Raw genomic sequence first — 127,888 nt, forward strand, 5'->3', positions numbered from 1 at the left:
GTATGTGATTAGAGGTATTGGGGTGTCTAACACAGGGGTGTAACTACAGGGGACGTCAGGGTATGACTGCACCATGACCAGTTTATGCCACTGGCAAAAATGGTAACCCTATGTCACTAGCCCAACAATTTTTCCTACCCTAGTGACATGTTGTTTTGCATCGGGGCTTAAAAATTGAGAGCATTGCTGTTGAGCTCTAACACCCCACAGAACAGAAATGAGCAGAAAGGTGTTTGAGTGTGCATGTATTCATATTAATTAATGTGTTAGTTCATTCAAAACAGTCTGCTGACTGACAGGAAGGTGTTAATACATGGGGTCCACATTACACCTCTGAGAATCCCTCTCCATTTCTTGTATTTCATAAAACTGCCCCTTAACCTTAGATAATCCTCCTCTGCTGATACCTAGGGTTCTCGCTTCCCTCAAAAAGAGATTTGCCATTTCAGTCAGATGAATCTTTGTAGCACAGCTTGGCATCTTCTTACTTGTTATTCTACCTTTAATGTGTATTCCGTAAAAGTAGCTTTTATGTATTATTTTTTATTTTGTTGTGGGATAATGTGCCCTGCCCCCAATATACATGAAAAGGACTTAAAGGGGACATTTAGGGGCAGATTTATCAAACTTTGAGTTTAGATTTTAATACATAGAAACTCACCCATGTACTATTCATTCCTGTGAGAATTAACTTTCTGTCTTTTGCTTCCACACTTCCTATAACATTCAGAGCTACGATATTTCTGGTCAGGTGATCTCTGGTCAGGAAGCACATATACCATCACGAAATGGTGGCTCAAGGTAAGAGATGTAAAAGTACAATATTTACTTAAATATATATCCCAGCTTGGTAAGATTCTTTAATATGCCACTTAATATAATATACACTATCTGTTGCTTGTGGGGGTAAAGTTTTCCTTTAACTCGGTGTAAAAAAAACATTCACTTCCTGTCTCGTAGATACAGGGAAGTATATAGCAGAATACAAGAAATGGGAGGGGCTCCTGAAGATTGTGCGGAAATTAATGGAAATGGAACCAGTTTTTACATTCCAAAGCAGAATATTTTTCCAAAACCATCAGAAAATTTTGACTTGTATAAAATCATGTGGGGCAGTTTATACTGTCACTGGACAGTCTAAATGTGAGAAATTTGCCATTTTTGGTTACATTTCTTGTTACAGCTATACTGAATATTTCTAAAAAAAAAAAATATTATTTTTCATCAAATCGGTCTCGTTCAGCTCATCTCCGTTTCAACTTTTTTGGATCACGCCACACTGCTAGAATTTTACTGTATTTTTTTAAAACAACATTTGGATGACTAAAATTGGAAAGATTATTTCCTGCGGGAAAATTAAGATCTTTTCTGTTGTTGTTTCATTTTGTTTAGCAAATTGAATATAAAAAAATAATTGAAAAATAATTGAAATGTACCAACTCATCCAGAAAATCTGCATCATAAAAATTGTTTTAAGGGATGGGATTTCGCTAACATGATCATTTTCCTTCTGCACTTGCCACTTATCACGTGACGTTGATGGAATCAAAATCCATGATTTTAAGAGATTTTCCATTTTGCTGAAAATATCAAAATCTTCCGAAATAAAATGATTCAGTTTTAACCATAAATGAATAGGAGAATATGTTATTCTGTGTTTTTTTTGTTTTTTTTTAGGAAGGCTAAGGAGTATTTTTTATTTAAAAAAACACAAGGGAGAAAATGAGATTGCAAAAAAAACACCATCACAATTAAAAAAAACACCCTAGAGAAAAAATATTTTGCTGTCAACTGCAGCACAATCACAATTCAAAAAAGTTCATTCTATCGTCCTTCTGTAAATACACTGTACTCAGAAACACAGAGCCAATTCCATGGATAATACCCTATATATATATATATATATATATATATATATATATATATATATATATATATATATATATATATATATATATATATATATTATGCATGGCAGTATTACACAGTTACTGCAAGCGCTACTTAATCATGTTATTAAACAATGAGTTCATTCATCAGCTGACTTCTGCTAAACTGTTTAAATAGGGAGAACCGGCCGAGTGGAGAATAGCAAGGGACAGACAGACACTGCTTTCAATAGTAGTTGCATTTGCACATAACTTTAAGAATTCTTGTAATGAATAGATATTGGGAAGTTGCTTAGAATGACATTTTCTTTCATAGGCAACATATGTTAAGGTTTATATGGCGTTTATTTCATGTAGTGCCACAGGTGGACCGTACCCATCTCTGCCCATGTAATCCGGCCATATTCCAGTCTGTCCCAGTCGTTAATCAGCTGCAAGCAAATGAGAAATAAATGCAGATTGAGGAGTGAGGGAGGGAAACTGCAGTTGTAGCGAGTCGGCACAGGCGTCCCTTCTGCTGGCACTGCTTGCAGACAACACTAGCGAGTGCCAAGCTTCACCAGTTCACTCATTCAAACAAGTGTGGCGATCTGACTTGAGAACAGAGTGTGCCGTCTCACTCCGCCTGCCTGGGACTCGCTGGCCAGTGCTGCTTCAGGCATTTCATTCACATTTCTCCTGCTTCCCTTCTCACTTCTCTCCCCCCACTCACACACTCACACACATACACTTACATCTATCAAAAACACTCACTCTCTTGTGTCCCTGCATCCCTCTCTGGTGTAACATGGGGATCCCTCTCCCTCCCTCAACCAGGGGATTGTTGTAGCACTTGTGTAGAGGCTTTGCTGCCTGTGCCTGGGAGAGGAAGCACAAGAGGAGACAAGATTTCCATCCCTCGCTCACAGCTGTGCCTGCCGAGATAAAGCAAAGTCACTGGGAGACAAACCTTAAAGCAGTGAAGGACCAAGCAGCCAAGAACAGCACCAAGAACCTCTGCTGCTTGCTGGACTCTCGCTCTGTCTTTTCTTCAGCTCCTTACAATCCAGTTTTGGGGGGATAACTAGGGGTTCAGGCTCTCTCCTTTCACCTTCTTTATAAGAAAAGGGCAGTGTGATCCTAAAAGGGGGAGCAGGGTCAGGGGGGTTCTATAAGCATCTCTACAGCCCCTTAACCCTGTCTCCCCAAATTTTCTTGCCAATGCCCATCGAGATAGTCTGCAAGATCAAGTTTGCAGATGAGGATGGGAATCAGAAGGAGAAGGAGGAAGGGGAAAGCGAGAGTCTGATTGGGGATGAGGTACCAGCAGCCGGACGGGACTTAGCCACCTTCGCCAGCACTAGCACCCTCCATGGGCTGCGGCACATCTTCCAAACTGGCAGACTGGGCATCAAGCAAAGTCTGTGGGCACTGGCATTCTTGGCTTCGCTGTTGTTTTTTTTATCCCAGGTGGTGAAATGTGCTTTATACTACCTGGAGCACCCCCATGTCACCGCTGTGGATGAGGAGGTGATGGGGGAGATGATTTTTCCAGCCATCACCATCTGTAATATCAACCGCTTCCGCCACTCAGCTCTGACGGATCCTGACATTTATCACCTGGCTAATCTCACAGGCCTGCCGCCCAAAGACCGGGAAGGGCACCGAGACTCGGATTTAATGTATGATGATCCTGACATGCTGGACATTGTGAATAGGACTGGGCATCAGCTGGCAGAGATGCTGAAGAGCTGCAACTTTAGTGGGGATAGCTGTTCTGCACATAACTTCTCCGTGGTGAGTCCCCCCCACTTACTTTTAAAAATGCTTGTTCTATAATGACCCCAGATGGAACAAGAGTATAGTGACAATGTAGCCAGAGTAACCCAAAGTGCTGTCTCCCTGGCTAAAGAGCATACAATGAGATAACATATTTTCCTTACTGATGTTCCCAATATCAGACTATTATGGTATGGCAGCAGAGTATTTTGGTATGACAGCAGAGTATTATGTTAGGGCAATAGGAGAACAAGAAGCATAGAGAGAAGTCAGTTAAATGGACTTTTTTCTGAAGAGCTGTGTTTTTTTGTGTGTTGATTGTAGCAAGGCATACAGCTGCTTCATTTACTTCATTGGTACTTCGTGACCTAGGGTGCATAGTGATGCAGGATGAGGGGCACCCTAATATAAAAGGGTAACTCTTCCATGCCCTCTCCGTAGAGCCTGTTACACAGTGCCTGTGTGGAGATTTATATTAAAGGAATGAACTGTGAATAAGGCTATTTGGAAATTAAGTCTCACTGACACTTTCTGGCTAAAGGAAAAAGTATATCTTCCATGTTAAAGGATTCATTGACTTCCACGGCACAAGCTGCGTCGTCACATCAATAGGGGTTAATTTGCCTCAGGGGTGATTATATGAGCTGGCAGGGAATGCAGATTGTTAAATCCCATTCTTGGGGAAGATACTTGTCTCTGGATTTGTTTTAACCAATACAGTAAGCATTGGGGGGGTCATATATTTAATCGGCAAGGATTAAAGGATATATATACCCCAATTTCCCAGACTGCACTGGAACACTCTCCTCTGCACTAAATGAACTTTTTATTTTACAAGCCTTTTGCATTTGGTGGAAACACAGGGGGAAAAAAACTATTTTAGTAAAAATATGTAATGTTGTCCAAATACATGCAGGAGTGTGTATAGTAATGCAGCATATTGCTCTGATGAAAATAGACTTTGACTGTTAGCTAGTGTGTATAGTAATTCAAGATATTGGCAGGTAGGGGTACAATTTTATGATCATGTGTATAGTAAAGCAGAGGTGTTATAACTCTGACACAGTATGGATAGCGAGGCGGTGGCTTATCTTTATGGGGAGCAGATGGGGATGGCCTTCAGACCCTATACCAACCCAGCCAGCCACAATTCCTGCATGTGTCCTGCAATTCTTCCCTGTCATTTACATGGGGGGACAACCAGTGGCGTAACTAGATATGACGGGGCCCCACAGCAAATTATTTTTCAGGTCCCTAAAATGTCTAGAGCTTGACATTTATTACCAATATTTATTGAAATTGCTTTTGAATTAGGGCCTCCTGGGGCCCCTATACCTCCTAGGCCACCCTGCAGCCGCAGGGTCTGCTTCCTCTGTAGTTACGCCCCTGGGGACAACTATGGATAGCAGAGGGGCCCATGGAGTCCTGTGTTATGCCAATGTAAGGTGCTATTAATAGGCAAAATATTGTATTGGATAGGGGCTGGAATTTTAGTAAATTTTGTATAGTAAGGCAAAAAAGTATGAGGAATGGATTGTCAGTATGGCATAGTTCATATTGTAAAAAAAGTAAAATGGTGTTGAGGGAAGGGCCTATACTTGTGTGTGTATAGAAAGGCAAGATAATGTCAGGTAAATGGCTGCAACTGTTTTCCCATGTGTACCATAAGGTATAATGGCATTAGGGGAAGGCTCTATGAGTAAGTGGTTGTGTGTAAAGTGAGGCAAGATTGTGTCAGCAACATCTGAATGCTAGAATTCAAATACTGGGGGCATTAAGAATGGTATCTTGCCCCCCTCCAACCACCACCACTAAGGAGAGTCCAGTCACATGTACAGAAGCAATTTATTAAGTTCCATATAATGCAGGTCAATAGCGCCAAGGGTTTATTAGACTGTAGATCATACGGGGGATATTGACTAAATGCATTGAGAAAAGCAGCCATCTGATAAATGTCATTTCCGAGCCTTTATACACTGTTGATATTCTGCAGCTGCTAATTCATATTGACTCCTATACAATGACTAATGGGGTGTGTTCGATAGCTGTGCCATGGATAATGCAGCACCCACAGATTTCATGTCAGAGTTTCCACCTTACCCCCAAATTGGTGTATAGTAAATATAACCTTTTAAAACCTTTCAATAATTTAATCGCTTGAAAGTTGTAATGGATCTAAGTAACCGCCAAGAGGCACTGTCCTGTTATTTGCTTATTTAGTGCAGTTTTACAGTCGCTTCTAGTGGCGATTGCTGGTACTGCAGATGATTTAGTTGCACACACAGTCAGGACAGAAGCAGAGTCAGTATAACCAGTATAATGGGGCACAGTATATTTCACAGTGCAGGATATTCCTACTAATAATGCGGGCATTAAAAATGGAATTAAAATCCTGAGAATTATGTAGCCGAGTGGAGAGACTTTAGCACCAGGTCTAAAATCTCACCTTTCACTCTGGGGCATTGCACGGTGCAAGCTAATGAGTTGCTGAGAATTAAAGATCCTTTATTAATACAAGACTTATTTTTAGGCACCAAGTCTGGGACCCTTCTTGTACCTTACTTGTTTTGTATTATGTCTTGTGTTCAATAAAATCCTTCTTTTGTTAAAAGAGTCATCACGTGAAAGATTAATACACTTGACGAAAATGAGAGCAAATGTCCCTGGATAGGAAAGGAATTCCCATCACAGGCTGGAGAACAACATATGTAGGAATGTTTGGGAATACTTTAAGGGCCACTCTGCACTGAACCAAAGATGCAGATAAGCTGAAATAAATGATTACTTTAAAAAAGCATAATTGAGTTGAGCCACTGTGTCTAGAATGACCCCTGTTTAGCCATATGGCAGCCCCTGTCAGGGTTTATACTGCACAGTCTGCTGTCCTTGATTTGGGGAGGCTCATGAAAGGGGTGGTTCACCTTCAAACAACTAGTTGTTTTAAGATAGATCACCAAAAATAACGACTTTTATCAAATACTTTCTATTTAATATGTGTCACCGTTTTTCTAATATTGAAGTGTAAAGTGTAATTTTTCACAGCTCTGGGAAGGGGGGTCGCCGACCCTGCAGACTTCTAAATTGATACATTTAGTTGATACATTTCTTATCTTTGTCCCTGCTGAGCAGAATCTCTGGGTTTCATTAAAGGCAGCTGTTAGAATTGATACAATTGTTGCTAATACTCCAGAGATGCTGCTGAGAAATGTATCAACTAAATGTTTCAAAATTGTAACAGTTTAGAGTCTGCACCTGAATTACTGAGCTGCCAGACTCAAACACCAGAGACAGGAACATTCAACTTTAAACAACTTTTGAAAAAACGGTAAAAAATAAACAATGGAAAGTAATTATTTCTGGGGAACAATCTGAAAACAACTGAACTATAAAAAAGTGTTTGGAAGGTGATCAACATTTTCTATCTTCATGCCAATTCCATGTATAATACCCCAGAACACATGGCAGGATAAATACTTTTGCAATTGCATGCAGAATGTCCACAGTAAACACAGCATGGAAAATACAGTGCCAATTTTATGTATAATGCCCTAGAACACATAGCAGGATAAACACAGTGCAAATACCATGTATAATACACCAAGACACAACGCAGGAAAAAAATAGTGCAAATTTTATATCTAATGCCCTAGAAAACACGGCAGGATAAACACTAATTCCATGTATAATACCCCAAGACACCAGTCAGAAAAACAATTGTGCCAATTCCATGGATAATACCCCAGAACACATGACAAGATAAATACAGTGCCAAGTCAATACATAATACCCCCAGAACACATGACAAACTACAGTGCTAACTTGCTTCTATAAACACACAATAGGATAAATACTGTGCCAGTTCCATGGACAATATATCTGTCCTGTGTGTTTGAGGTAAACCCAAATGCAAAAATGTATGTAAGACACAAGGAGCAGTGATAGGTGGACTGACACCTTGCCCTTATGCCTTACACCCTTTCTGGAGGAACCTATGCTTGTACCACAGATGCAGCCCTTGGCCTTAACGGCTTCCAAGTTACAAAGAAGTTAAGGAATGTGCTGTGTTTACATTGTGCTCAGTTGCTGGGAGATGTGACTTTGCGGAGCACCTTGGTCACCCTGATCCATCAAACAAATCGAAGCCATCATCCTTCTTGTCTTGTTACTAAGAAGGGCTTAGAGTTGCCACAGATCAGTCTCATGTGAGGCATTATGGGCCTGTATGTGAAGGTGCAGGCAGAGTGTGTTTATTATTAAGTTTCTTTTCATGGTCACTGGCTGACTGTCATGTTCCAACTGGATTTACAGGCAGTTGGATAGGTTTAGATTGAAATTTGGGTGACCATTGTGGGTTAGGGTTGAGTGGGGCTATACACCCCTCCTCTGCTCCCAAAGATTCCCTGTCTTGGAACTAGAGAAGTAGCTTAAAGAGCAAGAAGACAAAGGTTGGGGACGGGTTAAGGTTTTGCAGGTTAGGGCTAGTTGTGAGATGAGTTTTTCCTAACCCATACAACACTATTGGCATCCCAAGTACCGAGTGCCCTACAATGTGTACAACAGCCTCCTTTGTAAGGCTATCTCAATACAGATTACCCCATGTGACATGCTTCCGAGATGACTTTCCCTTGGGGCGAGTCTTAGAACCAGCAGAACAAATGGAATGTGAGCAATAACTGCCCTGACTCATCTCCCCACAGGTGACATGAAGTTATTTGGAGGAAATGAGTGGATTTATGGCTCTTGTAACTGCACCAGGCAGGGAATCATTGCAAGGAAGATTTCAGCTCCCAGGTTTTAATCTACAAGCTCCATGCGTTCCTAGTACGGAAACAACTCTCTGATTAGAGGGTAGAGAGGTGCATGGTGGGCTTTAGCTTTGTCTTTAGTGGTGGGCAGTCAAGCCCTGAAGAACACTGTGCACTAGACTGCACATTAGTCAGGGCCTCTCAATGAGACCTCTGAAGAACAATGTACACTAGACTGCACATTACTCAGGGCCCCTTTACTAGGATTTTTGAAGAAAATTGTGCACTAGTCTGCATGTTTGTCAAGAAAACTCACTGGGATCTTTGGAGAACATTGTGGACTAGACTGCATGTTAGTAAGGGCTCCTCGTTGGGACCCTCCCACAACTGTGTGCACCAGACTGCTTATTTGTCAGGGCCACTCACACTGGCTATTCATTATTCCTTGCTGAAAAGACAGTGTCAGTGATGACTTTCCTCTAACACTAAGCAGTAGAAAAGCTGGCATCTAGGCACTCAAGAAGAGACCATAATTAAGTGCAATTGGGGCATGATGCATAGTCAAGTGGAGATGCTGGACTTTTCAATGTAATTTCAATAACAATTTTTAACTTTTATTTCTGTGACCCTTGTGGAATCCTTGAGTGTCTGGATGCCCCTTTTCTGCTGCTGTTGGTTATCCGCTCCCTGAGCTGAGGGTCTGGGGTTAGTGCCCCATGACCATTAATTTTACCTTGGGCAGTGTAAGCTTGACTTAAAGCTGGTTTTATGTTCCCTCTTTCTTGGTTATTTGAAGTAATCCTGTAAGTGTAGTTTCCATTGTTTCATCTCTATGTATATTATTATGACAAACCCATATCCCATACAGCAAGGGAACACTAATGCTTTAAATTTGAGCCTCCTATCTAGCTTCCAGCCTAATCCAATTTCAGCATTGAATGAGTTAATGGTGCCTAGTGGAATGATAAGAGGTATCAGCAGAATTTGCCGACCCATAGTATCCTCTTGGGTTGATCCAGTACAAAATCAGCCCAGGGATATTAACTGCGCCGTGCACCTTGTGTTACAGTTGGCTGGCACGAGATCTCCTGCCTAGGAAAGAACTGCAGATTTCAGCAGCTGCCCGCTCTGGCAGATAAGCTGACTCCCTGCTCAGATCCGGGGGGAACCCCTTACTTTTCTCTGTAAGAAACATGAGATGCAAAGCTTTGTTTTCCACAATACACAGGAACCCCTCAGAGTGACATTATCCTTAGTGCTGATCTTGGTTTCTGTCTGGCATATTTGCTTTTCAGTGGATACCTCAATTGCAACGTGGTTCTTCAGGTCTCTGGGCTACAATTATAGGTTTATATGTTCAAGTCCCTTTTCACCCCTAGGTGGGTAAATGCTAGGTGTGTCTGTGGGTTAAGCCATTAAAGCATAAGGCTGCTATTTCATTCCTCTGGGGTTTGGCCACTGCTGGTGCCACGAGCTATGATTAGCAGGCAGAGGGGGCTCAGCTTAACGGGACACCATAATAGAACCCTGATGTGATTCGCTATCCTTCTTACTCAGGGATCAGGTACCTGATAGCAGTGGCATACTGACAGGAGATCAATAAAGGTGTTCTGCTAGTGCTATACCATCAAACACGAGGTTGGGTTCAAGCCCAAATGTTGTGCTTGGGCCCATGTGCATCTAAATTCCAAATAGAAACAAGGTAACATGTATCAGTATAGAAGCAAATTCTTTGATGGAACATGCAGCCGATCAAATCTCTCTTCTGTAAGCAACCCTCTTGAATGTTGGCAGATAGAAAGCCAGTGCAGTTTCATAAAAAGAAGGGCTACAGTAAGTTACACTGACATAAGGTACAATTTTATGCAACTGGTAATACTAATATTAATTAGAATTCAGTGTCAGGTAGCAGCTATGAAAGCTACCAAAATAACATGGATAAAGGACATAGTATTCAGCCAGCATAATTAAGCCTCACATGGCCACTGTCTGCTAACAAGAAAGGGAAGGACCAGTAAAGATTTGAAGAACTAAATAAATAGATTTTGCAACATACAAGGAAATGATTAATCAGTTGGGGTTGTTAGGAATGGTGCTTCCTAAACAGGATCAGATCAGGGGGTACAAGATCAATGACCAAAGGAGGTTTTAGCCATCAGCATAAGAGGGGTTCCTTTACTCTCAGGCCATGGAATTTCCTTCCATGTGAGCTCTGTGGTGGTAGGAACTAGCTAAGCAACTCTGCATTCTAACAATCCCTGAGAGTACAGGCAGTGGCTGTCACACTAATCCATAGGAATGATCTGGGAATCAGAGAGAAAATCCATATTCCCGAAAGATGTGTTGCCTCTGCATCATCTTGTCCCCAGCTGTATCAATTCTCCATGCTAACGTGTGGCTATCCATCACCGCTCCATCCCACTGCCTTGTGCCTCCAAGCTGAATTTCTGTCTACCTTGATTACAGGCACAAGTCGGGCTGCACTAAACAAAGGACACCCCAAAGTCATCAATCTGTAGCCAAATTGGTCTCGTCTTATAAACGCTCCACTTTGCATATACCGCATTATACACACGTGCAACATTATCATCTGTGCACACCGTACACCACTTGTAGCTTGGGTCACAGCAATTAAATCATTAAATTAACAAAGCCACTTTGTTAGGTTAATATAGGTGACGAGACTGGGTACAGTCTGGGTACCTTTAAAGCTTTCCAAGGCAGAAAAGACATGTGCCTAGGGTGCAACTGGGGTGGGAGAGCTAGGGCATTAGGCACATTCCTAAGTGATGGCAATTTTGATGTATAATACCCCAGAACATTACAAGATGAATGCAGTGCCAATCCCATGCATATTGCCCCCAACAAATGGTAGTATAAGTACAGTTTCAGTTTCATGTATAATTACCCCAAGACACATGACAAGATACATACAGTGCCAATTCTATATATAATACCCCCAGAATACATGTGTAACGCTAATCTGGGCTATCCAGACCACAGATAGTTAATGTCCAGCTAAATGGTAATGAGCATGGGTTATATTAAACTCACACATCAGGATCAGGGCCTTCACTAAGTGGAATCTATCCCTTTAAGGTGTAGTGCAACTACAACACACAGGTTACTGTACATAAAAATAGAGTGATTGGACGCCAGGAGGTTCTTATGATGAGATAAAAGGGGATTTATTAGCAGAAGCAATGACCACAGGTTAACTTACAGTTGGTAAGAGGCAGATGTAGCATATCACAGAGGAGGGAGGATAGCAGAGGATGATACAACAAAATGAAGACTGTCACTCCCATAAGGCATAGTAGTCAAGTGTACATCAATTCCCAGAAGATATACCTCTGTGGGGATCGAGATAACGAGTGAAGTAGTTAGGGAGACGAAGTCTAAAGCCTAACACCCTATCCACTGCACTAAAGGCAAACAAAGAAGCCTTTGGGAAGCTACTCCCTGCTACTATCCTTGATGGAGCACACAGCTGCTCATGCTATATAAAGCTGTCTATCTCACTCTCCTAGAGAGTCTATTACAGATCTGCCCTAATGATAGCTAACCTCATTCACTGGGTTTCCTGGTCCCCGACTTAATCACCAAAGGTACAGGTCCCTTTGGGGCAATGGCTTTACTGGGCCTTGGTGGTCCCAGGCTTAATGGGAACACCTAGCTGGAAGGACACCAGGAGCCAAAGAGGAAGAGGCCACTCCTTTCCTACACTATATAGGAGTGTGACAGGAAGTGGTCATTACACCTTTGGCCAATAACAAGTGGTGTACTAAAGGGAATGTTACAGGGTTTATACCCAATAACAAAGGAGTACAGAAAGAAGGTAGGGATTAAACTCTATAGGGCCATAGCAATCCTATAGGTCCCTATACATGTATAAAAACAGTGTTAATTTCATGTACCTCAGAAGACATGGCAGGATAAATGCAGTACCAATTCCACATACAATGCCCCTAGAATACATGGTAGTATAGATACAGTGCCAATTTCATGTATAATTACCCCAGGACACATGACATGCCAATTATATGTCTAATGCCCCTAGAACACATGGTAGAATAAATACAGTGTCAGTTTCATGCTAATACCCCAGAACACATGGCGGGATAAATATAGTGCCAATATTCCAAAACACACAGAAGTATAAATACTTGGAAAATTCATTGGTGCTGGTTTTGGGGAGGGTTAGCCTTGCAAAGCCTTAATTAAAATCTACCTGTACCTGTTTTATCTATTCAAAGCGGGTTATGTGACAGTTGTTGGCAAGCATCTAAGTGTTCATATGGTAGGAGTTCTACTGGTTTAGTTTATATGCCTACCACAGCAGCTGGCATTTGGGTTACTGTTGGGTTTCTACTCTTGGATCAGGTTCCAAACTTAAAGTGTCAAGGGGTGGCAATAACAGGTTTTAGTGTTTTGGACTGGGAGACCTGGGGCTGAATGTAGACTTTGAAAAGTTATTTATGAACCCCATGGACAACACTGGTTTACATTATACTATACCCAAATAAAGGGTAACTATTCATTTAGTGTGCCCGGTTATGTTGGAGGTCATTCCCTTCTTGCAATCCTCTCTCTCTCCAGAATAAGCTCTCCTATGAGCAGAAACCTAATTTCCCACGTTTTTACCATATTTACATTTCCTTATTTTGCTAATTCCGTGCCTTTCCGGTCCCCGCTGTGCAGCACTGCAGCAAATCTTGGGTCTTTATAAATAAATGATGATAAAGAATTAGAGCAAATCAGGCAAATGCGGCAACTATTATCCTAAATGAATCCGTGTTGTCTCTATCCAACTGATTCCAAATGTACCTCCGCCTGGGTATGCAGCAATTGCATGGCTACCAGGAAATGGCTTTTTTTCATAAACGTAACTTATAGTTAAAATTTGTATTTTTAAACACTTGTCTTAATCAGTTCTATACAGTAGCGCATATGTCCCGGGCAACTCTCTGTCAGGGTGGACCCCTGTAGTATAATCTACTCTCATATCATGCACACAAGTAGATCTCGCAATAACTTGGACACCAGTGGTTCTTATACAGTAGTTAACTGTTTATTTACTGAAACACCTGACATTCTATTTGGAGGATATTTGAGAATGGTACAGTTATAATGGATCAGTAAATGTCTCACAAGTATATTCTATTGACAGTAGCGGTTAGGCAGGATTAGCTACAACCATTGGGTAATCACTCCAAAGTGTCCAATCCCTGAGTACAAGGCCCTCTAGTGAAACTTGTGTACACTTCAGTCCCTACACTGCTTGGTGAGACCCAGGGATATTATTAACCCATCTGCTTTCCTCATTGAAGCTTTAGGCTACTTGCTAACTACCCTGAGCCTAACTCCCACGATAGACTGAACTATAACAAGATCTTCCCCTACTAAAGGCTACATTCACTTCCAACTCTTCGGCAGCATCCACTCCCTCAAAAAAGTAGTGTCCAAAGAGGAAGAACCTCATGGTGACTATCATCTTAAACACCAAAGTCACCTTACACCCCTGGCCAATAGAGGGACTATCAGGGTACTCTAACCTGGAAAGGGAAACATCTCCCTTCTGCCAACTCTGAACAAGTCTAACCCTGAGCTACAATTAACTCATACTGGAGTACCTGAGCTATAGGGAACATCCCTGCACAAATATTTATAAATTAATGCAGGTTTCTGTATCCATATAATTATATAAAGGCACAATGCTGCAGGCTGAGTTATACAGAAAACTAAGGGATACTATAAGGGATAATGTACCCCCTACTGTAAATTATGAGGATATTTGAAGTCACTGAGGGGTTATGTGACCATATAAAGGCACAAGACTGCAGACTGAGTTATACAGGAAAATCTAAGTATCATTCATGTTTTATAAGGGATAATGTACCCCTACTGTAAATTATAAGTATATTAGAAGTCACTGAGGGGTTCTGTGACCATATAAAGGCACAAGGCTGCAGGCTGAGTTATACAGGGAAATCTGAGTATCATTCATATATTATAAGGGATAAAGTATACCCTACTGTAGAATATAAGGATATTTGAAGTAACTGGGGGTTCTTTGATAGGGATGTAGCGAACGGCGGAAAAAATGTTCGCGAACATATTCGTGAACTTGCGTCAAAAATGCGAACGGTTCGCGAACGTCGCGAACCCCATAGACTTCAATGGGAAGGCGAATTTTAAAAGCTAGAAAAGACATTTCTGGCCAGAAAAATGATTTTAAAGTTGTTTAAAGGGTGCAACGACCTGGACAGTGGCATGCCAGAGGGGGATCAAGGGCAAAAATGTATCTGAAAAATACATTGTTGACACAGCGCTGCGTTTTGTGCTGTAAAGGGCAGAAATCACACTACGTCACTCAGGTGATGTTTCTGGACACGGAATGTGAAAAAGCTCACACAGCTAGGTGGCACTTGGTTAAAGACTGGGCAAACAATGCCTGCAAGGGCAAAGTATACAGTAGTGGATACGGAATATATTATTGCTGCTGTTAAAACATCACTCAGGTGATGTTTACGGACACGGAATTATTATTGTTATTTAGACAGAATGTGAAAAAGCTCACACAGCTAGGTGGCACTTGCATACCTCCCAACTGTCCCTCTTTTGACCACTCAACCCCCTGTCCCTCTTTTGTACTGGAAAGTCCCTCTTTTCTCTGCACTGAACAGCCAGAAAAAAAACAGTTTCTAACTTAATTAGCTTTTGGCAGAGAGCTCAGAACAGCTAACAGGTGCAAATAAGATACTTTGTAACAATTTTGACTCTGGTTGGTGCTGGTAGTGGTGAACTACTAGGAGGAGCAGCACACCAGTCCCTCTTTTCTCTGAACTGAACAGCCAGAAAAAAAAATCAGTTTCTAACTTAATTAGCTTTTGGCAGAGAGCTCAGAACAGCAAACAGGTGCAAATAAGATACTTTGTAACAATTTTGACTCTGGTTGGTGCTGGTAGTGGTGAACTACTAGGACGAGCAGCACACCAGTCCCACTCCCCAACACAGCTAGACTAATAGCACTGGGCTCTTACAGTAGCAAAGTAAAAAAAACAAAAAAGAAAATAAAAGCAGTCCTTACAAGGACTATTGGGTTACAGGCAGCAGTCAGCAGATGAGAGATCAGCAGCAGGACAGCTGCCCACAGCAGCTACATACAGAGCACTGCAGTAGAAGGTAGATTACTAGCCAGCAAAGCTACCTAACCTAAAATGTCCCTCAAATCCCTGCAGAGTTCTGTCCCTACGATACAGAGCAGTATCAAGTAGATTACTAGCCAGCAAAGTTACTATCAACTGTCCCTCAAATCACTAAACAGCTCTCTCCCTACACTAGCTCTTCCAAGCACACACAGGCAGAATGAAAAAACGCTGCAGGGCTTCAGTTTATATATGGAAGGGGAGTGGTCCAGGGGGTGTGGGGGTGGTCCAGGAGGGAGAGCTTCCTGATTGGCTGCCATGTATCTGCTGGTCTGGGGTGAGAGGTCAAAAATAAGCGCCAGCTAAGGCGAACCCAAATTGGCGAACGTCGCGCGACGTTCGCGAACATTCGGCGGACGCGAACAGTCGATGTTCGCGCAAATTAGTTCGCGGGCGAACAGTCCGTGACATCCCTATTCTTTGACCATATAAAGGCACAAGGCTGCAGGCTGAGTTATACAGGGAAATCTGAGTATCATTCATGTTTTTATAAGGGATAAAGTATACCCTACTGTAGAATATAAGGATATTTGAAGTAACTGGGGGTTCTTTGACCATATAAAGGCACAAGGCTGCAGACTGAGTTATACAGGGAACTATGCGTATCACTCATGTATTATAAGGGATAATGTACCCCTACTGTAAATTATGAGGGTATTAGAAGTCATTAAGGGGTTCTGTGACCATATAAAGACACAAGGCTGCAGGCTGAGTTACACAGGTTATTATATGGGGCCCCTGACCGGATTACTCCCTTTACGCCTCCTAATGGTGCTCCTGGTCTGCAAACTCCAGGCATGATTTCCACAATGCCTAATGCATCAGTGGAATTATTTGTGGCCGATTGCTCGATACTGGTGCAGCTTCCCTTCCCAGCCCCACTCCATCATGATTAGCTCTGACGCATTGATTTTTATTCCTCTGGATTTATGATCTTGCATCCTCTAATAAGGACATGGGGATTTATCTCTATGCTGGTGAATATGTTTTTCATCTGTAGATTTCACTGTCACCGCTATACCCCCCCCCCAAAAAAAGATCCACAATATATTATTGAATTTTTAAAGGGAATGTAAACCCAAAAATACATTTTTGCCTAATGAAAAGAAATGTAATTTGGTTCCCAATATAAATGCATTCCACATTTTCACTGGATTTATTGTTATATGTAAATGTAATTGCAACTGAAAGCAGTGTCTGTCTGTCCCTTTCTGTGCTGCTGGTTTTGACTTTCCAAATAATAATGCAGAAGCCTTGTGTGCTTCTTCACAGAGAAAAACAGCTCTCATTTGTATGGGATTATTAGGTGCATATATGCCACTGGGTAAGTGTAAGAGGTCACCCTATGATAAATATATCCCTATTGTTTCGGCATATAGCTCATAACCATACCATTTGGGCAAGCTTATTTTATCACAGAAAGCACCCATTGTGCATGATGGTGGTATAAATAAATTGCAAGGAGGCAGATTAGGGCACATCTGATTTGATGCTGAACTCTCACATACAGTAACTAGACAGAATGCACTTATCTAGGGGGAGCAAAATGCCAAACTGCCATGCCATGACTGCAGTTTAATGAACCAACTATTGCCCCCATAACTGAATAACGCAATCTTTGGCCATTCAGTTGCACTTCAGAACCCAGCAGATCCGAAAATCCGGTACAAGTTAGTGCTGTGGCAGATATGTCAACTATTTCTTATGTTTTGGGAGTCACCCTGATTTAAAGGGGTTGTTCCCCTTCTTAAATGTTGCAAAATTATAACAGTTTAGAGTCTGCACCTGAATTCCTCTATTCTAGAGCACAATAACCTGTGCATGTGGGTGCTAAGCACAAGGTGCATAAAAACATGCCAGCTTGCACCCTGACCCACACTTCACATGCCATACTAGGCTACTAAAAGTACAGCTGGGTATCAGCACTACTGGGACTTTATTATTTCTGCCATAAAATGTAGTGAAATGCCATTTATTATTAATTAACATGCATCTCCCTAAATATTGAATCCTCGCATTGTTCTTTTCATATCTGGTACCAAGTGAGGGCAGTGCCATTGACTGCCCAAGAGAATGCCATAGTGTTATTATCATAAGTAGATTGAGTGTCATGTCATGGTGTGCATCAGTGCCTTGTGCAGGGTGGTACTGCAGCGTGTCCCTAATCCTGTTTACACATAGGATGGGTTTCACTGCACTGCCTGGGATTCACCAGCACACACAGGGTTAAATACTGATTTAATGACTTTGAAGGGGTTGTTCACCTTCCAAACACTTTTTTCAATTGAATTGTTTTTAGATTGTTGCCCAGAAATAAAGACTTTTTTCAATTACTTATCATTATTTATTTTTTATTGTCTTTCCAATATCTAAGTTTAAAGTTGAATGTCCCTGTGTCTGGTGTTTGAGTCTGGCAGCTCAGTAATTCAGGTGCAGACGCTGAACTGTTACAATTTTGCAACATTTAGTTGATACATTTCTCAGCAACATCTCTGGAGTATTAGCAACTATTGTATAAATTCCAACAGCTGCCTGTAATGAAACCCAGAGATTCTGCTCAGCAGGGACAAAGATAACAAATGTATCAACTAAATGTATCAATTTAGAACAGTTTACAGGGTCGGCGACCCCCCCCCCCTTCCAGGGCTGCTTCAGAAGGTTTACACTTCAATATTAGAAAAACGGTAACACATAGAACATAGAAAGTCATTGGAAAAAGTAATTATTTCTGGTGATCAATCTGAAAACAACTAGTTGTTTGAAAGTGAACCACCCTTTAAGACATTAAGGAATTAATGAAGAAATAGCTCTTGCTTTTCCATAGCTAATTATCAACCAAACCAATGGGACTTGTAATGTAAGCAAGATTCAGACAATAGGATACATGGAGACAGAAGTACAAGATGGAGACAGTAGGGCAAGATGAAGAAAGTAGTGTGAGATGGAGACAGTAGTTCGAGATGGAGAAAGTAAGGCAAGATGGAGAATGTAAGCAAGATTCAGACAATAGGATACATGGAGACAGAAGTACAAGAGGGAGACAGTAGGGCAAGATGGAGACACAAGGACAAGATGGAAACAGTAGTGTGAGAGCAGTGTGAGATGGAGAAAGTGGGGCAAGATGGAGAAAGCAGGCAAGAACAGGATAAAATGGAAACAGTAGGGCAGGATAGAGACAGTAGGCCAAGAGGGAGACAGTAGGGCAATATGGAGACAGTAGACCAAGAGGGAGACAGTAGGGCAAGATGGAGACAACAGGATAAAATGTTTACAGCAGGATAAGGAATGGACAGTAGCGCAAGATAGAGACAGTTGTCCAAGATGGAGACAGTAGAGCAAGATGGAGAAAGTAGGACAAGATAGAGACATTAGGCAAGATGGAGACAGTAGAACTTGAAGGAGACAGTAGCTCAAGATGGAGAAAGTAGGGCAAAAGGAGACTGTAGGGCAAGATTATGTCAGTTTCCACTATTCCCAGAGCAAGGCCAAGTAGTATTTGTGTCCAAAGTAATAATACTTGGCTGCCCCCCCCCCCACTAACTATCTTTCCCCTTCTCTCTCACTTCCCGCCATGCACAAGCTCAACTGTACCCTGACTTGTATACTCACTAATCACTTCCTCTGAGTGCATGTTTCTCATTTGTATTTTGTGATAAATGTAAAATAGTCATTACCCTGACATGTGTTGCTATAGACATTTAGTGAGGGAAATACATCCCATGCTGCTTGTTTTGAGGGTCACACTGTACAAGGAGCAGTCTGTTACTTTACATGGGAATTCCTCATTATTGAGTTATACTTTGACAATGACATATAACAGGGCCATATTTTCTTTATAGGCACGTTAATACCCATACCTAGGGCAGCAGTTTAATGAGGTGGCCCTCTTATAATGGAAGGCATCTGCTGGACACTTGACTAAATCCAGCAGTGGAGCTAAGGGCGAGGGCTGGTACCCCATACAACTACAGTAAGTTAGCAGGGTCTTCTCCCAATTATAAGCCCACATCTTGCCAGGCCCCCCTGGGTGGTGGTACAAGGCTCCTCTGCATTCTGCCACTGGGAACACTGAGAACTGGGCAAGTAGAATGGCACACAGTGAGGAACACACCCATGGCCATACAGTGATGACAGTGTACATTACTAATTACAGGGAATATTTGATAGGAAGAATCCACTGAAATGCAGAAATAGTAAACAACAAAATGAAGGAAGTAGCTTTTATAGGTGGAGCGATCCAATCCAATTAATTCCAAGGTGCGCGGTTTTGTTAGTAACGATGCCCTGTCATTTCTCAGAGAGCTTTCACCTGGTGACAGATATAAATTGTCTCACGGGTGCGCTTAATTAACTCAGCAAACGAGATGTGAGGAAGCTAACGAAGAGATGATTTGGTTCTATTACGTGTTTGTAGGGGAATTCTGGGGACAGTTTTTGTGACAACGCCAGCCTCAGTGGCACCAAGAGCAGTTTCATAGCCACAGTTCTAGTATAGGCAAAAAGCCAGATTTCAACCTTCATTTGTGCCTATGGGAATCACCTGAAAATGCCAGTGGGGTGATGTTTGTGCCATCCTTGCTTGTGCCATTATTGTGCCATAACATGTTAGAATGAACATTTTTAGTGATAAACATGGGTTCAGGGCAATTCTGGGAGGAACTGTTGCCGTTGCAGTGCACTGTGGCCCCTCAAGCTCATGTACCCTCAAAAGCCAGGATGCCCCAAATACATTTTGAAAACCCACTTTCAAGTTAAAAAGCCAATGAAATCCCCACATTTTTGATGCCAGCAGTTAGTGTGAGGTCAGGCTGACCGTTCTAGGCAAACTGGCCGCCCCCCTTGCCCCCCCCCACCGCACATTGACAAGGAGCAAGGATAGATGTAAAAGATGTATGGACACAAACCTCTGCTGCCTACCCCTAGTTTCAGCCCTGCCAGCAGTCAAAGTTGGTGGAAATGGGATCAGAGAATTTTGACGTGTTTTACAACAGGGAAGGAATATTCCAGCATAATGGTATAGATACTGTATAGAGACGCTTTCAGATAAAGGCTGTCATCTCCACTGCTGGGGGTGGTATGCCCTTTCTATACTAACGAGGGTATTCTGCCCCCCCCCCCGGGAGCAGTGGGTCACTGTGCACTGCAAGATTATTGCTCTTTATCTCTGATTCCCATCAGGACTGTCTGCTAATTACTTGTAACGATTAGACTATAAAAGCCTCTAACAGCTTATCTGTCACTAATTTATTTAATTTATTATGGAGGTGGGGGCGAGACTGGCTGGTACTTATCCCACTGAGTGTTCCCGACTGGTCCTCACACAGTATGACTGATTGGTCCCCAGCCTGTAATGCAATGAAAAACTGATGGGTTAACACAGTCAGTCCTGAGTCCAGTCCTAGGCTGTCAGTACCTGCCAGTCAACCCTAAGCTGTGTGAACCTACTTTGCCTACCCTACACTGTCTGTATCCTAAAAAGACTTGCCTACCCTATAAAGACTGTAAACAGCCCCCAGAATTGTATATGTTTCTCCCTACATTTGGTCTCTTCTCAACTATAACTCATGTCAGCTATTTCCTGGTCTAGCATCACTCCCTATCCATCCAGGGCCTCTATAGTTACAGCTCTAATCTCTGTGTTTGTGACCCTGCTGAAAGTGCTTAGTGTTCCCTCTGTGGTCCTAGAAATGCAAACATATTCTAGTTAGTATAAACATAATTGTACAGAAAAGGCAGGTTCTCCACACACAATAATCTATTCCTTTGCTGTTTATGGTCCATTATTAGGAATACAGGAGAAAGATAAGCACTGCTTATAAATAGGTGTTATTATCCCTGTAAAGCTACAGGTTAGTGCTATATATTGGAATTGTTTATAGCTATTGAGTGAACCTAGATACAAGGTTAAGACCTTTGCTCTGTTTTTCCCTGATTGCGCAGGGTTAATGTAATGTTGTGGTGGGGCTCGGGCAGAGCTCATTACAATGTGGCGCCAAACAGTACAGGCATTTATCACCCCTAATATAATGTAATTGCTTTTGCAGCAGATGAACTCAGTTCAGTTGTAAGTATCCCCTCTGTGCGACCTTGGGTAAGTCACTTCATCTTCCTGTGCCCCGGGCACCACAACGAGATTATTCTCCCAAAAAAAGGGATGCTATAAAAATTTCATACTCTTCATTAATTACCAAATATAAAAATGAACTAAAACCCAATTACACAAACCTTTTTCAGTGGATGTTAGGGCAGTCGGAAGGCTTTCCTGCCTACTCTGTGCTGCATTGTACTGTCACTGTATGTGAGTGGTGTGTGGGACTGGCCAGAGACACACATGGGTACTAAGTAGTGCTAAAGAGCTAGATTCTTCGCCAAGTTTTGCCTTGAAAATTATACCCATAGACTCCAATGGATGAAAAAAATTGTTGTGCGTCAAAAAAAAAATTTGTCACTCATAGTCTTCAATGCATTTTGGTGAAGCAAAACTAGTCAACTACTGAATGAGCCTGCAGAGCTGGTCAGACACCCATGGGCTGAATGCATAGATACTTTACCATACACAATAGCCTGAGTGATGGAAACTACAGCAAGAGCAGCTGCAGCTCATGCACCATCTTGCCAACATGGTGAATTGGCAGATGAGATTTTCAGAACTGAGCCAAGTAGTATTGATGCCCAACTCAATACCTTCCCAGCTGGTCGATTGGTGCCTTACTTCTAAACTACCTGTCACTTGCCTGCTTCCTCACTCCCCACCCCAGCTGGTCCTTGGTTCCTCACTCCTTGGAGGTTGGTTGGGCTATGTTTTCACAGAATTGCACCAAGGGCAGCCATCAGGGGGAGACAGGGGGGAGAGTTGTTGGGGGCCCCGAGGGTTAGGTGGGGCCTGGCTTACTTGATTAGCTGGGCCCCCCATCTTTCTGAGAGCTGCTGACTGCGGAAAGGCATGGACGTTTAAGGGGCCCTGGCCACCAATTTAGGCCACCAATTTTTTTTTCTCATGTGGGGTCCTAGCCATCAAAAAATTTTTTAATGGGGGGGCCCTGGCCACAAATGTTTTTTTATGGGGGGCCCTGACCACCAATATCTTTTTATTAACATGTGGGAACCCTAGCCACCAATATTTTTTTTGTTTTTTTTACTGTGTGGTGGGGGCGGACCTGTGGGATGGGGAGGGCGGACCTGTAGGTGGGGCTTGCGGTGGGCGCAGCCCAGGGGGCCCAGGAAATTTTGTCGTATGGGGCCCTGTGATTTCTGATGGCGGTCCTGATTGCACCCCTCACAACTGTACTCTAGGTATCTTGCCTCCCTCCAGTTCTGGCCCTTGAAATTTTCCCCAAAACTGGCATACCTGTAGTGATGGTGGAGCAGAATATTGCGGGTGATTCTTAGGGGAAAGTTAGAAGCAAGATGAAGTGCTGGTTTACACAGTGTTGCTAGGACACAGGTGGTATTTTGGCCATATGCCAGTTTATTGATGCCAGTTTACTGTAATAAGTCAGAAGACATAGGAAGACTAATGGTAGTCAGTGTTATGTAAGTGGCTCTAAGTCCTCTTCAGGGATATGTAAAGATTACATTTGAAGAGGAGGCACATGGTTATCAGGCTGTCTGGGCACATGTTAGCTCTGCCATCATATGATAGAAGGCAATGAGTAAGTGAATAAGTCAAACACAATGGAACAGCGGGGGCTATCTGCTTAGGGCTGTCCTAGTCTGTAAGGTCAGTGCAGCATCCAAATACACCCTGGATTATATACAAAAATATGGTCAGAGAGTTAGCTCTAGAACAGCAGCATGCCCAGCTTGGCTACATACAAGCACTAACACAGATATCTTGGCTAGATTCATATTCTACTACAACTACTTTGTCCAGCTTGACTAGATATAATCTATAGAACAGCTATCTTTACCATCTTGACTAAGAACAGCCAGCTTTGCCATCTTAGCCAAGTACAAACTTTAGAACAACAACCTTGACCAACTTGGCTAGGTACAAACTCTAATACAGTCACTTGGCTAGATAAAAGCTTTAGAACTGCTACCGTGGTCACCTTGGCATGATCTAGCTCTAGCACAACTATTTTGGCCAGTTTACCTACATATAAGTTATCTGTTATATTGGCTAGATTCAAATGCTAGCACAATAACTTAGATTCAAGCAGAACTATCTTGGCCATCTTCACTAGATACAAACTGCAGTACAGCTACCTCTGCCTGTTTAGCTAGATACAGGCTCTAGTACGGTAGAAAATATTTGTAATGAATGATTAAATGAGGATGTATTTTGCTGTACATTTATGGAATTTGTGTAGCATGAAGATATTTAACAGGTTATTCATGAATTTTTGCCATTATGCCAGTTATTTGCCAGTTGGTGTCCCAGTATAAAACAAATGTTCCTGAGGATGGCAAGAAAGGGATAATGGTCAAACAAGCTAAAGTTGGTGTTTGAGGTAGAAAGTAAGACTAAGCCCATGAATGCTACCTCTAGATACAGCTGGATGACCAACCCATGTATGAACTAAAGCTTGCTATTGGGTCGTAGTTCAAAAATTATAGGTGTCGATACAAAACAGCGCAGAGGTTCTGCTGCAAAAGTGCCTTTATTTAACACGTCATGTTTCGCTCGAAACATGTCGTGTTAAATAAAGGCACTTTTGCAGCAGAACCTCTGCGCTGTTTTGTATCGACACCTATAATTTTTGAACTACTATTGATGGCTTTGGAAGGAAGCAAGGTGCCGCGATACCTAAACTAAACTACAGAGGAACAAGTACCAGTTTATTACACTTGCTATTGGGTCAGTATTCCCCTAGTCCCTGTAGAGCAGCCCTTGTAGGAAGGAAGCATGGGTGGAACAGTAGGAAAGATCACACTCAGTTTTCTCCACCCTATAGTTGCAGCTTACAGCACCCACCAACATCCTGATGGACCATTGGCTGGACAGTTCAAACCAAACACAAGCCTAGAAAGGGGGCATTCTTGGCCTTTAAGTATTATCCTCTGCATCCTTTGCTCTCTGCCATCTCTCTCTCTCTCTCTCTCTACCTACCTACTTGCTCATATATTACACATTATCCCATTATCTTTCTGTCTTTTTCTCTTTCCACTGTCTTCTCTCTTTCAGTCCCTTGGTTTCAGGCTATGTTATCTTTTATAAGACGAAACAGACAAACCTATTTTAGGCAATTATTGTTTTTTACACCTGGTTGAACTGAAACCTGTTTGTATGTATTTGTTTATGTGCCAGGATTTTGTACTTAGATTTCTCACTCCGCCCTTTCAGCTTAAAGGAATAGTGACTTATTTATATCAGTGAAAACTACTGAATCTCAATGTCTCTGCTTGTGGGGTTAGCCCTGCCCAATGTTCAGTTACACAAGTAGGATCAGGTAACATATTACATGAACATAGACCAGAACTCATAGGGCTTGTGCAAGCACACTAAAGCATGTCCCTAGATTGCTGGTATACATATATATTGTATAGGCAAAGGTATTTAGACACCCATCATCCAGCTAAATACAGATGTCATGCTTGGAATGAGGGGCACAAAATGCAACCCTTGCCTTGGGTGCCACAGCTCCATAGCCCAGCTCAGACCCTTGACCAATCTCTCATTTAACCGACTACAAATCTCATGCTGAAATGTTGTTCCCCCTGATATTTTTATTCTAAAGCAGTGAAGCTCAAAATTGGGTTTTTAATGTGACATTATTTTATATTAAAAATGAAAATCTTAAGAAGAATAAAAAAAAATAATATGCTGTTTCCATATCTGACACGTTAATATATGGCAGTGGCACCTTTTGTGGCTTTTGGTCATTTGGAGTAAGCAGGTACCAGATTTAGGTTCACTGTTGTGCACCTCAGTCTTCATATAGGGCCACAGATTATCAGGGTCAGTGACTGGGCCAATGTAGGACATTCACCTTTTTGTTCTTGAGCTTCTCCATTGTTACTTTGTGTTTGGGATCCTTGTACTACTGAAAGGCCAGCTTTCTACCAGTACTAACGTATGCAGTATTTCACTATACAACCCACAACCACAGTTGAGAAAACAAATGTGTGCTATAAATGGGTGATTGTGTTCAAAATGAATCCTTGCACCCCACAAATTTGTTCAGATGAATTGCTCTCAAGTGCTGCTGGGGAACCCTTGAGCTACTGACATCTCAAAGGGTTTCCACTCCTTGTGGTGTAAAAATGCAAAATTATGACTAAAAAATTAAGTGAAGACATCATAGTTAGACAGAGTGCTTAAATTGGTGTCATCTAGGCACAGAGGAGGCAGTTACTATGCCCCTGGGTAGAAGTGCAAGAGCATGATGGCGAGCAAGTGTGTGCTCCACAATGCTCATTCAAGGAGCACTACTACCCAGGGCAATGGCTGCACTCTGAATGTTTCCACGGGTAAAAAAAACCCTGCACAAGGTGAAAGTGCAATGTTTTCAGGTGCAGGTAAGACCTGTTCCTTATGGCAGGCAGTAAGGACAGGGTCTTGTTGCAGCCTGAATCCACCGCAGCACTTGGTGTGTCTGAATGACATGTACGTTAGGGGATATGTAGATGGCGAGAGGGCGGGGTTTCCACCTTCCAGCCAAACTGTCCAATGACATAGGAGAAGCAGGCAGAACCATCCAATGACATAGGAGAGGTGGGCAGAATTGAGAGGAGTGGGCAAATGTCACAGGGATGGGTTAGGACCCAATTAGGGGCAGGACTATGAAGCTATTACGTGCATGACTGGTGTGGATCTGAAATTCATCAGGAGGCAAGAGTGAAAAGGTGAATGCACAGATCAGAGGCAGGACAGGGGCAAAATAGTTAAGAATTACCACTTAACTGGCAAATACATTGCCAGCAAATGTGTAATAACAGTCCGAGCCCTGCCTGGTATCTTATTGGCTGAGCCCTAATATATTGGTCTCATTTGAAGACAAAACCTATTTTCAGATCAGAAATGGATCACTCTCACGTGTGTGAGCAGAATCACATGGCTTTTTTAAAGTAGTGGAATTTTTGGTGCCACGTACAGGCTTATGCAAAAGCTTTGACAAGGCTGACCTATACCTGCAGGGTGGTGGTGACATCAGGCTGTGGGGCAACTGTTATTTAGCATGGACATGTTTTATTCTACTGAAAACCTCAATCTTGGGAGAAAACGACTCCCAAACACCGGGCCAGAGTAACAACAGATTGGCTCAAGAACAAAAAGGTGATGGTCCTGCCATAGCCCAGCTTGAAGCACAGCTAGGCGCATGGGTGTCTGCAGAAGGGGGCAAGAGGCGGCTGACTTCTTCAGCTAGTTCAGAGAAATTGTTTGTAAACTTAATTCCCAACAACACAAAACATTTTTTAGACTTCCCACCTTCAGGCAATCCTTAATCATCTTTTACTCACACAGTGAAGAGACTAAGGAGGATTTGAAGGGAAGCCTTCAGTGCCAATAATGAAGTTAATTGTTGACAGCAGCTGACCTGTAGCGTTTGCAGGGTATTGGCTGAGCTAAGCACATGCAGGCAGTAGGGAGTGTTCATTGGCTGTTACCATATTAGTGGGAGGACTTAGGATGGAGGAAGCATGTTCCTGAATTATATGAAATGCAAGTTTTAATTAGAGCTGAGTCTGACACCTATATGAGTAAAGCAGAGAAGCATTAAATAGCAATAACAGTTGTAAATGTTTTCATAAATGGAAGTTAATTTAACTAGGAGTGTATTAATTTATTACCATATTATGCATAATTAGGTTATCTACTGCATTGTCATGAATAGGTTCATCATCAGTGGGATTCTACTGTGATATTAGCTTACTGCCCCACCCCACCCTGGAAATGTTCTGTGGACGCTCATGGCTTGGAGAGTGCTTTTTTTACCTTCATCCTTTTCTCTCTCTGTTGCACTCAGTGCAGCACCTCCCTGTGCTTCGGGTGCATGTAGTACTGTCACCCCTAGAAAAAGTCATGCGTGTCATATTATCCTTCTGCCATACTGACGAGAGTTTATATCTGCGCTGTGACTGGCTAATCTGTCCTTAAAAGCTTGATCCGTCTTTACAGCATGTGGTAGATGTCATATCACAAAGGCTTCGGTCACACTCCAGCACCCTCTTGTACCAGAACTGCTGATCTGCAACATCTTCACTTTTCCTGTCCAGATGTGCAATGAGCGCACAACGAATCTGGAGCGTGGGGGTCCTTCAGCGCTGTTTTGAATGACATGAAGTTTATCCAGTGGCATAACATCTTGCCAGCAACCCCCCTCCTTGGTCTCTTCTGCTTAGATGAGCCCAAGAAATAGTGGAACCCCCTCTATAATGAACACTCCTCTATCTATAGGGCTGAGATCTGCGTATTGGAGGATACAAGTTTATTACAAAGAGCTTGTTCTCTCTATAATAATCCTTTCCTGACCCTTGTCAAGCCATAAGTGTGGGTACCTGTCCAGTTTCCACAGTTTCTATGTGTTTTCTTCATTCTGGGCTGCATTTCTACTCCTTCCTTTCGGGCAGGGGAGGTGGTAGGTTGCCCAGACTGGCCCTATAAGGAAGATGAATATGTATTAATATCCCTTCTAGAAATGTAATGTGCTATAATGCTAAAATCTGACAGCTCACCTGTAAAGCCAACCCTCTGTCATGAGTGGTACAACCTCTGCCTGTCCTGATGCAGCAGTGCCAGGTCTCTCCATTACAAGAGAGGGGTGGCTGCATTGATTATGTCCCCCCCAGGCCTGCCTTACAGCCCTGATCAATAGTGAGACACCTTCCTTGGGCTGGGAAGAGGTCAACTTAATTTGAATCGATTTCCTCTTATTGTTGGAAGACATCTCTGCAGAGCGTCCAATAGAGACTTATGGTAATTTCCATTGATTTAAAGGATTTAAAAACAGCTTGCATTTTGTCTAAGCCCCCTGTGACCCTGTGAAATTAGGCTGGGCCATCCCAGCCTAATTTCCTCAGGTCTTAAACGGGTAATGAACCATATCATCAGTAAGGGACATCCAGTACTGATAATATGTTGTACATTGGCCGTGAGTACAGACACCTCTCAGCTGCTGTTAAGGAGCTATATTGTAGTAATAAACACAGACAGTGTGTGTAAACTGTGCTCTAAGAAATGAAACTCTTGCAGATAATTAATATACAAAAAAGTAATGTAAATAGTAAATAATGAAGGTCTCACTTCATAACCCCAGTTTATGGGTTAACGGTACTAACCAATAAAAAGCTGTGAAAGATGTCAGAACAATCAAAAAAATCAGTCAGTAGTGAAAATAATTTAATGGTTAAAAAAACATTTATTAGGACTCGTAGGCTGTATGAGCTTTTGCGTAAGTGCCCAGTTAGCAGTGTCGGACTGGCCCACCAGGATACCAGGAAAATTATTTATTTTATTACAGGACATCGATATATAGGGTTTATTGGCAACACCCTTGCACATGTTTGAGGGGTGTAACTATAGAGGAAGCAGACCCTGAATCTGCTGGGGGTCCTGGTGACTAAGGGGCTCAGTGGGGCACTGCCTCTGTATTGAATTTTAAAATACGCACAACAAATTTTCATTATCATAGCTGAAAGGAGTCGTTCGGTAAGTGGCGTGACAGTAGGAATACAGTGCAGTGTTTGCCCCTTCTCTGGGAAAGGCTGAGCCATGCACAAACACTGATTATGACACTGTCTGGATTAATACAAAGTGACATCGGAAGCATTTCCTGCTCAGGAATAGATCAACTCTTCCCCATGCTTTGAGAGGCCAGAGCAGTGGTACTGTCAGCTCAGACATAGAGAGCAGCTGAAACTGAAAAAAGGCTCACATTTAAATAGATGCTCAGACATTTTTACAAAGGTTACAGCTAAACCCAAGAAATCCTGTGTTCCCTTTATTTATTTAGTTGCCTGTCTCTGTACTCTCTTTAGCTCTTTACTGGTGCATTGTAAAGAAGGTACACACACCTTTACTTCTGTAAACCTATCCCCTTTAGTGAAGCAAAGCATTGCTCTCCGCATACTGATAATGATGTAGCTGTAGTTCAGTATATGGCATCAGCAAACACATTACTAAACAGATAATCAAATATTAGAAAATTAGAAATGGCTTCAGCCACCTTATTTTATGCCACATATATCAGTTAAGAGTAAATTAACTGAAACCATAATGTTCCTTTAAAAGGGATGTGCAAACCCTGTTATGATGTTCATTTGCCTGCTATTCCTTCTTGGAGTAAATAAAATATACAAAATGATACAAAATTGAGGAACTTTGGAAAATAAAGCTCTTTCGAAAGCTATTTATGCTAGCGGGGTGCATCCAAGGAAGGTTCAAAAGAAAATATAGAGATTTTATTCATGTATAAACAGAAATGAAAACAGAAGCAGCTTTATTGCTAAATCATAAAGCAGGACAGGACTGCTTACAATGGGTATCAGATAGGATCTTGTACCACTGTGACAGAATGTTCTGTTATACAAATAGTTAGTATATCAGCCATAAAGCAGGACAGGACTGCTGCTTACAATGGGTATCAGATATGATCTGTACCACTGTGACAGAATGCTCTGTTATACAAATAGCTAGAATATTAGCCATAAAGCAGGACAGGACTGCTGCTTACAATGGGTATCAGATATGATCTGTATCACTGTGACAGAATGCTCTGTTATACAGATAGTTAGAATCTCTGCCATAAAGCAGGACAGGACTGCTGCTTACAAAGTGATTTAATAGTTTAATACACTTTCCTATGGAAGAAGAAACATAAGAATGTCCTTTAGGCACAAAATCAAACTTTCTCCTTTGATGGTAATGTCCCTTTAATTACAAGGGAACTGCATGTCCAACTGCAAAGCTTCCTCCAGGGTGCGACAGAGGGTTAATAAGAACTGAACCGTGGAAAAAAATAATAACCTTTCATCTTTTTGTGAAAAGCCAAATTCAAAAGAAAGCCCTCTGCACGGTCGTCTTAATCTGCGGGTTAATTACACAATTAATATGTGAAGGGTTTAGAAGTGGGATATTTAATTGGAACAAAAAAATAACATTTAATGAAGTGGAGCTTGTTTTGCATTTTTCACAGTTTGGATTCTAAGCTCCCAACTTAACCCCTTCTTCCCTTGTTTGGTCTGTATAGTCATAGTCTCCGCACTTAATATTCTAGCCAGAGGTCAGGAAAAGGCAACCTATAGCCCTACAAAGGAGGCTGGTAGTTGTAATATTGGAACATCAGGAAGGGATACAAATTGCTCTTCACTCCCAGTACCACTTGCCCAATATCACTGAGGAGTTCTGTGACCATATATTATTATTATTTTTATTATTAACATGTATTTATATAGCACCAACATATTGCGTAGCACTGCATAAAGGCACAAGGATACAGGCTGTTGTTATTCAGGGAACTCTGAGTATCACTCATGTATTATAAGTAATAATGTACCCCCTACTGTAAATGATAAGGATATTAGAAGTCACTGAGGGGTTCTGTGACCATATAAAGGCACAAGACTGCAGGCTGAGTTATACAGGGAACTCTGAGTATCACATGGGGCCCCAATGCCGCATCGCTAGTGCAGTGAGCGCTATTGCGTTCGCTGCGCTAGAAGAGCCGAATTTCCGTTTTAAAAAACGGAAATTCGGCTCTTAAAGTTACCAGAGGCGGCTTTTTGCCGCCCCTGGTAACTGGCCGCTCCGTGCCGCCTGAGGCAAGATTCTCACCTTGCCTCATGGCCGGAGCGGCCCTGGCACCGAACAAGTTACCCGGAGTTATAATATATGAGTGATACTCAGAGTTCACTGAATAACATCAGCCTGTATCCTTGTGCCTTTATACAGTGCTACGCAATATGTTGGTGCTATATAAATACATGTTAATAATAAAAATAATAATAATATATGGTCACAGAACTCCTCAGTGATATTGGGCAAGTGGTACTGGGAGTGAAGAGCAATTTGAGACAGAAATCTGTCTCTTCTAGTACAAGAGAGCGCCCCCAATGGAGGCTGCAAGACTGCGAGCTGTACAATGCCATGTATAAGGATACTGTATATGTACAAGTTACTGAATGCTTTTTGAGAATTCAACATATGTTACTACATTTGATATTGAGTCACTGCAAGACTAAATAATTTCAACTCCACACACTTCCCATGTGGAGCTCACATCTCCTATCCTGCTGAATTCTCTTACAAGTTGATTCAAATCTTTCTATTCTGGTATCTGATTCGGAGTTTTCCGGCAAATAAATTTCATTTTGGTCAAACTCATACTGATCTTTATATTCAGTGAGAATCTGGGCACTGTTTAATGCTGCAAAAACTGTCGGACTCCAAAAACCAATCTCAGCAAGCGTTAATAGCTCACAGTGTCTGCTCTGCGCAAGGGGAATTTACAGCCGCTGCTCTAGGAACAGAATACAATAAACGCTATTTTCCTTTTGCCTTTTATTTACTCGTGGGGCTGGTACAGAGTAGCTGGTTTTTCAACATCCTGCCTTGAAAAAATATGATTTCGAAAAAGTTAGCGACCCTAGGTCTGAAGTCAGGACAAGAATTAGGGACAACAAGACAATGCATTAATGGCCTTCAGTGAAGAAAAACCACAACACAAGAAAATGTATATAATACAGTCAAGTACTCAGCTGTACCTGGGATGCTCAATCATATGTAAAATATGTAGGATATTTATTGTGGAGTGATAAATTTATAATTCCTTGAATGACCTGTAGAATACAAATCTCGGTCTATTTAAAAAAAAAAAACTATATATATATATATATCCCACCCACCATGGATGTACCTTGATCTGCCCTTACCTGTTCAGCATGCGCTTTTAAAGGGACCACTGACACAAGGTGCTGCAACTGTGATGGTCACAAACTCTTTCCATCTGTATATAATGCTTTGTTGGGTGCAGTTTTGCATGTTGCTTATGGCTGACAAATAAGTTCATTTAACATTACAACCTTGTACAAAAGGACTGTGTTTGTAAATGATATTGCCAACATATTGCTGATGGAAAGAGTTAAATACAATCAATTAAATATTTTGCATTGTTTCTGAAATAATCAGCATATGTTTCTCTTCATTCTGTCTTCATGCAGCAGTTGGGTGTCAGATATTCACTGACGGTTAGATCCTACATATCTTATGGGGGGGGGGCTCCCTTTCCTAGCAGATGTATTAGAGCTCATTCAAATAACTGATTCCAGTACAAACTAAATATGACAAAATAACTTCCTTTTGCACAAATCCTGCATGTAGAGAGACATGATTTCTGGTGATTTTAATAGAGTGAGGTCTAACACATCTTCTAGGAAAAAGGAGCCCCCCTATAAGATATATTGGATCTAACTGTCAATGAATATCTGACACCCAACTGCTGCATGAAGAGAGAATGAAGAGAAACAGATGCTGAGAGATGAACTTGATTATTTCAGAAACGGTACAGAATATTTAATTGATTGTATTTACAAGTTTCTTATTTCAGTATGGTGAAGCTTATATTAAATTAAAATTTTCGCAATAGTCCCCCCCCTTTAATTTACAAAACAATCCTTTCTGGGAGAAATGGGACAGGGAATTTATAAGACTTCCTCTGGATAGTCCTAGAGTTGGGATCTGGCAGGTATTGCACTGGTTTAGTTGGAAACAGAAAAGAAACAGGACAGTGTAACTGCTTGTATGTTATATCTCCATTTTTATATCTATTTTTGACTAATTCTAGGGCTACAGCCTCCCGGACTTGTAAGGTCAGTCAGTACGGAGAGACCCCATGGGAACATGCAGAAGCCCAAGTGGCAAGAATTAGGGATTCAAAATATGGTGATGTAAAAAATGTCCAGCTTTATTCCCCCTTCAGAATACAAAAAGCTAATTTTAAGTTTAAGGAGCAAGTCAACTTTAAACTGAACCCTATTTCTACTTAAAAGGCCATGAAACATTATCCACTCGCTGTTCCTTACATTCACACACATCATCTCTGCTATGTCTTCTATTGCACTACATGGGCTAACTGGGGCACCTTTGTTGTGGAGCATGTGCAGTTCTAACTAGGAAAGCATCAAAAGCATCAAACTGTGTATATGCCATTATCTGAATATTATGATGGCCTGTATATATATTATTAGCTGTATATAGGCTGTATATATGTTTATAGTTTATATATGTATATGTTTATATATCTATATCTAATGAGCAGCAGTTGCTTCCCGTTAACTTATTAGCAAGTGCCCTATCTGTCTGTGCTCATTAATTCTATTCCTTCCACTACATATTTAGTGTGCAGAGTTGCAAGTCACTAATGACATATCTTCAGTCTTTTCCTGTCCCCTGTTCCAAATGACATGCACACGGCACGCAGGTACTTAGTATCCAGAACGCTCGCTGCCTCCTATTAATTGTGTAACAGGTGGAGCAGCAGCCAAATCGCCTGTAAGCTGAAAAGCAATCCTTCAAGTTTAGCCGCAGCTCCATTAGGCATTCCCCCTGCGAGCAGCACCTTATAATGCGGCCGCTTCTCCCTAGCCACCATCTTGCAGCCGCCGATAAGACTTGAAGGGCCGTTGGGCATCAGAATAAACAGCCTCCTGGCTTTGATGTGCACCAGTGTGAGAGAAAAGGCTAAGGGGACTCAATTTGCCACACGTCTGTCCCCTTTCGCCAGCCCAATATAGCAACAAGCATGAAACTCCCAGGGAAAGAGAAGAGAAGGAAAGAGATAACAAGGAAAGAGAGACAGGGCAGAGGGGACATGTCAGCACTACTGCACAAATTATAAACAAATAAATAAACACTTATTACTCCCTGTTTATTTATAAAAGTGTTTATTTCTAATTGGTTAAATAACAGCGGAAAAGGGAAATTATTTTTCATTCATAAACAAGGAAAATAGAGTTCTGCTTCTACTGCACTGTACAACTCTCCATCAGTTTCAGCTTAAACAAACACAGTATAAGTATATAGCTTCCATCCTTCAAACACTTCTTTTCTGTATATTAGTAATTATACATACTTATTGTTGGGAAGTGACAATCTGTTCCCCATAAACAGTACATATGAGGGGATAGCTTATTGTGTGCCCAGAACGTTCCTTCTCTATGTATTATATTGTTACATATAAGCTGCAGCAGTTCTGTAAACATCCCAGAATCAGAACATTTTCCCATTTAATGGAGGCTCATCAGAGCCGGTGTCATCCATATTCGGGATAACAGGGCTAGTGTAGGGGCTAGACAGGCCTGTAGGCCTGATCACATGTGGCTTTCCCTTCTGTACTGCTAGTATTGTGCACAGGGAGGAAGGAAGTCACATTCACTCCTCTCCCTCTCTCTCTCTCTCTACATAATATCAGGGTGTGCTACCATCAGAGATCCCTTGTTCTGATTCTGTAACTTAATGACATATCAACGGGGGGCCTCGCTCTATACTGATATTGTAATCACACGGCTCTTGAAAATGCTATGTGTAATTAAAAGCCTATATTATCCTTCCTGATATAATTACAGATGTATGCTAATTAGTCTATTAATAGGACAGAGCAATAAATGGAGAGCATTCCTTGTGGGAAAAGGTTAATAGGCTCTAGGCTAGAGAGGACCCAGTGCACTGATTTGGGTCGCTGATCTTTGCACTATATGTCTCTCTCACTGTCTTTCTCCTTTGCTCTGGTTTAAAGGTTAAAGGAGAACTAAAATCTAAAAAGGAACATGCCTAGAAATGGTGTATTTTATATACAGAACTTACTGTAACAGCCCAGAGGTTCAGCAGTCCTGTACCAGTAATAATTGGGGACTTTAAAGTTGCATCCAGCAGCTCCCAATTTTGGATCTTGTTAAGCTATCTATTGAGTGTTAGTGGCACTACATATCGTCAGTGTGCTCCGGACTGTTGCTGTGGGATTTGGGAAATCATCAAACAGTAGCAGAGATGGTCAGAAATGGAAAGTATCTAAAATCTAATACTTCACAAACCATGCACCCAGCCCTTTCTTAAAATGATCTACTGTAACTGTCAGCGCCACCTCTTCATGTAGAGAACTCCAAAACTTTACACTTCTCACTGTAACAAAAGAAAACCTTTTCACACCTTAAAATGAAATCTTTTTTCCTCCAGTCTCAAGGGATGCCCCTGTGTCCTCTTAATACTTAACAATAGATTTTCATTTAGCGGAGCCGGCTTGTTCTCTGCAGCGAAGAGGAGGGGGAGGTTTCTAAGTGTGTGTGTGGGGGGGGGGGAGTCTTTATTTGGGAGTTTAAAGAGAATATCACCTTGCATTACAGATTTCCTAATAGCGCATAATTAGGTAAGGAATGATTATACTGGATATTAAAATGACACTTTTCCTTGTATGATTTGACGGCTTTCAAGCTTTTTCCTTTGCTTTCATCTGATGTTCTACAGCATAACACAAAATCCAAAGCAACACTTTTCTTCCATATGCCAGGGACCCCACAAAAAGAAGGGCCTGTAAGTGCACCCCATCCCATTTTGAGTAATATATATAAAAGCATTAGACCCGCTGTACAGTACATTAATAGCTGTGTGTGTATAGATATAATTAACTTTGCTGCCTTCACATTATTTAATAGGCAGATAAAAGAGCAACAATCACAAGCTCCCACTCATTTCATTACCTAATATTTGTTAATTACATCAAGGTTTTATTTGATAATGAATATCATGACTTCATGACACCGTGTTAAGCCATCTCTAATGGAGCACAATTGACTCGGAGATAATAGTTCTGGATAAAGGGGGGGTTGGTGGAAAATGAGAGAGAAATGTTCAGTTAATAAAAGGGTTACAAACCTGAGAGTAGAAATATCATGTTGCCTCTTGACTTGGTAAAGCTCACTCTCTTGGGCATTATAAAACTTGTGAAATTACAGAGAACGGCGACTAAATTAATAAAGGGAATGGAGGATTTGGGGGCTAATTTGGGACACTAGTAAAGGCATCTTATGGGTGGAGTAAGAACAGGGTTTTTTTTTTCTATGTACCATAACAATGGTGATAGAATAAGATGAAAATGTGTCCCTTTGATGCAATCATTCCTGTCCTGCCAGATTTGAGATGCCGGAGCCTGAGATGGGAATCTGTTTCTGTAAAGCTGGCCATAGATGCAAAGATCCGATCGTACGAATCATCGTACGATCGGACTTTACCATCTCCCGACCCGCCACTAACCATTCAGATCAAAGTCTTACCAGTCAGATTAGTTAAAGAACAGATCAGCAATGTTCTGCCCCTGACAGCAATCGTACAATATCTATGTCCAACCAAAGCTAGTGACAGTCTCCCACTGAAAATCGTACGATCGGCAATACATGCAGAGATATTATCGGCAGCCGACAGAAATTTTCTAACCTGTCCGATCGACCAAACGACCGATCTCCGCCGGACGAAAAATGTCGGGACTCTCCACAGACGTTCCGAAAATCGTATGAATCCTCGATTCGTACGATCAGATCTTTGCGTCTATGGCCAGCTTTATTCTTTTGGCTCATAGAGGTACCGGGACTAATCCTGGTGGGACTTGGGAAGGTTGTGATGACAAGGGTTGTTTGCTATTGAAGTTGGGCTCTCTGGTGTATCCCAGTTCTACAGCATAAACACTGCAGCCATTATTCAGCTATTGGGGCTTTCTAATAGTGTGAATGCAATCAGTGGCTGGATCTTGATCAGGTTGATACTCTGGTGAGTATCTATCTCCCTCTGCTCAGCTGATTATTAGAGCCCACAAGTACTTTTTGCTGTATCAGAGAATGCAGGTAAGTGCTTTTCATGCTGTGACAATTTTTCCCAGGTATCTCCTGACCATCAGCTCTCACAGCACAGGCAGTTCAGACTGAACAATCTGCAGTTGGTTTCCCATACTGCCCCTGTGCAATTTCACTTTCTAAAACCAATCCACCTCTTGGTCATGGCTCTGATGTTAAAGTAATTCCGACTATAAGGTTTTTATCTTATAATTAAAGGACGTGCTAGCTGTTCTTTGATTCCCTTGGTTTTTCTCAGGTGCCGGAACCTGTCAGTGTAAAACTGCTATGGGTTCCTACATGATCCCCTCAGTCTTAGGAGGCAGCTAGAAATGTGCTTTAACCCTTTCTCAAGTATTGCCTGCCTAGAATGTAATCACTGCACACCAAGGCAGTTTGATTGTATCATCAGTTGGTCACATCTCAGCCTTTTGGCTAAGATCAAGTATAGTATCAGTTGGGGAAAGACATCACTCCCTTCTGGTGGGATGGAGAAACACTTGGTCTGGCCAGAGGCCAACAGCTTGAAGCCCAAGCTCTTTTGTGTTCACGGTGAGTACTGGCACCATGATATTGGCACTTTAATACTTTGGCACCTTGCTGCTGTTTTTATTCTTTTAACCCAGCCTGTTGGGAAGATGGTGTTAATGAAACATGCCTGCTGTTTTCTCCATGAAAATATTTTAATAGAGGTCCGTTGTTATTTCTCTACTCTTGGAAGCATTTTGACTTGAGGGTGGGGGATAAATTCCTCCTAGTCTTGCCGTGAAGGGGGTCTGAAGACTCTTGCCACTGCAGGCCTTTTTGCTGGGGGGGGGGCAGGAATAAAGGGCTCCTCCTACTTTGGAGGAACTGGATAGAGGATGATGGAGGAACTGAAGACTTTGGAAGTAGTTACAGCCCAGTTTCTGCAGTTCTTTTAGGCGAGGTGATGAGAGTGTTTTGGAGACTTTGCCTTTTCCAAGGCAAGCCTACCTGCACCCTCCAAAGTACTTTGTATGCTTTAAATGTTTTTTTACTTTGGGTTGGATTGAAACATTTTCCCCAGGCTTAAAAAAAAAAAAAAAAAGTTGATCGCATCCACATTACTATAGAGGTTTCCACCTTTTGCAAATGTGGTTTGGGAACATTTAAGATCCTTCTAATGCGCTACATTAGCAGTTTCTTCTTTGCCACCATCAGGAATCACGAGGGCCCATACTAATAAGTTAGCAGAGCCCTGACCCAGCTATTTGACCCAGAAGTCACCTGGGCAGAGGGCCTTGGCAATAATGGGGAGTGGACAGGGTTTGGGTGTATTGTTGCTATGTCTTAGAAATAATGGGTATAGACAACAACCAAGATCTAAAGGTGTCTGAGTGCACCTGTCCACTCTTACTCCAGCCCAACCCTGCAACTAGTTAGCCAAGGCCATTCACCCAATTGTGCGTCCTGCCCTGGCTGCTTCTGAAAATTCTTCTATGCATTTCACTATTGGGGTCAGGTGACCACGATAAGGGAAGACTTCTGGGTGAATCGACATATCTGAATGGGCACAGATAAGACGGATCAGGGGTGTCGCCAGATGTGGAATTATTTTAAATACCTTATTAGAATGGAGAGAATACTTTATTGATGGCTCACACAAATATGCTGATATCAAAAAACGTTCACTTTATTATTACATCATTAAAAACAGACATTGAATTAAAAAACATATTGTATATAATGATATATATTGTATATAATGATTCCGTCAGTACCCGGGTACATAGGCTATTGTAATTGTTTAGGATTTAAAAACCATTGGTCATTTTGTATGTTTTTTTAATCAATGTCTGTTTTTAATAATGTAATAATAAAATATACTTGTGTGAGCCCTCAATACGAGATTGTCTTTGTTTTAATAAGGTTCTTTGCATGTATTTGTCATTTTTGATACCTGGGGGAGCTTCCACTGTATTTACAGTGTTATCAAGTTACTGTATTATATAATCACTTCACCCTTTAGCGGTAATATGTATATTTCTTCAGTAGAGCAATTATGTTAGCCATTCTACTTAGTTAGCTGGCAGGACTCACCGCTCAGGAAGTCCAGGTGGGTGTCGACTAATAACCAGGATCTGATAATACACAAAAAATATGGGACACTTAATCACCTGACCCACAAGTGCATAGGGTTGCCACTTTTTCTTGAAAAAATATCGGCCTTCCTATATTTTTATGCATTTGCCCTAACAATGACATTGGGATCAAGCGACATTTTTACCGGCCAGGCCGGTAAAATACCGGGCAGGTGGCAACCCTATGAGTGCACCCCCTAGGACCAGACAATTACCATTCAGGTCACTGGGAGTGCTTTCATTTTGGTGCCCACCTGGCAAGCCAAAAAATAAACAGGCAGCAAAACTCAGCCAATTACCCCATGTGCTATTACCTTTATCCAATTAGAAGAAGGATGCTTCATGCTGTATTTATTAGACTGGCACCCTATTAACTAACACAAACTGCAAGTCTGTTAGGGCCAAGTTGAGCCACAGGAGGCAGTGTGGTTGTAACCAATATTAATGACTACCCACACCCTTGTCTGTGTTCCCTGCTAACCACCTGTGATCCAGCTACAGGCAATAGCCAAATGAAGGCTATTTTTAATTACTTATATTAGATATAGCCAAATGAAGGGCCTATTTAAGCACAACTCCCCCATGTCCTGGTGCTGGACTGTGTTTACCTTGATGCCTACCCTGACCCTGTGCTTGAACTTTGGACTGCTTTCTTCCAGTTCCTTACACATTTCTGCAGAGGTCTGTGTTTTTCAGTTTCTCTCTATGAAACCTGAATATATTTAGTAGCAGTTACTCAGCACATCAGCTAACAGGGTAATTCTAACAAAGCCTTTTTGTGCAAAGGGTTAATCATGAGCGCTTTAAGATTTTGCCATGGCAGTACAGAAATGAATCAAAGAAGGATTATTGTGAGCAATGGGGGGTTCCAGAAACGCTGCCTAAAATCCCACAATGTTGCGTTTCCGCTGGAGGATCAATACCACAATCAGTACTTTGTACTAAGCCCCGTACAGCACACAAAGAGGCAAAATCCGAGCCTGAGCTATTTAAGTTGTGGGGACTTGTAACACCCCCCATCTCCCCCCCTCTCTGTTTTATAGATTGACTTTAAGTGCTTGCATTAAAATCAAAAAGTAAAGGGGAAAGAAATCACAAGCAGAAAAACTAATTGTTCTTTAATTAGTTTGCCAGCGTGACAGCGGCCGTGGGAGGGGGAGCCGACTGGGTTCCAAACTTCAAATCCCATTTGTATAAAGGGGATTAAGTGATATAACCCTCTCTGGGGTAAGGGATGGTGTCTAATGAAAGGGTTTGTAAGGAAGGCTCAACGGAGCTGCTATATGGACAGACAATGTGAGACAGCGCCTGGGACTGAAAGAGAAAGCTCAGCATTGTTTTACCAGAAATGGAGGCTGCAAAAGGAAGATAGGAACATAAAGTGAGCTTTTTGCCCTTGCAGGGGGTAACAGTACTGTATGTGCTTATAATATCCCCATGTGGCAAGCAGTTGTAGGATATCTCAGCAAAACCAAAATAAAGTGAAGCTTTAAATAAACCTGGTGCTTCTGCTGTGCCCATCATTCTCCAGCAAGAATCCCAAAAGGTAAATGGGGGGTTAGGTACAGCAATCAATCCAGCAGCCCAAATATGCTTAAAATAAGGCATTGGTTTAGTACCTGCTATTTAAAGAAAACCTTTGTTCTACTATAAACATTCACTTAAACTTATTGGCACTGGTGACTCTGCTCAGGCAGCCAAACATATCTACAGTGTGAATTCACATTGGTTAAAAGAGCAGCAATTATGAACTACCTTCATAGTATCCTCAAGCTAGTCCCATGTACAATAACCCCATGACACATATCAAGATATATATTGTACCTATGCCATGGATAATGCCTCCAGAAAACATGGCAGAATAAATACAGTCCTAGTTTCAAGCATAATAACCCAGAACCCCAGAACAAGACAAATTAAATGTGATGCTGGTTTTATGTCCATTGCAGTACACATGCAGGGCCAGTAGGATAAATATAGTACCAATTTCAAGAATAATACCCCAAACACATATTCAAGATAAATGTATTGCCTATGCCATGGATAATACCCCCCGGAACACATGGTTGGATACACACAGTACCTGTTCCATAGAAAATAAACACATGGCAGCATTAAGTCCACCTATTGGCTATTCCATGCAATACCTTTTGAGCATCAGTTTTCAGTGGGATTGCGGGAGTTGAAGTTTATCTATACACACTTACACAGGTAAGGGGCTAGATCCCTGAAAATAGTCTTGCAGTTGCACCACTTCCCTGACTCCATCTTGCAAGGGGCAGTGAGGGATCCTGATTGGGAAAAACGCCTGTTCTTATTACAGCCACATAGATTTGCTCATGACTCGCGGCAGCAGAGCAGTGTTTGACCGAGCTGACCGTGTTCTAGAGAAATATTGCTTGGCTCCCTGTACCCCGCCAGCCTGAGGATGCGGCCGATCAATATATGAATAGCTGAGCCATTTACTGACACAGATCAAGAAAGATAGCAGGACACATAGAATCTCTCCTCCAGAGACATGCAGCATCTCCATGAACAGCTCTTCATTAGACGTCTCTATTACTGGCATAGAGAAGTGTGTCCTACATTCTACTGGTCACTCTGACATCTATTCACGGGACTTCCTTCTTCATACATTGCTTTATTTAATATGCACTTTTTTAACTCCAAATGTGCCATAAATATACCCCAAATCTAAAAATATAAATGTTGCACATTTTACCGAGACGTATCATTTTAGATTCCCACCATAAGCAGCAGTCCTGCCCTGCTTTATGACTGAGATTCTAGATATCTGTATAACAGAGTATTCTGTCACAGTGGCACAGATAGTATCTGATACCCATTCATACCTCCCAAATGTCCCGTTTTCATAGGGACAGTCCCTCTTTTGACAGCTCAACCGGCAGTCCTTCATTTAAATGTACGGTAAAGTCGAGATTTTCTCTGCACTGAACAGCCAGAAAAAGAAACAATGTTTCTAACTTAATTGGCTTTTGACAGCCACAGCTGCAGATAAGATACCTTTGTAACAATTTTGAGGTAAGCAAATAAGTAATTGTAACAATATAAGATAACAGGTCTCTTGGGAGAAGTTAGACTCACAGCTTAAAGGGCAATTCACCTTCATTAGCAAAACGGTAATAACTGGAAAAAAAACACAGAAACATGTTCAAATTTTCATAACCTGCCAAATTTTCTAAAATGAACATGGCAATTAGGGGGTGTGGCCATAAAATGGGCGTAGTCAAAATGTGCCACACTGCGCACGCCAACTTTCTGTTTATTACCAAAATTTTGGGGCCGGTATGCCCATTGTAAGCAGCAGTCCTGCCCTGCTTTATGGCTGACATTCTAGCTATCTGTATAACAGAGCATTCTGTCACAATAGAATAGATCTAAACCCATTCAGAAAGATTGAGTTAAATTTGCAGAAACATTAAAGAGCCTTTAATTAACTGTGTGAGATAAGAAAGCTTAGCAAAGCCAAAGGAACTCAGAAAAACTCAAGTATATTCAATATACAACAGAAAACCAAAAATATAAATAAACATATTTAAAGGATAATTTGGGATTGATCAGATCCTTTTCAGAAACACCTGGAGGTGAATCTGTTGATGGGGTTAAATCCATGTCCCGCACTGTTTCTCCCATCTCTCTGCCTCCCACGGCACCACGTTAACATATTTTGTTCCTTTAATTCTTTCCTTGTCTTGTAAGTGTTTCTAGCTGAAGGCAAAGCAAATATTATCATTTCTCAGATGAATTAATCATGCTTGTTTACGAGCGGAATGGGAAAGAATTGTCCCAACCTCCCAGTTTCTGTCTCTTTTTCCATTTTCCGCACCAGAGACAGGTAAGGTCAGTCGAGGGAAATGCTAAATTTGTCTGATTTGCTTAGAGTTACAAATTATTAATACACAAGGGTTTTCTATAAAAGCAGCAATTTATTCACTAGTGTCAAATACACTTACTGATACGTTCAGTCTCTGCCTGTGTTGGTGCCAAGGGAGGGCTTAACCTCATTGGTGCCTGATGGTTACCCACAACCCTTGGGGCCCATCTGTAACCCGTCACAATGGGAATGCATTTTACATTGATGTTTTCAATTGCCTATTTACAAGATGACAAACATCCCCCATTATTTTTTTATTGCACTTTGATGACTGATAACATTTTTGATGAGTAGGATGGATTCAATGATTTTCTGTTTTTTTTAAGAAAGTTACCCAAAAATAACCCCTTCGGCCGCTCATAAAAGATTTATCCAAGTCTAGAGAATAAATGTCATTAAATTTGGTGAAAAAGGGAAATGTCTCTTTGGTGCCAGAGGCTATTGTTTCCCTGTATAGGCACCATCTCTCCCTACTATACCTGCTATCCCACAGTCACAGTCCCTTCCCAGAGACTATTATCCCCACTGCTACTATAGGCACCATCTCTCCCTACTATACCTGCTATCCCACAGCCACAGTCCCTTCCCAGAGACTGTTATCCCCACTGCTACTATAGGCACCATCTCTCCCTACTATACCTGCTATCCCACAGCCGCTATCCCTTTCCAGAGACTTTTATCCCACTGTTACTAAAGGCACCATCTCTCCCTACTATATCTGCTATTCCACATCCACAGTCCCTTCCCAGACATTATTATCCCACTGCTACTATAGGCACCATCTCTCTTCGCTAAGCCTGCAATCCAACAGACGTCCCTAAAGACTGCTCTACATCCACCAACCATCCTCTCTCCAGCACTCAATTGGATGCTCATGTATATCAGACATTACTTTACATGAGATGAAGTTGAGTTATTTCTGTCTGGTACTTGAACTTCACAGCAGTGGAAAAGCCATTTAGATGCCTCTATTGCATTGAATCCACAAGGGCTTCTAACGGTAGGGTGAAAGGTATCAGTGACTCACAGCTAATAAAAATAGAATACCTTATGGCTGATAAGAGGAGGCTGAGGGAGTCCGAGAACGAATCTTACAGAGTTCCCATGGTAGAGAGATTCACTGAAAGCCCTCTGAGAGGTTTGTCCGTGCTAAACACTTATCAAAATGTACTGTGTCTGAGAAGATAGGGAATATTCAATGGGGACAGTGAAGATGTGTGTCATTAGTTATTAGTGCAACAAAAACATTAAAATATATTGGAATCTAAAGCATGGACAGGCTATACCAAAGGCTAAAGATATTGGACTTCAGCTCCCAGCAGTTTCAACTACCTAAGGAAAGTTATGGACACACAACAAGTTATACTCTCATACTATTTTGTCTAAGGAAAACAATATGGCCCCTGTTACACATACTGTTTGTATAAATACAAATATACAGAGAAAGAAAGTTCTGAGCACACATAAGCTCTGCCTTCATATACTGTCTAAGGGAAACAATTTGACACCTCCCACCCATATGTATAAATACAAATATACAGAGAAGGGATGTTCTGGGCACACAATAAATTATACCCTCATTCTTAAGCATTTGTAAAAAAAAATATTTGGAAAAAGTAGTGCTTAAGCCAAGTTTAATGACGTCTTGAAACAAGTAGATCATTTAGCAGATAGCTCCGAGCCAGGGATGGTACACTGGTGACACAGGAAGGAGCAGAAGGTAGAACCAAATAAAAGAGAATATGAGGCATCTCTCCTTGGATGGAAATATGAGACCCTCGGAATGGACTGACCCTTGCCTGCTTATGTACAATCCATGTTCTTGGACAGTCCCAAGCTCCCTCCCTCTTGCCTACAGGCAGTAAATTGGTGCTCAGAGTCCCTGAGCTGCCATACTTCTCTGCCCGTGCCAGGCAAGGCCGGTGCAATTCCGGATAAATTGTTACAAGGAACAAATTACCGCCCGCTTGTTCTGTCTAACTGGGCCATAAAGAACAAGCCTCCCAGTGCAAATTGCTGTTGAATTGTGACTCCTTCACCTTCAGGGGACGTAATGATGTATGATATCTTGCATGAAGGCTCCTCACAGCCCATCAAGGCATTCTGTTTTAAGGCACTGCTTTTTAATGGCTTATAACATTGGTGTGGGGGGGTGACACACTTTATAATCATCTGGCGGCTGGGCTTTCCATATTCCTTCTCATGGCAGCAGCTAGGAATTAGGGGTAATGTAGATATTAACCTTCAGAACAACAAATAAGTTGCCAACAAATAGCAGTGCAGTAAATTGTATATTTGTACCCATTCCCAGTAGATCAGGAGACTGGCATTGCTTAGCGTGAATGGAGAGCTAAGATAAAGCGTTTAGGGCACACAGCACAGCAGAGAGTTTATATAACCCATCACAGTCTAGGCAGCAAATGTGTGCCACTAAGTTTCACCATAGGTCATAATAAAAATATAATGTATTAGGAAGTATCAATAAAGGTGGCACAGAAGCAAAATGCATGCCTTTAATGACCAATAATGCATCTTACTGTCCCATAATGCATGCCATGTCATGGCATCATAGGTGAGTATATTGGAGCAGAGTAGTGGGGTAGTTACAGGTCAGTGCAGAACCTTGCTAACATTACTGAGACATCACAGGGAATCAAACAATGGGCACTGATGGAATGAGACCAAATAAAGGGAAAACGAGCTCACATAGAAGCAAAATGTTGAAGTTCTCACCAAGTATTAAATGTGGCCTGAGTATACCTGCCCGAACTCTCAGCATGGGGAGCAGCAAACCATAGACCATGGACAAATGGGCAAACCAAAGGATTCCACAAAGGGTCACAAAAATATAAAGTAAAAAGCTTTATTCAAATTGCATTGAAAATCACCATCTACTGTCACCCTGCACGTTTCATGTCCCAGGGACACTTAGTCATGGCCCATTTTCCCATTCTGCCATTGTCCACTGATGGGATGAATCAAGATTTTTCCTGATCATGGAGAGAATATAGCAATGATCTGGCTATAAAACTAACCGTATGTTGATGGAACTGATGGGCTGTAAGAATGGGCTCAGCAGGTGGAACTAGAGGAGACAGAACTCTGGACATAAATTGGACTGTTTGCATTCATGAGAGATGTTGGCTTGGAACGAGCACTAAGATGTTCCCAATTAGCTGCTTGTGAGTGTGGTGCATCCGAGCCACTCTTCCATATGATTGTTTTGGAGCGAGTGTACTAAGGGCCCAGCTGTTCCAGTGCCCTCCCCAGACGTGACACTCAGTGCCTTCCAGCAGGTTTCTGTAGACATGGATCAGGTGGCAGAGCTGTTTCTGTTTTCTTTCCAGCGCTGCTATGGCTGTCGTGTTCTGGAGCGTAAAACTATTCTGCCCACGGCTTATATAGCCAAACCAAATGGCACTGTTGGTACTGCTGGCTAATACACTATGTATTCATAAGATTTCCTAAAGGGGATAGCCACACAAAAACTGTTTTTGGAGTAATGAAAATAGCAACAGTATCTGTCTTTTTTATTTGTTGCACTGGTGGTTCTGACTCTAGAAGCCAGATGCTTAACCAACTGGAAAAAAACAGACTTGTGCCCTTTTTATTAAGAGTCAGAAGAATAAATGGCAATATATTACAAAGTGGGGATAATGCCAGCACTAGACAGGAAGGCCACTGTTACCCCACTGGGTGGTACTTGCTTGTCTTTCAACAGAATGAGACTCTCGGTGGTGTGCTGTGGTGCAGCTGCAGAGAAATCAGACAGCTGAGATCTAGAGGAGTCAGGTCAGCGCCAAGCGCCCACTAACATCTCACTAATTATCCGCTCGTTGGTGACACAGGCATTATTTATCAGAGCAAACAATGCTTAACATGAGAACAACAAAGCAGCTTTCTTCTTCCCACATAAACCCCCAGCGAGTCCCTCTCTCTCTCTCATTCTCCTTCCCTTCCAGAGGACTTTTGAGGCCCTGCCGGGGGCACCCCTTGGTTTCTCATGGAGGTGGGATTTAGGGCAAAACAGCCTTTGTTGGTTAGGTGTCGGAGTCTGACATCATCTTGCCTTAATCCGTGTCGGACTGGGGGCTTCTGCCTCAGGTCCCCCCGCTGCAGCCACAAAGCCACCTCTGGACCCCCTGTCCAAGCTGCAACCCCCCCCCCCCTCCAGCCCCCCTGCACATACTTTTTCTTCTTGTGACCACCTGTTTTTTTCCTGGTGTCCCATCAGCCCAGTCGGAGCCTGGCCTTACTATATAAATTATACACTATACTAGACTTATAGCCCCTTCCCCGGATACCATCTTGCCTTACTATACACCCTGTCTGACAGCTACAGTCCCTTACCAGCAAAGAGGTAAAGATGTGGGGTGCAGTGGATTGTCTTCCCTTCCCTGTCACATACAGCCACAGTAGCCCAGAATGAGGTCATCCTTGCAGGCTCCTGAGTGACAGCTATGACCAGGCAGGCCAAATAATAAAATAAATGGCTGCAATGCTGAGCACAACTGCAGTCTCCCTGATCATGTTCAGTGCAGCAGAGAGGTGAGTTCACCTGGCAGGGTATTTAAGGAGGAGCAGAGAAATTGTCAGTATTTTAATTACGCCAAATGATTGTGTTATTAAATCTTTTCCATCCCGTAGGTAAGACAGTGGCCCTCTCCCCACTGTGCCGTATGCACATTGCGATAATGTAGGAGCCACCAAGCTGCATTTAGGAACTGACAGTACAAGTTAATGATATCTACTCTTCTATCTTCTCTATTCAAGGGGACTCAAAAACATAAACATGCACTGACCTTCCACACTCCTATCTGCCTATAGTTTATACAGTTTATAACTGGGGAGTTGCCACAGTGTTTCCCTTATGCAGTGCAATATGATAGTTTACTCTATGCCCAGAGCATTCCTTCTCTGTATATTTGTTTTTCTAGATACAAGCAGGTTAATAAATGAAGAGGTTGCAATCCTGAGTATCCTAAAGTAAAGTACACAACCCTTCGTCATGGCCCCATGGGCCAAAAGAATTAGCCCTTTGACTTCAGTACAAAGGGGCCAGTATACCGTTTTACTGTAGGATTGGCAAATATGTGCATTTTATTATACAGAACCACAGAGGAGAAAAAATTAAGGTATAGTTGCCCTTTTAACTTAATTTACATGTCTTGTAGAATTTCAAGCAAAATGATCCAGTGTCCATGAAACGTCATTTTGATGCTCAATCCAATAGTGACACATATGAGTCCCATGGGTTTAGTGTATCTCCAGGGCCCATGGTCTAAGGGAGGAGGTGACTTTTCTCTCAAACAGCCTCTAGGTCCTGAGGTGCAGCTGTTCTGCCACTATTCCAAGTGCTGCACTACGGAGCTCTGCTCTGTAGCCCCACCTTCTGCAGTGTTAGGGACCCCAAACAAGAAACTAATGTGTCTGCAGATTGAGCCTGTAGATAGACCTACTGATCTTGAGAGCAAAGACACCTCCAGGACCCCATAGTTGTCAGTATCATGTTTAAATCAAGCATTCATCTCTGTTGCTGATGAGAGCAAATTAGTCTTTTTTTGTGTGTGTGTGGCCCCAAGCAATTATTTGCTTACTTGTGTTTAGTCAGGCATGTAATGAGAGGATCTAAAACAGATAACTGAGAGGAGTGTTTACCTCACTTAGTAGCAAGAGTGAGTGCAAATACAGTCATTACAGTAATTATTCCGGCATATCCAGTGTACATGGGTATAGAAATGGGGTTGAACCTGTCCTATGGCTGCTTTTTGCTGCCTCCACCCAAACAATGTTAATGGCAATAATAAGTACAAATAAAGTGTGTGTTCTATGCCTCTGTTACATAATAGCCTAGGCTGAAAATAGACTCATGTCAGTCCAGTTCAGCCTTTTATAATAATTTAAGCATTACGTCATACTCACATGCCACTTTCCCGGGCTCTCCCCACTGAGGTTATGCAGTCCTAGGAATCTGCACTTTCAAATGTATTTCCCCTTGAGTCCATCCGTAATACGGGCAAAACCAAAGACAAGAAGGTGGTCCTCCAGGTTGCAGCATTAAAATTCAAAAAGCTTTATTGTCAAACTTTCTTTAAAAACATAGAACAGATACTATTAAGACACACACTTCCATAACCATGATGTGAACACTGTATCTGTTCTATGCTTTTAAAAGAAGTTTAACAATAATGTTTTTTGAACTTTAATACTGCAATCTGGAGGACCATCTTCTTGTCTTTGGTATAATCCCCGTTTAACCACTGATCAATCCAGAGGATGATAAAAAACCTATTGAAATCTGTGTCGGACCAGTCCCTGAATTCAGAGCTGCCATCAGTAGTCATGGGGCCCCATACTACTAAGTTAGCAGAGCCCTCCCCCAGGGAAAAGAAATTACTATGGCAAGGCATTTTCAGGAGATTCATCATCGGTGTTAGAGCAGATTTACCGTGGCTACTGTTCTTACTGTGTGCCATTGCCTTAAGGGTAATGGCACCCAGGGCAGGTGCAAGTCATGCTTAAGTCCCTGAAACAACCCACCATACGCTCCAGTAGACTGAGAGCTTCTAAGTCCTTGACCTTATTGTTGTGAGCTTTCCTCCAGCCACTAGAGGGAGTCAGTTGATCGAATAGCACGCTCATCATCTTCCTCCTGTTTTGTTTGGGGGTGTGGCTAGATGAATATGGCCATAAATGGAACTCCCTATTGCAGATGATGATTCCTAGTTTTTCTAATATTCTATATGGAGAGATACAATATGTCTATAAATGGAAAAGATATTCCTATGCACTAAGTACAATTTTTAATAAGAAGCTTAGGGTATTGTGGCACTTTAAATATTTTTTAATGTTCCTGAAAAAAATTTAAATCACTTTGCAACACTTCATAAGCCTATTTAAAGGTGAACCTCTTTTTTATGCAACAGCTGGTGGGATCACAGGTTGGACGTTGCTGGTTGAAATTCTGACAGTAGATGTGGGGAGTATCCTGGCATGGGACGTACTTACTTTTGATTAATGTGTGGCTCTACCAGGAAGAGAGCTGCCCCTTCCCTCTGGCTGTCCCTTAGCCTTTCGCTTATCAGCTTGGAGACTTCAGCAGCTATCACTTTAACTGACAGGCAGTGACAAAGTGCGAGAGCATCAGGCAGGACACATACTGTCAGCTCCCCACTGTGGGTTTGTTCAAACCTTTCACCTTCTGATGCCTTTCTCATAAATACGTACAACACTGCGTCAGGGATTAGAGAGCAACAAGCCGACATCAAAAGAAGACTTTTAGCCACTACTCAGCTGCATATATTTAATTAAGCCATTAAAGGAGCACAGATATTATATCTGATGTTTTATTGCCATGCATAATAGTGTGTAATTCTCATAATGTATCAGCCTAAAACTACCCCTAAGGGCAAAGACACACGTGGAGATACGGGGAGATTTAGTCGCCCAGTGACAAAATCACCTCTTCTTCGGGCAACTAATTTTGATTGACAGCTGATATTTTTAAATGAGTTTACAACAGCTATGAATGCTTTAATAAAAAAAAAATTGGATTTCATATTTAATTTAAGAAGGACTTTTATTATACAGATTTTTATGTCTGGGTGACAGGTCCACTTTAATAAAATTATACCTGAAACAATGTACCAGAAGGTAGCTGATTAACAGATCTGTCTTGGCTAAAGGAGAGCTTACTTCTGCATCATTGTTTAATGACTCATGAGTCACAACCAGGGGTTCTTTCAGTACCAATTATATTTGCAGCTAACACTGTAATGAGTGTATAATCAATGCTGTGTTATCTTGATACTGGTGTTGAATAGCCGTGCATAAGAAGCATCCGCCTCTGTGTCCGTACCACTGACACGTAAAGTATTTTGGATATATTTACAGGCAGCAGATGGTTGGAGAAATAGTCTTTCTTTATGGTGTGCAGTTTGGGGATTTTAGGGGAACTTTTTAAGCACTTTAGCTTAGTCCAACCTCTGTAATCGCTATGCAAAACAAGTCTAATGAAGTAAGAGCCCCACACTCTCCCTCACTCTCCCCTCCCTGATACACATAGTTTCATTTATTTGTTTGTGAACTATTTGTTTTATAGTAAATTTGTATAAAAGACATTTGCAGCAACTCACAGAATAATCAGACACTGCCCCAGGCTGGGCTAGAGGAACACTGCACAGTTCATTGAGTTTTGGAGCAATTAAAACATTCCATTCATTTCAGATCGTATCAAATTATAAATGATGATCTAAGCTTTCTTAACCATGCTTCTATGTTATAATATTCCAAGCATTCTATGATTTCCCTTTTAACATTCTAGCATTCATCTGCTTATAGCATGCCTCTGCCTCGTAATATGTTAAGCTTACTCCTGCAGACTTCTTTGTCTTATAATATGTTAAGCTTGCTCCTGCAGCCTCCTTTGTCTTATAATATGTTAAGCTTGCTCCTGTAGCCTCCTTTGTCTTATAATATGTTAAGCTTGCTCCTGCAGCCTCCTTTTGCTTACAATATTTTCTTTTTAAAATATTTTATTACATTTTTGCTTATAATATTTTAAGCTTGCTCCTGCAGTCTCCCCTTGCATTCTAATATGTTAAGCATGCTCCTGCAGCCTCCCTCTGGCTTATAATATGTAAAGCTTGCTCACTTTGCATCCCTCTGTCTTATAATAAATAAAGCTTGTTCCCACAGCCTCCTTTTTCTTATAATGTATAAAGTTTGCTCCCACAGCCTTCCTCTGCCTTATAATATATAAAGCTTGCTCCTGCAGCTTTCTTCTACCTTATAATATATAAAGCATGCTCCTGCAGCTTTCTTCTACCTTATAATATGTTATGTTCCTGCAGCCGTCCTCTGCCGTATAATGTGTAAAGTTGTCTCACTCTGTACTCTACTGCCTTATAATAATAAAGCTTGCCCCTGCAGCCTCCCTGTGTCTTATCTTATGATGTGTGCACGTCTGTCTTAAAAGGTCACACTGTGTCCCTCTGCCTGTCACAATGTTTGGATGTTACTTGAACAAAATCAATATTTGTGAGATTTTGCACAATATTTACAATAACTTTACTTGTTTGATGAGAGGTACACTTTATATTTGCCTTTTCTTTTCTGTTTACAAAACTCAAGCTGAAACCTCATGGCTCCTATTTGTATTGTAAGATATCTGTTATTATATCACATCCCCTCTTTCTCATTAAAGGCACTTGTATGGCTTCTCCTATCAGCTTGTTCTTAGATCAGCACCTCCTGTCGTGCCCTGGCTGCCATCTCTATGTCAGGAGATCTTGCCCTTTCTATAAACAACTCATCACAGCCTCTCTGTATTCATTTCCTCACTCCCCTTTCTCTCACCTCATCTCCCTCCTGAAAATATTTGCATTTTAAAGATCCCAAGCTATCATTGGTAAAATGTCAACACTACAGCGACCCAGCCAATTGCAAGGACATCAAGAGCCTGTCTCTCTTATTCTTGCTCTGATAACTCTAACCTACTGACTCCGTAGCTCAACCTGCATCTATCCTCTGCCTTCCTTTTCTCATGTGCCAATGCTGTAGTGTAGAATACTTTTTTAAAGGGGTTGTACATTCGAAAATAACATTTTTCCTAATTAAAGAGATTCATTCTAAGCAACTTTCCAATGTTGCCCTTTAAGCCTTTTCATCTATTTTGTTGCATATTAGTAAACAAGAAACAGTGTCTATCTGCTTTTATTATCTGTTATTATTATCCCTTAGTTATATACATCAGTTCTCAAAATGCACTGATAAAGGGGAGACTGGGTGATACAAACATTGAGTAGTCAATTGTATGAACCAAACCAGAATACATTATCCAAGAATTTCAAGGTGCTGCCTTTATCAACAAGCTGAACAATTACTAGAGCAGAGGTGCAGGTGCACTGGGGAGTCCAGCATTTTATAGGGCCCATTCAGTTTTAAACAAAAAGATATTTTTTTTCTAGTAATTTTATTGCTATTAAAGGAGACATATTGTTTGAAAAATAAGAATGTGCCAGTGCATTATGCTATTTTAAATATAGAAGGAATGCACTAACAAAGTAGTGTTTTCGGACGATTTATTGGAAATTTCTGCAAAAACCATAATAGTTCCACGCATCTGTTTCACTTCCTGCTATCTGTTCCCAGGCTATTCAGACAGCACTCAGTAGGATTGGAACCACCAGCAGCTAGGCTGACCTGATAGGGAACTGAAGCCTGCCTTTGCTTGTGTAACTTCAGTACTGTGATTGGCTATCCCCCTCCTTATGTGTTTCTGGCAGGACCATTAGGACATGCCAGCCCCTCATTGGAAACACAGACAGAGAACACAGTAGATCTAAAAGCAATAAAGTGACCATTCATAAAGATAATATTATTTTTTAGCTCAAAGTAAAACCAAAATTCATCCTATACGTTTACTTTAAAGCACTGTATCCTTTTCTCTTCTTTGCCCTGGTAGGTCTGACTTTTCCAGATTTGGACAAATGCTGAATTAAATGCAAATCCAAATTTTTCACATTTTGTATGGTTCATATTCGGTTCTGCCAGGCTCTTGGATTCAGTGGAATCCAACTGTAAAAGCCTCCAATTCGACTGAATCCTGGATTCGGTGCATCCCTACTTTTGAAATCATGTAATTGAAAGACAGCTAATGAACAGGACTGTGAAAAAGCATGCAAGGCTGACTTCTGCTACATTGATGCAAGAGCCAGAACCAGAGAAGCCAAATTAATCAAGTACTGCTTTCACTAGAAATTAAATTCATAAATACATTTTTAAAAGCAGTGAATAGTAATTCATGCATATGGGGAAGTTGCTGAGAATTACATATTCTTTCATTGGGCAACATTTTATATTGGGGTTTATGTCGCCTATAATAATGTACTGAATGGTAATTGTGGATTGTGAATACCTAGAGCTGTTCCTTAGGAGAATAGGCCGTGCCACAGCTATAGTACAGGTAATGCTAATTCACACACTGGGACTGCCACTGCCAGGCTAATGTACGGCTTTAAATCAAGATAAAGATACAGTGTGTGGCTGGGCAAGAATTTGTCTCAGTGCTAATAATTTCGCCTCTTAGATTGACCCGACCCCTGATTAAAGCTGAAAGGGCTCTGGCGGATGCCTCGTTAGCTGCAGGTTTAATTTGCAGAGGAGCTCACTCTGAAGGACGCAGGCTGCCTTTGATTGGAGAGTCAGGGACAGCTCTGTTGGAGGCGCAATCAGTCGCTGCTTTCCTTCCCTCTTTTGATAATCACAAGGAATATGAAGGGACCTGGCCTATTTGCACCTGTGAGGGTAGGCTTAACTCTTAAACTGCTGAACAGAAAGATAATACCTGCACAGGGGTTTACTACAGCAGAAGCAGATACCCTGACTTCTAGGCGAGGGTCAAGATATATAGGAGGCTCAGTGGGGACTGACTAATAAGGCGTTTCAATATGTGTTCATTAAAGATTAGGCGGACCAAAAAATGATTTACTGTTGGGCCCATTAGCTTCTAGTTAAGATAATGATGGAGACCCTTCTCCTGACGGCACATTGCTTTACCCACTGATACTATGTTGCCTTCTTGTACACACTATCCCACAGTTACTGTCCTGCCCCTGACAACATCTTGTCTTACTGTGCACATTATCCAGAGTTTTCAGACTCTTTCCCTATCTCACATTGTGTATTACCCTATAGCTATGGGCCCCTCCCAAGAACAGTAGAGGTTATCCAGATGCCGATGTTGTTTTAATCTGTGCTCTGCCTAAATTCAGAGCCTTTCATGGCACCCAAGGGAAGCAAATCTTTTCACTACAATTTAATTCATGGAGGTGATATGTTTCCCAGCCTGACAGGTTTTTGGCCCCGGACTTGTCTCCTCCCTATTTTACCCCTCCCGCTGCTCCCTCTCAATCTTTTTCTCGACTGATCCACTGTCTCCTGTGCTTTTCACAGCCCCTGCAGTTACTGCATCCTCAGCTTTTTTTTTTCTTTTTCTCTCTCCTGCTTCTCTCCAGGTACAAGCCCCATACTCACCTGCAACTATGTGGCTCCCATATCTGTGTAGGTTTCTTTTCCAGACCCCAAAAACATACAGGCAGGTTAATTGGCTTTTGTTAAGGCTGACCATAATGTTTAAATGTGATAGGGACAGAAGAGGAAGTCAAATAATTCAAAAACTATAAAATAGAAAAATGAAGACCACTAAAAAAGTTACTATTCTATATGAATACTAAAAGTTAACCACCTTAAGAGACCAGAGAAAAATATGTTTCAAGAGACCAGCAATGCAGAAAGGGGCAGACAGGAATTGCTTTCGAAAGCAGTAATAGTAACAAATCAGTAACAGTTACAAATAACTGTAAAACTAGTGACAATGGGGAATGAACGAATATATTGAATATTGGGAATATTGGGAAGTTGCTGATGTAGGGGATTGGTAAATTAGTTCCCCAGTATTATTTAGCAGGCAATCCCCTAGTGTTATAGACACCTAAATGGGTCCTAAAATACAGCTAGGAGGGGGAACTGTTTCCTTATCCTGCTTTAAGCTATGCCCCTTGGTGTTCACCATAGTAACCAGTAGATGGCACTGTGGCAAAGTATAAAACCCTTGTGAGCCATGCACTCGGGGTCCATCTTGTGCTGGCTCTAGCCTGAGCAGGCAGGCAGAGCTCGAGTGGAACCTAGGCAGGTCAGGTCTAGTAAGGATAGGCTATTCACCTTAATAGGTCACTCTAGGAGTGACAGATAAACAGGATATTTAGTTGAGCATCTTGAGGCTCCTCTGAGGATTGTGAGTGGGATTTAGATCCCTGGTACTACTTGCCCAGAAATAGGTTCTAAGTGTACAGACCTAGGGTAGAGTTTCCCTTCAGGTTCCACTTAGGGAAAAGGCTGAAAGCTGGGCATACCTCCTCAAGGCTGCATACATTGCCCTCCTTCACAAGGGGGCAGATATTGACCAAAGGTGCTCTTGCGGAGTGTATGTTCAATAAATATGTTACATGGTTAAGTTATAAGAACCACTGGCGCCCAATTTTTTGCACCCTGTACCAAGTTACAGTTGCACTACACCCTGCCTCCACACCATAAGATTTTAAGGTCTCATCCGGAGTACAGTATTGGGAGTAGAGCCCATAGTCAGAGAAAGGTGCACTTGTTTTACTATAGCGCTACACTGAGAATAACACTTTTTTTCATTATGGAAAACTGTATTTTTGGGTTCACAAACCCTTTAGGAAATGAAGCATTGCAACATGAAACCTTCAAGGATTCCCCATTTTATTCATGTGCCCCCACATTTATTGTTATATAAATACATAGAAATGTTAGCAAATTCACCTTCATCTCAGAGCAAATTGATAATTAGCGAGTATATATTTTCTCTTCAAGGGATCCCAGGCTCTTAATGTTCTGTAGCGCATAGCAGCAACAAATCAAAAACATTAGCAGAAAATGTAATTAGCATTCTTATTGTCTGAATAAACTATACTTCAATTGGATTACGTGTAACAAGTATGATAATTCTGCTACTAACCTGGTTATACTCAACTTAATGCATTTTAAGCAATTAATGGAGCTGTAAGGCAATTTACAGTGGCTACTTACCATTGTAATAGCATTAAATGAAACCTGTGCATGGCAACGCATTACATACCTTATAATACACAGCTCAGTCTCTCCCTGTTATGGGGATGTTATCCTTACTGCATTCAGTTACATTGGCACAGATACTATCTGATCCCCATTGTGAGCAGCGTCCCTGCCCTCCTTTATGGCTGAGATTCTAACCATCTGTATGACAGAAAAGTCACTGATCTGATACAAATCATAAACATCAGTCCTATCCAGCAGTGCAGAAACTGTACATATACTGGTTTTATTGGCAATTACATTTACAAATGACTATTGAAATGTATGGGTGGTGTTCCTCTTTAAAACATACAATGTGTTAAAAATTGAAGGGAAATCACACACTACTAAATAGGTTATTTATTAGAGGACAATTTTCCACTGATTGGTTAATAATTGGATATATTTGGTGCCACACTCTTGCCCAGTCTCAGTGTGAGATGCATAATGAATTAGTTGCTTTAGACAGTGGTGGCTCCTTTTAAGTAAGACGAACTTGAGGATATGATTTGTGTGTCAGGCTGTGCCTTTTAGAGCAACACCAAGCCTTGGGGGGGGGGGGTCGGTACAGCTGGAGAATAGTGCCGATCTCTGAATATTGCAATTGGTTGACGTTAGGGAATCCAGATTTTTTTCTTATTGTAACATTGCTTCCCAAGCTCACTCACACTGCATTAGAGAGGAGAGTTAAAGGGTTCCACAATTCAATAATTGTCTGAATGCCGGAATTATCCAAGGATTTAGCAGTGGAATGTTTGATCAGAATAACAATATAAATGGCTGAGATATGTGTCTGATGTAAAGAATCTTTCCTTTGCTGCAGATCAGAAGAATTGTTACTGTTTACAGTTGTTTTAGGAGAGCTAGAAAAGTTATGTATAGGGTGTGGGGGTAGTGGGTATAGTAGGGCACGGGATTTGTTAAATGTTATAGAGATAGCTTCTCAGCCATAAAGCAGGGCAGGACTGCTGCTTACCATGGGTATCAGATAGGATCTGTGACACTTTGACAGAATGCTCTGTTATACAGATAGCTAGAATCTTAGTCATGAAGCAGGACAGGACTGCTGCTTACTATGGGTATGATATAGGATCCGTGCCAGTGTGACATAATGATTTGTTATACAGATAGCTAGAATCTCAGCCATCAAGCAGAACAGGACTGCTGCTTACAATGGGTATCATATAGAGGACTAAAAATTTAAGTCTGGGTGCAATAGGCAACATTAATGTCTTCCTGTAGTTCCTTTGCTGTATGCATACCCCTGCTGGAAGAAAAAGTATTTATATGTGCCAGGGGCCCACCAAATATCTTAAGCTGAGGGCCCACTTTCCAACCTATTGTGCCGCCTTTCCTCACTCAACGTCTTTATTCTCCTTGACTATTTTCTCTAAATACTATTCTTCATTTTCCCATTATTAAGCCTCTTTGTTGCCATAAAGAAATAGGGAATGACCATGAAATTGGCCAAATGGTTAGAAGCAAAATGCCCACTGACACCTGGGCCCACCGGGAGTTTTCCTGGTATCCCGGTGGGCCAGTCCTACACTGTGTACATATGTTTGTATGTATGTATGTATGTATATTTTTATTTGTATAGCGCTCCTTGAGGGCAAAGCACTGTACAGCAAAACAATAAATTAGTAGTAACAAACAAGGAGTCATTGAAATAAAAAGTAACAATAAGTACATTATTAGAAATACAATTCACATAAATATAAAATATAATTACAATACAGATTAAGTGCTCAGTGTCAAGGAAATAAAAGGCTGGAGGACCCTACCCCGTAGAGCTTACAGTCTAAATGGGACACAGTTCAGAGGCGTATTAAGGTGCTGCAGGTTTCAGTTTATTGCACTGTTATATAAGTGGCAGTTCCCAGTTCAGGTGTTATCCAAGTGTTTCCAGAGGTAGTCTTTGAGTTTCGTTTTAAAAACACTGAAGGAGGATTCTCTCCTGAGAGATTCAGGAATGGCATTCCAAATATAAGGAGTCGCAAGAGAGAAGGGTTTGATACGGGAAACAGCAGTAGAAGTGGGGGTACAACCAAGCGGGTGCTCTGAGAAGAGCGGAGGTTTCGGCCAGGAACATATAGTTAGGTGCAGAGGAATGAAGGGCTTTGAAGGTTATGAAGAGGAGTTTATAAGTTATTCTTTGTTTTATAGGAAGCCATGATAAGGACTTCAGCAGCGGAGGGGCCTGTACCCTTTTGGATGAGAGGAGGATAATTCTGGCAGCAGTGTTTAATACAGACTGTAGAGGGGAGAGATGGGAGTTATGGAGGCCAGTTAGTAGAAGGTTACAGTAATCTAGTCTGGATAGGATGAGAGCACGCATGAGCGTCTTGGCCATAGCCGGTGAAAGGAAGGGATGGACTTTGGCAATATTGCGTAAGAAAGTGACAGGTTTTGACAGTGGTGTTAATATGATCAGTGAAGGAGAGAGAGGAGTCAAAGATTACCCCCAGACAGCGAGCTGAGTTGACAGGATTAATGAGCATGCCATCAATAGAGATAGTAAATAGGGGAGTAGGACCAGGCTTAGATGGAAAGATGATTCGTTCAGTTTTTGTTGAGTTTGTGGTGGCGCTGGTTCATCTAATTTGAGATAGCTAGGAGTTAGAGTTTAGGGATGTAGCGAACTGCCGATTTGGTGTTCGCGAACGCCGTTCGCGAACACCGGCAAAAAATGCGAACGTTCGCGAACTTCGAACACCCGCTAAAATCGTTCGATTCGAACGTTCGAAGGATTTTTCATTCGAATCGAACGTTCGAAGGATTTTAATCGTTCGATCGAAGGATTTTCATTCGAATCGAACGTTCGAAGGATTTTAATCGTTCGAACGAATGGAAATCGTTCGAACGAATGGAAATCGTTCGAACGAATGGAAATCGTTCGAACGAATGGAAATCGTTCGATTTTAGCGGTCGAATGGTCGAACGATTTGTATTCGAATCGAACGCGAACTCAAAATGTGAACGTTCCCAAACGTTCGCGAACATTAGGCGGACGCGAACGGTCGAAGTTCGCGCGAACAAGTTCGCCGGCGAACAGTTCGCTACATCCCTATTAGAGTTAGAGATTTGAGCCTCTGTTTCAGGTTTTAATGAAGGGGTGGATAAATATATTTGGGTATCCTCAGCATACAGATGATAAATAAAGCCAAATTAAGGGAGAACAACAGCGGACCAAGTACAGAGCCTTGCGGCACCCCCACATTAAGTGGAACTGGAGATGAGGTTTTGTTATCATAGGAGACAGTGAATGATCAGTTAGAAAGGTAAGAAGAGAGCCAATATGCAGCCTGGTTACAGATGCTAAGCAAATAAAGAATCTGCATCAGGAGAGAGTGATCAACTGTATCAAATGCAGATGATAGGTCAAGGAGGAGAAGGATAGAGAAGTGACCTTTGGCTTTGGCAACCTGAAGATCGTTTGTAACTCTGCACAAAGCAGTCTCAGTAGAGTGACCAGGCTGGAAACCAGATTGCAGAAGGTCCAGCAGATCATGGGTGTGTAGAAAGTAAGAAATACGGGAGAACACAATACGCTCTAGGAGTTTAGAGGCAAGTTGTAGAATTGAGAAAGGCCGTGGGTCGGCCGAAACGTCAGACCGTGTTTTAAAAATAAAACTTAAATTTTAATTAGTAAGACCTGTGAGCAGGCCCAGACTGGGTTCTGGCAAATGCCAGAGGGGCTGCTGTATGGTTCCATAGAAAGTTACCATATAGTGGGCTGGTACGGGGCTGTTTGGGCCTCTTTGTACTTGGAATGGCAGGGCCTATTTTGACTATTTTAGGTAAGGCAGTCTTTAAACTTAATGTTTTTGGATTTTGCAAAAAGAGGGCATTGTTTTATTTGCCCCAACCTTACAGATATGGCCAGACAATACTTACAAAAGTGGATTATATGCAGGTGGAGAATCTGCTGCCCTGCTGCTCCCCTTGTATTTCGGCGCAAAATGCGGTTCGGAGCAGAAATCCGCCATGTCTGCCTGCACCTGAGCAGAAACAATGCTTCCGGGTGCAGGCAGAGCAGGAGCTGAAGAGCAGCAGGGCAATGAGATCCAACATTGTCTGGCATTAGCCTAAACCCACCTAAACCCGCCTATGCTAAAGGGGTGACACCCACCTTTTCTTATGTTACCAGTGGTTAGTAAACCACATACTCTGTGTTACTCAAGGGCCACAATGTCTATTTAATCTTTCTCTGCTCCTCAAATAGATTTCAGCTCATTATCATGTCAGTTAACAGCACAAGGCTTCCATTGGCAGAATGGCACAGCTGGGCTGCATCTCTACCCATCAGAATGCCATCATGGTGCCCACAGGCACGTGCACTGTGATGAGTGATGAGGGTTAAAGGTTAAAGGAAGCCACTCTCTATGCATGTTCTACAGATTGTGAATTATTCCCCAGCTTCCCATGGATCACACTCCTGACAGGAGCAGCGGCTAAATATTCTGCAGTGCTGGAAATCCGTGCCAAACGAGAGACGAGAGACTGAGACAGAGGGAGGGGCAGAAAGAGAGACAATGGGTAAAAAAAAATATTAAGATGGGTATGGGCATAAGATGGTGGGTGAAAAGGCAGACAGAATGAAGGGGACATAAACCCATTCCCTATTCTAAGCACTTTTGCAATTTACATTCATTATTATCTCCTTTAAATTTCTTAAACTCAGAATTTTTGAGATTTTTGTCCAAAACCCACAAAATTGTTAGATTATTGCACAAAACCCAGCGCAGAGCAGGATATCTTCTCCCGTTGACTTATATACAAACTAGGCAGAATTTAGACTTTTTCCATCCTCAGAGTATAATAAATGCCAAAAATTTTGACTTTTTGTTTTCACAAAAAAATTATATTTTATAGTAAGAAAAAAAAATTCTCAAGTTTTTGGCATTCGGACTTTAATAAATAACGCCCTTATTGTCTCAGTTAATTCTGATAAGATTATGTGACACCTGCAGAACTGCATGAACTTTTCGCTTCATCTAGTACCAAATTTTCTAACGTCTGCTATTCCATTCGATGATCAATAAAACAGTTTAAACAAAATAAAAAAACATGAATCCTGGAAAAAAATGTATGTTAATTGTAAAAGTGCTCAAAAGAGCATTTTAAACTGTATCTTTAAGTAAGTACCGTATATACTCGCGTATAAGCCGAGTTTTTCAGCACCCAAAATGTGCTGAAAAACTCAACCTCGGCTTATACGCGGGTCATACCGTAGATACGCTCCTTCCGCGGCCCCAGCAGGACTGTCTGTGACTGACTGTCACGATCGCCGCCCGGAGCAGGTCCAGGAGCTCCGGGCGGCCACGTGGGTAGCGGCGCCGGCTTATACACGGGTCGGCTTATACACGAGTATATACGGTATGTGTCCTGCTTTAAGTTTATACAACTCTTGAGCACTGGAGCATCAAAAGACGCCTCCTAAATTAGTAACTTAAGTTCTAGTAGTAAATGACACAGGACAGCAGGGGGTGCTCCTGTTTTAGTGGCGTAAAACTGCTTATATCATAAAACCTAAAAGCCTAAATATTAAAAAAACAATTATAGAGGTCTACATATCTCAGATTTTTGCCCAGAAATATGTACTCCCCCCTTCCCAGAAATGGTTTTGATGAATCAGCTACTGCATACATCTCATGTGGCATGCACAAATTACAGAGCGTGCAAACTGTTTGTGCACATAATTAACTTCATGAAAAAATGAGCAGGAAATGCACAGGAAAATCCACATGCCAGTTAATCTGTAGTATCATGCATGCAAGTATTTATATATATTTATTTATTTATTTTTGTATATTGGCTCTTAATTAAAGCCCCTGGAGGAATCAAAATCTCTATTACTTTGTAAAAACTGCTGATGCCTAAAGGCTTTGTACTTGTTCCACAGGATAATTTAAACTTATTCTAATGATCCAAAAGGAAAGGATGTATGTTTTAAAGGAACAGTAATCTTTGTAGAGGGATTAAAAAAGAAGTAAAGCTAATATTATGGGGCTTTACATTGCCTTTAAATTCCCACTCTGTGCTCATATTTTCCTACACCTGCATTAGGAATAGAAGCATACACCCCTATTGCAATAATTTTAACTCTATCTGTAATAGTTATGAGAAACCAAAGGGGTATTCCCTGATTCCCTATTTTCCTGGAACATTCTATTGGTGGACTCAGTGTCGGACTGGGACACCAGGGGCCCACCAAAAACCCTTAGACCAGGGGCCCACCCAAAAACCTTTAGACCAGGGGCCCACTCTAAGTATTATTTTCTTCCTCTCCTCACTCGACCTCTATTCTCCTATTCTCTTTCCTTTACATGCTATAACCTGTTATTCCAACTATTTAGCATCTTTATTCTCATAGAAATAGACAATGACCATGAAATAGGCCAAATGTTTAGAAGCAGGAGGGCCCACTAACACCTGGGCCCACCGGGAGTTTTCCTGGTATCCCGGTGGGCCAGTCCGACACTGGGTGCCCTGTTCAGCCCCAAATGCTGCCAAACTCCCCCCTTTGGATTTTTAAACCAGACTCCTTGTTGAATCAGTCATAGAAAAAGCTTGGAGAAAACAAATCAAAGCGTAAATAAGTGTACATGTAAGTACTTATAAATGAAAATGTTTTAAAGTCATACAATTCCAAGTTAATGCCCGTATCAGACCATTTTGCCCAGTGTTGATGGTTGATAAGGAGCCCATTCATTTTGGAGGTTGCTCCTAACATTTCCAGGGTAAAATACTGGTGTATGGATAACATCTAATGTTCCAGAATGACAGCTTTAGCATTGCTCCCTCCCAATAACTGAGCTCAATTCCCCTCTGCCAATCAATCACAGGTATCATTACACGCTAAAACCTTATCTGAACTGTATCTCCGGCAGCTGGAGCACACGCTAACAGGGGAGGAAATAAATCTAGCGACCTTCCTAATCTCATTTTCTTTATGCTCACATTTGTTTCCCAGCCCTGAAAACGGCCTCAAGAACTTACAATCTATTTTTATTAATTTCTAATGAGCAGGGGAACACGATGCACAAAGTTAAGATTTGAAAGAGACTCCCAGTGCTTAACCTGGATTTTGAATCCCTATCTCTGCTTTAAAAACATAAACCTTACTGTGCATTGGGGCAAATATATCACTGTCACTACTTAAAGGGACATCATAAAATTAAAGTGCTGTAAAGTAATACAAATATAATGCAGTATTGACCTGCACTGGTAAAACTGCTATGTTTGCTTCAGAAACACTACTATTGTTTATATAAATAAGCTGCTGTGTAGCAATTGGGTAAGCCATTCAAAGGAGAAAAGGCTCAGGTTACACAGCAGATAGCAGATAAGCTCTGTAGAACATAATGTTGTTATCTGTTATCTACTATTTAACCTGTGCCATATAGTCTTTTTTCAATTTACGCCATTGCTACACAACAGATTGTTTATATGAACTATAGTAGTGTTTCTGAAGCAAAACACATCCGTTTTACCAGTGCATGGCAACAGTACATGATATTTTCATTACTTTAAAACACTTGAATTTTTTGGTGTTACTGTTCCTTTGAAAGCCCACAGTATGGATGTGTGTACATACAGTTTATGTGTGTGTAGGTACAACTTTCCAGTGCTGTACAATTCTACAGTATAGAAAAGGACACACAGGGAAGACAAACAGAGTTTGTCGTTACTTGCCGCAAGCTATGCACTCAGTAAATGCAAAGAAGATCAGTTACCCTTTATCTGAAAGCCTTATCGGCAGTTGCTGCACTGCTGTCCAGGGAGGTCCTTTTTCCTAATTCAGTTATAAGAGACACTGAGTAAAGATGTGTTAAAACTAAAATGCACTCTAAAGGTGGCCATACACGGATAGATCCGCTCGTTTGGCGATGTCGCCAAACGAGCGGATCTCCCTCCGATATGCCCACCTTGAGGTGGGCAATATCGGGCTGATCCGATCGTGGGCCCTAGGGCCCAACGATCGGATCCTAGCGTTCACCAAACGGGCGGTCGGATCGCGGGACCGCATCAACGAACAGATGCGGCCGCGATCCGACGGGATTTTTAATCCCATCCGATCGAGATCTGGCCGACTTTCGGCCAGATCTCGATCGGGGAAGCCCGTCGGGGGCCCCCATACACGGGCCAATAAGCTGCCGACACGGTCTGTCGGCAGCTTTTATCGGCCCGTGTATGGCCACCTTTAGTGACTTCTATGTAAGTGAGTCCAGAGACAAATGAGTAGGTTCTGCTGATAGGCGGATTGTTGCTAATATACTATAAATCTTATTCCTTATAGAGTTCAATCTTTAACACCCTGGACGTCATATTTCTGTTGGAATCAGGTGTAACACCCCTGCACCAACAGCCTACTAGGACAATCCCTATAGATATCAGGCATACCCTGACCCTAGGCAACCTAGTCCTAAATTTGTTTGGTGCGACACCCCTACACTTTCACTCTGGGCAGCCAAATCCTATTGATATCAGGCTCTGCAGCCTAGCTCTATAGGTATCAAAGATATATCATATATATACTCTGTGCAGTCTAGCCCTATAGCTTTCAGGTGCTGCAGTCTAGTCCTATAGCTATCAGGTGCTGCAGTCTATTGCTATAGCTATCAGGTGCTGCAGTCTAGTCCTATAGCTATCAGGTGCTGCAGTCTAATCCTATAGCTATCAGGTGCTGCAGTCTAGTCCTATAGCTATCAGGTGCTGCAGTCTAGTCCTATAGCTATCAGGTGCTGCAGTCTATTGCTATAGCTATCAGGTGCTGCAGTCTAGTCCTATGGCTATCAGGTGCTACACCAATACTCTGGGCTGCCTAGTCCTATGGATATCAGGTGCTAAACCCCCACACCAACAGCCACATAATTAGGCACCCGTTTCTGTTTTCTGTGGTTTGATTAGTCTCAAGCCCATTGTGGGTCCTGTTCTATTTCCAAATTTACATTTGTTTCCTATTAGTTTGTTACTTAGACAACCTCATATTTGTGACAATGTTTTTCCTTGTTAGTCACTAGTAAAGAAGTATCCCCAGAACAAGTTTTGTTTTCATGCTAATAAATCTCTCACATCTTCAGAATTTAGTATTTTTGTGCCAACCTGTCTCTGTCTGTTATGGGGCTCAGTTGTTTCCAGTTAAGCCACCAAGTAGCCATATCCCTTATACCAGCAAATTCCTTGGCAGTGCCCTGTGTAAGGCTAGTAAAGAGAGAGGATTGCTGTGATGGAAAGCTAAATGCAGAAATGAAATTACTAGCGAGTGGCAGAGATTTCTCTTCTACCTGACATTACGGGGGAATGTTGTTCAATATGAGGAGGCCGATGCACGGGTCCCCAGCAGGATCCTCACATTGTCATGCAGATTGTGATGTGCTCAGGACAAGAACTTCTCAAGGGCAACGGGTTAATGAAAATGGGAGCCAAGCTGGCAGATAGGCAGGGAGGGAGAGAGGTTAAGGGTTTGCTGTCAGCCAGGGGGAGAAGCTCATAAGGAGCTGTTATATACACACTGCAGCCTTGTCTATCACACCCTGCGTCCTGCCTGTCCTCAGGCTGCTCATCTGCTACCCCTGCTGTCTCCTGTTATGTTCATGTTAAAGGGAAGAGATGGACATCATTCTGTTCAACAGATTTCAAATTGTCTTTAGAGGGGTAGTAAGAAGGGCCAACTGTCCTGAGCAACACCCACAGAATCCTAGGGTTTGAATATAAAGTGTTGGTTCGCAGGGCACAATGTAACTGGAACTATTATTGTCAGTGCTTCACAATTAAGGTGGCCATACATGGGCAGATTAAAGCTTCCAGTGTGTGGGGGCATCCAATGGTTCTCCCCGATCGATACCTAACCAAAAATCAGCCTGATATGGATCAGGCAGGTTTTGAGGACCACATTGGATGGTTGATGATGTCCTACAATCTATCAGTGCCCACTTCCTTCATTTAATCCAATCATTTGGCCCTATGGCGGAACGTTCAGATTAACCCGATATAACTCTGTCATTGGTGGGAATATGGGTGAAAGATCTGCTCGTTGGCGACCTTGCCAAACAAGCACATCTTATTGTGTATGGCCACTTTTAGTCATGGGCAATGGTTATATAATCTGTGAGCACAGACAGAAGGGCACAATACAGAGGGAAGGTTGTTAAAAAGCCCAGTCCAGTAATGGAAGGGTTGGATTCAGCACACAAGCAGAAAGGGAATGACCTGGATAATGTTTGAAAGTACAGCTAGCTTGTTTTCACTTAACCACTGGGGTTCTAGTAGGAATATAAACTGATTTAAGTCTACTGTTCTTATAAATAAGGTTGAGGTCTCTCCTACCCCACATGCATTTTGACTGTTTAGGGGGAGACATAAAATTAGCCTCTGGGGCATAACTATTGTGCCTGTTATTGTTCTCTTCTGCTGAAAAGGAATTATCAGTCTTTCCCCACTGAAGAAATCGCTCCTTGTATATGCTAGAGCTTCTCTCTGCCACCAATAGAACCTCCTCTCTGTTGATTTTCTATTCATTCCGAGAAATGGGAAAGGGGGACGAGTGAGATAACATTGTGATTCCTCTTTACCCCTGTGGCTCCATTTTCTTCATTAATTAGCCCAAATCTGGGGCTGAAATGAATCAGTTAATAGTTTCCATGCATGAAGGTTAATAGTTTCCATGCAAGAAGGCCAGTTAGCCAATATATCCAGTTGTAATCATTCAGTGCGGAGCACTGGGCGCTTCTGAAGCGTTTTTTTTATAACTGTTGAATAAAAACCCCAAAATTGTCTCCTATAAGAATTGTACCAAAACTTTAGTGTACGCACTTCTAATATGAGACTCACCCAAGAACACATTTGAGCAACAACTAAAGTTCCCAAGGATGACACTACTGATTTATGTAGGGAATGTATTCTGCTGATTGGCATCCCGGAATTCTGTATTGTTGAGACACCCCCTTTTAAACTCAGAAATAGAGTCAAACCAAATAGTACTGGTACCCAAGGTAAGAACATCAGTCACTTGCTCCCTTTTGTCTTAATGACATTCTTTTAAGTAAAAGAATGTCATTAAGTACAGTCGACATCTGGGCCCTGCCCTTACTGTCTCCCATAGGCCAGGCGGTAAGGACATGATTGCTGTGCTTTCTGATACTGCTTCTTGCACTGAATACCAGATTTTTAACCTGTGCTTGCTCCAGAGAACAACAGACCCCGGGGTGCAAGTGCTCATTAGATGACCTCCAAGGGGGATGCTTTTCACTCATTAGAGCCATAGCACTTGCATCTTGGGTTAAGTAAATGGCCCCTAAAGAGCACTGACACCTGGTGCCAGATGTGCAGTAGCGAGGTGCAAGTCAGTTAGTAGGGGAATTTCTTTTTGCAGTATACTTTGTGCACATATCTATCTATATCTGAATATCTATACATATATATATATATATATATATATATATATATATATATATATATATATATATATATTGCAGTTATATTGAGCTGTGGAAGACAGCATATCTTCTTCTCTCTGCCCGCTTACAACTGCAGGTAGAGAAAAGCAGAGCCAACACTCTGTGTGACCAAGGACAGCCTATGAAATATGAGGAGGATATTGCTGCCTGATTGGAGAAAGGAGAAATTGGAGAAATCAGGTCATAAACACCAGTGCTAGGAATTCCAGCCATTAAAGAATATGGAAGGTGATAGGGAAGTGATTTGGGGAGTGTTGCTTTATGCCAAAAAGACAGAAGCAAGCAAAACACCTCATGGTGCTCTCATGTGCCACAGACCCAAGTGCTAATTAGCTGTACAGACTGTGCATTTTGTGTGCCCGATGATACCAGTGTGTGTGATTGTGTATCTGTGCTAGTGCTGTATGATTGTGTTGGTACTGTATCTCTCTAATGCAAAGCTTTGGCTGGGGCTGTGCACACGCGGCAGAGAGAGCAGATAAAGTAGCGCCGTTGGTTCAGTGGATTAATCCTCTGCGTTTAATCGTCTGGGACAAGGCAGCTTATCTCACAGCTCCAAATGCTGCCTCCGGGGATGGCACTGCTGCGTCCCCACATAACCAGGTGCACAGGCATGTATATAAACATCTACTTACAGATAACAGCGTATTTGTGCACAGAAATATAGGCAGGGAATAGATAGGGTGCAGAGCCAGGGAGCAGGCTCAGCCAGATTGAGTGAGGCCAGCAATCAAATCCTATTCAGTTCCTATGCACCAAGCAAACAGATCAGGGAAAGAAAGAAATCAGATGGCACAAACCATTCCTAGCAAGCAGCACAGACTTATACATGGGAGTGAATTTGCAACCGCACAGTATTATCTTCAGAGCCAGCATCAGAAATCTTGGGATCTCATACAAACAAAGGTTTAGTGTGTATATGGCAAGATGCAATCAGGCAAAGGGGCTATAACCCAGCAATGCAACAAATGCCTAGAATGGTCAAAATCAGCCAAATTGCTCATGGCAGGCACCTTTACACAGGAGCTAGGGCTTGTTGGGCCCAGAGGATGCTGACAGTGTTCCATGCTGAACTGGCAGCAGGACATATCAGGAGATTTGGGTGATTTTTCCCCACGGCTGTGCTGCCCTGTGTGCCAATGTGATGTATCTGCAAGATTTAAATAAATGAAGGTTGGGTTTTATGCTGCCTGATAGCATCTTGCAGCTCAGCGCTGGGTATGGATTTCTCTCCTGCTCAGTCCTGGGGACAATCTATCAATGTGAGGAAGGCGAGTGCGAGTGACAGGCAAAGGGATAACAGAGCAGTGGAACAAGTCAGGGCTGAGGACAGATATTGTTAGATTAAAGACACAATAACTAGGGATACGGCAGCACTGCAACTGGGGCACAGAGAATTAGATGGCAATTGGCATGTCTACTCTGCCCATTTCTGACACTGCTGCAATTAACTTTCCATGTTTCTCTGCACAGATTATATTAAAGGGATACTGTCATGGGGAAAAAAAACATTTTCAAAATGAATCGGTTAATAGTGCTGCTCCAGCAGATTTTTTTATATTCAATTTTAAAATCTGACATGGGGCTAGACATTCAATCAATTTCCCAGCTGCCCCATGTCATGTGATTTGTGCCTGCACTTTAGGAGAGAAATGCTTTCTAGCAGGCTGCTGTTTTTCCTTCTCAATGTAATAGAATGTGTCTCAGTGGGACATGGGTTTTTACTATTGAGTGCTGTTCTTAGATCTACCAGGCTGTTATCTTGTGTTAGGGAGCTGCTATCTGGTTACCTTCCCATTGTTCTTTTGTTTGGCTGCTGGGGGGAAAAGGTTACATGACTTGGGGCAGCTGGGAAATTGACAATATGTCTAGCCCAATTCAGATTTCAAAATTGAATATAAAAAAATCTGTTCGCTCTTTTGAGAAATGGATTTCAGTGCAGAATTCTGCTGGAGCAGCAGTATTAACCGATTCATTTTGACAAAAAAATTTTTCCCACGACAGTATCCCTTTTAGGATTAAAGGGCCACTGGGTCTACAGATGGATTTTATTTCCGTTTGTATTTAAATCTAAAGAAGTGAAATATACTCTTCCTTTGTTTTAATGATCTTGAATCACAGTGTTACCAATTCACCTTTCAGTTTCAGTTTTCCACAATGTTAAGCTGTCAGGGCAGGACTGCTGCTTACAATAGGTTCTGTACCACTGTGACAGAATGCCCTGTTATCCAGATAGCTAGAATCTCAGCCATAAAGCAGGACAGGACTGCTGCTTACAGTCAATTTCATACTACTGCCATGTTCAGCACTGTAAGTCACTCTAAAGCATGTAAGCATTTGAGAGGTGAGTATTTATTTGTTTTACCCAGTGGAAACAGCAGATATAAATCCAGTAGAAATATGGTGGACTCTGAATGGATTCAGTAACAAAACAGGATTGGAAGATTAAGCTGATTGCTCACAGAGTTTATTTGCTGATTGTTATGACCAAAAGACTCTGAGCTGGATTTATTTCAATTCAGATAACTCAAACTCTTCAGGATGCAGAGTGTAATTTACCAATATTCAGTATGGAGAAAAGCCTAACATTTAATGGGAATTCCACCCAAAACCTTTATTTTGCATAATGAAAGAAAATTTAAATTTTAAGGTCAGAAACAGTAGTGATCTGAATCTCACTGTCATAGCTTCCTAATGAGAATTATGAAAAATATGCTGCCTACAGGGGGACCAATAATGTAGCTACTGAGTAAGCAGAACTGCAACTGTGGGGGTGCAGGGAGAAAATGGGATGCAGTTTGGGGTGGGGGCTAAGTGTGCCAGCCTCTGCGTTGGAGGGGCCTGAAAACGATTTTGCAGGAGGGATCAGGCCCCTGTAGTTAGATCACTGAGTAGGACACTAATGGGTTAGTCTGACAGTCACCAGGTTTTCAGTCTGCGAAATGACTCTGGTTTTGACTTGAAAATGTACCTGGTTAAAGGGGGAAAGTATTTGCTTCTTGTCTTTTGTCCCTGAAATTGTACCTTGTTTTGACTCTTTTTTTCTTGGAAATTTGTCTGGTTGCATGAAAAAATCTTTGCTTTTGACCCTTTGTTCTTGGTTGTCAAGATGTATTTCAGTCCTGAAATCAAGTCTCACCAGAGTTTCTTGCCCTAATCAAGCACCCACCTGCAGATGGCATCATGGAAGTGACATCCCCAGTGCCTCTTGCCCAGTCAAACACCAACCTCCAGTGGCAGGGGATGAGGGCTAAGAATTGCACTATGTAGAGAGTAACCTGGTTTGTGAGAGACAAGAAGGAATTCCTCTTTGCAACCAAAAAGGAAGAGTTTGTGGCAGGCCAAGTAAAAAGACTCTTTTAGTACCGACTCTCTGCAACTGCCCCCGGGGAATAAGGGTGACAGGGGAGAGAGTGAGAAATAATAAAATGTTGAAAAGGGAAAATAAAGTGTAATTTGATGAATATATAGAGGCTGGAAGTGTGAAGCTATTGGGAGACAATTGGAAGGGAGGCTAAATAATACATTGGAAAGAGAGATTTACATGGTGACTGGTAATAGTTTGATTACGTTTAAAGCGTAGCTGCCAATATCCAAGGACTTTATACTGAGATGGAAATGTAGGTTGCTTAGATTTGCGGACAATAACAAATGTGTCTCAGTCACATCACTAAGTGCACAGGCTACACTGCTTTATATATGCTTCACTGGACTAGGGTGCTGGGAGTTTCCACAAGAGTTGTATTCTATGTCAGTCTCATGGCTCCTGTGATATATGTTGTATTCTATGTCAGTCTCATGGCTCCTGTTATATATGCCATATGCTATGCGCAGTCTCATGGCTCCTGTTATATATGCCATATGCTATGTGCAGTCTCATGGCTCCTGTTATATATATATAACTGGACTGCAGGTGCAGGTGGTAGGAGTCCAGCACTTTCATCATGCTTTTCCCATCACAGTACTACAACAGAGCCACGTGCGCTTTAGGATGGGGGTCAGCAAACTTGTTTATTTCCCATGAACCCTTACTCTGTACCCCCTGGCAATACAAACTGTCACTGAAATGCAGTTTCCCCCCTACTGAAATATACATTTATTTTCACGTTGAATAGTCAAGCTGACGTGCAGGTTCCCCCACCCGCTCTGCTCTATTTGTTATAATCAGGGGAATGTTGAGTTTCTGGCACATGCACATTTGTACTGTTTGTCATTCGATCTGTTAATGTCAGGAGCTCCCACCCGCTCACACACACCAATCCTGCCGTGTCACATCATTTATTACTGTCAGCAGCTCACATACATTGGGGCACAAACAAAGCCAATACTCAGCCCCGGAGCAATGCTAACGACCAGCGCGCTCTCCCATTCATCCTTATCATAATGAGCGTTCTCTCTGCACCCAGCTTGGTCTGACTCAGCAGCCTCCCTGCCATGCTCTGCACTGATCATTGGGAGATGTCCGTGGTGCTGAACTGGGAAAAAAATTTCAAAGTTAATAATTTCTTTAAGGCGACTGTATCTGCGGCTTCTGGGTCAAGAAGAACCCTGCTCAGATTGGACTCAATCAAGGCTCCTTTACAAATACAGGTGGTAATATTTCCAATAGAATGTTTGTCCTCAACAAAGCAGGTTAAACCAATTCATTGGCAGTAAGTGAAAAAGTAAGTGAGAAAGTCCTTCTCATTGTCTGGGGCCTCTCTTCTCTGACATCTGTCCATACACCCTTCAAAACTATAAATACTATCCCCACGGTTTATGACTTGCCTCACCCACCCCTGTGTTTACCTCTTCTGTGCAATGGAAGGGGCAATGGGAGTGCACAAAGTGAAAATGCCCTTGGTGCAGTGTCCAACTGGGTATCTAGGTCCATAACCAACAAACCAACCACTTATGTGTGTGTGTGCTTATTTATGCACCCTAACCCACCCTCTCCCAACTCAGACCCTCTCAGATTTATTAGCACCCAATGAACCCATGCCTGATGTCCCTGGGGAGAGGGTGGGCATGCGTATTTAACAGGTCATGGCTGCTGGTCAAGTCAGGGCCTTTGGGCCAGAGGAGCCAATGAGGACAAGGGTTTTTTCAGATATCCAGTCTGCCCACTATGATACTGCCCTGTGCACTAGAAAAGTCAAAATTCTTGTTAATAAGTGTGGCCTTTATGGTTATAACCTTGTCTCATGGCAGGAGCAGCACTGGCTTTTTGATGGGGGCCCCAGTCTTCCTGCATTGCCAGAAGGGCCTCTCTTTTATAACCCCAGTGATCCATGTGGTACAACAGGCAGTGCAAATTATATGTGCGAATGTGGATTGTGACTCCTGCACAATAAGATATTATTATACTGCTCCGTACAATCCATTCCCATTACCTGCACTTATTACAGAGAACCAGACATACTTCTAAAAGAGACCCCCACTTTAATACACAGACACACTTTAATATACAGACAATTTCTGGTTGGGCTCTTTGTTCCTGTCTGACTCTTCACCTCTCAGAGACACACAGTGAAATAACAGGGGACAAGGGTAACTGGCTCTTTATCTGTGGCTCTGGGTGGGTTATAGGCCAGCAAGCATGTGATCACAAAGAGGGATAATAATTATAGAAGAGTAAGCCATGTCATGTCATACTCTATCAAAAGAGAGGTCAGTGGAAATTGGCTCTCTGCTACCCTAAAGGATGACCCTATTGCATGAATGGAGACAGACCGAGATGCAGGGAGCGTGAGTGCCTCCTAGGGACAATGTATGTGCATTGTAATCAATGAAAACGATCAATCATCTTTTTCATGAATTATCTCTTGACCATCTTTGCTTCAGCTTACTTATCACAATAAGTTCATAGACCTTGGTGGCTGGGAATGCTGGGAAATGTAGTTGCAAGAGTTCTGTGGTTTGAATCCCTTCAGCTATATTTCTTGACAGCAACACAAAAAATAAAATTATTCAGAAAATCTAATATTCCGACATCGCACATCCCCCCCCATATCTGTATATACAGTATTTTTATGCAGGTTTTTCTTTTCCCCTGATTGTATTTTTATTACGCTGTCTTGGATACCTTCCCTTGAGCAGAGACCGTCTCAATTTAAATTGATGGCAATACAATATGCTGCAGAACTGGGAGGGTGGGGTGATTGTGCACCGTATTTAACAATCATATATGTCTGCAAATCAGCGTTAATCCCCCTCAAGGGCCTTGATTAGAGTGCTAGCTTTTCAGCAGAGAGCAGCCAATTACAGGCCCTTCAGTAGTCTATTTCTGATTCTGCCAAATATGATATGTTGGATCTTAGCTGTTAACCTGTTTATTACTAAAAGAAACCAGGGATAAGAATTTTATCCGCCGCCCCATCCTACCCTCGACTCCACCCTCCCACCCAGCAGCCTGGGTTTTTTTTAGGATCCTGATTATTTTCAGGCTTTGAGCCAAGTGCGAAATTTGCATTTTGAATGTTCAAACTTTCTTTCTTTCAGAAATGTGATGGGAGATGGGTATTCGCCTTGGCAGGTTTCTTCCTGCTGCCTTGCCACCTTCTATTCCTTCAGGGGTACAGAAGGGCACAGATGCAAGATGTTCTGAGCCAAATCCTAAATTCAGAATGCCCCCCCCCCATCCCATTGTTGATAGCTATCGTGTGGCTTTTCTTTGCTCAGAGCTGATTCTTTCCTGTGTTTGCTTTATCTCATATAGAAAGGCTTACCGTTATTCGGTACCGCTATTTTATTCTGTGGCTGCAGAGTGTTGCAGAGTATTGCAGAGCATTGCCACTTGCCAGGAGGGACAGACAGCTGTATGAAAAATAGTGGTACTGGGATAGAAGGATCGAACTCTAATGTATTTGCATAAGCCTGCCTGCATTACTGTGATATAACATAAACCCACCCAAACCAATCAAATACTGTAGTCCTTGCTATTGCCTTATACATGATACACTTACATTCAGTAAATGGACATATATCCTCTTATCCTAGATTAAGGGTAGACATGAAACTCTCCAATCCTGTACTGATTTACCTTTTATGCCACTTTAACCTCATGCCCCCAATTAAACTCACGGTAAGGCCACCCAGTTGTGTAATTAGTGCAATATAAATGGTTGCATAAAGAAAAAAAATATATAAAAGTTAATTACTGTATGTATTCCCCCAAGACAGAAATGCACAAAATACCCCCCATTGAACCTGGCACCATGGTCAGGCATGACCTATAATGAAATGCCACTCAGGGATGTTTCCCTATATTTACTAGCATAAGCAGTTTAACCATTTCCTTGCTGTCCTTTATGACCTTACCAAGCCATGTGTTTCTAGACTCCACACAAGACAACATAGACCCTGACAGCAAGCACCATAATAGATTTTACAATCTGTGGCAGGTAAGCAGTTAACAGTATTTTGCTGGCCAAGTCTCCCTTTACGGTCTCTCAGGGTAACGTCCCTTTGTGATTTATAAAGGTGCTGGTAAATTTCATTGCCTGAGAATATTGCTTTCAGCTGCGGAAAAAAAGTGCAGGCTCAAATCACATAAGTTCAGTAAATGTCTTAAAAAAAAACAAAAGGAAATAAATGTAATTATTCGGAAATATCACATAATGCTCTTCCAGCAGCAGGGAATTATTGCCTGTCACTTGGCTTCATGTTCTGTGCAAATGTTTGTGTTAGTGAAATGTAATTTAGGTGTGGTTCCCCTTTAAGAATAAATCTTATCAAAACAGAAAGACCATGGTTTTGTCCAAAAGCCGTAATAGTTGGATATTTTAGCTGCTTTGGAGTCACCCGGCCTCAGCGTACCCTCAGTCAGTCTGGATCTGTCAGATCAACTCTGTGATCTTTGCCTGCATTAGACACATTAGTGTGATCTTTACAGGGTCACTATCAGTAATCACATGGCTTCATGCTACTAGCAAGAACCTCCCTAGGGGGTCTCAATTATTATCCCCCAGGTCACTGGAGGTAGCACCCTTTGCACCCCTATGAAAAAGAAGACAATGTACTGTATATAGGGAAGTGGCTTAGAAGAACATTTCCTTTCAGTTTTGGAATGGTGCTCCACTTTAATTGAAAGAGGACTGACTTGCTAATAAGAAAGCTAAAAAAAAAAATGGTGGTGCCCATGTATTGGCTGGGAGGTGCACGGGAGGAGGACAGATTTACACCAGCCTTTCAAAAATCATTTTTCTCTGTAAGAAGTCGCCTTGGAGTCTGAGGGAAGATATGACTGTGTATTTGCTCTCAAAACCTGAATTGTAGTTTTCACTTTCCCTATTGATTATGCAGTAAATGTAAAGCAGTCTTTAATTAACCAGATATTGGCTTGAGCTCAGCACGATGCAAGGGGAAAGGGAGCGGATTCATTGCAAAGAGCCAGAGATAAGCAAAATGTTGTCAAGGAATCCGATTCCCCTGACCTGGGGCTTTAATGTTTGCAACCCCCACAGTGATTAGGGGCAATAACATTGGTTGGCAATAGATGCCTCCATCAGTGCTTTAATGAGTGGGGTGCCTCAGCCTCCGTGACATTTAAAGTCTTTAGTGATCATGACAAAGGTGCTGAGAGCAGATAATGGGCCCTAAAAGCCTGTCGGGTCCTGCTGGGAGTCTGTGCAGACTGAACTCCTGATGCATTATGCACATGCATTGACAGAGAGAGAAGTAGCAGGGGCCCCGTGTGATCTCTGCAGGGGAAGCAGTCAGACACTGTGTTCTCTTTGTGAAGGTGAATAGGTCCTTATCAGAAGAGATTTACATCACTGAACTGGGAAATAACAAATTATGTACAGAAATTACCCAGCATAATGGGGTTATACCCTCAACTGGCAGCTAGCAGGGAGAAGGTGGGGCCCCATTTGGAGACAACAGGAGCCGGGCTAAAAAAGGGAAGAAGGGAGAGAGATAAGGGTCGTGTGATAGAGAAGGGAGGAAAAAGACTGGGATGGTGCTAAAAGCCAGAAAGAGAGATAATGGGAAGGCAAAGGAGCTGAACAGCAGAAAGAGAGAGATAGAGAGCGTGAGGATGGGCGATTAGTGCCGGGGAATACAAAGCAGGAACAAAGGGAGAGAGTAAGAACAAATGGAACAATGAGTGGGGGACAGAGAGGAAAGAGATTCACAGAAAGCCCAGGAGTACATAGACAGCCAAGCATGGAGAGAGAGAGAACAGCAGAAAGAGAGACAGAGAAAGACAGAGAGAGCAAAACAGAGAGAGAGAAGGAACAAAGTGAGATTGTAAGAACAAATGGAACAGGAAGGGTAACACAGGGGGGCAGTGGGAAAGAGATGCACAGACAGCCCAGTAAGGAGTGTGTGTGAGAGAGAGGGGGGGGGATACTGCCAGTAACTGCAATATAACTGCTTGTGCGTCTGTGCTACAATTAGGCAGGTGTCTACTTAGGATACTAAACGTGGTCTTACATGGGCCAACCTATCAGCCTATTATTATAGTTGCCGATGTAACATAGCAACTTAGGTTGAAAAAAGACACCCGTCCAGACCAGATTGACTGCTAGTTGATCGAGAGGACGACAAAAATGGATTAATTTGTGTCTGCTGGAGGAACCTAATGTTATATTAAATATCAGAGTGTTTATTTTATATATACAGTATAAATATATCTTTCTGTAGGGCAGCACACCACTTCTTTGTGTGTATCCCCGGGTGCAGGGTAAAGTCATTCCATATGCAATAAATCAGACCAGCAACCCCGGATTTCTTATTCAAGACAACTGTATTAAAATGTGCATGTACAGCCAACGTGACGTTTCGGTCCCATCAGGGACCTTTCTCAAGGCAACCATGTCTGTGTTACAATCACATATATATATATATATATACTTTAAGTGAACCAATCAGTGAGTAGTGACATCATCAACATGTGTGATTAGCATGTGTAACTAGCATAATAATACTATTAAGGTGACTTGTGCTAAAGGTTAACTAGTGCTCATTATAGCATAAAGTGAATTTGTGCTGTTTTAAATGTAAAACAGTTAAAAAGGTAAAAGATTAAAACATACAGATAGTGATGATAAATGATTCATGATGACTATTAATAACCCCATCCAGGACAGCCATCAGAAATCACAGGGCCCTATATGACAACATTTCCTGGGCCCCCTAGGCTGCGCCCACCACAAGCCCCACCTACAGGTCAGCCCTCCCCACCCCACAGGTCCGCCTACCACCACACAGTAAAAAAAACTAAAAAAAAATTGGTGGCTAGGGTTCACACATGTTAATAAAAAATAAAAAGATATTGGTGGTCAGGGCCCCCCATAAAAAAAATTGGTGGCTAGGACCCCACATGAGAAAAAAAAATGGTGGCCAGGCCCCCCCCCCCACATTATAAGAAAATTGGTGGCCAGGGCCACTTAAAAGTCATTGCCTTCCCGAAGTCAGCAGCTCTCAGAAAGATGGGGGGCCCGGCTAATCAAGTAAGTGTGTTGTGGCTGGGCCCCCCTTACCCTCGGGCCCCCTACAACTCTCCCCCCTGTCCCCCCCTGATGGCTGCCCTGACCCCATCTTATTGATGAGTTGTGAACGTGAACCCAGTTCCATTGTGCTCACTAACAATTTATCAAAACATATTATTTTCCACTTTATTCTATGAATTCTCAAAAATCTCACGTATCACCTATTACTTAATAACAAATTGCAGGTCATAATTACGGTGGAGTCCTTTTCAATTATGCTATATTATATTCCCTTAGCTCTAATGTACGGCAGTACTACTATTCTGTACTTCACTACTGATCTCCTCCAACAATGGTGGGTTGAATAAATATCATGCATCAATGAGAAAAAAACTGAAAAACAATGTTCCAAAAAACCAGTTCCTTTTCACAGAAAACAGTTCAGGGATAATGAGCTGTTAAGGCCCCTGGGGGTCACACACTTAAGTTCCTAGGTCCAGAATGCCTCCCTCTGTAATAACCTACGGTCTAGATCCCCTCCTCGTGGTAATCCTGGAATACAATCAATGGGCATACATTTAAAAGATGATGCTGGATGCTTGGCTGAAAGCCAATGTTGTGCCACTGGTTGTTTGGAAATGTCCTGTTTGGCATCTTTTTTAGTTTCCTTATTACCTTTTGGATCCAGGGCAGCTCTGATGGTAGACCGGTGCATGCTGATTCTCTCCTTTAATTGTCTAGTGGTTTTCCCACAATACAAAAACCACATGGGCATTTTATAATATATACAACATTTCGAGATGTACACGTAAGCCTGTGCTTTATCGTTTATCTCTTGCCCGTGTGTGGATAAAAAAACTGACTGCCAGTGATTAGAGAGTTACACATGACACACCCGCCACATTTAAACACCCCCAACCTCCCCATTCCGGCATGTACCCCATGTTTGTTTACCGGATCCGTTGTTGAAAGGAGTTCCTTCAGGTTACTGTTTCTCCTATGTCCAAAGCGGACCCTTTTGCGGTTAATCGATGACAGTTCTGCATCCGTTTTGATGAGGTGCCATTGCTGTAAAACAGATTTCTTTATCAATGGGGTGCGTGTGTCATATGTGGTTACATAATACAATGAGTCCTCCTCATTCCTGACTGATCTCCTTAATCCTTTTAGGACCTCCTCTAGATCCAGTGACTTAGCCCATACTTTTGTATCCCCTATTAATTTATTGGGGTATCCCCTATCCAGGAAACACTGTGCCATGTTTTCTATAGCCATATTCCTTTCCGACTCTTTGCCGGTCACCCGAACCACACTTAACATTTGTGATCGGGGTAAAGAGTTTAATAGGTGTCTAGGATGGCTACTAGTGTAATGCAATAATGTGTTCCTGTCTGTAGGTTTTTGAAAAATTTTCATTTGCAGCTGCTGTATTTAAGGATCCTTGTATAGTGTCATGTCCAGAAAATTAATACTACACAGATCTCTGTGCAATGTAAATCTGATGGTTGATGGTATTGTATTTAAAGGTGGAAGATTAGCAAATGCACTCGCACACCCTAGCCTTAGATAGAAGATAGTCCCTGGTGCACAGCAATGGCGTCCCACCTTGAATTGACGATGCAAAAGGAAATTCACTGGCACACAGGTAGTACTAGCAGGGTAAACCCTTGCTGTTTTATTCGATGAATAGCAGCATGCAACTTTTCGGAGTAACCCCCTTTATCAAGCCTTTATTTAAAGGTGGCCATAGACTCAAAGATCCGCTCGTTTGGCGACATCGCGGATCTTTCCCCGATATGCCACTAAACAGCATGGCTATTTAGTGGCATATCCTAGTATGGCCAAACGATCGAATTACGATGCGCTAAGGGGCTCCGACGGGTCGGTCGGTTAAAAATCCAACCTTCCCGATCGATATCGTGGCCAGATATCGATCAGGAAGAACCGTCGGAAGCCCCCATACACGGGCAGGTAAGCTGTCAAATCGGTCCAAACGACCGATATCGGCAGCTTTATCTGCCCGTGTATGGCCACCTTTAGTCATTTACAATAATAGAAAGATCTTCATCTGGTCCATACTAGAGAAAAAATAGGTCATCGATATACCATCTGTAGTACCCACCATATTTACGAAACAAGGGATGATTGTATATATGTTGTGTCTCGTAAGCATGCATAAAAATGTTAGCGTATGTGGGCGCGACGTTAGAGCCCATCGCCATACCGATCAGCTGCATATAGAATGTCTCCTCAAATTTAAAATAATTCTTGTGCAGTATGAACTCCAGAAGTGAGAGCACAAATTCTATTGTTGGACCTTCATATAAAAAAATAAAAAGTGACAAAATAAAAAGTCCCATTTGTCAAGTCTATACTTTGTATAACTTTAAGAAAATCTGTTGTGTCTTGCAAATAGGAACTCAGTCCCTTTACTAATGGTTGTAAGAGCAGATCTACATACTTGCCAATTTTTTCCGTTAGGGACCCCCTTGCTGATATAATGGGCCTACCTGGTGGTTGTGTTGGGTGCTTGTGGATTTTTGGTAGTGTGTATATAACCGGTCTTACCGGATACTCCACATTTAATCCATTGCGAAGAGTTTCTGTTATCCATCCATGTGACAATACTTGATCCAAGATTCTTTTCAACTGTAGCTGAAATTTAGACGGATCATAGGTTAATTTTTGGTAGCAATTAATGTCCGATAACTGACCCAAAATCTCTGACCTATAGTACCCATAATCCAGTATGACCACCGCCCCACCTTTATCGGCTGGTTTAATTATAATGTTTGTATATATATATATATATATATATATATATATATATATATATATATATATATATATATATATATATATATATATATACATGTACATAGTTATCATATCCCCCTTAAGCACCTCTTCTCAACTCCATTTCTACAACGACTCCAAGGTTGCTTTTCATTATGGATTTGCCTAACAGTCCCTTTCAGGGTATAAGTGGATTTAAATAATTTGCCCATCACAGATGTCAAACTTACTGGCCTATAATTGCCAGACTGAGTTAACAACCCCCTTTTTAAATATAGGAATCAGCTTTCCTTCAATCCATAGGTACCATACCAAATGAAAGTAAAGGTGGCCATAGACGCAAAGATCCGCTCGTTTGGTGACATCGCAAAACGAGCCGATCTTTCCCCGATGTGCCACTAACGGGCATGGCTACATCGGGGGTAATCTGAATGTTTGGACCTATGGCCGAATGATCGGATTACGATGTGATCGCAATGGGCTCCAGCGGGACGGTCAGGACAAAATCAAACCTGTCCGATCGACCAAACGACCGATCTCCGCCGGACAAAAAATGTCTGGACTCTCCACACACGGTCCAAAAATCGCACAAATCCTCGAATCGTACGATGGGATCTTTGCGTCTATGGCCACCTTAAGTCTGAGAAAATCAGAAATAGAAGCCTGGCTAAAACCAAACTGAGCTCTCTAAGTGCCCATGGTTGTATTGCATCTGGCCCTAGTGCCTTGCTGGCATTGATTTTAAGTATCCTCTTTCAACCACTTACTAGATTGAGCTGAGCCATCAGTGCCCCTATCAGGTCAGTCTTGAAAACTACGCCATATAAGGTGGCCCTTGACACTCTAACAATTAATTCTTAAAGGAATAAATTGAGTAATGATTTAATATAATTTAAATTAGGGAAGCACCAAAACCACTATTTTGGATTCGGCCGAACCCCCGAATCCTTCACAAAAGATTCGGCCGAATACCGAACCGAATCCGAACCCTAATTAGCATATGCAAATTAGGGGTGGGAAGGGGAAAACTTTTTTACTTCATTGTTTTGTGACAAAAAGTCACGCGATTTCCCTCCCCACCCCTAATTTGCATATGCAAACTAGGATTCGGATTCAGTTCGGCCAGGCAGAAGAATTCGTCCGAATCCTGCTTAAAAGGCCGAATCCTGGCCGAATCCCGAACCGAATCCTGGATTTGTTGCATCCCTATTTTAAATAACAACCATTTCTGTCCTGCATCTTTAGCAGAAACCATAACCCCCCCATGTATGCTCTGAATAAAAACTTACAGAACTAAAATGTGTTTTTCTCACCCAGTGAAATTTTGTTTTTTGAAACAAACATTAAATGAGATCACATTATGGTCACTATTACCCAGAGGCTCTATTGCAGTATTTGCACATTTGGGTAGTTAGAGATCACTAGATCTCTAGACTTATGTTTAATCTTGGGATGAGACTGGTCAGCTAACAGTGTTACAGTTGATACAGTTTGGTTACACAATGATTAGTCCGTTTACTCCTGCTGATCCCTTTATGATCCTTTTATGTTGTAGTAAACCTGATATTTAAAAAACAGAACATGACTTTTATATTGCTTTGCTTTTTGCTTGTGAACTGAATCATGCCCTCTCTTCAGTCAAGATGGACTGGTGTGTTTGCCTTTTTGTATTGGTGGAACACTGGTAATACACTGGTATTTATAGTTTGGCAACAAGAGTAAGGCTGCAGGCTTGTTCTCCTTGGATATATGAAGTGATAGAAGCAGCAGTACTCCTATTGCATGGCCAACCTGAGCAAAGAGCTAATTAGACAGTTCGCCCTGTACAGACACTATTGCATTTATCAGTACAGAAGGGATAGGACAATTGCAGTCAGAGAATCATTGGCCATAAACAATGTTGGACTGGGACATCAGGGGCCCACCCAAAAACCATAGACCAGGTGCCCATTTTCAGTACTATTTTCTTCCTCTTCTCACTCAACCTCTATTCTCCTAATCTCTATTCTTTACATAGTATAATAATATAATATAGTTTTCCATCTATTTAGCCTCTTTGTTCTCAAAGAAATAGGGAATGGCCATGAAATAGGCCAAATGTTTAGCAGCACAAGAGCTCACAGACACCTGGGCCCCCCGGGAGTTTTCATGGTATTCCGGTGGGCCAGTCCGACACTGGCAATAATAGGGACCTTACCTAAAATACTACACAAATCAGAATGTCTAGTCTGCAACCCTTAGGCTGCAATTCATAATAGCAAGTGTAGATTTAGAGGAAGGTGTTCTATTCTCCCATGAGCATGATAGGGGCTGTTGATTTTTAAATACAGGGCCACAAGTAACATGTATTTATATTTTTAAGACGTGGCAATCCCATAATGTGAAATCCTTGCCCCTTCAAAAGTCAATCATTATAAACTAATGAATAGGGCTAAGCATGCCCCCTGGGAAGATCCCCCTGTGCCCACCTTGCAAAGAACTGACAGGCACTGACTTGTGCCATCTTGGACTGAAGGAGACGCAGAGGGAATAATGGCTGATCCCAGTGCTTAGATGTGAATTGGGAGAGGAGTGGAGAATTATTAAAGGGGGTTTAAAACCAGATAAAATGGCACAGAGATAGGGCTGGGAGGGGGCTGCAAGCGAGGATCTGGAGGAAGGGAAAAAAATGAAAAATGATTATCGACTTTCAGACACGAGCTGAGCCGTAATGAAAAGAGTGTGCGGAGCAGACAGGCCCAGCAAGAGCAGCCTGGAAAGGATATTACTGGGAAATTAAAGATAGGAGATACAGCTAAGCAGAAACATTAAGCCCAGCTATTGTGTTCCTTTGGGGGCCCATTCTGCCTTCACCTTTTTTTTCTTGTTAACCCCATGTCACAGTAATTGGACCAAGACTTGATGGGGATTCCTACTCTAAGGCAGAACCCAGGCCTGTTTTCCTACGTGATCCTCTTGCACTCCCTAAGATCTGTTATATTAGGATAGAGGGAGAACATAGACTAGATATCATGTGTTGTAGTGGCTCACATATTGTCATAAGCTGGACCTGTCCGTTTAGCATAATAACCATTACTCCAACCCTTACCTTTCATGCAGGTGTATAGAACACCACCCACCCACTTTCGGTATGAAAGTTGGTGTTGAAGACCTTATAGTTACTAGCTGTAGTATTTAGACATACTATGCTGCCTGAAATCATCTACTCAGCTTATGGTCAAGAGCACCACTATCTGTATCCAGCCCTATACTTTTCATTCAGAAAACCACAAAGCTACCATGATGTTTGCTTCTTTGAGGCTGCAACATTTATATGTGCACATTAGATGGACTTGCTCAGTCAAACTACTTTACACTGCTTTTCCTGGCTGACACACCTCATAGAGGTGTCAGTTCTAGTGATGTGTGGGTCAAGATTAAGGCCAGGGCCAAACGATGGCAGATCTCCGCAGATAGTCCGCTGCCCTGCTGCTCTTCTGCTCCTGGTCTGCCTGCACTCATTGTTTCCGCTCAGGTGCAGGCAGACGTGGCAGATTTAGTGATTTTGCATTTCGTGACTACATTCGTCCGCAGTTAGAAAGCCTTGGGGAGCATCAGAACTGGCCTTAGCTTAAAAGTTGACCCGCACCCGACCCTAACCAGACATTGGTGAACCTGCACCCGACCCTAATCCAGTGTGATTATATATATATATATATATATATATATATATATATACCCATGACTGACCCACCCCACTGAGACGTCACAGAAGGGGGCAGGACACATCGGCGCAAGTACAATAAAGGGGTAGTAGAAGTTTGTGGGCGGAGTGGACAGAGGCTAAAGCTCAGCCAGAACCACACGCAGCCCGCAAGCATTGTGAGGAAGTCAGCCCGAACCCACCTGACCCACATTTGGGTCAACCCACACATCACTAGTCAGTACCCAACCAGCTGCCTGTTTAAGGTTCAAGCTAAGAAATCATGCCAGTCTGCAGCAAACTGACAGTTGGTACAACAAGTAATAGGATAGGTTGGTCATGTGACTAAGCATTAAGCACCGTGAGAAAATCTTCATTGTGGAATAATAGAGAAGTCTTGCTTTTTTCCTTCAATTTTCAAGTAAATAAATAGCAAATCAATGAGTGAAATCACAGTGGGACCCCTTATTTACATAATCACAGGATTCCATTAAAGTACCTCCCGAAGAGCCCGATAAGGTGGGATATGCGAGGAATAAGCATTATGGCTGTGCCGCTAGTCAGTCAGACTCCGCATATAATTGCACCCTCTGTGTCTGTCTCTTTATTTGCAGCCATGGAAGTTGAACTATGGCAGACACAGTGATGATGGACCTGCTGCCTTTCTGTACAGTCTATTTTTACCACTATTTGTGTGACAACATGCCAGGCTGTGGGGCTTATTAAAGGGAATAATAAGCTGTTTTCACATGAAAATATGTAAGAATAAGATTCCTACAGAGCCAGCCATGACAGAAGATCTCAATTGTATCCTGCGATAGGAGGAAGATAATGTGTGTATTTAAATAAAACTCAGGAGGGGTAATTATGAGCTATTTTATTGCATGTATCACCATTATATATAGGCAGAGATTTCAAATTACCCCCCTTTTATAGACAGGTGTTCTCCAAAAGTAAAGCTGGCAATACAAGTAAAGATCCACTCGTCTGGTGAGGTCTCCAAAGGAATGGATCTTTGCCCAATGTGCCCACTTGAGCCGGGAAAACATAATGGTTGAGGGGGGAGCCAGCAATGTGCCTCAAAAGTGGTCTGGATTTTATACAGTGGAGTAATCAGGGAGAATAAATCTAAAGCCCTATCCACTGTGGTCCCTGCACTGTAGGCAATCAGAACACCAAGGGGAGAACTACTCCCTACAATCCTTGTAGGAGCACAGGCTGCTCATGCTATTTAACCTAGCTATCTTACTCTCCTAAAGAGTACTATGAAAGGTATTAGCCTATCTCTCTCTAGCCTTTTTCATGGCGTCAATGTTCCCTGACTTATCACTAGAGGTACTGGTCCCTCTAGGGCAGAATGGCTTTGCTGGGCCTTGGTGTAGAGGAAGATCCACCTCTAACCAAGCACTATGTTAAAATGTGTCATAAAGCATCTAGGCCAATAACTGGAATATGCAAATAATAAGATAAATACACACGTATCTGCTCAGCAACTAGGGAGATAAAGAAGGGTAGGGATTTAAAGTGTTGGATCGCCAAGGGGCCTTGAGTTGGAAATGTCTAAAAATCACAACCCCCTCCCTGCAAAGGACTCGATTCCTCCTCCTGAACCACAACTAATGCTCCTGCATCAACGACTTTGGATTAGATCACTGAGTAGCAAAGGGTTGTCGTGTGTCCAGTTCCTGGCTTTGATCGATGGGTTGATGGTTGATTGATAGAGACCAGGTAGCAATCTACTTCTACTGCACATGCACCTTATCTCTAATTAATGCCAGGAACCTGCACATCTGCCTTTTTTGCTGATTTCCAACTTTCAAATGGGGGACTCTAATCTCTAGCAACATCTCTGCTCTGAGAGGCTACAGTTTTGCAGTCTTTTACCCAGCCCCTCTCCTATTCATCATCCACTCTCATTTACACCATTGCCTGGTTGCTAGGATAAACTGAACCCTTGCAACCACATAGCATCTGAAATTTCTTACTAGATATGTGATGAACAAAAAGATATACCTGTGAATGAATTAAATAGATGAATTGCTTCAGAACTGCAATTACCCCTGATACACAAAGCTTAATTGAGATTAATTTGTTATTTGTATAACTGAGAATAATGCACGCAACATTGTGTGTGTGTATATATATTTATATATATATATATATATATACATATATATATAAAGATCCATGTAAAGTGCGTGCACACCAGGAGCGATTTTTTTAAAAAGACATAATGTTTATTAGAAAAAGTTTAAAAACAGGCCAAAGTTTCGGTCTCCTTCTTCACTCTTTATAATGGTCTTAGAAGGAGACCAAAACATTGGCCTGTTTTAAACTTTTTCTAATAGACATTATGTCTTTTTTTAAAAAATACCTCGTGGTAGGCTTCCGGTGTGCACCCACTTGTCTTACAAATACCTGTACATGTTGTGACTTCAATAAAGGGACATATACAGCCGGACAAAAATATACAGAGAATAAAGGAAAAGCAACGCTGCTGAAAGTGACCCAGCTGAGTGTTCTTCTTCAGCTTCCTTCTTATGAGATTAAATGCAGCAGTTCTTCTCCACTCATAGATTCTCCTTTATACGTGAGATCAATAACCTTATTGCTAAAATATAAACATTGTGGATATGAGTGCAACTGGCCTGTGAGGCATGGGAATTAACCCTTCATTCAGCAAAAAAAATTAATGCTATTTTATATAAATTTGTTGAATCGTGCTTAGTATGGGGGAATACCGATGCTGGTGTAGTTTTATGGTACTTCTTTGTACAGGCCATCAGCAAACTTATGGAGCTGTTGCTAATGAATTGTGCCGAGTACAGAGGAATACCTAGTATAGTTTTATAGTGCATCTTTGTACAAAGCTATAAGTGAGTGTAATGTTGTGTCTGGAGTATTCCATTACCAACTGCTTTGCCTTGCCATAACCCCAATGACTTCAGTCCAGTCCATCAAGTTGCTACATCATGCCTTCTCCTTGATTCTTGGAATGGAATTGTAACACAATAGTAGACAGTGAGAGGTGAGGAAAAAGTATGGCCAGCCTGGGAGACAATGGAACCTTCAAGCTGACTAGCTGGGGCAACAAATGTACATTTAGTGCTTTATATTTCCATCAACCAAATGTAAAGGAAAGCAAAGGGTTCATGTACGACCAGGGACTCTCTATTCTTTCTGATGGATTGAGCTCTCATTTGTATCCCACGGCAACATCGTTTGTGCAGAGTAATTTTTGCAGGTGACAGAAGTCAGTCGTGCTGCTGAACAAATTCCTTCCCCTTTAATTGAAAAACTGATGTTCTGCAAATTTATTTGGGCTCTTTGTGCTTAGTGGTTTCATGTGTAACCAGAGAGGAGCCGGTACAGATTCACTGGCAGGGGCTGGCATGGGGTATATGCTGAGAATTTATTGTGGAGGGGGATACAAATAATAAACAGTGAATTTCTGCAAATCTCCAGTGTGTCACAGGTGGGTTTAGGGGTTACCTGAAAGAATGAATCGATGGGTTATTGTAACTTCTAAGTTTCCAGCTACTATAGGACTATAATTCTCAGCATGCCATTTTAAGCAAAGCATAATTGTAAAAGTTATTTGTAGAAATATGTTAGCATACAGTGCAGTGCTATTTCTCTGGTGCTTGTGGGCAGTACCCAGGTCTGTCTTTAGATGATGCAAAATAGACTTTGCAAGTCTCTGTTATTTATATAATATGGAGCCAAACAACATATAGTGCTTCAGCTATTCAGTTCCCAGGGCCCCAACTAGGACTTGTATTACAACAACAGCTGAAGAGTAACAGGGAGGACAATATATCAAATGTTACTATTACTACTGCTATCTTGTCCTACTGCCTACATCCTTCCCTACAGTCACCATCTTGCCCTACTGTCTCCATCAGAGGTGTGATGTACCCCCCAAAATCCTACTCTCTGACCCACCTGCTCAAACCCCCTGCTCCCACCCACTCAGGCCACGGTAGGTAGGAGAGCAGCTGGAGAGAGGGGATTTCTCTATTGAGGAAGCAGACCCCACAGCCCGGGCCCCACTGTGACTGTGGCATCTGCTTCCTCTCTAGTTATGCCAATGGTCTTCATCTTGCCCTACATCATGCCCTACTGTCTACATTTTGGTGTTCTGTTTCCTACGATGTCCATATTGTCCTTCTATCACTATCTTTCCCTGGTTTTGCCATTGTGCCCTACTGTCTCAAGCTCATCCTACTGTCTCCTTAATCCACACAGTCTTCACCTTGTACTGCTGTTTCAATCTTGTCCTACTGTCTCCATATTGCTCTACTGTCTCCATCTTCCCTGTAGTCTTCATCTTGTCCTACTGTCTCCATTTTGTTTTACTATCTCCATCTTGTCCTACTGTCTCCATCTTGCCTGCAGTCTTCACCTTGTCCTAATTTCTCCATCTTGTCCTACTTTCTCCATCTTGTCCTATTGTCTCCATCTTGCTCTACTGCCTGCATCTTCCCTACAGTCTTAACCTTGTCCTAATGTCTCCATCTTGTCCTACTTTCTCCTTCTTGTCCTATTGTCTCCATCTTGCTCTATTGTCTGCATCTTGTCCTACTGTCTCCATATTGCTCTACTGCCTCCATCTTGTCCTACTGTCTCCATCTTCCCTGCAGTTTTCACCTTGTCCTACTGTCTCCATCTTATCCTACTTTCGCCATATTTTCCTACTGTCTCCATATTGCTCTACTGCCTGCATCGTGTCCTACTGTCTCCATCTTGATACTTTCCCTTTTCCCCTTGATCTGCTTTTCCCAGTTTATATTTTTGCAGGTGAAAATGAATTTATATTATTTTTCCTGTGTATTTATATGGTGGCAGCATATTCTGCACATAATTGCCATAAGTCCTTGCCCCAGTGGGGTTTATACTCTAAGGTCCCTATTACATAATATGCAACATGAAGTTGGAAGTGGAAACCTCTCCATTAATGTCCCCTGCCCTGTGCCTGTAAGAGAAGCCATGTTTTAGTGCCAGATGGGTAAGTGAGACAGAACGTTGCCCTTTTCACAGCACCGAGTGGCAGGAACATTTATTTGTGCTTGTTCACTCTCTTCGAATTTGTCAGGGTGTGTGACTGAAGAGCATGTACAGCATTTTGCTTTAACTTTACCAGCTCGGTTACCCCGTTTAGACAGGGCGATAAAAAGGCACATGTCTTCCCCTTATGTCTGCTTTTAGTGCTGTGGTTTCCTGACAGACATTTAAAATGACCCCTAGTTGATAGTCAAATAAAATAACCAATCAGCCGGCTGGCAGAGGAGAATCTGACAAACCTATTGCAAGTATTAACAGCCAAAAAGCTCAGAGAAAGCACCAAAAGTCTTCTAAGCCTTAAATAACCCTTAGAATCAAAGGGTATGGGAGCACTGGTCCCTGAGGAACCCTACAGCTTAGGCTTCAGGGCATAGGATCCAAATAGTTGGAGTGCCATTTCATGTATAATTCCCTAGAACAAGACAAGGTAAATACAGTGGCAAATCTGATACATTCAAAAAAATTGGGAGGATTGGTGCTAATTCCATATATAATACCCCAATGGCTGCTCATAACGGGTTAAGAGACAATCTGCTCTGTCACTGGTTAAATACAGGGGGGAGTTTGGATTCTCTTAAACCAGTGGAAAGTCCCCATTATTGTTGGCGATTGCTGCCTGGTTTGCATCTTTCAGCTTATGTTTTGGAGGGCAGAGAGGGGACCTGGGCCCAAATATGACATTTCCCCATGGGCTTCGCTGTTGATTTATGGTAAGCTAGAGCCTGAATCAATGAATTATTGGACCCACTGTTCATAAAAATGGGATTTGTGAGCATGAGGAGAATAGGAGACCTATAAATAATTTAGTCTGGCCAACCTGCTAATCAATTTCCCTCCTGCAAGTGACTGATGCTGATGTCATTCTGTTGGACTGCCTGGTGGTGTCCAGCAATTACTGCGGATGCTCAGAAGCCCCTGGGTGTTTGGGTACGTCCATGGGGACACTCAATCACGGGTGTCAAGAGGGTTGAGAAGCCAGCCAGAGACTAAAATGGTCTATACCCTTAGAGCTTTCCTTTATTTTGTGTACTCATTTAGACTTCTTGTCCTTATGTATACAAGAAAACGCCAACCAGATTCTGGCTAAGATTCTAGCTATCTTTATAACAGAACATTTTGTCACAGTGGTGCAGATACTGATACCCATTGTAAGCAGCAGTTCTGCCTTGCTTTATGGCTGAAATTCTAGATATCTGTATAACAGAGCATTCTGTCACAGTGGCCGGATCATATCTGATACCCATTGTAAGCAGCATTTCTGCTCGGCTTTATGGTTATTACTCTAGCTATTTTTACTGCTTACTAAACTAGGTATGATACCCAGGTGTGCCCCTGTCCTGGTGTCGTCTAGTGCTCCATACCCTTGAGCTACTTTGGTTTTTGAATGAGGAACTATGCAAGTTGAGGAGAGGCCAGTTACCAGTTGAGGTAAAAACCCTTCTAGTGCAGAGAGAGAGCAATTTTTCACTAGCAATTTTTCACTAGCAATGTGCACCACTTCCCGGGTCAGCCCCGACTCCAAAGAGGTAAGCTACAAGCAGGTAAGGGGGGGCATCAGGGCATCTGCCTCAGACAGCAGCATCCCCAGAGACGGTGCTGATAATATAGCCCAATTTGTTTATGTATCTGGCTCTGCTGATAAGAAGAGATCACATTTCCTTTATTTTTTATTTACAAATCTAAAATAAAATTGCATCTGAACTGGGGCATATGGTCTGTGCTCTAGGCTGGGTATCCAACGTCAAACTCTGTTGCATGAGTCCAATTTGGCATATAGTGGCCCAGGCCCCTTCATCTTCCATGCCATTATGTAGGGAATGATCTTGTTGAGGCCATCCTTCTTGATTATCCTGACACCAAACAGCATGGAACTTTGATGCTATCCGGATCTGTTTAGAAAACCTTTATTACTCTCAGTCTGTCACAATCATTAATCTAAATAAACTTTACAAGGGGATATAATGCCATCCCGGCAACATGTCACACGGGATCTGCCTTAGGCTCTTAGGGCAACTAACTTTTCCCCAAGTGCTGATTTTAGTGTCACAGTGCCATCCAGTGGCAACAGATGCAACATGCACTTAAGGTTGCACAAGGTTTGTTCAGGGTGCAAAAAAGAGTTGCCTGCACAATGTCTGGCTCATGACTGGGGCCCTGACTGCTGTTGCCCATTATATGCCTGTGAGGCAGTGATTGATAAAAAGCTGACATATACCTAGCTACAGCCAATGTCATATCTTGATTACATTCAGAACCCTATTCGATAGTTAATAAAGTACTATGTGAATGGAAAAGGTTAGGGGCCGACTGATAAAGGCTGAACTGTTGTTTCCCAGGCGGCGAATGGTTAATGATTTAATTCCGCATCCCTTGTGCTTCCTGCATGGTAGTGCATTCCCCTGTCTAGGACACAGCTTCTCCCATCCCCTCAATATGTTCATTATGCAGCCAGCATTGTCCGGCCAAATCGATATTTCATAATTAACACTTCACATTAAAAGATCGTTAGCAATGCGTTCAACACAGTCTGTGCATCTTGCGCTATGCAGCTGGACCTGAGACTGTCCTCCTCCTCATGAAATGGATAATGCAGCTCCAGCCTCCCCAAACACCTGCACCCACATTTACCTGGCACCACTACACAAGCAAAGAGGCCACATCACAACACTTAAGGGGGGCAGAGGGGCATTGAAGGCACAGCCTAGATTTTAAATTGCAGCCACATATTTAGCCAATGTACTAGCACCATAAACACATGGAAGCAGTTGCCTCATTTGGTGATGCATTTCCCTTCATCAGCAACCACATAGCCTGTATTCCTCATGATACATCAGCAATTTGGGCATCTACCCGTCTGTATCTCCTGCCAAACCCATTCCAAACCAATGGCCACTCTCTCTTACTTACTAAGGATTCATGATCACCCTTAGCATTAAGAAATGTTAATGGCTTAATTTACTGACAAACCTGCTTTTCTATCTTTTATTTACTTAAAGTGACCCTGATACATTTTCTTGTTTGTGGCCATTAGAAAAGGCAGAGGAACAAACCAGAGCAATGTAGACTATACCGAGAGTAGGGATGCACAGAATCCACTATTTGGAAATACCTAACCGAATCTCAATCAAAATTTGCATGTATAAATTAGGGTCAGTAAATGAAAAAATTGCAAAAAGATTTTTACTTCCTTGATTTTTGACGAAAAGTCATACGATTTCACTTCCCACCCCTAATTTACATATTCAAATTAGGATTTGTTTTGGCCAAATCCTGTTGGAAAAGGCTGAATCTTGGATTCCCTAAAAGAGAGGCCTTAATAGTTATTCTGAATGCTCTTCAGGTGTTGTCCAAGGAGGGAAGGAAAGCAACGGTATAGTTGGTAGAAGAAATGGTTGCTGTTTCCCTTGTTCAAATAAATGTTTAAGGTACACAAGTATGACATGCCAGCTCCTCTGTGCATGCCAGCTCCAGGTACCCAGAGAGTGCATCTGTGATCATGTACCTTGGCACTTAAACCCAATTATTGTTAGCTCCTTGGACCTTTAAAAGGGCACAATTGACAGTATTTGGCACCTAAGGTAAGGTGATCCATCAGAACTTACTGCAGTCTTCTTGCCTGTGGCCTGGATCTTGGATTGCACTGATTGCCATGAGTCTCATTATTTGCTAGGGTGCCACCCTTTATACTCAGTGCCATATTTAACATATAGACACTCAAGATCCTGTGCCTAGTGCCTAGTGGGAAAGCCCTCGGATGCCTATATAGTAAATATAGTTTAAAAGAAAACTCTTTCCCTGCTGCCAGATACATTCTACTGGCAGAGGAGAGGGTATGGGTATATGTGCAGGTTGCAGGCAGAAGTGACATCACACACATGCGTTACGTCATGATGTCACTTCCACCTACACCATTGAGCTTGTATAGCATCAGACCAAAATACAGCCCTGTGTATACTATTGGGTGGTCATCAGAACCTGCCAGTCTTTGGGACTTTCCTTGAAAAACACTTCTACACCATTATAGGGTAGGATTTCCTCTTCCAGAGTGTCAGGGCCTGGTAGGAATTACAGACCAAGGAGCAAGCAGTTGGCACAAAACACAATTCGAGGTATCCAAGGAGTTTAGAGAATAACAAAGTCAAGTCCAGGCAAAGGGTCAGTTCAGGCAGCAAGGGTTCAATGTATGATATAACAGGCCACGGTCAGAATCAGTAGAATTAGCAATATAGTGCACCCAGGAACACACAAGGTAGAACCTATTATCGGCCTTAAACTTCCTTTTAAAGGCTGATTTTGCGCCAAGATCAGGGTGATCATGTCACGCGCCATGGGCTGACGTTACGCATTGATGCTGTATGTTTTGCCGCTGCACACATTTTGACGCTGCGCACGTCTTGACACATCAGCGTCAGAATGTCTTGGCGTCTCAAGTGGCACCCCTGGGCGCCACCATCTTGCCGGCAACGCCGAAAGAGTAAAGAGCACCGGTGAGCGCTCCTTACACAGAGATCCCTACCATAGACCAACAGGAGGACCCATTCCTTACTTGGGGGACTAACTCCTGAGCCATGTACTTAGGGGAGCTGCACAATGAGCTGAGTTTAAAAATTCACCTCAAGCAGCAGCACCCCACTGGTTACCAGGTGCAGCAAAACTGCCAGCTTTCAAACGCGAAATTTGACCTTCTCTGCGATAGCACGCTGGTCACCCCGAACCACCCTGGACCCCGTCCGGCACCAAAAAAAGTGAGCGAGGAGGGGGCAGCAGCTAGCCTATCGACAAAGGTTTAGTAATACATAGCAACCATTTATTATTATCCCTCATTCTTTATTTATACTGTTCACTAGTTCCTGCCCCAGAGAAGCTTACAATCTAAAGTTACAAACAGTATTTTTCAGTAACCAATTAACCTGCCTGAATGTTTTTGGGGCATGGATGGAAATCTACACAGCCCTGGCAGAAATTTAAATTGAGTATTGCAAGGCAATAATACTAGCCACGGCAACAATGTGGCCCTGAGCTTGAATTCGTTTTGCAAGTTACAAAAAGCATTGCCATCAGGAATCATTGGCCCCAGTTTAGCAGGTAACCAGAATTATTTAGCCATTGTTTATCTGGGCCCCAGAGAGGAGGCTCCTGCCAAAAAATTAGAATGGGGACACAATGGGAAAAAAGTTCCTGTTCACTACCCATTGTGCTGAAACCCCTCCCATGACCAAACCAAACCCCACCCCATGGATTGCACTTGTTGCATCTCTTGTGGCCCCTATGCCATGTGGCCCATGACTGCAGTACCCCCTGTCTAAGAGGTATTGTATTCCATGCAGCAGGTGTTTCCCATTACCTATACCTCAGCAGTCCTGATCCCTGTAATATGTACCACTGCCTGCCAGTGCTGGGTGAGCCGTGTAGGATATTAAATTGAACCAAATTAAATATAGATTTTGTATCGGAGGCTTCAGATCTGCTTAGCCTTTTCCAGTGCTTGGGCCTCTCTAATTCACGGGAATAAAGGCAGTTACAGGTTACATTTATTAATAATTGACGAGCGCTAGTAAAAATGATTATGGGCTCAGCACAGCTCATTACTTACACAATAAAGGGCCTGTGAATTCAATATCAATTTTTAAGAGCAGTCATTTTTAACCCTGTGCTCAGATCAACATTAAGGAAAATTCCTTGTGGGGGCCTATTTGTTAGGTACCCCCAAGTGACTCTAATTGCTAATCTGCCACCCCAGTTGGTGCTCCTCATCATTAAAAAATGCACGGGCCCGAGACCAAGCCAGTGTGTTTTTAAAGAAGAAGTGCCGACCTGTGCTAGCAGTTTAACAATTAGAGTCCCTGATGGTCAAGATGGCACCACCCAGTAATTTTTACTTTCATTCTCATTTAAAGGAATTCTGCTATCTACCTCTGGATTTATGGAAGCCCTAGTACAAGTATGGAGTGTTGTGAATCCCTTGTGCACACATCACCGCCATCAAAGAGGACAGGGGTATAACAGGAACTAGTCCAGTCCGGAGCCCCATGGACCTGAAAGACACAAAGGTCTCACTGGTAGCTTGCAAAAGGGGTTAGTGCTTGGGTTTGGTCAAATCATGGGCATGTTTTGGGAATAATAGGGTATGGCTACTGGCTAGTCACGTTCAGGGTAAGGCCAAGTGTTTTTTTTCTATTGGGGTATTACTTAGTTGGCAGGGCAGAGAGACATAATAAAAAGCAGTTTGTGCTTCTTAACGCTGTGTCTGCCTGATATTGGTGGGTCATTTTACCCGCAGAAACTAGAACTGCTTGAGTCAGCTGATGCTACCGTTGCACCCGGGGAGCCATTGCACAGCTGCACACCCATACTCCATTACACTGATTTCTCGCTTTAAGGCGCATGGCACAATTGGGCTATAGCCAGGCCAGGCAGGAGACTGCCGGAAACAATTAGTTGCAGTCAATGGATGGTGAGTTTGCATTCGGCACTGAGCTAGCATCTATTTCACCTTCTGGGAAGCTGTTATGCCCCAGTTATACTCCATTCGTTTTGTGCACTACGCAGGGATGCTCGCTCAAGGCTTGATGGGAAATCGGTTTCAGAGTTTATTGCAGAATTATTTGGGACAAGTCTCATTAAAGTCATGTCTTAATATATTAATGTAGGATAGTGAACCTGTGATCTTGTGACTCGTGTGGGGCTATAGATCCCAGTGGGTCGACTTGGTGGCATCTCCCAGCATCCTCACCCAGTATAACCAGGGATGCCCAATCTGCAGATAGTGTTGCACTACAACTCCCAGCATATCACTGACAGCCAAAGGCTCCAACCAACCTATCCTTCAAGCCATCATTCTGTTCTTATGCGTCACATGATATAACTAAATTAGTGAAACACTAACACACGTCTAACACACGTCACACCTGCCCCATGCCACCCATTTGGTGACGGCAGACAGGCAGTTGGGTGCAGGTATATATGTGATGACATCAAGGTGCTTTGGATTGGGTACTGGTTAATGCCCTAACGTCAATGACCCAGAAGCACCCAGTTATCTATAAGCAGTATCTGTCTGGTTGTTTAAATTTCCTCCACTACTAATTCTGACTCCTGAAATAAATGTCAAAAAAACAGCTGATTATAAGACCTGGAGGAAAAGTGGTTTCTGCTACTTTGGTGTAAGAGTCAGAGAGAGAACAGATAGGAACAGACAAACACTGCCTTTAATATCAATTACATTTACAGATAATTTTAAAACCACTGGAAATGTGCACTGAATGTATATTAGGAAGTTGTTTAGAATTACATTTCATTTTTGGTTTTATATCCCCTTGAAATCATATTTTGGAATATTTTTTTATATTTTTTCTGCTTTTTCCAGTTTAATTTCTAATTCTTTTTTGGGTACAATCAGCAAAACCAAGGCACAGCAGAAGGAAGGGGGGTTAGGTCGGTCTCCAAGATGATTTATTTCCACTTGGCACTAAACTTGTTTGCAATGAGACTCGGCAGCCACTGGGCAAACACAACATCAAGGAGAGCGTGTAATTATGCCACCGATAATTCAAGCCTGAAATATATTCTAATGGGAGCCCCTATGGTTTCCTGGTTCTTCCACGTTGCTGTCATTGGCCTAAAACTCCCAGAATCCCACAATTGCCCCTGGATGCTGAGAACTGCAGTTCAACAAGAGCTAGGGGAGTGTGTGTGTGCAGGTTAGACATTATGATTTATTCCATTACTAAAGCAGTTGCTGTCTATCTCTGCTCTGGTTATTCTGACTATTGAAACATACAGTATATGGGGAAAACATGGCAAGAGAAGGGGTTAAAGGATATCCATCAAACAGAAAGAAAGCTGCAGCTGACTTTTAACCTCCTTCCCACTAGAAACGCTTTGCAGCAAATAGAGAGATTATATTCCCTTATCAAGAATTAGCAGTCCCTTTCATGAAAGCCATTTTTAGTTTTCTGATGTGCCCCCGACTCACTCCATCAAACTCTCATTCTACACAGAGAAAATCCTGCCTCAGAGTGCGGGCAGATAACAGAGGATATATCCAAAGTTTGGCTACAAGCAGAGTTTTTTCTAACTCACAGGGCTCTGTTCAAATAATCCCAGTAATGGTGACAGCAAGAAAATTTATAAACGCAATATTCCATTGTGTAGAATATACATCAAGTGTGGTCCTCCGGTGATGTTGAACTGCAACTCTTCAGAATCCTACCAAGAGCTGACAGGGTTTGTCTAATTTACAGTAGTAAATCATTCCTTATAATACATGAGTGATACTCAGATTTCCCTGTATAACTCAACCTGCAGCCTTGTGCCTTTATATGGTCACAGAACCCCTCAGTGACTTCCAATATCCTTATAATATACTGTAAGTAGGGGGTACATTTTCCAGTATAATACATGACTGAGTGATACTCAGCATTCCCTGTATAACTCAGCCTGCAGTCTTGTGCCTTTGTACTGTATGGTCACATAACCCCTCAGTGACTTCTAATGTATACATCTAGTGTAAATAAGAAAGATCTAGGAAGGGGTTAAATTGTTTCTATACTGTGCGAGACCTGAGACTTATTTCCACTGATACCGTGAGTCTGACGCTTTATACCAATAAGATTAAAACTACAAATGTGTTCAGAGTTTTTCTCCCCACTTTAATCCAAGCTCCTTTATTCTAATGCTCATTCACAAGCTTAATTAGAAGTCTCAAGATGCGAGCTTGGCGCCTGCTAAGCACTAGACTCAATTAACTGCTTCGTATATTTAGGAGGGTTAGCAAGCACTTCCAGGCAGCCAGTTCTCTCAAGCACTTTCATAGCATCTGGAAAACAGAACCCTTTAAAGCCAAAGGCTATTGGAGATACTGAGGGTTGTAGTTCACAAACAAATGGTGGGAAGTGCTCATTCTTCATCCCCATCAAGAAATAGGATATTGGTTCTTATTAACTAAGCTGGTGAGAAAGATAATGTTTGTGACCATTCCAAAAACAGCTGCCAGCTCTGTTCATGTCAACATAAAAGGAATGTCTATATACACTTTTTTGGAGATATGGCTTCTTGGCTGCAATATTTCATTGGAAAATAGGTAGTCTTTAGTGAGGTACATAGGTTCCCAGTGGTATCTTGGGACATGAAACCAATATTAGGCACTGTTCAGGATGGAAGAAGTGTTAGACATGACCCCAGTAAAATAAAGTGAGATTTCCAATAGCTTGCATTTTGTTCATACCATGGGCAGCATGGGGCAGATGTTAAATTAAATACAAGATTTATTTGTGGTGCAGGCAGCATAAGGGTGGAATGTGTTCTTGCACAGGAGCATAACACTTTAATGCAGGGGGCCCCAACCTTTGTCACCTGTGAGCAACATTCAGATTTAAAAAGAGTTGGGGAGCAACACAAGCATGAAAAATGTTCCTGGGTGGTGCCAAATAAGAGCTGTGATTGGCTATTGGTAGCCCCTATGTGGACTGACAGCCTACAGGAGGGTCTGTTTGGCAGTACATCTGGTTTTTAAGCAACCAAAACTTGCCTCTAAGCCAGGCATTCAAAAATAAGCACCTGCTTTAAGGTCACTGAGAGCAACATCCAAGGGGTTGGAGAGCAACATGTTGCTCACGAGCTACTGGTTGGGGATCACTGCTTTAATGTATACAACCTTGACCCTATTACCATGTCTCTAATACCCTTATGAGTTTATCACAGTGATGAGTCACCCCTACTAAACAAACATTAAGAACAAAGCTTTGGTGCTGATCATGATCCAACTTCTAAACTAAAAGCAAATGACTCTTCTTCCTTTCTTCAAAGAACCCAAAGTTTAAATGTACTTCAAACTAATGGTACGAGTAAAAACATATTTGCCCATGCTTCCCCCCCCCCCCTAAGGGCAGCCCTCCTGTTCCAAGACACCCTCTGTATTGCTTCCCGTGGGTCTCAGGGTGCTGTTATGGCCAATAAGGAGTGTAGAATGAAAACACATGCCTGCCAAAATATCAACCAGCAAAAAGGAACAAGAGCATTGTGGCCGACAGACCGTGCCTCCAGAGACTTTCCAGTGACATGTGCCAAGAAAGTTAAGCTTCCACAATACACTCAGCACTCACCATTGCAAAGAAGGATTAAATCTACCAGGTACATGAATAAGTAATGTGGTGGGGAATCTGGAGAATGGATTGGCCAGAACTTGCTCTCTAAGGTGAATGCTAGAGGACTTGCATTTCTTTTGGGTTCTGATTTTACTGTAGCTATGAACATTAATGGCTGGTTTTAGAATAGGACATTAAGTGAATGTGCTTTAGGGTCCAGAATCAGAGGTAATTGTCGAAATCTTGTTAGATATTGTCTGTATGTAGATCAGAGGCATCCAACTTCAGCTCCCATCATCACATTGAATGTTTTGAATGTGACCTGCAGGTGTATATGAGAAGAGAATGCAGTTAAGTATTAAAGAACTCAACTAATCCTACAGAGGCCTGTGAGTTCATGTCCTTAATAAACACTCAACAACAGCATGATTCAGCTAATTGATCTCCATCCACTGCTAGATATCAAAGTAATGTGTCTGATGACATAAGTAATTAGAGAGTGCTTCCCTTTCTGAGAGCTAAGTGACTGAGAGAAGTTTGTGCCAGAGAGAAGATCAGTATTTAAGCTCAGTCAGGAGCAGAGAGTAGCCTGGGGTAACAAGCAGCCAGTGGCACAAGCAGCCAACCTTGGAACAAGCAAACGGGTCCTTCTTCCCATCACCTGCTGCCATTATACTTTCCAACTCTATTCCTTTTTCTTGATTCTTGCTTTAAAACTTCTTGGTAGACTTTGAAGTAAAGGATAGCCCCTGCACCACTTGATAACTCTTCTTGGTTGACCCATCAGTTGAAGTGACCATGGTTGGTTCTTCTGTTGTTGATGCCAATAAGACCAGGACAGAAGCCACTGATTGTTTTCTGAAAAGCACCACAATTCATGGGCTGAGTCACCTGCAATCATCATTCTCCAGATGCTACAGATTATTCTGGGCTGTAGCATTTCTATCTTGCGTCTGCTGTTTCCTAATCTGGTCCTTTGAGCATGTCAGCTACCTGCTCTCCAACCCCACCAATATCATTGTTCATATGTTGTGGTCCAGAAACCTGAGCTTTCCTGCGGTGACACTCTGCAGAGCATCTCATCTCAATGGAACTATATGGTTTCCTCAAATGTCTTCTATATCTGGGTTCCACCCTACAAACATAAGTAATTGGGGTGCTCCTCTAGGACTGACTCATCAAAAAGGGCAAGATATAGGTGACATGATGATAAAATGCTTTTTCCAAGGAAATAACTGTACAATTTCGGACTTTACTGAAGTGAGTGTGATGCTGAGATGGATATTGGAAAACAGGGGCCCAGGCAGGGTATATTATTTGTGGCTCCCACCTACTTCCATTGTGGAGTCTCTCTGACAAAGAGACAAATGGGGCAGAATTTATAGGCAGGGACAGTGGGGGTGCAGAAGGTACTGTAGGGCAGAATAAATGGAAGGATGGACATAAATCTGTCACCAATTGTCTTGTATTGATTCTTGTGTTTTTCTTAAAAAATTGCCTTACAATACAGCCCCCCTTGAATTTAGTTACTATCCAGTTAATTGGGTCAAATACTGGACCAATCAGAACGTGGCCCTGTGTATTTCTGTGTAATACTCCAGGGTCAGCGAACTAAGCAACTGGATAACAATTGTAAGGGGCACTATAGCCATATATTTGCAGTAGCATTGTACTTAGTACAATAAAGTAAATATAGTTGGCATCGGCTCTACTGTGTTTGATTTTAAAATGTTGGGGTAGGGTTATGTTGTGAGCTTATGTAGGGGCTGTTCCTGTATAATTGGGTTTAGTACAGGGGAATAATATGATCTCTATGTACAGGCTATGTACAGGCTATAAGCAAATTTAGGGGGGTGTTCCTGCTGAATTAAAAACAAGTGTTCCTTTAAATTCAGTGCTAAACAGTAATCTTGTTTTTTCTAGGTATTTACAAGGTATGGGAAATGCTATACCTTCAATGCCGACAAGAAGCACCCAAAGGTGACCAGACAAGGAGGCATGGGCAATGGGCTGGAGATAATGCTGGACATTCAGCAGGAAGAGTATCTGCCAATCTGGAGAGAGACCAGTAAGTACAGCTTTCTTTGCCTTTTTTTTTAGCCATTATCTGACCTTTAAAGATAATGAAATCCATAACAAAATTACTGTAAAAGTAGGGATTTGCTACTTTGCTACTATTTTTTTGGTTTTCAATACAATAGCAGTATTTACAAGGCTAATGTAATAAATTTAAAACAACACTTGCTGCCTGCACATTATTTCAGCTTACTGAACATGTCAGAAAATGACAGTGATAAAAGGAAAGTTTTGTGATGCTGCTCTGCTTAGAACTGATCAGAGAAATATCAGGTGACTCTTCTCTGCTCACTAACTTAATGTTCTGAACAGATCAACATCATGATTCTCCTTTTCTCATCAACTTCATTTTCTACTGACTGCGCCCAGTTGGCCATAATGAACAGCAGGTCATTGAGGCTGTAATCAACAGTATTCCTCCTTTTCCGTCCAGATGAAACATCCTTTGAGGCAGGAATCAGGGTACAGATTCACAGCCAGGATGAGCCCCCCTATATACACCAGATGGGGTTTGGCGTATCCCCAGGATTTCAGACGTTCGTCTCGTGCCAGGAGCAGAGGGTATGTGATGCCTTCATTCTGCATTTGAGGCAGGGTGGGCATGGGACACTGGGAATAGAGAAAAGACAGGACATTTGATCTTCAGGGAATATATTCTAGATTCTCTTTCATTCCATCTGACACCTACAGAGATAAAGGGAATATTAATCCCATGTGTATGTACCTGCACATAAAAGAGATTTTATTCTTTGGTAACCCAGATATGTACTTTCCCAGGTTATTCATCTAAACCTACTATCTTACCTTTTACCACAAGCTCTTTAGCCAAGGTTTCCTTTAGTCCATGATAATGTAATGTAGATCCAATACAAATGTGGAAGGACTGCAACAGAGTCATTATACAGCACTGCAGCTAGCTACCCACCCTGACATAAATGGAGCCTGAGCAGTTTGATAGATAGACCTTATATTTAACGTGCTACTTTGTTATTTTTTATTGGAAAATAATCCACATATAAAATAATGGTTATAAAAGGTCATAAAATCCTTTAAACAAATAAACCCCATGTATAAACAAACGGGGCTGCTGTACTGTATGTGTTATTCAGAAGTATCACTGCCGTCTCCACCCTAACTTGACCCTTTAAAGTCTAGATTTCATGCCCCTGTTGGCCTTTCTTGTAAAGCATCCGTCTGGCTTATCTAGCGGAGCCATTGTGATGAATCAGTATTCTGAGCACGGGCCCCACTGGCTCACAGCAATACTTATCTCTCCTATTCCTCTGATTCCCAGCAAATAAGAAGTGCGCCTGTGGAGCAGAGAAAGGAGTTTGAGGGGCAAGAGGGGAATCAGTAAGTCTGTGAAGAGGGCGAGCATTTAATTCTGATATACTTCTGTCACTCTCACACTGTTGTCTCCTTGCTAGGCAGGAAAGTTCTGTGAATATTTTGGTACTACAAATCTCAGCATTCCTATGCCACCTATTAAGATTGATCTTTCGCATCAATGGTGTAACTAAGGGAGTCAGAGCCCCCATTCTATAACGTTTTCCAGGCCCCAACCCCCACAGCAAAAATCACAGGCTACCCATTGTCACACAAAAAAATCCTCCCCTAAAGAAGGTGCAAACATCCCCCCCCCCCGTGGCTGCTTACATTCTCAGAACCTGACCATTATCCTCTATGTTGTGTAGAGAGTAGCTCAGTCCTGTGCTGGGCCATTGTGCCCTCTAAGCTGTGCAGACTAAGGGAACCCTACTCTTGCCGCTTGGTCAAGGCAAGTGCTTGAAAGAGTTCTCTTACATAGTTACATAAATACGTTGGGTCAAAAAAAGACCAAAGTCCATCAAGTTCGACAACTCCATGTGTGTGTGTGTGTGTGTGTGTGTGTATATATATATATATATATATATATATATATTTTTTTTTTTTTTTTTTTTTTTATGCAAGACAGTACTTTGCTTTAGTAGATCTTAACCGTTAACCTCCTTTGTGGTACTGTATCAGATGCTTTAGTAAAGTCTAATTAGGTCACACCCACTGCCATCCCAGAGTTGACGTTCATGTTCACTTCCTCATAAAAAGCAAAAGACCTGTTAAGCATAAAACCAAACTGAAAGCTGGTAATCATAGAGCTAAGCTCGATAAGTACCCTGAGATGCAATATCATTCAGTCCAGCACCTTTGTTTATGTTTGCAACTATCCCTACTTCTGTTATTAAAATTAGGTCTATTATAAAGAAAATCTGTTTATTTTTTTAGACAGACAAAAATAACAGTTGAGAATTCCTGCTTTTTTCCTGCTCTCATCAACCAAATGACCCCCCTCTGATAATAAGGGTCCCAGTCTTAATTTAATAATAATTTTTTTACCCCTTGCTGCAATTCCCTTTTCCGTCTCTATTTTAGACTGCCTGAGAAAAGATTCAGCTGTCCCAACTAAATCGCACCTAATACATGGAAATAGGCTTAACCAGTAAAAGGGTACTGTGAGTGCACGTAGGTGCAAATTGTGTATTGTATAACAAGCTGACTACAGTACTGAGGTGCAGATAGTCTTATGTTAGCCCTTCTATAAAAGCACTAGTTTGGGAGAACTCTGTAATTGCTTGGGTTCCCTCTACTGTACTGTACTGTACTGTAGTATTCTTTGGAGGCGCAAAAAAACATCCTGTGTATAATAAGATAAGTAGGTGATGTCACCTTGTACAAAAGTTAATATATAAACTGCTGCTCTAACAGGGGTTTGCTCCTACTGGCTGTTCTAAGCAGAAGCTAAAATGATTATTTGCCCACAGATGACATATTTGCCCCAGCCCTGGGGTAACTGCCGATCCAGCATTCCAGGGGAGGAGTTACTGCCAGGTTATAGCACCTACAGTATCTCAGCTTGTCGTCTGCAGTGTGAGAAGGAAGCCGTCGCTAGGAAATGTGCCTGTCGCATGGTACATATGCCAGGTAAAATCCAGAGGGATAAAGGGAAAATATTTCTAACTATTCCCTGATATGTAAAGTACACTTTACTTACCTATACATTTTCAATAAACCATACTGGAAAAGGTTATTTTGAACAGGAAGTATATAAATTCTGTCCTAACACTAATTTGATGCAGGTCTTGTAACCCATAGCAACCAGTTTGCATTCAAACTGAAGGGCAGAAAATGCTGCCAGGTGATTGACTGCTAGAGAGTCCTTCTGGTGCTCCAGGACATTCTGGCAGAAGCTGTGAGCCCAATGAAGCCCATTGAAATGCCACTTGAACCCTCTTATATTTTAATGGAGGGACAGTGAAGAAACCACTGCTGATAAAATTGACCTGTGCTCTCCCAGAGAAAGGATGCTTATCTACTTAAAAGACATGTAAACCCCCTCCACAAAAATGTATCAGTGAACAGGCCATATAATGGCGGATCTCAGCCTGCCTTTCTCCACAGGCCAAGAATTTGCTGCCCCACTGCTCTTCCACTCCTGCTCTGCCTGCACTCAGAAGCATTCTTTGCACATGGGTGCAGGCAGACGCAGCAGATTTTGGTGCCATAATGCAACATCGTCTGGTCCTAGCCTAAGGAAAATGCGTTGATTCCTGAAATAAGATGCAAAGAACAAGTTAATTGAGTGCTAATAAAGTTTGATTTTGGCCACATTAGAAATTCTTCGTAATTAAAATAGTCCATTTTTTTTTCTTTCCCAGGAAATGAAACAGTCTGCTCTCCTGCGATGTATATGTGTGCTGACCAAATTCTAGGTAGGAATTTATGTATTGTCTTCACTCCTATATAATCTCTCAAACACACTGCTGGGCAAACACACTGGGTCAGTGATTAATGAATGGGGCTGACAGCTCAGCAGTCGTAGATTGTAAGAATGGGGTACAACAGGTTGGATTATTATACTGACGTGATATTTGGGAGAAAAAAGAAGTATCTTGGAAAGGAGACATCAGACCATGACTGGCTCTTAGTTCATGGCCTCCTGCTGCTTCCTTATACAAATATTATCAGACCCTCCAGTAAATTTGGGATGAGACACTGCCCAAGGTAAAACAGACTTGCAAAGACCCAATTTGTTTATAGGGCTCCTTGACATATGGCTCTAGCTCTGTGGTTTACAGACTTATCCTAGTCAATCCAATTCTTATGATGCAATCTCTAGTCAGTGTCATCTTTAGTTCATAAAAAGACTCAGTAGTTCAATAAAAGGAAAAAGATATGGGAAGACTTTGGTGTATAAGTCATTCAAAACAATCTTATCTGCATTCACCGACTTGTAACTCTTGCTGCAGTTGTTTTATGGTGCTAGGCCTCTTATTTCGATCCACTGTGCAAAAGTTGACATGCAACAGAATAGAGGCATACACACCAGCATCTCAACTATGACCTACATCCCTGACATAAAAATATTTCATGTTTAATTATACTGTGCAAACAGTATGTGGCTTGCACAAGGATTTTGGGAGCTCCTCCCCATCTACAAAGGAGAAAGGAAGTCATTCAGCCAAGAATATATAGGCATAGAGCATATATGTTTTACCCCAAACCTCACCCTAATTAGTATTTGTGCTTGCCACTGCTTCAGACCCAGAATTTGAAAATCGGTGTGCTATTCGAGAAAAGCAAGAGACATCTAGAGTGGAAGATCAAGGAGCAAATGCATCCAGACCATGACTATTTAAGTCTACCATGATCTGTCTAGGTTCCATATGTTTTACAATGAATTACAACCCTTTCTCCATTCTCAGACTCTATGGTTGAGGATACCAGTGAGAAATGCTCCTGCCCCACCCCATGCAACTTGACTCGCTACAGCAAGGAGATCTCCATGGTTCGAATTCCCAACAAGGGATCTGCTCGTTACCTGGCTCGAAAGTATAATAAAAATGAGACCTACATCAGGTGAATATGATGTCATGGTGAATTTAAAAAGTTCCTTTGCCCCTGCTTTAGAAAACAAGTGCCAAAATCAATATACCCAGGGCCAACACAGCCTTAGGCAACAACAGGGCTAATTTATGTATCCAACAGTGCCCTTTCTGGGGCCCTATGGGATGTAGATTGGGCCTCTTAGGGCCCATTTCTGGAACACTTGCACCCATGGGATTGTGTTATTCCACTTACGCCAGATTTAAAATCTCCATAGTTAACAAATGAGTCTGCTTGTCTAACCCAGTTTGTGCCAAAACTGGCCCTTCAGCTGGAGCTAAGCTACAACATCTAGCATCTGAGCTTTGACCGCTTCAGGTGTAACCTCAGAGCTTTCAAATGTTCTCAGTATTTTTTTCTATGTTCTTTATTAACAGAGAAAACTTCCTTGTTCTGGACATCTTCTTTGAAGCTCTAAACTACGAAACCATTGAGCAGAAGAAGGCATACGACCTGCCCAGCTTACTGGGTAAGTTAACTATTTGTACTAATACTGGTTTGATAACAGACTAGACCTGACAGCCAGTTCAAGAATTATGTTGTTTGTTATAGTATCATCTTGGCTCAAATATTTACCCTTTAACACATCTTACTGTCTAGATTGTTCCTTATACCCTGACCTGTCAGGTGCAGACAATTTTAGGGCTAAACATTCTGGTGAATCTCACCTAACCTCTGAGGTTGTGTTTGTGGTTCTGTCACAGGTTTCTATGTGTTGTGCTTAATCTAGATATATACTGTATACCTGCCCAGATATGGAGACAATATGAAGGTACCCAACATTCAATGATAGGCTTGTTTTTCAAGTTCATGAACAAAGCATTAAAAGTGAAGTCATACAATATAGCAGCAATATGGAGGATGTATACAATGATTTTACCTTGTCATGGCATAAATGTTATCTTGACAAACTGAGATATAGTTAGATCAAAGTTCTTAGGACTATGAACACTGTTTTCTAGATATCACAAAGTAGACTCTTGTTTGTTTCCTCAGGTGATATTGGAGGCCAAATGGGTCTATTTATTGGGGCCAGTTTTCTTACCATACTGGAAATCTTGGATTATGTGTATGAGGTGAGTTATGTTTTATCACAGAGGTTTTTTTTCTATTAAATCAGAATTCCGCTAATTTTCCCATCTCTCCTAAGGATTCTATAGTCCAGGGATGATTATCAACTGGAGGGACCCAGTTGCCATAGTCCACTGATCCTTTGCAACAAATGTGTCATTCCTGTAAGTGCTTAGTAAAATTCTTTCCTCTGACATCATAAATCTCTTTTTTCCAGGTGATTAGAGATAAAGTAAAGAAGGTTGCTAGCAGAAAGCAATCTCCTGCTAAGAAACCATCAGAGAATATAGCGACACTGGTGATGGATGATAACAAGGATCAGGTATGGAGAGGTTGCGGATGGGATGAGACAGAAGGGTGAGACCAAGAGGAAGAAAGAAGGAGGGAAAATGAGTTACACCTCAGGAATTTCATCTTGCTCAAAACTAGATTAAGGGAATTGGAAAAGCAGGAGGCATAGGATCTGTACTAGTCTCATACTGGAATATGGTGGGGGAATTATATAATAAGGTGGGATAACAGGATATGATTTGGCCCAGAATAATGTAATATGACAATATCTGTACAGTATAATGTGTTTACATGGGAGAGACAAATTCAGGTTTCATTAGAAAGGGTTTCATTAACATCAGTAAGAGAGTAGCCCAGTATCAAGAACAGAGAAACAGATCTTTGTACCTGAACTAGGGGGGTGATAACTAGTGGAGACCATCCAAAGTGGGCTTAATATATAAGAAATAATTGTAGTGAGAGTGAGGGGCAAAGGGCTGCTTGTCAACCAAAGTCCTTTTGATGTTTTATAGAGCCCTTGTGAAACACATGGAAGACACCCAGAAGGAGCATATGCCACCACAATGCTTCCAAATCATCACCGGCATTACACACACCATGGTGTGTTTGAGGACTTTGCCTGCTAGACAACTAAGTGGCAGCAGCACATTCACCTGAAACCAATTGTGTTCCTTGGTGGTGGACAAGACGTTATCTATGAACATTACCCTGCCTTCATTTCCTATGCAGGAACACAAAACCCCCTTACCACAAGATGGGTGGACTCACCTTCTAAACCTATGCCTAAGTCTATAAGAACTTAAGGTACCTTTGAAGAGATTTGTCCATCATATCTACAGGATACCACAAATCCTCCACTTTGCTGCCTTTCTTTAATGCAGGAAGATTCACCCCAGTACCCATGAATAGTAAGATGTCTCCTTGGTCTCCCAATATCTGCCAAATGACTCTATGTGATAAAGGACTTTTATCCAACTTTGTCACCTGTAAGGAACCACGGGAACATTTTGGACTTAGACAATAGAATGTCTCCTGTATCTCTGTTGGTTATAGATAGTAACAGGTTGTCAAGAGATAAGATTGCTATACAGCAACACAGACACCTAAACATCTCTTTGTCTTTATTAATCGTTTCTATGGATTTTTATATATAATATATATATATATATCTATATATCATGCTGCCTAGTAATGCAGTACAACAGGACAGGCACAATTTCTCCAAAGATCTTACAAATGCATTGTCCGGCACTTTAAGCACAGCAATCTAAAGCAATTTATCTAATATCCCTCTGAACACCAATAAAATAAGGTATTTGTGGATCTATAAAGGAAGTCCTAAACCTTTTTGCATGAAATGAGGAGGCAGTGATAAATAATGAGAGCTAGAAAGGCAGTCTTGCCAGGAAAGCCAGTATGAACTCCAGGGATAAAAGAACAGTCTCTCTGTTTCTGAGAGTGCCTATATTGTTCGTTAAATTATGAGTTTATTATAATATAAATGTATTTTTGTGGCTGATTTTAGTAACCCTGATATCAAACCTCTATCAAGATTGTGGGTCTGTCCCCCAAGGGTAGTCAAGACTAGTGGCTGAAGGTCTCAGACTGAAGACTATTTAGGGTGAGATTTCTCTTCTAGAATTTCCTGAAAATTGAGTTTGATGGTCAGTTAGCCTGAGATTCTTGGAACCATGGTTGAAATGGTTGAATGGGTGATCAGGCAGTGCTTTTATATATCTGTAACCATATTATGAGCCAAGTTGATTCAAATTCAAGTTATGAGTAGTAAGGAAGTGTAAAGGGAAAAAAACTCTCTGCAGGGTTCTTTATTGTATATTGCCATGGATTAAAAATATTAGGGTCTCCAGGCAGAGCTGTAATTGTTACCGTTTTTTAGTCTCAGTACTTGCTTAGAACATTGAATAGCACGTCTGTGATCAGAATATTAATAACCTTGGCTTAAATGAGTGTAATAAATTCAGAAATGGTCAGAGCTATCCCCCAAAGTAGGGTTATCTCCTTTATAGTTATCTCTGCTGCCATTTGCAAGCCTGTTTTTGTAGGTTTAATAGGAATGACAATTCCGTGTTGGATAACTGAGCCTTCATCTGTACTTTCCCACAAAATAAATGAATCAAGATCCTGCCTTTTGGACTGGCGGGAGCCTACTCAAGGGGGTATTTGAACAACACCTGCAACATTCACACACTAAGGACTTTCATTCATCTTGTGAATATGTCTAGTGGCCTAATCCAGACATGAAGCTTTATCCATTAAAGTGAGTCTCTATTTATCATTTAAAGGGAGGTGATAATGGTGGGCGGGAGATATAAGAGAAGAGAGGCAGCTAAGCAAAACTGAACATTCATCATTAAAACTGTCATGGAGATTCCACATTCCTGCCTGAAATTTGAACCAATTTGCAACTGTGTATGTCTGTATGCCCCCAAAGGGTTAATAAAGGAGAATGCTCAGGATTCAAACAATAAATGTTAGCCACACAGTGGGGGTGGGTATAACAGAATAAAAGAAAACATAATCCAAAACACTCATACAGAGGAGGGGAAGTGTTTCCTTTACTGCCGTATACATAATGACAAGTAAAACCGAAAAGCTATTAGCAAATACTTAATTTGATTTATCTTGAATTGAATATTTATTTCAACCTTTAGTCATGGCCACACTTATTCAAAACTAAGATTTTTTTTTTTAATGTAAGACATTAGAGATATAATGGTTCAGCTTTGGGATATTGTTCAAAAGCCCTTTTTAACCCAGACACATGCAGAACTTCCAAGTGAACCTCTCAAAAAGATTAGCAGTAGCGTATCATTAACCTCATGTTCAAATTATGCTCCCCATTAGTATTTAGATGGACTGGGTTCCTCTTTGCTTCAGGCACCTAACAGGTAGAGTTGTCTTTCAAGGGTGCAAATATCGGGGAGCTGCCCTGGGCCCCCCTCAGTGGGGCCATGCCAATTTGTAGTAATTAAGAGTGTGAAACAGTTGGTATTGCAGAACAAGATGGCAGCAGTAGGGCCACATGGAAACCAGAACTCGTTATATCGCTATTTATGAAGGTTGTTGGAGGGAGCTTGAAAGGGCCATTCTTTCAACAGCCCTACTTTATATACATAAGACCTGACAGCCCTGTTGACCAGACATCATTCTAAGAATAGTATGGAATTAGTATATTAGTGTTTATCCAGTGAGAAAACTGCTAGAACTGATCTATCTACAGTACATTCTAATAGTTAGTCCACCTGCCAACTGCCATTGGTTACTATATGTGTAGCTTTGCACTGAACCCTTTTAATAATGAACTAGAACAAGGAAGAGGTGCTTATAAGAACTCCCAGACCACAGAATATTTTAAGGGGTAATAGTAGCTGCTGTACCCATGGACAAACAAACCTATGTTTCCTGAATTTTTTGGTGAAAATGGACAGATTCTGTCATCACTAGTGAAATTATTTTGTGCGTGATCATCCTTTGAAGAAGAAACTGAAGGTAATACAATATAGTGCATAGGTCTACTTTTACGCATCACCATGAGCAGGGTGCCACAACTCAGTTCCACACTAAACATATGGGTGATGTTAGATGCAGAAGAGAAGGACTGGCCTCAGGATACAGGGGAATGTCCTGGTGGGCCCTAGTCCCGTTGGGTCCTCTTCCCTCTTTGCAGGGACTGTGCTACTGGGGGCCTTCAGCACACCCTTAGTTTCTGATAGAGGTCTGTGCATAGTTCTTTGCTTGTGGGGAAGTGAGAAAGTGCTGCAGCCACCAGTAAAACATCCATGACACAGAGTAAGGTGGGCCCACTGAGAATGGACCCCAGGGTAAAAAATAAGCAAAGGTATAAGGAATCTATTGGAGACTAAGGGCATTTTTAAGGCAGCCAGGAGGACAGTTTCTGAGAAGGAGGGGCCATGGGACTGGGGCCCCAGTTAAGAATTATCCTCAGAAAAGGACAGACAGCATTCTTGAGAGACCAGGGCATATTGGTGGGCCCATGGCATCCATTCCTCTGATGTGTCTGCAATACCCTTGTTCAACAAGGAAAACCTACAGTGAAGAATGTCAAGCAGTGAGCGAATCAGAAATATTATCTTAGTGAAGAGAGGCAATACATGAGATTGTATATATCAGCACTGTACATGATACAAAGCACTATTTTGGGGGCACATTAGTTCACTATAAAAGAAAGTGAAATCAATTAGAATGGCATCAATAGCAATAGCTAACCCACTTTCTGCCACTGACTGTAATGACTTATCCTGGCCTGTTGGCAGTCCTTTAGGGCTAACCTTGGACACCTGGATGAAATGCAGATAAAGGTTAATTAGAGAGGCTTACAGTTCTGTCTCAAATTATTAATTAACACAATGTACTGCTCACTTGGGGGCTGCAGGAAAAACTTGTTTGACTGTAAAATGTTCTACTGTTAAATATTCAAAATAAAAGGAAAAGTATTTTTAAGTGTTGAATGTGTCTTGTCAGATTGCCAACCACATCTTTTCAGACTATCAGAGGTAGAATAGCCTCTGCAGAGGCTTTTTCTTTATAGTTCTTATGGTGTCTTTCCAGCTAAGGTATTTTGTAATGCTCAGTCCCAGAAATTTCATAGTGTTAACTTACTCTATCATAGTGCCATTGATGTGTACTGGTGTGTGTTTTTCCACTACTAGATCCTTATGTATGTAGAACTAAATCATATCTTTTCCCCATACTTAATCATTCAAGACACCAGTTGCATGTAAGACACCCAGTCCAGGCCCTCTACTGTAGTGTCATATTAGTAGATTTTTTGTCATATGTAGATACACAATGTGTAAAGAGAGAACAGTTTGTGGGGTCTGTCATTCCAAGTCCAACACCCACTGCACAGTAAATTTGACAAACCCAGTTCATTCAGTTTTTAAATAAGCTTGCTGATTTGATGGTATCGAATTCACAGTTAGGTCCAGAAATGGCATGTGTGCACATGAGCTGGGTTTCTACAGGTGTTCTGCCACATGATGCAGTGCAGTCTGTTTGGTTTATTGGCAATGTGTACCAAATCTAGGCTGAATGAATGCATTTAAGTATTCGTTTCTCTAACCTTTTCATTACAACTAACTTGAGTGTAAATAATCTATAGTCATTTAGGCAGGTGTTCTGGTTTACTCGGGTATTGGAATGGTGTAGAGCTTCTGCACAATCCTCAGAGATACATTACCTGGCACAACAGAAATCAACATCTCTGATTAAAGGGGTATCTATATGTATGCAACCAGCGGCTGGTTGCCAATTATGAGGGTGTGTTTCTGACTTTTGTTCAATAAAGCTGGTCTTACATGGACCAGATGTTCCTTCTGTTTAGTAGCCTAAATTATGTGTAATAGCTCATATGTGTGAGGAAGCCCTGCTAAGTGGTAGGCAACCAGAGTCACGGCATGCCATGAATTGGTGTATAGGCAAGCCTCAAACTGCACATGACCCTGTTTGTTAATTTTTTACATCAGAACAGGACTGCTATCAGGGGAATACACAGAGTACCCCAATCAGGGGTCCCATGGCAGAGGGGGGCTGCAAGAGATATAAAAGTGCAATTTGAAGATGCAAAGGGGACTTGTGAGGCATGGGCAGGGTTGAGCAGGCCATGGATGGAGTTTTAGTATCATTGGCATGACTGTGGTGGATCTGAGGTGTAGCATGTGTCTGTGGTAATTATTTTAATTGAGGTCCCATTCTACTTGGCAGGGCCCTCTGCCCAGGGGCTTGGCCCCCCGGGGGGAGATACCTGTTAGTATGGGTCATTGTACTTCCAAATAGTGACCTTAAAGAAGATAAACTGAAAAACCCAATATATATATATATATATATATATATATATATATATATATCTCTATATATACAGTATATATACAGTATATATAAGTACCAGGTACTGAATCTTGTTCTTCCATCTATAGATGGAGTACCATTGTAACACAACTGCATCACTGCTGCAGATAATGCACTGATGTTTAATATGGAATGAGCCAACATGCCGACATTTGTGGGTTGACCACCTTTTTAGAAAATGTCACGACCATCTTTTTGTGAGCAACTGATGTAAAACCTGTAGCCCTCCAAGTGACTACAAAATGGAGTAAATTAGCTTCAAGCGACATGAACAGAACTCAACTAGAAATTGCCCCCATTAAATTCACCTCTGGATGCCAGGTCCTGTCTAGAACCCAGGCCCAAACTGGCAATCTTTGGATTCTGGGAAATGCCAGAGGAGCTTGTGTAAGATACCATAGACAGTTACTATAAACTGTATTGAGTCTCTGGGGATTGTTTGGGCCTCTGTATATTTGAAATGCCAAGGCCTATTAACTCTCAAAAATGTGAGGTCCTGCATTCTAGAGTGATACATGACAGGATCTGGTGCAGGCACTTTAAATGGTGGTCAGCTATGGGGTATTTTAGCTGCCACCCTGAGGCGGCCAAAGCAGTGTAACCCCCTCTCACCTCTATGCACTTAACTTGACAGCATCACAATGGGGTGAGTGGGGGCTGCATCATTAGTGCAAAGAGCCAAAGCGCCAAAAAAAAACCCTGAATTGAATCTCTTAAAGTTACCGGAAGAAGCTTTTTGCCATCCTGGTAACCAGCAGGGCAATTCTGTCTCAGACAAATAGTCAAATTATTCATGGTTTGAGCACATCTGGGATGATTTCTAGCATTTATAATACACTGGGGCAACAAGAAGCTAGAAATTGCCCAGTGTGCCATTGCCTTAGTACCCAGTGTAAATGGAAAGTCATAATACATTCATCTCTCAATCTCCATCAAATCAAACACAAAGGTAAAAATAAATGAAGCTTAGTCTCTCTTTAATACAGATTCCTGATAAATTAATTATAGCATATTACAATTAACCTATGATGTGCCTATGCATCCTGCGTGTACTCTCTGCAGGATGAACATGTACAGGTAAAGGCTTATTATAATGCAAAGCCACTGGGAAACAAGGGAACTGCCATGTTAATTAAACAAAACATCAGAGGTAGAAGGCGCACACTCCCCAATAGAAAATCAAAAACTGACAAAAGTAAACATGTGCGAGGTGCTAATCCTCCAGGACACTACCCATCTGTAGTTTCCAGAAAATCATGCATGAAAATCAAAAAAAGACGAAAGCACACTCTATAATTAAATAAAAACGAATTTTATTGCATGCTAGTTACCCCACATGGCAACAGCATGTCGCCCTACGCGTTTCGACCTATAGAGGTCTTCATCAGGGGCACAAAAATGCCTGCCTTTTTTTTTATTTTTGTGCGCCTGATGAAGACCTCTATAGGTCGAAACGCGTAGGGCGACATGCTGTTGCCATGTGGGGTAACTAGCATGCAATAAAATTCGTTTTTATTTAATTATAGAGTGTGCTTTCCTCTTTTTTTGATTTTCATGTTAATTAAACAAACTGACGACTGTGATGTGAGATTTCAGTAAAAGTTAATTTATCACAAAACAGAGCTCTTATCATTTTGAGGGCCCTCCTGGCGGATCAGACACCTACCGCAAATATGCACAGCCTGGTTTCAGGAGAAGATTGCTGCTGCTGTATGCAATGCACCTTGTTTCATCTATTATACATGTATGTTATTATATTGAGATCAAGGAAAGATTGGGGCAAACTGAGACACAAAGTGATATATCCAGAAATAGTGTGTGTGATCCATCCGATTCCTTAATCCATCTTGGCAATGGGGCAATGCAATATTTAAGGGGCCCTATATTATGGCAAGCAGTAAGGACATGGCTAGCCTGCATCAGCCGCTGCTGTGGTTTAATCCGCTGCAAGGTACAGAGAGAGACAGAGCCATGGCAGGGGTGCAAGACCCCTGGGTCTACATAAATAACCCTTAATATCTCATGTAGGTGACATTCATTCATGGCACAATACTGACACCTTATGGTGATATTATGTGATTGTCAGGGGACTAGGCAGAAAGGAATATATTAACTTTATGCACAGCATTAAACTAGTTAAATACTAGCGGTAAGTACAGGGCTAGCCTGCATCAGACGATTCTGTGGTTTTATCCACAGAATCTGCGAGACAGACACGGGCAGGGGTGCAAGAGCCCAGGCTCTAGATAAATGACCCCTGATATCTCATGTAGATGACAATGTAATTCATGGCTCAATACTGAAAGCCTAGGGTGATATTATGTGACTGTCAGGGGACAAGGCAGAAAGGAATATTTTTATTTTATGCACTGCATTAAACTGGTTAAATACCATATACCTAAATCCAAAAAAAATGAATCCTTTAGTGTATTGCAGCTGATTCAGAGCTGCACTATGTGTAATGCTGGGAAGGAACTATAGAACCATAGCAAATCAATAATGGTTCTAATTCTGTATCCCTGTGCGCCCAGCAAAATGTGTTTTCAAGCCTCACCACCCCATGAGGGGCCCACAGGTGCACGGAAGAATATTGGAATTCTAGGTCACCACCCTAAATTGTGATGTCTACTCGCCCAACATATACATGATGGATAATTTAAGAATAAGAACTTTGAGCAGATATCAGTGCTTCCTTTCAAAATGAGCCTGTTTCTTTTCACAGCATCCAATGTATTTCTGGGGCCACAGTGTAATCCAGCAATCTTGAGACCAGAGAAGCTTGTCAAAAATAAAATATACCCAATAAAAACTATTGGAACTATGTTTCTAGAATTATCAAGAGCATCAGAAAACCACAAACTATATCCCACCCTAATTCACTGTTCATAGCTCCAACAGAGCCATCTCACATTCCATATAGCATACCTCCCAACATTTTCGAAGTAAAATGAGGGACAAAAATTTTTTCCGCATGTAGAACAGCTGTTTTTGGCCACGCCCATTTTGATGGCCACACCCCCTAATTACCATGTTCATTTTACAAAATTTGGCAGGTTATGAAAGTTATATTTCTCTTTATCTAAACTGTATTTTTTTGTGTCTCAAAATTGTTACAAAGTACCTTATTTGCACCTGTTAGCTGTTCTGTGCTCTCTGCTAAAAGCCAATTAAGTGAGAAAGTTTGTTTCTTTTTCTGGCTGTTCAGTGCAGAGAAAATAGGGACTTTCCAGTACAAATGAGGGACTGCAGGTCAAGCTGTCAAAAGAGGGACTGACCCTCTGAAAAAGGGACAGTTGGGAGGTATGCATATAGTGCAGGCAGCTGTGCTGCAGTTCTTTCCCATTACTCTGCACTGGGACCCCTTTCCCATTACTCTGCACTAGGACCCCCCTTCCTTGGGATGTTATTTCAATGACAGGTGGGACAATAAGCAGCCATGCTGAGAAATAAACAACTTTTTGTTCACTGCTAGGAAAACCTGTTCCAATAGTTTAACACTGCCAGTGTGATTGTGAAGTAGGACAGGTGTAGGTGGTGAGATTCCCCTTGGGCCAGGATGTTTCCATAGAAACCTGAGCATTAAGATACTAATTCTTGTCACATTTGATTTCTCAGTAATTTCATTTAACAGGAGATACGACAGCTATTATCAGAGATTATCCTTGTGAATCCCCTGCCTTGGCATTCTGCTGGTGAGATATGCACTGCTTAACTCTTGAAGGGTACAAAGTACTGCCTGTACACAGACCTGCCCTTGTACCCACACTAGTACCTACACTTGGTGTAGAAGGGAAAGTGTTAGGAACTCACTTCTCAACTCATGGTAAACAAGAGCACTTGGCGTAGAAGGGAAGTTGATCCATAGGCACCCACTTCTCAACTCATGGGAAAAAAACACTTGATGTAGAAAATAAGGTGATATATAGGCTCCCGTTTTTCATCTCATCGTTGTCAAGGATTAGGTAGGGTGCGCTGTGGAGGCAGCAGGAGGAAGGTGAGTCCTTTAGGCAAGAGCTGGCTGAACCCACGGGACATAGACAGGAAAAGGGCAGGGACAGGGTGTTGAGGGCAATGAGTTAGACTGGAACAGGTGCAGCGCGGAACAGGACAGAGAGGGAGAAGATCAGGACTGAACTAGACAGGATGAAGAGGGTGATGAGTCAGGACAAGAACAGACTGGATAGGAACAGGATGGAGCAGAAGTGGGACAGGAACAGAGGGGATGGGACAGGGAGCGTAGATCGGGAGCAGACTGAAAGGATGGGACAGGACGGTGTGAGCATAGATCGTGAACAGAGTGGAAGGATGGGAAAGGGCGGTGCAGTTGTAGATCGGATCAGACTGGGGATTGAATGCAGAGGGACTGGAGCAGAAGGACTGGAGCAGAAAGCAGGAGAGGGAGGAAAAGACAGAGCAAGATACAAAGCGAGACAAGGGAAGATATAAGACAGGGTACAGGTACAAGTCAGAACAGGAAGCAGGAACAGGCAAGGCAAGGTCAGGTCAAGGCAGAGATAGGTTAAGGCAAGGTTAAAAGTAGGACTGGAGCAGAACCAGGAGGGAAAGACAAGGCAGGAACAGAACAAGGTAAGGTAAGGAGGAAATGTTCAAGGTAAGGCAGGACAATACAGGACAGTACAAGGCAAGGAGGATAAAGCTGGAACCCTTAGCTAGGGGTGCTGCCACAGTGCTAGTATGGGAAGCCAATGCTCAGGCAAGGAGTGTTTGGAGGGCTGCCCTAAATAGGACAGTCAGCCCTGATTGGCTGACAGCAAACCAATCAGGTTGCTCCTGGGCTAGGGCTGCAAAGGCCAAGTTACATATAGCGAGCAACCCTACAGGCTGTTCACCTGGTCCAGTGGTTAAAGCATTGAGCCAGAAACCCAAAGGTCCCTGATTCAAATCCCAGCAGAGCCTGACACTTGGTAACAACTGTGCTTAGTGTAGAAGGGAAGGTGGTCTATAGTTTCCAACTTCACAACTCATGAGAACCAAGGGCACTTATTGCAGAAGGGAAGGTGATATATAGGCAGATACTTCTCATCTCATGGGTAACAATTGAACTTGGAGTAGAAGGGAAGGTTGTCCATGAGCTTCCACTTCTCAACTCATGGGAAACAAGCACACAAATTATAGGCACCTTTTTTCCAACCTGTCATGTGCCCCAGGGAGCATCTGACGCAACTCATAGGTTGCTTTACATATTCATTTAAATACTGGCAGTTTATTTATATAGGGGTGCATGGAACAAGCTTTCAGTAGGCCTTCGTGGAAATGTATTATGCATTATATATTGTTGGAGCCGGGAAAGCTTATGATCGAAGTATGTCAAATTGAGGTTTCACTGTACCAGAAACACATGAACATTCAGTGTCTTAAATTGAATAGCCCCTCAGTGTTCCTACTAGCAGCATTAGCAGTAGAGAAATCAGTAAAGATGCCCTGATTTGAGGAACAATGCTTACTGGTATTAATGGAACCACTGAATAGACTTGTTTTGAATTAAGGTGGCCCAGCCAAATGCGTAACTGCAAAGATAGCCCTTAATCCCATATTTTATGAAAACCTCTCTGTTAGAGAGTGGAGCATATCAGTGTGAAATCTCATATTTTGCCAACGTGATAAACAACCATTCCACTGGGAGAACTGATCTGAGATTTCAAATGACTCTATAACTGCAGTCCTGCTCTTAATGATGGTTGATACAATAATCAAAAGATGGAGCACAAGAGAGATCGAAGTCTGTTTAAAAAGTGAAGTTTATTCCATCATCATCCCATGGGCTGCACAATTAACGTGTTTTGCGGCTACCTGCCACTTCCTCAGAAGCTAATTGCAGCCTACCCCCACGCACCTTTCAAAGAGGAACAAACTCCTCCCATATATCATTTTGACATTTTAACCCTTACATTTCCTCATAGTGCCTTGTGAAGTAACAATTCCTCCCCAGTTCCAAACTATCAGAGCCCTTCGTCTAAAACCTATTAAGAAATATATACAAATACATAAAAATAAACAAAAAACATATTTGTAAAACCAATATAGTCTCAAAGCCACCCTCTCATAATATTCATTACATAATATCATAAAACTGTAGTCATCCAATCTACTGTTTTTTGTTTATTTTTATGTTTGTTTTTTATTTATTGTATCTGCTATGTGTAACTGCTGGATGTTATGCACATGGGAGACAATTTTGATACCAGTAAGTGCTCCCACAACTATATATGCTGAGCCTTAATGATGGTTTGCATGTGTATTTAACCTCTCTTTTTTCCACAGTAATTTATAAGCAGTTTTTTGCCACAAACAAGAATATTTTGGTTTGATAATAGTAACTCTTTAGGTATGACCCAGCCGCACAATTTTTTGTTACCTACAAAGTAACCTCTCTTATTTGCCAGAATGGCTAGAGAGACATTTCCCCTTGGCATGAGCTAGGGTAAGTTACCATCTCCTGAATGTCAGGCCCAAGAAAATTCTGTTAGTGACTTGCAGAGAGGCAGCACTTGCCAAAACTAGATTACAAGGCGTGCTTAGGGATACAGCAGCCACATCCCTGGCTATTACTGAGACAGATGTAAAGTAGAAGAGACAACGGTACCCAATGAACAGATGTCTCCTGGCATACAACATGACAGCTAGAGGGCACATGAATTTAGAGACATGCCCAAATCACAATGTGCTGGAAGCTTAGCTCAGACGTTTTTAGAACTGAGGCTGAAAATGTTACATTACTGCAAGGAAAAAACATAGAAACTGGTTGTACTTCTATCTTATCTGACGCCAAACAGCTTAATTTTCTCTTGTAGATACTTTTTCAAGGCCGGTCACCATCTAAAGTTGGGCTACAAGGCTGTGGGCACACAGATTGATGGCTCTGTTTTTTGTCAGCCTGAGTATTTTTGCAGGCTGAGAGAAGCAGATCTGCTCAGTATCCCTGCATCATTGATTTGAATCTGATCAGTATGTGTTTGCTCATAGACAGCAGCTGAAGCTGAGGTCGGCCAAGAGGCTTCAGCTCCACTGTGTGTGAGCACACACAGACTGGTCAGTTTCAATTCAATGGAGCAGGGGCACTGAGCAGATCTGCTTCTCTCAGCATGCAAAATTACGCAGGCTGACAACAAACAGAGCCATCAGCCTGTGTGCCCACAGACGTAAGGGGTGAACACTGCTCTTGATTGAAGGATAAACCATTCGGTCTCAAGATATCTGAAATTAACACAATTTCCCAAATATAAATATTCTTTGCAATGCTTACTGGGTGCATATGAAGCTTTAGCTCTGATTGCTACAAATGATTTTTGTACAATATAAGCACTGAACAACAAACTATTGTTTTTTTTTTTTTGCATTGGTACATAGTATGTATTTTACAGAACCCCCCCCCCCCCCGCCGGCAAGGTCAGACTGGCCTTGCCGGAGGGGGGGATCAGCACCTAGAGGACATTTTCCATCAGCCCATCCACCTTTAATTACACTATCCAGGGTCAGACTGGACCAGCGGGACACTGGGAAAAAACTCGGTGGGCCTGGACCTCATGGGCTCCCGACAGCCCATACCCCCTCTCCCGCTCTGCTGGCCCTAATAAAAAAAACAACTTGCAGCTCTGCACAGCACCGTTTGCAAATGCGCGCTGCACAGGCCCCCGGGTTTGTAACGCAGTGGACAGTGGGCAGATTATCTCAGTATGGGGGCTGGAGGGGGCCCTGGACAGCAGTCCCAGTGGGCACCGGCCCCCCAGTCTGACCCTGACACTATCTAAATCTTATTGCTGTGAGAGTGGGCCCATTGTGTCAAGTTCTCTACAGGGCCATAGAAGACTCGGACCTATGCGTTAGAATAGTATCTGTTCCAAGGGCCATGATTGCAGACTAATAGAATTAGTTCCTCCCCTGTTCAGGTTGGTAATGCCAGGGGTGTAACTAAAGAGGAAGCAGGAGGTAAAGGGGCCCTATGAGGCCCTAATTCATATACAATGTCAAAAAATATTGGAAAACAAGTCAACCTCTAGACATTTTGGACCTGAATAAGAATTTGCTGTGGGGGCCCAGTAATATCTAGTTACCACTTGGCAATGCTATACATGGATAAGAAACTAGCTTAAGAGGGTGCAGAGGGTGCAGAGGGTGGAGCAGATTCCTTAGTAGAGTAGGGTCCACTTTTATTCTGTTTGTTCATTAAAAACCTTGGAGGAGGGCTTTGTTAGCTACTGTATGTATCTGTGTTTGCAGATGACAAAAATATGCAGGCCAATTACTTCCATCCAGTATGTGGCATCCTTGCAGGGGATCTGAAGAATTTGGCAGTGGCAATGATGATAAATGTAAATTTAAGCCCAGGGTATTAAAAAAAAAGAAAATGTGAGACACTTGCAACCAGATCACTGAAAAAAAAACCTAACTGCAAGTATCTTCAAATCTCTTTGTAAACATCACACTAAGGGTTAATTTTGAGATGAGCAAAAGCTAAGGATTTGGTGACCACATTCCCCTAGAGACCTCGACTTACATTGTCCGCCTTTTTTCTGTCTCAAGAAGTTCGGGACTGGATCAGCAAATTCTTGAAATACTGATGAATATTTTATTGCTGCAGGACAAGAAACAGCAACAAATCTAACATTTCCAATCGGGTTTTAACAGACGAGCAATAAAAAACAAAATCACCATCATAAAGAACAGAACCTGCTGCCAAAATGTGCCCAGCTACTTATCAACCTGACGATGCCAGTTCTGCACTCACCAGCAGTGTCATAAAAAAATGTTCAGTGGTAACACATTAATATAAATCATTCCGGAACCTTGGATAAAACTGGGATATCCAAAGACCGTGAAAGGTCAATCACTAACAGCTGCTGAAAAAGATACTGCTCCCCATGTAGCGTGCCTAATGATATTCTCACTCAATACAAATTTTCTGTAGTTTTAAAATTATTGAAAGCAGTATCAGAATGTCTCTATGCTGCAGGGTCTGACTTTAAAACTATGTAGCAGAAACCAGGTGATTAACAGACGTGTGAAGAAACATGGGAGGATGATGGGTGCTAAAAGTTGTTAGAATTACATTTACATTTACGCATAACTTAAAACCAGTGAAATGTGTAATGAATGTATTGGGAAGTTCATGCTCTTGTGCTACACTCTTCCCTTTGGTCAGATAGGAGTTGTGGACCTAGACCACACAGAAAGAGTTGTTGGATGGTTTAGCCAGAAGTAGGAATTATTGAACGTGAAGGGGAAGACTGAATTTATGAGTTCAAGATAAGGTGTGCTAATTCTAATGACCCCATGTCATTAATCAATTCAAATTCAACAAGCGATACAACATTCCACATACTACATGGAATATATAGTGGATAATGTACCCCCTACTGTAATTTATAAAGATATTATAAGTCACCGAGGAGTTATGTGACCATATAAAAGCAAGAGGCCGCAGGCCTGTGGGGGGGTCAGAGGGGTCGGCGTTGAAATTTTGGTCGCTGGTGGCTAATTTTGGTCGCCGGTGTCAAACTTGGGCGTGCCTGCGTCCATTTTGGGCGAGTCGGCATCCGTTTCGGACGCGCGTCGTCAAATTTGGACACGCTGCTTCAAATCCGGACGTGCTGCGTCAAATTCGGCGGCCTGGGGGCCCCTGTTATAAACGGCGTGTTCTGAGGTCAGAACGCGCCGTTTATAAGGATATAATTTACAGTCTGGCCCCATAGGGAAATGACCAGACTGTAGATTATATATATATTTGTACTTTTGTCAACATTTACTCTTTGGGTTCCCTGGGGACGTATAGCAAATGCTGACTCCTCACCGTGTTCCAGTCCAGGAAACTAAAAACACTTTTATGAAAGGAACATTAACACCAAAAACTGAAAGTGTATCAAAGTACAGTAATTAATAAATAATATACTGCTGCTCTGCAATGGTAAAACGGGTGTGTTTGCTTCAGAAAGACTACTATAGTTTATATACACAAGCTGCTGTGTAGCCATGGGGGCAGCCATTCAAGCTGGGAAAAAAAGTAAAGGCAGGCAACATATTAGCATGCTACATCCCAGGATTTCAGAACAATCTGGCAGACAATTTTAGCAGAAAATTCAGAGCTGATAGGGAATGGGAGCTCAATCAAGAAGTGTTCAACAAGATTTGCAAGGTGTGGGGCTAATGTCCATATACCTTGTGGGCTCTTTCCACATGAAGAAAAATTCAACTTGTCGCCCTTGGTGAAGAGACCAGCTAGCAAAATTCTGGAATGCCCTGGTGGTTCCTTCTCTTGCTTCAGATGGCTCAAACTGGCAGTAATTACAAACCTTCTTTGTCAGGGGTCCATCCAAATCCAGTTGGGCTCCTATGGCTTGAAAATTTACAGACACAGTGGCACTGGCTGAAAAGGCTATCAGTTAAAACTGTAGGAACTTTGCTAGCTCTAAGACAAAATCTACCATATGTATTAACTTCAAAAAACAGGGATTTGGGCACTCAAAAACCATAAAGGTCACCAAAAATACAGTTAAAGAGATTCTGTCATGATTTTTATGGTTTATTTTTTATTTCTAAAGTACACTGTAAACAATTCAAATAATTCCTTCTACTATTTCAAATTTTATTCTTGAGCCAACAAATATACTTTTAAGCTGTAATATTGATGTGGATGTAGCCATCTCAGTGCTTTGTGACTGATTCCGAGCTCTGAGAAGGAACCAGCACTTGTAGCACTTGACTGCTATTGTTTCTTCCCTTCTTATTGTTCTTCAATACGACCCAAGTTGTACTCCCTAGCCTCACCTAGTGGTAGACATTAGAATAACTCCAGGAAAAAGCAGGCTTGTGTACATAGCTGAAAATGATGTGAAACATTAGTTTCTTTCTCACCTGAAATATCAGTTATATATTCACTTATCCGTTAGCAGGGCTGTATTTAGGTCCGATGCTGCCCTAGTCACTGGACCTAAACACGCCCCCTACTTGACGTCATACGCATGGACGTCGTGGAAATGACGGTACTGGACGTGTGCACGTGACGTCACTTCCGCCAACCAGCTTGGGCCCCTACCCGTCACCCCCCCCAACTCTTTCACAGGATTTCCTATGGAAAAAACACAGTGCACATGTGAGCACTTGTGTGCATGCACACATGTGCATTGCGGGGGGGGGCATTGGGGGCTCTGAGGAATCAGCCCCGGTATAGAAAAACAAAATGGAATCTTTAATTTCACCTGTTCCTACTTTGCAGTAGGGATGCACCGAATCCACTATTTTTAGATGTTTGTTTTGTGACAAAAAGTCACGTGATTTCCCTTTGCCCCTAATTTGCATATGCAAATTAGGATTTGTATTCGGTTCGGCCAGACAGAAGGATCCAAATCCTGCTGAAAAAGGCCGAATCCTGGCTTAATCCCGAACCGAATCCTGGATTCGGTGCATCCCTACTTTGCACAAAAACTCTTTCCTTTCTGCTCAAATTGGGAGAAGAGGCTCTGATGGCAGCAACGATTCTTGGCAGCCATGAATAATTGACCTTTTTCAGTTTTTTTCCTCCCCTGGCACAAGTCAAAGCTTTGTGCAGAAATTATAAATCACTTGGGATGAAATAATGGGACATGAACAGCTGTGGTAGCAGTGGCCATAGTTCAAGGAACAGTACACCAAAAAATGAAAGTGGTTTCAAGTAATTAAAATATATTGTACTGTTTAATGCACTTGTGTAACTGGTGCCTTTGCTACACTACTATTGTTTATATAAACAAGCTGCTGTGTAGTCATGGGGGCAGCCATTCAAAGCACAGGTTACATAGCAGATACCAGATGCATTATGTAGAATCCTATTGCATACCTCCCAACTGTTATATTTTTTGTGGGACAGTCCCAATTTTGACAGCTCAACCTGCACTCCATGATCAGTAAGGAAATGTCCTAAGTTTCTCTTTCATCTCCTGCACTGAATAGCCAGAAAATTATACAAAGTTTCTAAAACTTTATTGGTATTTGGCAGACAGCCCAGAATATGTGGTAGGTGCACTTAGATACATTTGTAACCGATTTAAGATAAGCAAAGAAACAATTGTAACTATTTAAGATAAGCAAGTCTCTTGGGGAAAATGTGACTTGCAGCTTAAAGTGCAATTCACCTTCATTAGCTAAACTTTAATAACACATAAAAACCACAGAAATGTGTTCAAACTTTCATTAACTGTCAAATTTTGTAAAATGAACATGATGATTAGGGGGTGTGGCCACAAAATGGGCATAGTCGAAAAATTTGCCACGCTCCTGGCGACTAATCATTTTGTCCCTCTTTCTATTTCCAAAATGTTGATGCGAGAGCGTAGTGTGACTACGTGCCAGTACCTGTCTATTGCTAACAAAAACACCTTCAGCACACAGGCAGCAGTATAGACCAAGTGGCAGATCATTTCACTAATGTGCCCAAATATTACCACTACGGCTACACAATTCCTTGTTTAAATGAGTTAAATGACGTTAATGGTTCAAAGAATGTCAGGCAGAATGGTCGGCCCCCACTAGGGTTTCCACCTTTTCTGGAAAAAAATTACCGGCCTTCCTATATTCTTGCCGTGTTTTCCCTATTAATAACATTGGCATCAAGCATCATTTTTACTGACCAGGCTGGTAAAATACCAGCCAGGTGGCAACCCTAACCCCCACTCATTTTCACCTCACCAATTCTGGCCCCGTTGAAAAAGTTTGGACACCCCTGTGCTAAGTAGCTTGTGCATTTTCTCCTTTTTAGCTTAAATGGCTGCCCCCATTGCTACACAATAGCCTATTTACATAAACTATTGTTCTTTCTAAAGCATACAGACACCTTTTACCAATGCATAGTTAGTAACAGTACATTATATTTTAATTGCTTTAAAGGGGGTGGTTCACCTTCAGGTTAACTTTTAGTATGTTATAGAATGTCCAATTCTAAGCAAATTTTTAATTGGTCTTCATTATTTCTTTTTTAAAGTTTATGAATTATTTGCCTTCTTCTCCTGACTCTTTCTAGCGTTTCAAAAGGGGGGTCACTGAACCCATCCAAAAACCAATGCTCTGTAAAGCTACACATTTATTGTTATTGCTACTTTTTATTACTCGTCTTTCTGTTCCAAACCTCCCCTATTAATATTATTCTCATTTAAATCAATG

General features: G+C 41.9%; 1 protein-coding gene across 1 annotated transcript; it reads left to right on the plus strand.

Moving 5' to 3' along the window:
* The first annotated feature begins 2,262 nt into the window (after positions 1 to 2,262).
* On the plus strand, positions 2,263 to 113,327 carry asic4.L (acid sensing ion channel subunit family member 4 L homeolog). The gene is made up of 10 exons (XM_018235708.2): positions 2,263 to 3,665; positions 102,416 to 102,560; positions 103,002 to 103,129; positions 105,367 to 105,526; positions 106,261 to 106,314; positions 107,308 to 107,461; positions 107,866 to 107,957; positions 108,485 to 108,564; positions 108,777 to 108,881; positions 109,363 to 113,327. The coding sequence occupies exons 1-10, from the start codon at positions 3,090 to 3,092 to the stop codon at positions 109,474 to 109,476; spliced, it is 1,608 nt and encodes a 535-aa protein (XP_018091197.1). The 5' UTR covers positions 2,263 to 3,089; the 3' UTR covers positions 109,477 to 113,327.
* The last annotated feature ends 14,561 nt before the right edge of the window (positions 113,328 to 127,888 follow it).

The sequence above is a fragment of the Xenopus laevis genome, chromosome 9_10L (genome assembly GCF_017654675.1).
Source record: "Xenopus laevis strain J_2021 chromosome 9_10L, Xenopus_laevis_v10.1, whole genome shotgun sequence".
Lineage (NCBI taxonomy): Eukaryota > Metazoa > Chordata > Amphibia > Anura > Pipidae > Xenopus > Xenopus laevis.

Bases quoted from the DNA above. Each gene is read 5' to 3' on its own strand.
- asic4.L (XM_018235708.2), top strand. From the start codon at position 3,090: ATGCCCATCGAGATAGTCTGCAAGATCAAGTTTGCAGATGAGGATGGG. The intron at 102,561-103,001 runs GTAAGTACAGCT...TTTTCCGTCCAG, and splicing joins GCCAATCTGGAGAGAGACCA to ATGAAACATCCTTTGAGGCA. The intron at 107,958-108,484 runs GTAAGTTAACTA...TTGTTTCCTCAG, and splicing joins CGACCTGCCCAGCTTACTGG to GTGATATTGGAGGCCAAATG.